The sequence below is a fragment of the Cupressus sempervirens genome, chromosome 5 (assembly GCF_028749045.1).
Source record: "Cupressus sempervirens isolate cs-2001-9-10 chromosome 5, ASM2874904v1, whole genome shotgun sequence".
In the NCBI taxonomy this organism is placed as follows: Eukaryota; Viridiplantae; Streptophyta; class Pinopsida; order Cupressales; family Cupressaceae; genus Cupressus; species Cupressus sempervirens.
The window spans coordinates 433513870-433658048 of NC_143122.1; the positions used below are offsets into that span (position 1 = coordinate 433513870).

Consider the following 144179-nt stretch of genomic DNA (forward strand, 5'->3'; position numbering starts at 1 on the left):
TCTAATATATAAGTTCCTTATGAAAGGATTTGATGACATTGTGAGCTAATTACAATACAATGAGTACAACAATCCCTATTAAAGGAAAAATCCCTTTTAGGAGACCTTTAAACCTTGTTCTAAGGTTCTAACCCTATTTAATTGTAATTAGGAAACATCTAGATCCACTATCTAAATTGATCCAAGTAATATGAATATCAATACTTCAAGATAACATATGCAAAACACTTAATTGACCAAACTACAACTCAATTGACAATACAGTTCCTTTGAAGCTCAATACCATGTACTAAACCAAACTCTACTCTTCTCAAATTATTCAAAAATCAAACTTGCATCCTTTGAAAACATAGTATATGTAATATCTTTCATGCAAGGAAAATGCCTTTCCTTTATACCATTTTCAAATAACTAAGTGGGTGATCCTATTTTAGCTTCCACAATGAATAATTAATTACATAGAACCTTGCTAAGTAATAGACTCCTTATTAAGAGCCATTAAGATTATTACAATAAGGTTCCTACATGCTACAATATAACTAACACATTCTACAATTACGATCAACACGTTACACCAATACAAACGATTGCTAGTAAAACACATACCTTAATTCACTTAGCTTCATAAACATGTCTTTGAAATGATATCTTAGAATTTATATCATGAATTTAGCTTCATGAACATGTCTTCAACCATGATCCAATCTTGCTAAACTTAACTCCATATCATTGATAATATATATCCAATTTCTCAACATCTAGATCTGTGATATTATTTTCAGCACACTAGTCTGCTATGAGTTTTCACCAAATGTACTCTAACTCATCCATTACTCAATAGATATATAAGAAAACATAGATGTAGGATCTATACTCGTCTATGAAAATAATTCTAAGCTCACATAGCTTAACCTATTATGTGCCAACTTTTTTTTACCAATAATCCTTTGTAATGTATAAAATCTTTATCTATCATGAACTCAAAAATATATGTTGTCATCAATGATAAAACCTAGCATCAATAAAACATATAAATAGAATATCCAAGTGCCAACCATACATGTATTTCTAATAAGTAGGTTTATATTTATGAAGATTCTCATTCAAAAAAAAAAGGAGATATAAAAAGAAATTATATACCACACTAGAGGAGAGAGTTCTCTTCAAGAATATATAATTACTTTTTAAAATGGCATAGATTTGATAGGGGAAACATGGTGGAAGATAAAAATAATCAATTATTGAAAAGTTTGACATTAAATATAAATTATAACAAACAAAATATACATTGAAGACCAATCTTTCTTTTTTATGTATCTATCTCTATACATGTCATCTCAAATATATTTTTAAAAGTAGATGAAAAACCTATATTTACATATACAATTGGAATATTTATAATAATTGAGAGGGGGGATGAATTAGTTATCCTTAGGTCTAGATGTATAAAATCAATGTTTAACAACTAAAACAAACTTAATCAAACTTATGAACATCATATCGAATAAAATTGTTCATCATTGTTCAACATATTCAATTTATTTCAGGTCTCTATTCAATATGTGTCAACTAGTTCATAATAATAGCACATTTAACAATACATTTCAAAAACAATATATAGTAAGTAGCATAAACACATAAAAAATCATTCACAAAAATGTTTAACATCATATTTAACATAGAAACCCAATTTGGGAAAACCACCAAGTAACATGCTACCACTTTTCACTCTTCTGAACTAAGCTCTATAAGGAGCCAACCCTATTAAAGGTTACAAAACACATTGTTAGGTGTGACCTTGTTTAAGGATTTAATCACCCTATTAGGAGTGACCTTATTATAGGACTTTAGAAAACTCCCTGAGAATGTGACCTTATTAAAGGATTTACAAATGGCTGTTAGGTCAACCTTAATCAAAAGGATTTTACTACTACCACAACGATTAGAAAGTAAAATGTGGGTTTGATCTAATAACATACAAGGGTAAGTGCACCAAGTTGTGGTACCAAAAGGGGGGTATAAGTGGCCACTCTTTTTTTGAAATCAATAATTTTTGAACTTTGATGAGAATTTGAAGATAATTACGCTTGAAATTTTAAGATATGACCATTAAAAAGTCTAGTAGTCTTTTCAATCTAGTTTCTAAACTACTAATTTTTTTTCAAAAAGGTTTAGTTTTAGGTCCTCAAATAAAGGGGCTATAGAAAGTGGTACTACTTTTTAAGAAAAATGTAACATAGTGCAAAGTGTGGCCCCCCTAAAATTTTAACTTTTTTTTTAAAATTCTTTAATTGCTCTAGTCAAAAGTTACCTAACACCGTGTAGTTTATCCCAAATTTTTTGGGTAATTTTATAATGTGTATTTTTTTAAAATGAATTTTGTACTTGAACACATCCCAAAAATGTTAAATATTTCTATGCTTCCCCTATAAATGATTGACAACTAATCTAAAATCAAAACTTCCTTTTTCCAAAGTCTATAGAATGGAGTCTAGTTTCTAAAAAACTAAGTTGTGAAATTCAATGAACACACTAAAATCTACACCCCAATTAGTACATGTTGGTTTTTAAATAAAATAGGCATACACTCAAAATAAATTATAATTGAAAGAGTTTAAATAGTCTAAATTTGAAATAAATAATATGGTCATATAGCTAACACAGAGATCTACAATATCACGTAAGTTGATTTTATCAATGCTCAACCATGAGGAAAGTTGAACAAGAGCACACAAGACAAATTGTTCATTTTTTGTATACTTTCTGAGAGAGAGAGAGAGAGAGAGAGAGAGAGAGAGAGAGAGAGAGAGAGTAGGGGAGAGGGAGAGGGAGAGAGAGATAGTAGGGGATGTGAGAGGGTGGGATAGGGAGAGAGGGAGAGAGGGAGGGGATGGGAGAGGGTGGAATATATATATATATATATAGAGAGAGAGAGAGAGTAGGGAATGGGAGAGGGTGGGGGAGAGAGAGAGTAGGGGATGGGAGAGAGAGAGAGAGAGAGAGAGAGAGATTTCACATAGTGCATTCACGCTTTATAATGTGTCCATGCTATAGTGCATACACACTATATGAAAACACAAAAAATTGTTTACAAGGGAAATTTGGGTCCCTACTAACCCATATTCTATTTTTTGTTTGTTGCTAGGTATGTTGCTCTGACAAAAAATATAAGTTTTATGCTATTGGAAGCTAGCAAACACCAAATTCAATCATTGGATACACCATTAGAATGGTTTTTGAAAATTATTTCTATAGAAAAGGTTAGTGTAGTCCTTTTTAAATATATTTTTTATGGAGACAAATTTCATTATAATTTGACAAGTTGTTTAATATATAGTGAAGTCATTGAAATTTGTACGCTTGAATGAATTGTTATTTGGAAATGGTTAGAAATTTTAAAAGAATGAACAATTCATTATAATATTACAAGTTGTTTAATATATATTTTGTATTCATTGAAATAATTGTAATTTGTATATGTATTTTAATTATTTGTTATTTACAAATTGTAAGTAATTCAGATGTTTGAATAATTTGACATATAGAAATCATCATCATGCCAAGGAAAAAATTGATAACTTAAACAATAAAAGAAAGGGAGAGAGATTTGGCAATTAAAAAAGATAAAATAAAACTACTACATGAACAAATAAAATTGCAATGTCATAACTAAAAAGTTGCACAAAATGTTATGGAGCAACTTTTAAAAGTTGATGACCACACCGCAATTTTTGTGTTTTTAACTTCTAGACCTTTAAAACCTTTTTGAATATGCATGTCCAAGATCCAACAAAGGAAAAGCAAGTATTGGGGAAAGCATAGATACAAATCCTCTTTCAAATCTATAGAGGATTGATGAGAATCATAGTGCCAAAGATCTTTGTATAGATAGTAGAAATTTCTAGGAAGATTTGATTAACTTAAAGCCATATGAATTGACAACCATTAGCAGGGAAGATATGGACAACTTAGAGGAAACCAAAAAGAATAAAATAAGTTGTGTTTCAAACATAGAGGCAAAATCATGTTAGGGAAAATGGAGACACGACCAACTAAAAAGCTATTGGATTTGGAAGTTAGAAGAATAGAAGAAAGAAGAAATTTCTTAATATTTAATGGGGAAGAACCAGAAAAAGGGACAACTATGAATTTAGATGAGAAGATGGAACCTCCCCAAGACAATATAACAAAAAATGGGGAAGAAGTAGCAACTTCTAACGAAGAGCCAATTAGCTGGTGTTCTAAATTTTGGCAAACACCACTACCAAAATTAGACTAAGTAGCTCATTTTGGCAGGAATTATATCGAGAACACAGATCAATCTAAAGCAATTAGACAGTTAACACAAGATTTTCAAGATTTCTTACATAGAGACTAGATCAGGGAGGAAGAGCTAGGAAATTTGCATCTAGACAAAGTGGAAGAAGATAATTTAGAAGCCTTAACTAAGAAGTTAATTGAAGTCTTTGTCTTTAAAAATATCTATAAGAGCAGTGAAGTAGAAAAGGAAAGTTTGATTCACAAAGTTCTAGAACTAGGAGGAGATAACTATACCTACATAGATCTAAAAAGAGATTTATTAAAAATTTAAGGTGAATAAAAAAATGAGGATTTTCTATAGCTAATTGAGGCACTTCTAGAGATTATGCAAGCCAAAGATTTTGAGGAAATTAAGCTAAGAAGGTATACATCTACAGAGGACAGAGTAACAAAGGACTACCTAAACTTAGTAGAGCAATTAATATAGGAGATGGAAAGTGAAGAAGAGGAAGGGAAAGAAGATAATCAATCTGAAATTTCCTTAAGTACAGAAAAGAATATAAAATAGTTGGGCATCTAGATGAATCAAGGACTTAAATCTCCTAAATATGGCAAGGTGAAATCTAAAAGAGGTAGAAAATTCCTCAAGGAACTAAGAGAAGGAAATGGTCAGGCTAGAGAACAACAAAAGATTAGTCAACTATTTAAATCAAGGAACGGGAGGAGCCTTCCTAAGGAGCTATGCAAATCACTACTTGGAATTCTAGGGGCTTAAATGCCCCTAGCAAGAAAATACTACTAAAACAAAATTTAAAACTTTTTGAATCGGAAATCATACTAATTCAAGAAACTAAGTTAAATATGGACGAAAGAAAAAATTTAGAAAAGAATATAGGGACCTGAAACACTATCTTACACACATCTTGAGGGGCTTATGAAGGTTTAGGTTTCATATAGAACCCTATGAAAGCTACTTCATAAAGTTGAAAATCCAATAACAATTAGTTAGGTAGTAGAGTCAAAAGCACTAAATCTAACCTTCAATTTATTATCATTAATGTATATGGTCCAACCTATAATATAGAAAAGATTTTCTTATGGGAAGAAATCATCTTATTCATTAACAATCATAAGAATGATCTGATCCTTCTAGGAGGAGACTTTAATACCATATTAAATGTCGATGAGAAAGTAGGAGGTATTTAGCGAGCCTCCCAAGCTTCTAAAGACTATAATACATAATGTGGCCCCTTGGTAACCAATATGCCTCTTTTGTCCCTTAGACCCATTTGAGCAACTTCTTGACAACTTAGCAACTTTTAGCATTTCAAACAAAAATTACATTTTATGAGTTCCAAACACTTGAACAAGATGAAAAATCATTGTTTAGGACCTAGTTGGGTCATATCCCACTTGCCAATGGTTTGTATGGACTTAGGCCCACTTTGACCACCTAGTGTCCCCCCTAGTGTCTATTAGCTTGCACACACCTAAGCAAGGCTTAGTTTAACCAACTTGATCTAAGCATAACAATACACCGCCCTAACTTGGCTAGAGTCACAACAAGTCTCAAACCAACAACAACACAAAGAAAGCCAAAATAAGGGCTTTTAGGTTCCCTACACTAGGATAATGACAAACAAAATATATCTAAGAAAAAATGCAACTATAGCTATAGTAATCATAAGAAGAGCATTTATAATGTGTTTCCATGAATGAAGCTCTCAAAGAGATGGATAAGAAAGTAATATTGATGTCAAATTTCATGAATAAATTAAAAACTTTATTTCAAGTCTTCTTGGGTTCTGAAGATAAAGCATATATAAACTCTTGGCATGTTTATGATGACACTAAGATTCAAGCTTAGACATTTACATAATGCAGCCAACTCAAGAGTCAAACTTCAATGTCAATTGTATAACATGTTAGCATGAATGCTGATGCTATGGGGGAGCATTGTAGAACATTTCTATGATCATGTTTTTCATTGATGACAACATAGCAATGAGCTTGTACTTTATATTAAGGACATTGCATTACATATATGCTTATGTGTAGTTACCAACACATACTACAGTATGTATTGGACACATGAGAAAGTGCATAGAACCTAAATCGACAAAGTATGGAAAATAAAAATGATTTACAGAGAACCACATCGAAACAGAGCATTGGGAAAATAGTTTCTATTGTATAGTCAATATAGTACTTTGTATTTGGAATGAAGGGTTGTGCAGTTAACTGAAGGTAGTACACTAACCACTTATGATGTCAATGAGTGCACAAGTATGGAAGTCACACATGTGAAATTTTGGGTATAACTGTGAGCTAACAACATTAATTAAACGTGCATTTCATTTAATTAACATATGATAAAATATGAAGCTGACTCAAGGGCTTAATATTGAGTATGGTATAAATTAAAGATGTTTTTTGATTTTTAGATATCAACATTGAGATTGAGAAGTAGAGAAGAATTTTGAATTGTGAATTGTGAAGCAATAGAGCAGAGTGATTTGCTAATGCATGTAAGTGACCTTAAGGGTTACTGTTGATGGATACTAAGTTCTAGATCTGATTGCATGATCTGAAGGTGAAGAAGTCTGATGTACTAGATAGAGGAAGAAGTGAAATATTGTCTCACATTTATTATTCAGAAAGGAATTGTACCAAGATCAATTAGATAGTGGGTTTGTTGATCTGATCCTAAATCTATTTGGATAGTGGGTTGAGCTACCTTCTACAACTCCTAACAAGGTTGGAATCTCATAACAAGGATTCAAGGTCTCCTAATAGGGACTCTTTGTACTAAGAATTGTAATAGACTCCTAACAAGGTCCATCCTCTAAAAAGGAATATTCATATTAGTGCATCATTTTGTGGGCATCATTCCCACCGAGGTTTTCCCTTTAATCAATGGTTTCCCTAGTCAATATATCTGATGTAATTATGTATGCGCATCTCTTTATGGTTATAGTTTACTTTGATTGAATGGTTAAGATCGTTTAAGAGGTTAAATGTTTTAGATTCTTATATAATTGATTCACTACTAAATTTCTAACAATTGGTATCAGAGCCTTAGGTCCTTGAAGGGAAGTTTAACAACTTTGGGAGATCCATGGTGAATTTGTTCAAGAAGGAAAGTCCTAGATTTGATGGCACAAACTATGCCAGTTGGAAGGATAAAATGAAGACTCGTCTCTTGTGCATGGGTCTAGGATATTGGTTTGTAACCAAGGCATCTAAGAACATTTCAAAAGAAAACAATCTTGAAATCCACACCAAGGAATAGAGAGAAGTATTTATGTGCAACATAAGGGCAAGAGAAGCAATATTGTTAGCTCTACCTGAAGATGAGTACAGTCAAGTAAAACAACACAAAACATCTAATGAAATTTGGAAAACTTTAGAGGCTAATTATGAGGGTGATACACATGCAAAAAGGGTTAGATTGAAAATTTTTTATTGCGCATTCCAAGATGCTAAAATGATGGAAGATGAATTTGTAAGAAGCTATGTTGGTAGAATATATGAGATTGTTGAAGGAATCACATCTCTTGATGGAATGAAATCTGATGATAAAGTGATATGGAAGATCTTGAAAAGTCTAACACCACCTTTCAAGATAGTAACACAAATGATTCAGCTAATGATATCCAATACTACTAATCTCACCAGAGACACATTTTTTGGTAGATTGGAAGCTTTAGAATTTGATTTGAAAGAATCTAGAGAATTAGCAAAGGTTGAGACAACATTTAGTGCACTGAATATCAAACTTGGTCTAGCAAAGAATACAAAAGAACAAGGAGATATTGCTAGTAGTAGCAAGTCTATTGAGGAAAATATCCAAGAAGGAGTGGCTCTTCTTGTGGAAAGAGAAAAACATGGTAAGAATATCTTTAAATGTTGGACATATAATGAATATGGTCATTATGCATCGAAGTGTCCTAAAAGAGAAAGAAAGCATAAGGGAAGATTCAAGTCTAGAAGACATAGAAATTATTTATATGCTAATGAAGAAGAAGAGGAAAAAGAATCTAATCAAAACTTGAGTGAAGATGACTGAGGATTCGTAGCTATAAAGGAGGATGATCTTGATAGAGAAATTAGAGAAGAAAGTGTGCTGATCTCACAAGTTGAAAAGAAAGATTGGATTATTGATAGTGGTTGTTCACATCACATTACTAGTGATATGAGAAAATTTGTCAAATTCAGATTCCATGATGGAGAGATTTTCAAAATAGGGAACAATGCAGCCTATCAAATTATAAGAATTGTATCTATCACACTAGATGGTAAAACATACACTGATGACATTTATTTTGTTGATGGACTGAATCATAATCTATTCAGTGTTGGATAGCTTATGGACAAAGGTTACCAATTGTAGTTTGGTAATGACACATGAATTATCAAAAAAAGGAAGGAAAACTACTTGGTACTGGCACAAGAACCAAAGATAATGTATTTAAGTCAAACTCCACTAAAATAGCATGTTTGGTAGCTAATATTGACAATAGTTGGTTATGGCATAGAAGATTTTGTCACATTAACTTTGATAACATAGTGAAAGCTAGTAATACATTTGCTATGAGAGATTTACCTAAGATCACTAAACCCACTAACATTATTTTTAATGAATGTATCTTGGCTAAGCAGAAAAGAGTCTCATTTCCTTGCAAGCAATTTTATACTACACAAAAGCTAGAATTGTTTCATATAGATCTGAGTAGTCTTGAAAAAACAAGAGGATTCTATGGAGAAAGGTACTTTATGATTTTATTAGAATGATGTGGGTAGCTTTTCTTAAAGAAATGAAGAGGCATTTGAGAAATTCAAGATATTTAAGAATAAAGTTGACAATCAATCTAGAGTTAAAATCAAGAGCCTAAGATCTGATAGAGGAGGAGAATTCACTTCTAGAGAATTCAATATTTATTGTGAAGATAATGGAATCAAGAGACAACTATCTTCACCCCATACACCTTAGCAGAATGGGATTGTTTAAAGAAGAAACAAATCAATTGTTGAAGTAGTAAGAACTATGTTATTCGAGAATGACGTACCCAAAACATTTTGGACAGAAGTAATCAATACAGTAGTATACATATTGAATAGAGTGCAGATTAGGAAAGGTATGGACAAAAACCCCTATGAGCTATGGTTTGGTCACTCACCATTAGTCAAATACTTTAGGATATTTGGAAGCAAATGTTACATCAAAAGAGATGATGATATCGGTAAGTTTGATCCAAGGAGTGATGAAGGTATGTTTCTTGGCTATTCATCAAAAATTAAAGCTTATAGATGTTTACACTATAGAACAAAAACTATACTAGAGTGCACAAATGTTAAAATTGATGAAAAGTTTGGCACTAAGGAAAAGATGATGGATTATAACTCTGATGGAGATGATTATTCTAGGATGACCAACATAGGCAATGAACTATTTCTCCAAACTAACAATGATTTGCAGAATAATGTGCAAACTAAAGTAGTAAGAGAAGAAAAAAGCTTACACAACACTTGAAATAAGAGTTCAAGCAACAACTCTACCCAAAATAGGAATTTGATAAGAAAGCATCCTACTGATCACATAATAGGAAGTAAAGAAATGGAAGTAATAACAAGAAGCAAAATGAATGAAGAACTATGTCTAATATCTCAACTAGAACCAAAGAGTGCAAACGAAGCAACCAAAGATGATCATTGGATAAAAGTAATTGAGGAGGAACTTCAATAGATAATAAAAAATGAGACATGGAAATTAGTTTCTAGACCAAAGGACAAAAATATGATTGGCACAAAATGGGTATTCAGAAAAAAAAATGAATGAACAAGGAGAAGTAATAAGGAATAAAGCAAGACTTGTATGCAAAGGCTACTCTCAACAAGAAGGAACTGATTATAAGGAAACACATTCACTTGTAGCAAGGATGGAAGCAGTCAGAATGTTCCTGGAATATGTAGCAAATAAGAATTTTCAGGTATATCAGATGGGTGTTAAGTCAACATTCTTGAATGGAGAACTTGAAGAAGAAGTTTATATTGAGCAACCAGAAGGTTTTCCTTTGACAAAAGAGAAGGATATGGTTTGCAAATTAAAGAAAGCCTTGTATGGATTAAAGCAAGCACCTAGAACCTGATATGCAAGATTGGATAAATACTAAGCAAAGCTTGGATTTGCTAAAGGAACAACAAATAGTAACTTGTACTTAAAAGAAATAGAAAATGGTTTGTTAATAATCATTATATTTGTTGATGACATCATTTTTGGAGGAAATGATGAAGCTAGCAAAAAAATTCTCAGAAGACATGAAGAATGAGTTTGAAATGAGCATGATAGGAGAAATGAAATTTTTCTTAGGATTACAAATTGTTCAAAACAAAGAAGGCTTTATTTCTCAAACAAATTATTTAAAAGACTTTCTGAAAAGATTTAGTCTAGAAGATTTTAAACCTATTGGAACTCCTATGGTAACTGGTCACAAATTATCAAGCAAGGATGAGACACATACTGTTGAATAGAAGAAGTACAATTCTATGGTTGGAGGATTGCAGTATCTGATTCATAGCAGACCAAATATAGCTAATGCAATTGGAATTGTGGAAAGATTTTGAGCTAACCCTAAAGAATATCACTATGTAGTAGTAAAGAGGATATTTAGATATCTAAAAGGGGACATCAGATTATGGAATTTGGTATCAAAAAAGAAATGATTTCACTCTTTGCACTTATACAAATGTTGATTGGGCCAAAGATTGGGCTGACAAAAAAAACACTATTGGAGAATTATTCTTCCTTGGAGGAAGATTAGTTTCCTAGCTTAGTAAGAAGCAAGATTGTACCTCACAAAGTACTGTAGAGGCAAAATATGTTGCGGCAGAAAACAACTATAATCAAGTCATATGGATGAAGTAGACGATGAAGGATATTGGAATTACATTCAGAGAACCTATTATTATTTTTTGTGATAATACAAGTACACTTAACATGTCTAAGAATCTTGTTTTGCATTCTAAGACTAAACACATTGCCCTAAAATATCATGTGTTGAGAGAGAAAGTTGCTAAAAATGAAATAAGACTGGAGTACATTAATACTAAGGAATAGATTGTAGACATTTTCACAAAGGGCTTACCAAAGGATAGATTTGAGTACTTGAGAGGTATGCTTATGCCCCTGCCTAGTTTAGAATAGAAGATGCAAAAGTGCATCAGTCCAAGGTATATAACACCATTGTTAGACTAGACTGAGTGCTAATACTTCCTCAATGGAGGAGTATATGTGATGGATAGATTCAGTCAAGGACTTTTGGTAATAGGTAAGTGGTATGCAACAATGTCTTTAAACACTTGCATTGTTTATAGAGATATATCCAAAGTTGTAATGCAACAAACCGGCTTGTGGTCATGCTAATAGATTATTGTATGTTCAAATAATTGAACCATTTATGTACTATCATTGACATTGACATCAATGGGGAGAGAGAGAAATGAAAAACATTGGAGAGAGTCTGTACTATGGGGGAAAAGTGTTGCAATAAATGATTTTCATGAAGCAAGATCTAATTGACAAAGAGACTTATTGGTATTCTTGGAACTAGATGTTTTTCATCTATGTTTTCATCAATGCCAAAGGGGGCGATTCTAAGCATGAATGTTGATGCTATAGGGGAGAATTTCAGAACATTTTTATGACTATGTTTGTCATTGATGACAACATAGTAACGAGTTTGTTAAGATTGATAGAGCAGTAGACTATGATTTTTTGTATTAAGGACATTACATTACGTATCTACTTATGCAAAGTTACTAGCACATACTAAAATATGTATTGGACACATGGGAAAGTGTGCAAAACCTAAATCAACATAGTACAAAAAATATTAATGATTTATAGAGAACCGCATGGAAATAGAGCAGTAGGAAAATAGTTTCTATTGTATAATCGATACAATGCATTGTATTTGGAATGAAGGGTTATGCACTTAATTGAAGGTAGTATACTAACCACTAATGATGCCAAGAAGTGTGCAGGTACAAAAGTTGCACATGTGAAATTTTGGCTATAACTATGAGCTGACAATATTAATTAAATGTGCATTTGATTTAGTTAACATATGATAAAATGTAAAGGCAACTCAAGGGTTTAATATTGAGTGTGGTATAAAGGAAAGATGTTTTCCAAGTTTTAGATATCAAGATTGAGACTGAGAAGTAGAAAAGAATTGTGAATTGTGAAGCAAGAAAGTAGAGTGATTTGTTAATGCGTGTAAGTGAACTTAAGGGTTAATGTTGATGGATACTAAGTTCTAGATCTGATTGCATGATCTGAAGGTGAAGAAGTCTAACATACTGGATAGAGGAAGAAGCAAAAGGTCATCTCACATCTATTATTTAGGAAGGAATTGTACCAAGATCAATTGGAAAGTGGGTTCGTTGATCTAATCCTGAAGCTATTTGGACAGTGGTTTTAGTTGCCTTCTACAAATCCTAATAGGGTTGGAATCTCCTAACAAGGATTCAAGGTCTCCTAACAGGGACTCTTTGTACTAAGTATTGTAATAGAATTCTAATAGGGTTCATCCTCTAACAAGGAATACTCATATTAGTACATCATTTTGTGGGCATCATTCCCACTGGGGTTTTCCCTTTGATCAAGGGTTTCCCTAATCAACATATCTGGTATAATTGTGTATGCGCATCTCTTTATGGTTACAATTTACTTTGATTGATTTGTTAAGATTGTTTAGAAGGTTAAATGTTTTAGATTCTTGTATAACTAATTCAGCCCCCTGCCCTATCTCAATTATATTGGTGGAATACTATTTATAACATAACAATAATAAGAATTCAAGTTTCATTGTTCTCATCCCAACAAAAACTCCAAATAAGTTACTCATAATCAAAAGTACTCGTAACTTGTAAAATCTAAATACAAATTAATATCATAGCCTTATTCACATAACAAAAGATACTATCAAAGCTTATTATAATGATTCCTACCCTTATTTTGGATGAAAATTACATTAAAATAAAATATATGAATTACTTAAAATGTATACAAGAAAAACAAGATATATATTGTGATAACTAATGATGTCATACATGAAAAAATAAATGCATCAAAGTTGTAAGTCTAATAATGTTATGCATCAAATATATGTCATATATCAAATATAAAATGTCATATATACATAAAATCTAATATATATTTTCTCTAATGTATATAAATGTGTCCATCCCTATATCTTCTCCTTCCTACAAAGGGAAGGAAACAAATCCCTAAAGGTCTTTGGTCATTGTGTGGAGGGAGATGATGGGTATGATGGGGTCTCCCTCACACACTTGCTCACCATCTTGTTTAGGCTCCTCTCTAAATGGAGTTGATACAAACAAAGTATATATGAATCAATAATTATTATACATTGAAATCAAATACATATACACATAAAATTAATTATTTTCTTATTGCCATCAAATAGTCACTCTGTACATCTACCTCAAAGGCTCGTGGATGATCAGGAATAACAAGGCCCTACAATAACTCAATCAATATAATCACTTGATCATACTTATAAATACCATTTGAAATTCAATATTAACTATTATAAGTAACAACTAAAACTATGATATCTCTTTCATACCTCGCTCAATGGCTCTGAACTAGCCATCGTGGCAGAAACTCCATGATCAATGGAATGGTGAAGATGAGGAGGAGTCTCTGACGTTAACTAAAAAACATATAATAAAATTTACATGTTTAATATAATCAAATGAATTAAATTAACATGAAATAAATGTACCTCTATGAAGCTTGTACATGCCTAGGCTTAGAGTCCCTTGTGAATGTTGATGGTAGAGTAGAGTATGAATGCACATGGATTAAAAAAAAATTTCAATCCTCCAAATGATTACTTAATAAAAATATGTATTAGTTTAAATTATTAAATTGATACATACTTGTTGACTTGTCAACAAGATAAAAAATGGGGCTAGGGAATCTGTACTAGGGCCATCAACACTCTTACCCTAAATTTTGAACAATGTCAAGACATGTTAATTTATTAGTCATTCATTATACATACGAAATGTAATCAAATTAGTTTATTATAATTGTAATTTACTTGTGTGTCAATGTCAAATGTCTCATTCAGGAAGTCATCACTGACTAGCCCATCATCCACAGTGTCTCCAACATGATAGCCAAATGTGCATAAGGATCCACATGACATTCACATGTGACTGTGATGCAAAGAAAGCTCCTCCTCAACTAATGGACTGGAACAATGAATGAGGGTTTGTGTCAAAGCATTAATAGTCCCTAGAGTATTGGTCTCTACATGTTCCTTCATAACTAAAGGAATAATGACATGCTCACTATGTGGCTTGATAATAGGTTCCCTATCTGCATTAGTGTCACAATGTGCCCTCAAACTCTCAAATGACAACCCCCCACCTCTATGCTAAGAATCTAATATGTCAAAATAATTAGGGATCTCTCTGAGGAAAAATTCACAATACAATTTCTTTAAGAAATATATTGGAACCTCATGATTATTGTAGGGAGGGGCATCAAAGAATATCTACCATCTATTCCAAAAGTTATTTCTAATATCATCATGGATGCGGCAATGGATGAGGAACCTTTTAGTTATAGTTTTAACAATGTCTTGTTCTCCTATCTTTTTAAAAAATGCGCATATATCACCTTTAATTATGTCCTTTTTTTAATATCTTTATAGGATAATTTTTTTTCATAATATTTTGTTTGTTATTCTCTCTTAACATTACAAATATATGACTGACCACTAACAAAAGCTACATGGCTCATAATGGACTCAAGGGAGGATGCCAATTATGCTCTCATAGGATTAGTTTTCCCATAAGCTTTTAACCTACCAATGATTGCTTCAAATTCATTTTTCCCTCTTTCTATTTCATTCATTATATTTTCTTGGGTGCTAGGAGGAGGTCTTTCAATCAATGGAGGTTCTTGCTCTTCCTCACGAGGGTTTTCATTTAGATCTTGTGGAGGGCTTTCATTTTGATTTTGTTGATCGGGCTAGGGATTTGGTGTTTGATTATTCACATTTCCTGATAAGAATCCTATTGCATTTTAAATAAATAAACAAACTTGAAGCAAAACTAAAAAAATATACAAAACAATGCAAAAACAAGAGTAGAAAACATACTTGATGATCCTGATCTTGATCTCTAGTGAGAAGGAGGCATTTTGAGGAGAGAGAGAAAATATTGGACCTTCTACAAAATTTGTGTGCATTTTTAGGGGAAAAGAAGGCAACTAGCAAGAGGAAACAAATAAAATGAGATGGGTTGCAGGTTGTAGCCCATAAATAATAGATTTAAAAATCGTGCATGCACTATTGAATTTTTTTTTATAAAAAGATGTGTGTCATCTTTTTGGCACCACAACTTGGTTCATTTTCCCACAACTCACTTTGCAAATTTAGATCTACTTTTAGCTAAGTTTTGGTTTATTGACTAGACCTCATCACTCTCAACAACTCAAATCTTCTTGGCAGCTCTTCAAGAAATCTCCCACATCACAAAATTCATGCTTCTCCTTTTCAAGTATTCCATCCTCTTGTCCACAAATTCTTGTCCAACAACCAACATAAACCTTATCATATGTCTCCTTAAATAGGTAGCTTAGATCTTTTTCTGCTTAAGCATAACTGTGAATCTTAGGGTTATGATTAGATTCAATAGATTCAATGGATCTAGCCATCTTTTGTTCCCCTTCTTCTCGTTGAAAACAATTGGTTAATTTTGTATTATCTTTGATGTTACACAAAATTTCATATCATTTCCAGTCAGTGTATGTCAAGCTCACTCGAGCGATGAAGAAAATTCCCTATGTCTATCAAGCATTCCTGTGTATGCTAAGTTTACAAGTTAGTGGCTATTGAGTTCACTTGGGAGATAAAGGAGAGTTGGAAGGTAATGATTGTTAACCAATCTCACTTGATTACCAAGGAGAATTCAAAAAAGGTAGTGTCCACTGAGTTCACTCGAGAGACAAAGCAAATTGGAATGAAAACTAGTGTTAACTAAGCTCACTTGGTTAAGGAAGGAAAATCTATTTTGGTTAGTGTCTATTGAGCAAGGTCAGCTAATGAAAGATTTTCTTGTTTTGGCATATTGAGTTAAATAAATTTGTTAGTTGATTCTAGCCAACTGAGAGGATGAATATTAAGTATTCTAAGATGTATTCAAGTTGACTTGATAATGTGTAAGATATAAATATAAGGTCAAGTTGAGGATTGAATGTGTGCAAGTAATTGAAGATGCAAAGATGCAAACAGGAAGATAATTTGAAGGATAAGAAGAATATCTTTGTCGAACTACAAAGATACATTTGATCGAGAAGGATCAAGTATAAAAGCTAGAATTGAGATTTGTAATTAGCAATTTAGTTGCATCAAAAATCAAGTCATCTCACTATTACTTTCTAACCATTGTAGTAGTGATCTAAATCTCTTAACAGTGTTGGCTTAAAAACTATTTGTAAATCCTCTAACAAGGTGGCATTTCAAGATTGAAGTGTCTAAAGACCTCTAACAAGGCCACTCCTAACAAGTTGATTAAATCCTCTAATAGGGTCACACCTAACGGTGTATTTTGTAACCTTTGACAAGGTTAGCTCCGAATAGATGTCACTTCAGAAGAGTGAAAATAACAACTAGTTGCAATTGGTGGTTTTTTCCAAATTGGGTTTCCACGTTAAATCTTGGTGTTACTTGTGTTCATGCTATTTATTTTATGTGTATACAACTAAGTTAAATTTAAGGTTAATCACATTAAGATTAGTATATTCATTTATTGCCAAGTTATAATTGATTCTCAGTACTTGTCAAGCTACAATATTTGCTGGTGTTAACCGAGTGCCTATGTGTTTGCCAAGTAATAGTTTATTTAAAATTTATGTTTTGATTTGTATCGACATCTAAGGGATCTAGGATTTATTTTTGTGGTAAATGATTCAACCCTCCCCTCTCAGTTACTCCTCTTATATTTCCAACAATTGGTATTAGAGCTTTTCATGCTTGCAAAGAAGTTTCAAGGACCTAAGCTGAAGATTAGGATGTCTTATAGAAGAGGGATTCCCAAGTTGAATAGAGACAACTTTGCAGCATGACAAGGACTTATGATGTTACACTTGGAAACTATCAATGATTTAGGCTATAAATATCTTGATAATGAATACAGGATCCCTATTGGAACATTGATAATTAAAGAGATTTCTGAAAAGAATTTAATCATAACATCATGATGATTGACATTGCTTTTGCTCTTAATTATGCTGAATTTGATGAGGTCAAAAGTTACACTACTACTCATGAAATGTGAACCAAATTGAAAGACATCTATGGATGTAATGAAAATGTAAGGAGAGCCAAAGAAAAAATTCTTAGAGGCTAGTTTGATCAAAGGAAGATGAGAGAAGATGAGAACATTACAAAGTATGTTGAGTGAATCAAAGCAAGTGTGAGTGCAAGCAAAGCATCTAAAGGAGACATTGATGACAAAATAGTTGTAAGAAAGGTACTCAAAACCCTTCTTCTTATCTATGCAATTAGATTTTCTTCTATTCAAGAGATGAGATGTGATCCAAATAATAAGATAAATCTGGATGCTCTATTGGGAAGATTGATAGCTTTTGAGTTGGATAACTATGATAACTATGTCCCCAGTTCCAAAGGTATTGAGTCTTCATTTGATGTAAAGATTTCACTCAAGAAAAAAGGTGGAAAATCAAAAGCCAAACAATCAGAAAGTGAAGAAGAGGAAGAAATTTCAGACAATTATCTTGAAGTTGTTGAAGCCCTACTTGTAAGGAAATATTCCAAAGGCAAAGGAAAGTAAAAGGTAAGATTCCTCTAATCTATTTTTTATGTGAAGAAGTTGGTCACATCATTGCAAGATGTCCCAACAAAGAAAGCAAAGATGAAAAGAAAAGAAGTAAGTTCAAAGGAAAGAAGGAAATCAAGAGCTACAAGGAGTACAAGAACAAAGGTAAGAAATTTTGTTTTATGGCTAAAGATTCTGATAGCAGTGATAATGACGAAATGGTATATATAGCTATAAAAGATGAATTAGATGATGATTCAGATAAAATGGAACTTATTTCTCATGATAGTAAAAATGATACATGGATTATTGATAGTGGTTTCTCTTACCATATGACTCGTAACAAATCAAATTTTGAACATATGGAATACTATGATGGTGGAAGTGTTAGATTTGGAAATAACGAACCTTGTTGCATAAAGGGAAAAGGTTGTATCTCACTAACAAATGAACTCATATGTGACAATGCCTATTGGGTGGAAGGACTAAAGCATAATCCACTGAGTGTGGCATAGTTGAATAACATTGGATTCAAGGTAGAATTCATGAATGGGAAGGCGAAGCTGCTAGATGGAAAAGGAAATCTAGTTGGGTCTAGTAATCAACCTAAAGGTAATCTATTCTACCTTGATCTCAGTGAAAGTTTATTATTTATTTATCAAGTAGAAGAAAGATGGTTATGGCATAAAAGGCTGTGTCATTTGAACTTTGACAATCTAGTCAAGATAAGAAAAAATAGAAGAGTAAGAGGTATTCCTAGTTTGAGAAAACCTGATATGGGCCTATGCAAAAATTGTCAAATTGGTAAGATGGGAAAGACTAGTTTCAAAAGCAAGAACTATCATTTAGAAAAAGTCTTGGAGTTGGTTAATACAAACCTTTGTGGACCTATGTGAATAGAGAGCTACATTGGAGATAAGTTTTTTCTTCTTTTTTTATGATTATTCTAGAATGGTGACTATAATGTATCTAAAAGAGAAGTCTAAAGCATTTCAAAAATTTAAATGGTATTTGGCAATAGTAGAAAAAGAAACTAGAAAGAAGTTGAATTTTTTGAGATCAGTTATCTAGGTCGTGAATTCATTTTTAACGAGTTCAATGAATTTTGCATTGAAACAGGAATTAAGAGACAAGTATTAGCCCCTGGTACACCACATCAGAATGGTATAGTTGATAGAAGGAGCATATCCATCATGGATTGTGCAAGAACCTTGATGATAGAAAAGAATGTTGCAATCAAATATTGGAAGGAAGCAATTAGTACTACAGTGCATACCTTGAACATAGTATAGCTGAAGAAAGACTCAAATCAAACTCCTTATGAACTATGGTATGTCTATAAACCTAATGTAAGTTACTTGAAGTATTTGGTAGAAAATGTAATATCTTGAAAGAATCTAGGAAAATTACATTTGATGTCAAAGGTGATGAAGGCATATTCCTAGGATACTCTTGCAGAAGTAAAGCATACAACTGTTTGGATCTAAATACTCATAAAATAATAGAAAGTACACATGTGAGAATTGATGAGTTTTCAAAAAAAAAGTGAAGAAGAAAGTAGCAAAGAACCTAAAGATAACAAAAGATTTGTGTATTGTGATCCTGATACATTGCCAAACCTAATTGGAAGACAGGAAGCTTCATCTCTTGAGTCCCCAAAATCTCCAGAAGCTATCGAGTTACAACCAATCCAACCCAAGTCATAGTCTGAAGGACACAAGTCATTGTCAGAAGCTACTGAGTTGCAATCAGTGCAACCTGAGTCATCAGAAGGACCCGAGTCATAGACTACGAGACTTGAACTTGAAGATCATATCAGGCTATGTAAAACAAGCTCCAAATCCAAAGTACCTATATTAGCAAGATATGTCAAAAGGCACCATGCACTTGATCAGATCATTGGAGACAACTATGATGGTATAATGACAAGAAACAAATTGAAAGGTACATGTTTTTTGCTGAATTTGAACCTAGAAATTTTAAATATGCTTTGGATAATAAAAGTTAGATTAAATCTATGAATGAATAAATAGAACATATAGAGAGGAATAAAACCTGGACTCTTGTTCCTAGACCCAAGTATAAGAATGTGATTGGCACAAAGTGGGTTTTTAGACATAAGCTGAATGAAGGTGGAAAAGTTTGAAGAAACAAAGGAAGGTTAATTTGTAAAGCTTAATCTCAAGAAGAAAGTACTGGATATGGTAAAACTTTTTCTCTCGTTGGAAGATTAGAAGGTGTTAGAACTTTACTATCATATGCAACACATGAAGGTTTCAAAGTTTATCAAATGGATGTGAAATCCGCATTCTTGAATGGAATTCTTGAAGAAGAAGTTTACATAGAACAACTAGAAGATTTTGTAGATACTAGCAAAAAGGATAGGGTTTGTAAATTGCACAAAGCATTATATGGTCTCAAGCAAACTCCCAGAGTGTGGTATGAAAGACTTCATAACTACTTGATAAAGGTTGGGTTTCAAAGAACAAATGATAATAGCAAACTATATATCAAAGAAGGACCAAACAAGAAGATTGTACTGGCAGAAATCTTTGTGGATGATACACTGTTTACTAGAAATAATGACTTGTGCAAAGCATTTTTAGGAAGAGATTAGTACATAATGTTAGAGTAATTAATTGTTTATACTTATTAATTAAATCAATTTGATTTAATTAAATAAGTTTTCTATTACTCTAGTTTTCTTAAGCTATCTCTTAGGTGCATATAATTAATATTTTATATTAATTATATTGTGCAACCTAGCTTTTTTAGGCTTTAGGGCTTTCGTTCACCTTTAAGGATGAACTCTTGTAATTCTTTTTTCAAGCATTAATTCAATCAATCTGGGAATACAATTTCTCTCTCATCTTGTTGAGATTTTCCAAGCTCTGCTTTTTCCTTCTTTTTTGGTTTCTCTTCAGCAAGGTATTTGCATGCAGGTGATCTTGGCAATCTGTGAAGTTGGTTTTCACAACTTCTACATGGTATTAGGGCTGCCCTGCTGCTTCTTGTTCAAAGGATTTTTGAAGCCGTGATTTGAAGCTAGAAACCCCAACTTTTTTGAGGTTTTTTTCTTCAATTGGGAGGAAGAGCAACTTTTTGGGGCACTTTGGGCCTAAACAGACACTGCCATTGGATCCGGAAGGCCATTTACAATCAAGATCCATATAAAATTAGTCTTTTTTCATTTTTGAGCATTTGTAAAAATATTTTAGCCCCCCCAGGAGGCTGTACGAATGCATTTATTGTGAAGAAATATTAAAAAAGAATTTTAAAAATGCTTTTGGGCCGCTTTGCCCAGCAGCCACCCGCGCGCGACTAGTGGACCACCCCTGCGACCACTACCATGCGGCTGACCCTCCACCCTCCATGCGGCACTGCCAGATCCAAGCACCACCACCACCAACCGCCACCCTCCTGCAACCCTACCTACTTAGTAGCCCGTGTGGCATTTTTGGCCTAGTGTACAACTAACACATGGCTAGGGGTGCCATGTGGCCCTTTCCACGTCAACTACCTAGTCAACCTCTGCCACGTGGCCTTTTTTTTCTGCGACAACCCCGTGGCCGTCAATTTTTTTTGCCTTGAAATGCAAATGTCAATGTGACATCAGGACTACATCAGCACACCTACAGGCTCTCTAGGGTTCCTTTTTTGACCTACTTGCACCTTTTTGGACATATCTTAAGCATACGAAGGTTTTTTTCTGATTCGAAAGAAATGTCAGAAAGCTAGTTCTGAGATAGAGAGAGTGGTGTAAGAGTTTTTTGATTTTGATGCAATTTAGTTTCCTATTTTTGTAGTTAAATTTTGAAGTTCTATTTTTTACTCTGGCAAGCATTTCTTGTGTATCCCATCTCTATTTTTTGAAAATCTGATATTTTTGGAAAGATGGTTTTGTCTACTTTTCAAAAATGATGTAATTTCTTCTAGTTTCTACCCCATGCTCTTTCTATCATATTTTTGGCATTTTATCTTTATGATGGATATCTTAGGTATTTCAGGTCTGAGGATCATTTTCTTGGCATGGGATCTCTTCTTTTGGGTTGTACTATCTTTTGTATCAATTTTTTTCTTGTTTTAATCATTGTTAATCTCATTTGTAAGCATCTTTATGCAAACACACTGAGATAAAGTGCCACTCTTGCATTTTGGGATCCTTTTCATCATTGTGGTTTGTTGTACTCACACTATTTTATAAAGTGCCATGGGGGGATAGTTGTTTGCTAGTTTTGTGCCCTCTTCCTCTTTTGCCTCATGCAGTGTCAGTGACACATGCCTTTATAGGTGTCTATACCTCACTCTCGATATGTTTAGTTCCTATGTTGTAGGAGATTTTTGGCCCATCTTTTCAGTTGGTTGTCACCTCACCCCGTCTGCATTAAGAGAGGGTTATATTTCTGGTTCTAATGCTTCTTTGGTTTGATGGTTCGTTGGACTGAGCTATGTATTCATTTTTTTGATCCTATATACTAGGCGATTGCAGTGGCTGGCTACCTATGCATTTTGGTGAGATGGATCACCTACCATATAGACACTCTTGGTTTGTGCCTTCTATTTCCATGGATGATCTTCAGATTAGTAGTTTCTTTCTAACAGAGTTTGTGACTTCTTCTGCTTCAGTGGTTTTCTTCATGATCTTCTCTTTGTTCCTATCTTCTGGAACACTATTTTCTATCTCTTTTTGGAGAGGTGTTTTTCCCACTAGGTTTTCTCCTTTGTCTCTAGTTTACAGAGATTTCCTTGTTTTGGGTACCTGATCAGGCCTTGTTGCCAGGACCCATTTTTTTATGCTTTCTTCATTGTGCTAGGTTAGCTTACCTCCCAAGCTTTGCTTAAGGGGGGGCTATTAGAGTAATTAATTTTTTATACTTATTAATTAAATCACTTTGATTTAATTAAATAAGTTGTCTATTAATCTAGTTTTCTTAGGCTATCTCTTAGGTGCATATAATTAATATTTTATATTAATTATATTATGCAACCTAGCTTTTTTAGGCTTTAGGGCTTTCATTCACCTTTAAGGTTGAACTCTTGTAATTCATTTTTCAAGCATTAATTCAATCAATCTAGGAATACAATTTTTCTCTCATCTTGTTAAGATTTTCCAAGCTCTACTTTTTCCTTCTTTTTTGGTTTCTCTTTAGTAGGTTATTTGCATGCAGGTGATCTTGGCAATCTGTGAAGTTGGTTTTCACAACTTCTACACATAATTTGAGATTTTCATGTTTGGAGAGATAAAATTCTTTATTGGATTGTGAATTCAACAGAAGAAAGATGGTATCTACATTACTCAGTCTAAATATATTAAGGAAATATTAACCCTTACTATTATAAGGTAAATTCCAAGGAGGTAAATCAAACCACATACAGATCAATGATTTTCAAATTATAGTATGTTGTATATACTAGGCCTGACATTGCTCTTGTAGTTGGTATGGTGGCAAGATTCTCAACAAATCCAAAAGAAAATCATATGATGGAAATCAAGAGAATAATGAGTTATCTAAAGGGTACTAAATATTATGGCTTATGGTACAAGAAAGGAGGCAACTTAGAGTTACAAGCCTTCACTGATGTTGATTGGGCAAGAATAATTGATGAAAAAAAGAGCACTAGTGGTGGGGCATTCCTTCTCGATAAAAGGCTAGTTTTTTGGACACGAAAAAAGAAGAATTGTATCTCTCAGTCAACAATAGAGGCAAAATATTTTGTTGCAGTAGTCAATTGTTCCAATATTGTTTGGTTTAAGAAACTATTGGTAGGTATGAGGATAGAAATCAAAGATCTAGTCATTATCTTTTGTGATAACACCAGTGCAATCAACATATCAAAGAATTCAGTGATTCATACCAAAACCAAGCATATTGCAATAAAATATCATTTCTTAAGAGAATTGGTACAAGAAAAGGAAGTGATGTTGGAATATGTGAATACCAAAGAATAGATTGCAAACATATTCACCAAGCCATTACCTAAGGATGAATTATTGTATCTACAAGGTAAGCTAGGGGTCATTCCCCTATTTGAAGCTCAATAAATGAAGTTTAATAATGCATCAATCAGACCATGTTGAAGATTAGTCAGTTGATGCAATAATGAAAGGGAAGATTGCATATGAATTAGTGCTTGGGGTACATTAGATATTACATCATTCATAATCTTTTGCATTGGATGTCAAAGAGGGAGAGTTTTGATGTCATAATTCATTCTATAAAAAGGGAGAAAGTAAAAGAGGAAGAATAATTGAAGAACTTGGTCTAATATCAAAGAGAGAGAGATTACTATGAGAAGAAGATGTTGAAGACAAAGTTTTTTTGATAGAGGGAGAAGACTAAAGATAGAGGGAGTTCATACTAATAGAAGAAGTTCTCATGGATGAGAATCAGAATGAAATTAAGGATATTTTCCTTACTTTATTTTCCTCTGTAGACTTCATTTTATTATGACATGTGTTTCCATCAAGACCAAAGAGGGAGATTGTTGAAAATAATTGGTTAATTGTGCATTGTCTTTGATGTTACAAAAAATGTCGTATCATTGCCAGTTAGTGTATGATAAGCTCACATCGGCGATGAAGCCAATTCCTTTTGTCTGTCGAGCATTCTTGTGTATACGAAGTTTAGAAGTCAATGTCTATAGAGTTCACTCGAGAGACAAAGAAAAGTTGGAAGGTAATGAGTGTTAATTGAGATCACTCGACTACCAAAGAGAATTTTTTGAAGGCAATGTCTACTGAGTTCACTCGGGAGACAAAGAAAGTTGGCATGAAAAATAGTGTTAACCAAGCTCACTTGATTAATGAAGGAAAATACATTTTGGTTAGTGTCTACCAAGTGAGTTTGGATAAAAAAATATTTTCTTGTTTTGGAATATTGAGTGAAATGAATTTGTTAGTTGGTTCTAGCCAACTGAGGAGATGAAATTAATTTTTCTAAGTTGTAGTCAAGCTGACTTGACAATGTGTAAGATATAAATATAAGGTCAAGTTGAGGATTGAATATGTGCAAGTAATTGAAGATTTGAAGATGCAAAGAGGAAGTAAATTTGAAGGGTAAGAATAATATCCTTGTGGAGCTACAAAGATACATTCGATGAGGAAGGATCAAGTATACAAGCCAAAATTGAGAGCTATAATCAAAAATTCAATTGCATCAAAAATTAGGTCATCTAATTGTTACTTTCTAACCATTGTAGTAGTGATCTAAATCTCTTAATAGAGTTGGCTTAATAGCTATTTGTAAATCCTCTAACAAGGTGGCATTTCAAGTTTGTAAGTGTCTAAATACCTCTAACAAGGCCACTCCTAACATGGCAATTAAATCCTCTAATAGGGTCACACCTAACAGTGTGTTTTTATAACCTTTAATAGGGTTGGATCCTAATAGGGCTCACTTCAGAAGAGTGAAAATAGTAACTAGTTGCAATTGGTGGTTTTTCCCAAATTGGGTTTCCACATTAAATCTTAGTGTCACTTGTGTTCATGCTATTTCTTTTATGTGTATGCAACTAAGTTAAATTTAAGAATCAGTATATTTAGTTATTGCCAAGTTATAGTTGATTCTTAGTGTTTGTCGAGTTATAGTATTTCCTAGTGTTAATTGAGTGCCTATATTTTTCTTGAGTAACAGTAGAATACAGTTTATTCAAAATTTATGTTTTGATTTGTATTGACATCTAAGGGATCTAGGATTTATTTTTGTGGTAATTGATTCACCCCTCCCCTCTCAATTACTCCTCTTAAATTTCCAACACTTCCTTCTTGAAATTTCTAGAAGTCTCCTCAAATCCTAGCCTTTGATCACTCAAAAAATCTTCCCTACACATTAAATAATCCATCTCATTCATCCTTATAGTCAACACATTTTGATTATTTTGAGAGTTCAATTGTGTCAACCACAAATGTTGATTCTTTCACAAACTATTAGTTTGCTGACACTTGGTCATTACCACATTTTGTTGCTTTGTTATCACTGGATCACTAGGTCATCACTGAATTTTTTTGTTTAGTTTAAATTGTGCAACTTGGTCATTATTGACACTCAATATTCTCTATCACTCAGCATTCTCTGTCACTCAACCAATGTTGTTTTACTTAGAAATGCCTAATTTTCTTAATCTTCTACTTCATATACATGGTTTCTTCACAACTTATCTTTCTTCCTTTCTTATTATAATGAATTAATAGCACATTATCTTGTCAAGTACCAACCTATCAAGTGTCCATTTTAATTCCCTCACACTTTCACATCTCAACTCAACCTTTCACTAAGTCATCTCATGATCTCTTCTTTTCAAATCCTCTTCATCAATCATATGATATGATACTCTATATTGTTAGTAAATGTCTTACCATTAAGGCTTGACATCAATGACAACATAAAAATTGTTTCAAAATTGTAGTTCCAACAATCTCCCTCTTTGACATTGATGGAAACATCTTCAAAATGCAACATATTCTAAGTTACAATACAATCTAAAAAGTAACCAACACCTCAAGTGTTTCACTGCTCAGCTCCCTCTATGTTTAATTAGGTAGATCTTCATTAATATCCTTAGTTTCATTCTAATTCTCATCCATCATCTCAAGTATGTTCCCTCTATATATCATCTTCATCTACTCATCATCTTGTGTATCAACATATCCTTCTCATATCTTTCTCTTCCTCTTTCTCATAGCTTTCTCTAATAAGCTAGCCATGGTAACTAGTACATCTATTTCTCCCTCTATTTGACTACTTTATTATCTTTCTCTCCCTCTTTGTCAACAATTGCAAAGACATTTCAGTCCCCATATCAGGTTCATTGACAGACATCTCTATTTCCATGCAAATATCAACTATGTCTAATCTATAGTAGTACATTAGATAGAAACTTTGGTTTCATCTCTTCTTACTACTTCACATCACACCACACCTTTAGGAATATTCTAAAGTGTCATCTCCTAAATCAATATGTAAGATATTTGTATAACAACATTTAATCTAATTCTATGACTCTTAGTTTTTTTTCAGATAGGTAAAATGATCCCTAACTTGCCTCTTAAGTAAACATGTGCTTCTTTAGGTAGTGCCTTAGTGAATATTTTAGCTATGTTCTCCTTTGTGTTCACATATTCAAGCCTTTCTTCTTTATCTTTCACTAACTCTCTCAAGTAATGGTACTTGATCTCAATATGCTTTGTCTTTGTATGCATCACAAGATTCTTTGAAATATTTATAGCACTTATACTATCATAGTAGATCACTAAAGGTTCACTTATCTCTTCCTTCATACCTCTTAACACTTGTTTAATCCATACAATGTTTAAACAATTCATTGCTCCAACAACATATACAACTTCTTCTATAGATTGTAAAATATAGTTATGCTTCTTGCTTGTCCATGAAAGTGGCCTCTTTCCTAGAAATAAAATGCCTCCACTAGTGTTTTCTTCTTTCATCAACATTACCAGCCCAATCAGCATCTCTGTATACTTTCAGCTCAAACTTTTCATTCTTCTTGTAGCATAAGCCATAGTCTTTTGTTCCTTTCAGATATCTTATTATTCTTTTCACATCCATCATGTGATTCTCCTTAGGATTAGAAGAAGACCTTGTAACTATTCCACTTGCTAATGCAATGTCAAGTCTTCTATGAAGAAAATATTGCAATTTTCCAATCATTGATCTATAAAATGTCTAATTTACCTATGCATAATTATCATTCCTTGATCAAGTTTATTTATAGTGACCATAAGTGTCCCAATAGGTCTTGAGTCTTCCATACCAAAAAAAATTAGTATGTCCTTGGTATACTTTGACTATGTAATGTATATTCCTCCTTTATTTTGATAGACTTGTAAACCAACAAAGAATTTAATCTCTATAATTATTGAGACATCAAACTCTTTCTTCATTTCATTTGCAAAGGTTTTACACAATGAATCTTGTCCTCCAAACATGATATCTTCAACATAAATTTCAGCTAACAATATCTTGTTCTCGTATTCACTTTCAAGTATGATGCAAGAGCATCCAGAGGTACAAGGGAAATCTTGTGTCACCCAAAAAATTTACTTAGAATTAGTTTTTGTTTCATGTGTTTTCATTTTTGGATACCCATTTGGGTCAAATAAAGGTTCCAACTCCCACAGTTCCACTATTAGTGTTCTAGGATAGAGTATTTCAGCACCTTGGCATACATGTAAATGCCAAAAAAATAGGAGTATGTAATTGAGCCATAATTTTGGTGAATTAGAGGGTGTAAATTAGCCAGATGAATGTAATAGTAATTTAGAGCATTCCAGAAAAAGAACCAGGACAAAAGGCCCCACAGTTTGAAAGTTATTGCAATTTTTCAATTTTTGGGGACCTCCTAAGAATGCTTCAAAGTTAGGTTAAGGGCATTAAATGACCTCGTACAGGGCAAGAAAAGGGGGGACGAATGAAGCTGGTCCATAGGGCTATAGAGCGCTTCGAGAGCTTTTTGGAAATCTAAAAGGTTCATCAATCGGAGCTACGGTTCAAAAGTTATGCCTCCCGGAAGTTCGGTTACCATTTTTGGATTCTTCTAATTTATACTATTGTAAGCCCATAGGGAAATGTTTTGAAGTCTATTTTCTCTATACTAAATGTATTAGCATATTTACATAGTTAATAAAAATTTCCCTTTCCTGTTGTGTCCATTCTGTGCTTGGGTTGTGTCCCCATCAAAGTACATATTATTGTTATCATTATTGTTTTTAGAAACCAATCTTTACTAAATAAGTATGTAACCTTTCATACCATACTCCAGGGTCTTTTTTCATACAATACAAAGCTTTGTGTAACTTACATACCATTTTTCTCTTGTTAGGATCAACAAATCCTTCAATTTGTTCAATGTAGACTTCTTCTTCAAGTATACCATTCAGAAATGCAGATTTCAAATCCATTTGATAAAATTTGAAACCTTTGTAAGAAATATATGCAATTAAGTTTATTACTCCTTCCAACCTCGTAACTAGAGAAAAAGTCTCTCCATAATCAATTCCTTCCTCTTGTACATATCCCTTACAAACTAGTCTTTCTTTGTTCTTTGTGATTTTACCTTTCTCATTTAGCTTGTTGCTGAATAGCCACTTTTTTCTAATCACAATCATGGTTTTTGTTCTATGTACTAGTGTCTATTTCATGTTCTTTGGCCTATGTACTAGTCTTCATGTATTGTTCTTTTCAATCTGACCAATTTCCTCACTCATAGCTCTTAGCTTATCTTCATTCTCAAGTGCATACTTAATTGTTCTTGGTTCAAACTCACACAAAAAAAATGTATCATTCTTCAATATATTTATTGTCATAGCTCTTGAATCTTTGTCTCCAATGATTTGATCTAGTGTATGATGTTTTCTTACATATTTTCCTAGCACAGGTTTAGATCTTCTTACTTTTTGTGGTAGTTTAGTTGCTTCTACATGTACAATATCTTCATGTCCCTGTTGTTGTATCTATAGCTATATCACAAGTTCATCCATCTGATGTTCAGAAATCACTATTTGTTGCTTGGCTTGAACAGTCTAACACTTGGCAGGTTGTTATTTCTTGGTAGCATTCCTCTACTAAGACTTGATAGTGTCCTTAATCTGCATCACTTCAACTAGTCTCTCAAGTTTAGAAATGGTACTAGGTTCTCCTTTATAGACATATACAAAATTTATAAAATCTTCGTGTTCCTTCTTGCATTCTACTTCACTCTTTTCTGTAAATTGATCAACTCTAACATTTGTACTTTCTACAATCTTGTTAGTGTTATAATTCAAACACTTATATGCCTTACTCTTTGTGGAATAACCTAGTAATATGCCTTCATCACTTTTTGCATCAAGTTTACCTTTCCTAGTATCTTTTAGAATGTACATTTTCTTCTAGTAGCTTTGAAGTAATTCACATTAGGTGCATGACCATACCAAATATTTTTAAAGGTGTTTTATTAGTACCTTTCTTGACTTGTACTTGATTCAATGTATAAACAACAATACTTATAGCTTCTCTCTATAATTTTTGTAAGACATTCTTTTTCATAATTAGTCTTCTTACACAGTCCATGATAGATCTATTCCTTCTATTAGATATACCAAGCTATGGTTGAGTTCTAGGAGCAAACATCTACCTTATGATACCTAGATGTGGACATAATTTATTCTTTCAAAAATATTCATGAAGTAATAATAATGTTATGGAATTGTATATTCCCTTTTATTTAGATGATGGTAATGATAATATGTACAATGAATAAAGTAATCACGTACTCTTTATAATATTGTCAAATTAATCATCAGAGTAATTAGTGAATAGAATATAATTTGGTAAATATGTATAGTTAATGGTTTCATCCTATTTAATGTATCTTTATTGCATGCTAAGTATATGTATTTTATTTATAGAGCTTAAGACATTAAATCCTAATTTGGAAATGAAAGTTGTACAAATATTGTTTGGAATTCATAAATAAATATTTAGGAAACACTATCTAAGTGTTTTTTTATCACACCTTGACTTCTTCAAGAATAGATGTAGATAACTTAATTGGGAGTGGCTAAGTCCTATATGAGATCTAAGACTCAAAAGAGATAGAAAGAAATAAATATAGGGATGAATATTGAATCGAGTAAGAAACCATAAGTAGACATAAACTAATAGGTGACTTAAATTAAGGAAATGTTAGAGAAATTTAAATGAGAAAAGAAAATTAAAATACTTCTAAGTTGGATTAGAAAACATAACTCCTAAATTTGGAAACTAAGAAATGTATATAAGGATAATGTTATGGAAACTATTAGGACTATTAAATTTATGATTGAGTAAACTTAGCAAGAAAAAGGTGTTCAAAAGAAAAATTACCCACCAAACATAGTAGCTTTTAGCCTTGTCCTATTGGATTCCCTAGTGAGGCATTATATGGATACTCTAGAGACCACATGGATTAATCAAGTCATGGAGGATATCATGAGCGATGATACCACAATGAATGTAGCTATTTGAGAGAAGAAAAAAGTATTGTTAATAGATATTATTGAAGGAGATAAGAACAAATAATATCATGCATATACTAAGGATGTTCATGTGGAAGGAGAGAAATAAAATAAAGAATGAAAGGAGGATATTGTGGATAAGGAGAAGAAAAGGTAACAATTATACATTCTTTGTCTACTATTAAGTCTATTTATGATGAAGATGATATTTTGGTCATTAAAGCGCCAATTGATGTGAGTACTTTGAGTCCTAATGAACTCACACACATTTTTATTATTGGAAACTACAATTTAGACAATTGTTATGTTGTCATTGATGTCAAACCTTATTGGTGAGACAATTTTCTATCTAATTTGAGTACTATACCTAGATTATTGATGAGAGAAGATGGACATAAAAAAAGGACCTAGAGAAAAGGTTAAGTTATGAGGAACTACAATGGGCACTTAATTAGTTGGACTTTGAGAAGATAAAGTGATTTCTTAATCATAACTTAATGAAGAAGATAGGTGTATTGAAGCCTAGAAGATGTGATCAAAGAATGAAAAAATGCATAAGATTGAAAGAAAAAGAGTAGAAGATTAAGGAACTTGAAGTTTATGTCAAGTAATGCTAGTGTCAACTGAGTTCTAGTATAAGATGAGAAAATATAATGTTGATCGAGCATTAGTATTGATCAAGCGTTAGTATATGTGCCAGACAAAAAAGTTAGTAGTGACCAAGTAACCCAGTGATGATCAAGTGTCAAAACTCAATGTTGGTCAAGGGACAACATTTGAGAGAAGAAGAGGAAGTCATGATTTCCAGCCAATACAATTGATTTCTTGGAATATGTAAAGCATATGAAAGATAAGGATGGATGACCTAAAACATTTAATTCAAGGGAAACCATGTTTGAGCATTTTTATGGAAGAACTCAGGGTGAAGTTTGGATAAGTTTCTAGAAGAGAATAAAGGAGAAAAAATGTTGGAAGGATTCAATGAATCTGACCAAACTCTGAGATCTACAATGGTGTTTAAGAAGCACAATATCAGAATTACCTTAAGGAGGTACAAGGGCTAAGCCTAAAGAGGTTAGCAAACTTGGTGAGGACCTAGAAGTTGTTGATGCTATTGATTGGCGAACTTGAGTAGGAGGCTAAGAAGAGTTGAGAAAAGGTGAAGAGTGGTTGCTTGAAGGAGTATCATGAAATCAGGGATAGAGATAACAATGGAGGCCAGTCAATGGATAAACATGTGAGCTGAATTGTGATTTGCTTTTGCAAAATGAGTTGTATTTGTTGGATTAACCTGTTGTTACTTTCTAGAACCATTGTATCAATAATGACATCCTTCAATCAAGGTTGACCTAGCAGTCATATATAAATCCTTTAATCAAGGTGGCATTCTAATTGAATGTTCTTAAGTCCTATAACAAGGTCACTCCTAATAGGGTGATTAAATCCTCTAACAAGGTCACACCTAATAGTGTGTTTTGTAACCTTTAATAGGGTTGGCTCCTAATAGAGCTAACTTCATAAGAGTGAAAAATTGGTGACATGTTATTGGTAGTTTTCAAAAAATTGAGTTTCCACATTAAATCCTAGTGTCATACTTGTGTGGATGTCATTTGAGGTGTTTTACTGTTAATGTTTTACATTCTACAAGTGTGTTACTATCAGGACAATGGACTACAAACTCATGTTATGAATTGTTTACTATAGAGATTGAGCTATTGAATATTTAGATCTAAAGTATTTGAAGTGATTAAAAGTTCAATTGGTACATCAAGACTTAAGGATAACTGATCTCCCCCTCTCAATTATTTGAAATCATTCTAATAGTTATGAAAATGGAATCAAAAGCCAAAAAGTAAATTATGAAAGGCCAAATGAAATAGGCATTTGTAATCCAATCAGAAAGAGACATATTATAAGACTTATTTCTTGAAGTGGATTGTGATTCATATGCTACATCTATTCAAAAATTAGATAATTTTGATATTGTTGGAAGTAAACAAATGCAAAGTATACAAGATGTAGCTATGCACAAATTGAAAATGGAATATGAGAATAAAAGATCTCAAGTATGTTCCCTCTATATATCATCTTCATCTACTCATCATCTTGTGTATCAACATATCCTTCTCATATCTTTCTCTTCCTCTTTCTCATAGCTTTCTCTAATCAGCTAGCCATGGTAACTAGTACATCTATTTCTCCCTCTATTTCACTACTTTATTATCTTTCTCTCCATCTTTCACAACAATTGCAAAGACATTTCAATCCCCATATCAGGTTCATTGACAGACATCTCTATTTCCATGCAAATATCAACTATGTCTAATCTATAGTAGTACATTAGATAGAAACTTTGGTTTCATCTCTTCTTACTACTTCACATCACACCACACCTTTAGGCATATTCTAAAGTGTCATCTCCTAAATCAATATGTAAGATATTTGCATAAAAACATTTAATCTAATTCTATGACTCTTAGTTTTTTTTCAGATAGGTAAAATGATCCCTAACTTGCCTCTTAATTAAACATGTGCTTCTTTAGGTAGTGCCTTAGTGAATATGTTAGCTATCTTCTCCTTTGTGTTCACGTATTCAAGCCTTTCTTCTTTATCTTGCACTAACTCTCTCAAGTAAAGGTACTTGATCTCAATATGCTTTTTCTTTGTATGCATCACAAGATTCTTTGAAATATTTATAGCACTTATACTATCATATTAGATCACTAAAGGTTCACTTATCTCTTCCTTCATACCTCTTAACACTTGTTTAATCCATACAATGTTTAAACAATTCATTGCTCCAGCAACATATACAACTTCTTCTATAGATTGTAAAATATAGTTATGCTTCTTGCTTGTCCATGAAAGTGGCCTCTTTCCTAGAAATAAAATGCCTCCACTAGTGTTTTCTTCTTTCATCAACATTACCAACCCAATCAGCATCTCTGTATACTTTCATCTCAAACTTTTCATTCTTCTTGTAGCATAAGCCATAGTCTTTTGTTCATTTTAGATATCTTATTATTTTTTTCAAATCCATCATGTGATTCTCCTTAGGATTAGAAGAAGACCTTGTAACTATTCCACTTGCTAATGCAATGTCAAGTCTTCTATGAAGAAAATATTGCAATTTTCCAATCATTCATCTATAAAATGTCTAATTTACCTATGCATAATCATCATTCCTTGATCAAGTTTATTTATAGTGACCATAAGTGTCCCAATAGGTCTTGAGTCTTCCATACCAAAAAAAATTAGTATGTCCTTGATATACTTTGACTATGTAATGTATATTCCTCCTTTCTTTTGATAGACTTGTAAACCAACAAAGAATTTAATCTCTATAATTATTGACACCTCAAACTCTTTCTTCATTTCATTTGCAAAGGTTTTACACAATGAATCTTGTCCTCCAAACATGATATCTTCAACATAAATTTCAGCTAACAATATCTTGTTCTCCTATTCACTTTCAAGTATGATGCAGGAGCATCCAGAGGTATAAGGGCAATCTTGTGTCACCCAAAAAATGTACTTAGACTTATTTTTTGTTTCATGTGTTTTCATTTTTGGATACCCATTTGGGTCAAATAAAGGTTCCAACTCCCACAGTTCCACTATCAGTGTTCTAGGATAGAGTATTTGAGCACATTGGGATACATGTAAATGCTAGAAAAATAGGAGTATGTAATTGAGCCATAATTTTGGTGAATTAGAGGGTGTAAATTAGCTGGATGAATGTAATTGTAATTTAGAGCATTCTAGAAAAAGAACCAAGACAAAAGGCCCCACAGTTTGAAAGTTATTACAATTTTTCAATTTTTGGAGACCTCCTAAGAATGCTTCAAAGTTAGGTTAAGGGCATTAAATGACCTTGTATAGGGCCAAAAAAGGGGGGATGAATGAAGCTGGTCCATAGGGCTATAGAGCGCTTTGAGAGCTTTCTGGAAATCTAAAAGGTTCGTCAATCGGAGCTACGGTTCAAAAGTTATGCCTCCCAGAAGTTTGGTTACCATTTTTGGATTCTTCTAATTTTGTGCTGACTTCTAACGCACCTTCTAGAGCCTTCTATTTGGTTGATGGATGCCAATTAGCACTTTCTAGAATGTATTACTAATCCTTAACCCTTTGGGGTCTATTTAAGGACATTTCTGGCATTATAAAAGATAGTTCAAAGTGGAGTTTGAGAGGAGGTACTGAAAGGAGAAATTATCTCCAGATTTATACTATTGTAAGCCGATAGGGAAATGTTTTGAATTCTATTTTCTCTATACTAAATGTATTATCATATTTACATAGTTAATAAAAATTTCCCTTTCCTGTTGTGTCCATTCTGTGCTTGGGTTGTGTCACCATCAAAGTACATATTATTGTTATCATTATTGTTTTTAGAAACCAATCTTTACTAAATAAGTATGTAACCTTTCATACCATACTCTAGGGTCTTTTTACTACAATACAAAGCTTACTGTAACTTACATACCATTTTTCTCTTGTTAGGATCAACAAATCCTTCAATTTGTTCAATGTAGACTTCTTCTTCAAGTATACCATTCAGAAATGTAGATTTCAAATCCATTTGATAAACTTTGAAACCTTTGTAAGAAATATATGCAATTAAGATTCTTACTCCTTCCAACCTCGTAACTAGAGAAAAAGTCTCTCCATAATCAATTCCTTCCTCTTGTACATATCCCTTACAAACTAGTCTTTCTTTGTTCTTTGTGATTTTACCTTTCTCATTTAGCTTGTTGCTCAATAGCCACTTATTTCTAATCACAATGATGGTTTTTGTTCTATGTACTAGTGTCCATTTCATGTTCTTTGGCATATGTACTAGTCTTCATGTATTGTTCTTTTCAATCTGATCAATTTCCTCACTCATAGTTCTTAGCTTATCTTCATTCTCAAGTGCATACTTAATTGTTCTAAGTTCAAACTCACACGAAAAAAATGTATCATTCTTCAATATATTTCTTGTCATAGATCTTGAATCTTTGTCTCCAATGATTTGATCTAGTGTATGATGTTTTCTTACATATTTTCCTAGAACAGGTTTAGATCTTCTTACTTTTTGTGGTAGTTTAGTTGGTTCTACATGTACAATATCTTCATGTCCCTCTTGTTGTATCTATAGCTATATCACAAGTTCATCCATCTAATGTTCAAAAATCACTACTTGTTGCTTGGCTTGAATAGTCTGACACATGGTAGGTTCTTATTTCTTGGTAGCATTCCTCTACTAAGACTTGATAGTGTCCTTAATTTGCATCACTTCAACTAGTCTCTCAAATTTAGAAATGGTACTAGGTTCTCCTTTATAGACATATACAAAAATTTTAAAATCTTTGTGTTCCTTCTTGCATTCTACTTCACTCTTTTCTGTAAATTGATCAACTCTAACATTTGTACTTTCCACAATCTTGTTAGTATTATAATTCAAACACTTATATGCCTTACTCTTTGTGGAATAACCTAGGAATATGCCTTCATCACTTTTTGCATCAAGTTTACCTTTCCTAGTATCTTTTAGAATGTACATTTTCTTCTAGGAGCTTTGAAGTAATTCACATCAGGTGCATGACCATACCAAAGATTTTTAAAGGTGTTTTATTAGTACCTTTCTTGACTTGTACTTGATTCAATGTATAAACAACAATACTTATAGCTTCTCTCTAGAATTGTTGTAAGACATTATTTTTCATCATTAGTCTTCTTACACAGTCCATGATAGATCTATTCCTTCTATTAGATATACCAATCTATGGTTGAGTTCTAGGAGCAAACATCTACCTTATGATACCTAGATGTGGACATAATGTATTCTTTCAAAAATATTAATGAAGTAATAATAATGTTATGGCATTGTATATTCCCTTTTATTTAGATGATGGTAATGATAATATGTACAATGAATAAATTAATCACATACTCTTTATTATATTGTCAAATTAATCATCAGAGTAATTAGTGAATAGAATATAATTTGGTAAATATGTATAGTTAATGGTTTCATCCTATTTAATGTATCTTTATTGCATGCTAAGTATATGTATTTTATTTATAGAGCTTAAGACATTAACTCCTAATTTGGAAATGAAAGTTGTACAAATATTGTTTGGAATTCATAAATAAATATTTAGGAAACACTATCTAAGTGTTTTTTTATCACACCTTGACTTCTTCAAGAATAGATGTAGATAACTTAATTGGGAGTGGCTAAGTCCTATATGAGATCTAAGACTCAAAAGAGATAGAAAGAAATAAATATAGGGATGAATATTGAATCAAGTAAGAAACCATAAGTAGACATAAACTAATAGGTGACTTAAATTAAGTAAGGAAATGTTAGAGAAATTTAAATGAGAAAAGAAAATTAAAATACTTCCTAAGTTGGATTAGAAAACATAACTCCTAAATTTGGAAACTAAGAAATGTATATAAGGATAATGTTATGGAACCTATTAGGACTGTTACATTTATGATTGAGTAAACTTAGCAAGAAAAAGGTGTTCAAAAGAAAAATTACCCACCAGACATAGTAGCTTTTAGCCTTGTCCTATTGGATTCCCTAGTGAGGCATTACATGGATACTCTAGAGACCACATGGATTAATCAAGTCATGGAGGATATCATGAGCGATGATACCACAATGAATGTAGCTATTTGAGAGAAGAAAAAAGTATTGTTAATAGATATTATTGAAGGAGATAAGAACAAAGAATATCATGCATATGCTAAGGATTTTCATGTGGAAGGAGAGAAATAAAATAAAGAATGAAAGGAGGATATTGTGGATAAGGAGAAGAAAAGGTAACAATTATACATTCTTTGTCTAATATTAAGTCTATTTATGATGAAGATGATATTTTGGTCATTAAAGCACCAATTGATGTGAGTACTTTGAGTCCTAATGAACTCACACACATTTTTATTATTGGAAACTACAATATAGACAATTGTTATGTTGTCATTGATGTCAAACCTTATTGGTGAGACAATTTTCTATCTAATTTGAGTACTATACCTAGATTATTGATGAGAGAAGATGGACATAAAAAAAGGACCTAGAGAAAAGGTTAAGTTATGAGGAACTACAATGGGCACTTAATTAGTTGGACTTTGAGAAGATAAAGTGATTTCTTAATCATAACTTAATGAAGAAGATAGGTTTATTGAAGCCTAGAAGATGTGATCAAAGAATGACCAAATGCATAAGATTGAAAGAAAAAGAGTAGAAGATTAAGGAACTTGAAGTTTATGTCGAGTAATGCTATTGTCAACTAAGTTCTAGTATAAGATGAGAAAATATAATGTTGATCGAGCATTAGTATTGATAAAGCGTCAGTATATGTGCCAAACAAAAAAGTTAGTAGTGACCAAGTAACCCAGTGATGATCAAGTGTCAAAAATCAATGTTGGTCAAGGGACAACATTTGAGAGAAGAAGAGGAAGTCATGATTTCCAGCCAATACAATTGATTTCTTGGAATATGTAAAGCATATGTAAGATAAGGATGGATGAACTAAAACATTTAATTCAAGGGAAACCATGTTTGAGCATTTTTATGGAAGAACTTAGGGTGAAGTTTGGATAAGTTTCTAGAAGAGAATAAAGAAGAAAAAATGTTGGAAGGATTCAATGAATCTGACCAAACTCTGAGATCTACAATGGTGTTTAAGAAGCACAATATCAGAATTACCTTAAGGAGGTACAAGGGCTAAGCCTAAAGAGGTTAGCAAACTTGGTGAGGACCTAGAAGTTGTTGATGCTATTGATTGGTGAACTTGAGTAGGAGGCTAAGAAGAGTTGAGAAAAGGTGAAGAGTGGTTGCTTGAAGGAGTATCATGAAATTAGGGATAGCGATAACAATGGAGGCCAGTCAATGGATAAACATGTGAGCTGAATTGTGATTTTCTTTTGCAAAATGAGTTGTATTTGTTGGATTAACTTGTTGTTACTTTCTAGAACCATCGTATCAATAATGAAATCCTTCAATCAAGGTTGACCTAGCAGTCATATATAAATCCTTTAATCAAGGTGGCATTCTAATTGAATGTTCTTAAGTCATATAACAAGGTCACTCCTAATAGGGTGATTAAATCCTCTAACAAGGTCACACCTAATAGTGTGTTTTGTAACCTTTAATAGGGTTGGATCCTAATAAAGCTAACTTCATAAGAGTGAAAAATTGGTGACATGTTATTGGTAGTTTTCCAAAAATTGAGTTTCCACATTAAATCCTAGTGTCATGCTTGTGTGGATGTCATTTGAGGTGTTTTACTATTAATGTTTTACATTCTACAAGTGTGTTACTATTAGGAAAATGGACTACAAACTCATGTTATGAATTGTTTACTATAGAGATTGAGCTATTGAATATTTAGATCTAAAGTATTTGAAGTGATTAAAAGTTCAATTGGTACATCAAGACCTACGGATAACTGATCTCCCCCTCTCAATTATTCCAAATCATTCTAATAGTTATGAAAATGCAATCAAAAGCCAAAAAGTAAATGGTGAAAGGCCAAATGAAATAGGCATTTGTAATCCAATCGGCAAGAGACATATTATAAGACTTATTTCTTGAAGTGGATTGTGATTCATATGCTACATCTATTCAAAAATTAGATAATTTTGACATTGTTGGAAGTAAAAAAATGCAAAGTATACAAGATGCAGCTATGCACAAATTGAAAATGGAATATGAGAATAAAAGATCTAAAAAAATTGTTCAATCCATTGTACTTGATGCAGCTTCATTAACAATTGTGGTAAACCATGGGAAGGAAGAAGTAAAGGAAGTTGTTATGATACTTGCCACAATTAGTGACTTTTTTGAGTTTATCCAAGATATTGACAAGAAAAGAGTTGAAAATCAAGAGGAGTTAAATAAATTGATTGTAATTTTTTTAATATAGTGGTAGAGATACAGACTAATCCAATTCCCAACATAAATCTATTGAAAAAGTCATAAAGGAGGAAGAAGTTGTTTTAGCCCCAACGAATATGAGTATTGTGGATACACTAGAAGAGTTATCATATTTGCTACATGGTTAGATTGTAATCATAAAAAATCTACATAAGATATGGTAGAATGATCTTTGAGTCTTTAAGACCATTTTTGCTTATGTATTTAGCATAATATATGTGCATGCTAGTAATACATTGTTTGGTTTTGTATCATTTTGTATACTTCTACATTGTTGTTAAAGGGGGAGTCAGTAGTAAATAAAAAATAAAAATATATCCAAAGGGGGAGTTATGAGTGAGATGTCAAAATGGGAATCAAGTATAGTTATTCAATTTAAAAACTATTGCAAACTGGTAATCATCTACATTAAAACTTCCTACCATTGTTAGAAATTGAAAACTACAACACTACACAACTATATACAAAATGTTTTTTTCCTAGAGCAATCACTGATCTATAAAGAAATACAAAGAACCAACTTAAAGTTAAAAATTATGTGCTAGGTTATTTACTACCACAGATACAATTTTTCTTTTTCCTTTGTCAGATTCTTTGTTTTGAGCTCTTCCTAATTGCACATATGCATTCACCAAACTGAAAAAAAATCTTCTTTTATAAAATAGGAAACTTCATTGCTATGTTAATTTGTCCTACTTCAAAAAGGAACTTCACCACTAAGTTATTAGAAGGAGAAAGAGATTAGATTTCTAGATAATAATAAAGAATGACCTTTTGACATGCATGAGTTGCTCAAGATTCTTAAGCTCCTAAAAGATGTTGAATAACTAATAAGCTACTTGGAAAGGAGTTTTATGGTTTGGAAAAATTTGATCAAATAAATCAGCAAGTTTCAATAGACATCATAGCCAAAAGAACCCAATGATAAATCTTCATTGCATAATGAAAATCCTACTCCAAAATTTGCTTCACTTGGAATGAAATCATTCATAAATAGAAGGGAAAAATTCCATGTCATCTCTATGAGGTCCAAGTATATTGGTCCAGTCCAATCAGAAAACCATGTCAAGCCCAAAAAACCATCTATCAATCTTCACATTTTGGAATACTACTTTGCACCAATCACCTTTCCTAACTAGCTTAGGGAAAAATAAACTATGAATTAATGCTTTGGAATAAAATAAATTATACTTATATGACATCGCCAATTTTTTCATGTGCATGATAATGATGAACAAAAAGATAAACTCAAGACTCAGAACAATCAAGCAAATTGGAAAATAAAATTGATACCATCTGTTAAGGAAAGAGAACCCTTTTATAAAATTGGTACAAAATTTCTTTACACAAAATGGCTTTAACAACCTCCCAACAATAGTGGAAATGTATAGTGAAGATTTACTCTAACTCTGAGTTTGACACTATTTCCTCAAATGGTATTTCACCATTAACCATGTGAACGCATACACACACATTCGATTCACTTAAGTCATCCATCTCTACAAGAAACCCATAGAAGAGAAAAGATGACAGTCTCAAGCATATAGACCTTCACTTACATAATTGATGAGGATGAAATAAATACTTGAAGCTTATAAATACCACCAATTGGCATGTGAAATAGACTTCACTTGCACAATTAATAATCCTTTCCATTACTATACAGTTGAACACAATATGTCTGATAAAATGATGAGATAAAAGTGCAATGATAATTGAGCTTGCAAACATGAAAAATAATAATGAGATGAAGTGGAGAAGCCTCTAGAATAAATTTTAGTAGAAGAAAATCAACCTTCTACAAAACTATTCATATGATACATGTCATTACCAAGCTTTGACATCTAGTGTACTGAAGTGATTATTACCTCATTTAGAAATACTATGGTAATTTAGCCATATAATCCCTTTAGATGGACTTATGAATATTTCAATATTCACCAGTCATGAAATGACTAGCATAATCTAATTATTAGTGCAGTGAATCAATTATATTATGGTTATTTCAGAGTACTTCATTACTTTAATACTTGTTTTGTCAATGTTAGTAGCAACATTCCACCGTGGAAATAATCCAAACGGAATCATAACCCCTTTTCATTATTTCACTATTTATTCATTCCAAGTTTGAAAAGAAAAAAAAATATTTGAAAAATATTATCTTATAATTAACCACTTCAGAAACTAATTTTTCAATGTCCTTCAACACCACTTCACTAACATGATTAGTCTCCTTGCAAAAAATGTACTTATTCCTTTCCCACTAGATGATGAATATAAAATAGGCCAAATAGGCTAAGAATGAAGTAAATCCCACAATATATTGGATAAAAGTATACTATAATTTGTTTTATTGAGAACAAAAGTCCAGCAATAGTTTGCAAATGAAAAATTTAGCAACAAATGAACATTACCATCTATGGCTTCATTGAAAAGGACATAGTTGAAAGATAAAGAAATGGAGAGCTTATTAAGTGTTTCACTAGTGAGGATCTCATTCTTCAAGGATAGCCAATAAAATAATTCATCATTGGGAATGGTGTATTTATTCTAGCACAAGGAAAAAGCCTAATGAATGGGATTTGATTTATGAATTTTCTACAATACTTTGAACCTTCTTTAATTGAATAGTTACCATCTTGTTCTAGTACCCACACTAATGTGTCATCCCTATCAGATAGATATATCTCCCTTTCCTTAAATTTTTTTTGAAGAGACACTTTTTGACCATTAGAAATTGGCAATTCATAAGGATCTTTTCAAATAGCTTTCCTTGAATACATATCTACAAAGTCTACATAATCAATAAGTTTGATTCCCCACCTAACAAAGAAAACATTAACTAGGTCATTCTCCTATTGAATACTAGCTAAAGGAGGTAATCCCTATCAAGACTTGTTTTATAATTTTATTTCATCTCCTTTGTACACTTCCTATGAAATATATTGTTGGACTAGGCCTCTAGCCTATATCATGAAGTTCGAGACAACAAAACCTTTAGGTGGATTAAGAATGGTGAAAAGTCATTTTTGATCCATATTGTCAAAATATTTTTGCTACATGATCTTGCACTAATTCCTATATGGTTTTTTATACATCTACCAAATTAGCCTTCCACCAAATATCTTATTTGGGAGCTACAAATCATATACACCAACACCTGCAATTGCTTTAGTTTGTGCCATATCTTGTAAAGGAACTAAATAAATATTTCACTCTTCTAATAACTTCCATTCCACAATATTTCCTTGATTAGTTTTTCGATTTCTTTAACAATTGTTAAGGAATACTTGATAGTACCACCTTCACTAAAAGAATCATGGCTACTATTAATGACCATATTTCTTTCCATGCTAATATCCTTCTCTTTATTCTTTTGATTATGTATACCTAATAACACAATTTGTTAGCTCATGTGAAGGGAGGAAGACCTAAATATGATGATGGAAATTACTCCACCATGAAGCCTAAAGTATTGGCAACCTTCTTGGTAACTCTTTCATCAACATTAAATAAGAATATCTTTGATTTCTATGGATTTACTTTTAGTCCTAACATAGACATATATGAATCTAGGGTGTCTTTAATCTTCCTTTCTTCCTAAATGGATGCTTCTACAAATAGCAAGGTGTCATCCTAAAAGAAAGAGCATATATTCAAGATGGATGTGCTTGTGGTTTGTGCCCCTTTCCAAAGACAAAGACTATATTTGGACTGAATACTTATACTCAAAGCCTTTCCATGATAATGAAAAGAAATGTTGAGAGAGGCTCAACTTGTCTTAACCCTTGTGAGGATTGAAAAAACCCATTGAAAAACTTACATTTTGTATACATCTTCAAAGATAAATTTACACATTTTCAATCTTTCATTTTCTAGTATAATATATATATTTGTTCATACTTAGCATCAAATAGGAACACTTATTTCTAGTTTATTAATATTAGATATAAATGAATCATATTTTTAAATATGTGTAAGAAATTGTATTTTCTTAAGCATTTTGAATAAAATGGGAATCATCTAAAAATATGAAAAAAAAAATATTTATTATGGTTTAACATATCAAATAAGAGAGTGATTTTTCACCATACAAATATACATGTATGATCATAGTATAGATATCTTATTATTTAATTTAAATAGTTAAAATAACATTTATTTTCAACTACATCTTAATGAGAGGCTCTACAAATTTCTCACTCTTCTTCAATTTTCAATTTTGAATATGTATGACACATGGGGGCTTGTTGGAATTTGACTATGGGACTCTTTTCTGTCCAATTTGCAGCTAGTGTTGACCTTTTCATCGAGGGCCCAATTTGAGGTGGAAGATGTGTTAATTTCCATTAAATCGGAGGGGGGTTGACTTTGTGCAAATCAACCCCACTGGAGATTCCCCAAAGGAGGATTTGGAATTCTTGGGGAAGGACTCAAAATGTATTGGTGGGAAGGAGAAGGGTACTTCTATAAAGACAAGTTATAAGAAGGGGGCCCTAATTAAAAGTTCCATCAATCCCCCCTAAAAATGATCCCAAGGTTTATCTCTAAGTGAATAGCCTAGAAATATTCCTCCCCTATAGTATAGTGGATAGTATTGAGTCATTCAGCCTACAACTCTACTTATAAGGGGGATGTTTTATTGCTTTTAGGATTTCAATTGAGATTGTCCTCAAATGGGCTCTCCAGAAGTATAAATTGAAGGGAAGTGTTTGTTGCAAATATATCCCAAATCCCAAATCCAAAATCCCTTAGATGTCAGTACAAAACATAAACTTTGTTGATACTCTTGTCACTCAATTAACACACATGCACCCAATTAACACTAACAATATGTTGTAACTCAACAAGCACTGAATTAACAAATATAACTCAACAAATACTTAACATGTAGATCTTAAGGTGTTAACTATGATTAAACTTGATTAACTTAGTTTCATACACAAAATAAATAGCATGAACACAAGTGACACCAAGATTTAACATGGAAACCCAATTTGGGAAAAACCACCAATTGATACTAGTTACTATTTTTCACTCTTCTGAAGTGAGCCCTATTAGGAGCCAACTATGTTAAAAGTTACAAAACACACTGTTAGGTGTGACCCTATTAGAGGATTTAATCACCTTGTTAGGACTAGCCTTGTTAGAGGTCTTTAGATACTTCAATCTCAAAATGCCACCTTGTTAGAGGATTTGGCAAATAGCTATTAGGCTAACTCTATTAAGAGATTTGATATACTACTACAATGTTTAGAGAGTAATAATGATATGACCTGATTGTTGATGCAAATGTATTTCTGATTTCATATCTCAATTTTGGCTTGAGTACTTGATCCTTCTTGATCAGATTATTCTTTGCTGTCGAACAAGAATATTATCATTATCCTTTCAATTTGCTTCCTCTAAGAATCTGCTTATCTTCCACACATTATCACACAATCAATCCTCAACTTGGCCTTATACTTACATCAAAAACATTGTCAAGTCAACTTGAATAAAACTTAGAATAATTAGTATTCATCTCCTCAGTCAGCTAGAACCAACAAACAAATCCATTAAAATCAATATGCCAAAACAAGAAAATTCTTTGTTAGCCGACTCAACTCAGTAGACTCTAACTCAAAAATGATTTTCATGTGTTAACCGAGTGAGCTCAATTAAAATTGCATCTTCAAAAACTTTCTTTGGTAACCGAGTGAGTTTAGTTAACACTGGTTAACACTCAACTTCTACAAACTTTTCTTCAACGCCTTAGTGACCTTAGTAGACACTATCTTTTGAACTTGGAAAACACTAGAATGCTCCATAGACATAGGAAACTATCTTTATCGCCTAAGTGAGCTTGACATATATTGACTGTTAAATATATGACATTTTGTGTAACATCAAAGACAATATACAATTGATCAATTATTTTCAACAATCTCCCTCTTTAGCATTGATGAAAACTCAACATGCCATAATACAATGAAATTAAAAAGTAAATTAAAGTAAGGAAAATATTCTTAGTTTCATTGTGATTCTCATCCATGAGAACTCCCTCTATTAGTGTGAAATCCCTCTGACTTCAATTTATCCCTTTGATTTCAATTTCTCCCTCTGTCAGCAAACTCTCCAATTTTACTTTGTCTTCAACATCTTATTCTAATAGAAAAATTTCCATCTTTATTATTAGACCAAGTTATCCTTCTTTGATGTCTTTCATAAGTCCTCCCTCTTTGACATCTTCAAACAAATTTTTTGTGATATGACAACCAAATTCTCCCTCTTTGACATTTGATGTCAAAGACAATATTTAGTAAATTCCAATATACCTGATGTATAGATTCATATGTAGTCTACCCTTTCATTATTGCATCAACTTGGCTGATCTTCAACATGCTATGGTTGATGCATCACTAAAATTCATTTAGTGAGCTTTAGATAGGGGAATAAACTCTAGCTTACCTCTTAGATACAAAAATGCATCCTTAGGTAATGGCTTGGTGAAAATCTCTGCAATTTGTTTTTTAGTATTCACATATTCCAATATCACCTCTTTTTCTTGTACCAATTCTCTGAAAAAATGATAATTTATTGCAACATGCTTGGTCTTACTATGCATCACAAGATTCTTTGATATATTAATTGCACTAGTGCTATCACATAAGATAACCACTAAATCCTTAATTTATACCTTCATACCTATTAGAACCAAAAAATATTGGAATAATTAGATGTTGTTGCAACATATTATGCCTTTGCTATAGACTGAGACATGCAATTTTGCTTCATACTTGTCCAAGACAATAGTCTCTTACCAAGAAAGAATGCCCCACCACAGGTGCTCTTCCTGTCATCAACACTTCCTGCCCAATCTACATCAGTGAAGGCTTTCAAATATAAGTTGCCTCCTTTCTTTTACCATAATCCATAATCTTTAGTACCCTTCAAATGCCTCACAATTCTCTTTATTCCAAACTATTGGTAAACAAATTGTTCCTTTTCAATTTAATCTTTAAATGCCCAATATATATGAACAATGTTTGGTTACAACTAAATGGCTAATTTCCTCTAAATTTATAGGTACAACTCCCTTGAGTTTGTGATTTACATTGAATTTGTTTGTTTGTAAATCTAAGATGGAGTTTTTTCTTGACCAAAGAATAGGAGAGGAAAACCAAGTTAGGCTTGAATAGGAACTAACTCAAGCTAAAATTTGGATCTTAATACTAACTAGACTTGTGAGTCCACACATCTTATGAAACCATAGAATTTGATGATGCAATAAGGAATTCTATTTGTATGAATAAGATGCTTAAAAAATGATTTTAACTCTAAAATTTATGAAACTAACTTAAGAAACCAAATAGAAAAATTTTCTTTCAACCTCTAACAATACTATGATTATCTTCAATTGGCTATATTAAAATAGGGGAACAACTCTTTGTTTGTTCATTAGTTTAATTCAACTCAAAAAGAAGTTTCTAACTAAAAAATGCAATGGAAGAGTAAATAATTGACACAAAACGTATTCAAGTTGTCTCTACAATCTAAAACATTTCACACCAAAATTTAGCCAACCTTTCATTAATCTTTCTATGGAGTACATATAGGATTCTAAGATGAACCATTACAAAAAGTAGTTGGATCGGTTCATCTTCTCAAAAATGACAAATGGAAAGAAGGAAATTATTAGTTACAATTTCATATTAGAATACAAAAAAGTAGGAGAAATATAATTTTTCTTTCTTCCCCTATTCTAATATCATCTTATAGGCCTTGGCAATGACAATGATTGGAATGATTTCTTCATGTATATTGACATGGACGTTAGTGTATCTGATAAGCCACTTGGAGTGTTCTTTGGCCAAATCTTTGATTGTGCATAACCAGTCTTGCATTTCATCTATTTCCATGTGTATGCATCCACTAAGCTCTTAAAGATGTGTCACTCTATCTTGAGGACTAGTAGATATCTCTATTAATTTATCCAAGTAGCTAGAGAAAGCCTTTTGCATAATGATGACTCCTACTACTCCCTTCCCTTGTCCACTTGTCTGATATTTAGTAGGTAGGCCTTTCAAAAACTTGTAATCTTTGTCTTTTTCTTCTCAAACCTTGCCTTCTATTTTCTCACAATCCTTCTTTTGTTAAAGAGATCATATCTACTTTTATTTGTAAACTTTGTTGCTATTCAATTTGTTAGAAATAGATAATACTGACAGGGGGAGTGAATTGGTATAATTATACATAAAGAGAGCTCATAAAGAGAGCTCATAACATGATTTTTTTAAACTAGGGAAACCCTGGCCAAGGGAAAACCCTAGTGGTGATGAAACCCACAAAATGATTCACTATATAAAGAATCTGGGAAAGAATATTGACCCTATTAGGAATCTATGAATAATGTATAGTGTCTCGAGTCCTTTTTAGGAGACTAAGCCTTGGTAGAAGCCTCATCCCTATTAGGAATCTATGAATAATGATAAAAATATTGGAATGAATGAGGATTTCCAAGAATACCAAAGAATATCTTAAAATAAAGAAAATAAACACTACAAAAATTACCATAGAAAAAAATTCACTCTTAGAAAGATAATGAAAAGATAACTATGCATGAAGTGAATTGATAGAAAGAACAAAGCATGAAAAAATCCAATAAACAATTGAAAAATTAGATGAAACTAGGTGACACTATCGACCTAGGATATACCAAAAATAACATGGTGGAGAAAGAAGAATCATCAAATTCTAAGAAACAAATATCTGAAAAATCAATTGATGCATGATGTAAGAAGCCCTATAAGCCCTCCTATTTGAAATATGGTAATTATGGTCACACAATTTTTTTTTTTTGAAGCAAGCAAGATTAGTTAGAAGCATGCTTTTCAATGGTTATTGTTACAATTACAAAAACTTTGGTCATAAAGCCTATGAATATAGATGTGAAACTACTAGTGGAACATCTTAGCAACATTTGTCTGAATGTTTCTATAAATGTAATCACTCTGGACACAAGATAAAGAATGCATAAAACTAACAACAAGGAAATTGATATACTATTGAAAGGAGGAAGATAATGCTCTTGTCAAATGATTTCAATGTGGGCAATTATAACACTTAACTACTAAGTGTAGAAAAGGAATTGTACAACCTTTGAGACCATTTGGATTTCCATGTTATAATTTTTTTCTAAGTTTTGATACATGTATCCTATACCTATAGATATCTTGGTTTGCTACTATTAATGATCATGATATCAAAGGAAAGAGAGTCATAAATAAAGAACAAGTCAAAGAAGAAATGAAGAAGATGTCGGTAAAGAAATATGATAATGAAACATCAATGGAAGACCCTATGTTAGATGACATAGAAAATTCATCCAAAAACTAAGAAACCGTTAGACATAGATTTTTTCTACATCTAACAACATTTATCATGAGAAAGACACATTCTAGAAAGAATTTGTAAAAAATAATTTGAGAAAGTGTTATACTATATTAGACTTATATACAAAGATGAAAGGATCGATGCATATTATGCACATACCCAAGAACTTTGAAAAAAAATGGATCAAGTATGTATTGAGATGGATACATGGAGACTATATCTAGCTAGGAGGAGATAGAAAAGTAGAAATAAGGAAAAAATTATTCATCAACTCACTAGTCTATCAAATGATGGAAAGAAATGCATATAAGAAATGAATCCTAAAACATAAATCAAAGGATTAATAAGTTACAAGTAAGAATAAAATAACTTTTTCTATAAGAATAATTGTGAAAAAAGAAATGAAATTTGTAGCAATGGTCATTGAATATAAATTTTACTAGGCATATCAAATAGAAAACATATCAGGTGGAGCACTATAGGTTGCAACAGAGTAAGTTACTAAAGGAAATAGATATCATGTGGATGAAATGATGAGAGATCAACTAATGTTCAATTTAATAGAAATCAAGAAACAAGGATTAAGTTATGGAAGATAATTAGTTTGTATATTTTTCTATGTATAGAACTAGTTTTCTAGCATTGGTAGAGTAAAAATGACAATAGGAGAGCAAGTAGTACATTGAATTAATAAGTTTATTGAGTAATTAGGAAGAAATCATAGTATAATAATGTGTAATTACTTTAAAAAATTTCAAAAAAAGATGGATGTCAAGTATCAAATACCACCTTATATTATTAAAAAAATGCAAGGATGTATGTTATTAAGTTAGCACCATTCATGCATAATTAAAGTTGTGGAATCCTGAGAATCATGGTTACAACCATTTGGATATGAAATAAAGGAAGATGAGAAAATGACAACTATTGAGCTAGTATTGGTATTAATGAATAGCATCAGTTAGAGACTTAACATTGTATTTGTCTATGAATATATGCTTCACATAAATTCACATACATATACATATTATAATAGAATTGATGTTATGTCTTGATTCTTACATGCACATTCATGTAGAACTAAGATGGAAATATGTACATATATATTTACTAAGTATCAAACTTGATGGTATTACAGATCAATCTAATATGCATCTTTATTGCTTACATATAAATAGTCACATTTAGTTAGTATTCACTAACTAATTAGATCATGCATGTGATTAGATTAGTTAGTTAATACAAACTAAATTCATATAAAAATTGTGACTCTTGGTGTGAAAGATCAATTGATATCTGCCTATTGAATACAATATATATGCTAATCAATTGTTGTAGTATTGACATCATAATCAATAAATTATCAATACATCTGGTAGATCAATATCGAGTCATATTTCTTTTCATCATCCACTTGCTATCTGATTTATATTGCACTTACAATTCACATACATGTGTCTTCTTATAGAGTGAGTCTCAAACTGGTAGCCTAATATTACTAGAAGATTGAGTTCTTACATATAGTGCAAGTTCTCTCTCTCTCTCTCTCTCTCTCTCTCTCTCTCTCTCTCTCTTTATATATATATATATATATATATATATATATATATGTATGTATGTATGTATGTATGTATGTATGTATGTATGTATGTATGTATGTATGTATGTATGTATGTATGTATGTATGTATGTATGTATGTATGTATGTATGTATGTATGTATGTATGTATGTATATTACATACATTAAGAGAAAAGAACATATAATCTGATATAAGTTTAAATCATTTACATGGTACTAGAACCACAATTATAACAAACATAAAGTTAAACTTGAGGATTTAAATAGCATACCTTTAAACTTATAAATATCCATCCTTCAAAGATGTCAAGTGCAATCAGATTTATAGATCACCTTAATGGAGCCAATAACTTCAAAGCATGAAAAATTTGAATAATGATGATATTAGGTGAAGCAAAAGTGGATTCATATGTTAAAGATAAAAGGAGATACCACAAGGATGAGTTAGAAAAATCATAATAGATTGAAAAAAAATAAAAAGGCTATGAAATTAATAGTGGATTCCATAAAGGATCACATTGTACCCATTCTAGCAAAGAAAACAACTATGCACCTCATGCCCAATCCTTAGAATATACATTCGAAGTAAATAAAACTAGAAGAACTCTTGCAATAAAACACAACTAAACAACATAAGCACGAGAAAGTTGAATCTATGAATTCCTTCTTTATGAGAATCATAGAATTACAGGATCAATTGTCTAACATTGGATATGAGATAGTCAACAATGAGTTATTCAAACAAGGTATTAGTGCAAGGTAAAAAGTTCCAAAGCTAGATCAACTAAGATTTGATTGTCGACAAGAAGAAGCTAGATAGTTACAAAAAGGAATCAAACAAAAACACCTAGATGAGGACTATTGGAAATATAAGAGGAGTAACTAAGAGGGAAGGGGTGAATCAGTTACCACTAAACAAATCCAAGATCCCTTAAGATGTTAATTGTTGACAATTAGCTAATGAAGATATGTAATTGTTGTCATTTATGGCAACACATGATGTACATGCTTATAGGAAACCTCAGAAATTAAGATACTTAGCTTTTGGTACACAAAAAATTGTCTAAGTATGAATTTGGTATATAATAGTGTATTGTTATGTATGTAACTTGTTGCTGAAGTTATATTATGACTAGAAAAGTTAGATGGAGATAGTAAACATGTTGATGATGACATGTATAACCTAAAAAGTTAGTATAGACTATATGGAAAAGTGATATTCATTTTTTACCAATGAAATAGGACAACAAAATTAAAGGAAAGGAAATATTTTGTTTACAAAATAATTACTTGTCCAATTAGGGCCGACATCCTAGATGTTTACTCTAAGCTAGAAAAGTATATTATGGTCTTAGCCAACCTAGCAAATTTTTTTGTAAAGGCATGGTATTTATGCAAAGGATATCTCGTGAATTCAATTATGCAATTTTGCTATCTTGGATAAGTTGAGTTGAGAAATTTTATCTGAACTTTTGTGAAAATGATATATGCAAAGTTTGTAAAGCTATTTTGTGATCTGATATCAAACTGAGAAAGACTCTATTTTCTAGAAGTCTAATTACTTGTTTGGGAAATGAGCTCTTCTTATAATTGGAAGTGCATGTTTGGGCAGTGGGCTCATCTTGCATTTACTATACTACAACTCCTAATAAGGTTGGCATAACTCCTAATAGAGTTGGAATCTCCTAATAGGGATTCAAAGTCTCCTAACATGGACTCTCTATACTAAATTTTTTTATTGACTCGTAATAGGGTCCATCCTCTAACAAGGAACTTATTTATCAATATATTATCTAGTAGGTATCATCCCCATTAGGATTTTCCCTTGGCCAAGGTTTCCCTAGTTAACAAAATATGGTGTTATGAGTTATCTTTGTGCATGGTTATTGTTACTATTTAACATTACTTTATTACTTTGTTATGTATGGTTTAAAGTAAAAAATAATATCCAATTGGTGACTAAAGTTTATAAATTAGTAATTCACCTCCCCAAGTGATTCCTATTTCTAACAATTGGTATTAGAGCATAGCTACTTAGAAGAGGCTTAATAGCTTGAGTAAGATCCCTATGGATATGGAATAGTTGATGAAGAACCTTGAAGAGGAACTTGAACAAATTGATCTCCTTACTGAAGAAAGAGATAAGCTGAAGGAAAACCATGAAGACTCCAAAGTTTATATTGGACAATTGAAGAATAAGATTGAACATCTGAAATCCAAGCCTAAATCCATTGAATCTAAAACTAGTGACGATGATTATTCTAAGATGAAGATAGAGTACAAGATCTTGAAGCATGAATTGAAGATTATGAATATGAAGTTGACTTTGAGGATTGATCCAAGAAAAGTTGAATTTGATTTGAAAATTGAAAATGCAGATCTTAGAGCAAGTATGGCAAAGAAGACATTTGAGTTTGAAATGTTGAAAGAAGATCATGAAGAACTTCATAAGTACAATATTATTGTTAAAGGTGAGTTAACTTGGTTCAAAAACTGGAGAAGATTTATTCTAGTAGAGAAAAGCTTGATGATTCAATGTCAATACAAGGACCTACTTATGATAAGACTAGTCTTGACTATCTATTTAACATGCCTACAAAGAAGTATGAGATTAGATCAAATCTGAAAGAAAAAGATAAATTTGATGATAAGATTGAATCTAGTCAATCTTTTGATAAACCTAAAGAAGTTGGACAAGACAAGGAAGTTGAGATTTTGGAAGAATAAAAGCAAGTGGAATCTCTTAAGGAAACTAGGTATGAATTTAGAGGTAAGTGTTTTTCGTGTAGCGAAATAGATCATATGAAAAGAGATTGTAAAAATAAGTCACTTAATCATGTTAAGGATTTTTATTGTCATAATTGTCATGGTATGGGTCATAAAGCAATTGATTGTAGGAAACCTAAATATTATAATGATAAAAGGAACAATAGAATGTCTAGAAATATTAACCCTATAGATAGAAGAAGATCTAATGAAAGGACATTGAGAGAAGGAAGACTTTATGAAGGAAGAAGAAAGATCATGTGTTATAAGTGTAACAACTTTAGACACATTGCTCAGAATAATCATGCACCTGATGATCAATAGAATCCTAGAAGAAGAACACCAATATGCTAGTTATGCAACAACTTTGGATATACAACAAAATATTGTAGAATGGAAAGAAACTTTGGAGATAGAAGGAATAATGGAGGACACTTCAAAAATAGAAGGAATGATGGAAGAAATGTTAGAAATGAAAAAATTAACCATGAGAAGAACTTTGGAACTAAGAAAGATAATGAGGAACAAAGAAATGTAGTTAATCAACTTTGAGAAGAACTCAATGAAGCATTTGCAAAAGGATTAGACTTCTCAAAAGAAAATCTAGAAGATGATGAGACATGAATATAGAAGTTAGTAATCAAGTTTGATTCAATTAAGTTGAATTAAGCTTGTTCACAACACCAAAACTTGTAACTTCACTCAGAGATTGAAGTATGAGTAGAAAAGTTGGGAAAAGTTGTATCGAGATAAGTTTAGACTATATGTATCCTTGCTTGTAATTTGGAGCCTATCTAGACTTGTTGCAAAGGAATTAATAGTTACTATTATTATAGAGAAAGTTAATTTTATAGTACAATATGAAAACTATGTTCTTACTAAGAATTTTGTGGAGCAAAGTTTTGTGGAGCTTTGACATGATGAAAGGAAGCTATGGAAAACCTTGGGTAGCATCTAAAGATCAGATAGAAGATCTTGAGCAAATATTTGATTACAAAATGTAATTGACATTTTTTTTGTGTTTGCAAAGTATACAATTAATGCAAGTTCAAGTTGAAGGAATAAAATTGAGTAGAAACTTGATTACCACTTCATTGCAATTACATCCGAAGTAGAGAGCACTCAGAAGTGACTTGTTAAGGAAATTTTATAGAAAAACCTATTTTCAAAAGAATTATTTTATCATTTATTCAAAAAAAATTCATATTTGGTAGAAGCATGGATATGTCTATAGTTCATAATTTCAAGAATGAGGAGAGACTAAAATTGAAGGTTGTTTCCATGAAACCTATAGAAGAAAACCCTAGTTCAACATTATCCATTATGCTGAACAATGTAGTTTATTTGGAAGATGTAGGAAGTTATCTTAATATTAAGTTTGAATCTATTGGAAGCGAGTATATGAACAAGGATATGGAATTATCCTTTAATTATAATATGACTGTGAAGCCCAGATTTGAACATTTAAAGGAACTAGACCTATTCAAATATCATTTCTACCAAGAATTGGACATAGATGATACTAAGTAGAACACATGATGGAAAAATATGGATGGAAGATAGTGTAGTTGATATTTCTATCAACCTTATTCATCAGGTAATTGGTCTTAGTAAATAAGGCAATGTACCTATAGGCAAGAAATTGGTTAAGAAGAAAGTTGAGAGTTATACCAAAGCAATTTATAATGAAAAGGTCATGATGATTAGCACCATTAAACAAGATGATGTAAGATTCTTGAGTAGAATCATTGCCTACTCCTTATGTGCAAGTTTCAAGATTTATGAATCATTAGCCAGATTCATCTATGCAGCCTACAAGATATGTGTTCAGAAGGAAAAAGTTAATCTTAGTAAAATTCTAAGAATACAACTTCTTGAAAATATAGAGAAATACAAAAGGACTAAGAAGGGTGTGTTTAGATTTTAGTCACTAATCAATCATTTATTCTTTCATGTGCTTAAGAGATTCCCATATTTGTTAGTCATAGAGATTATGATCAGTGATAGATGTACAATGGAGAAGATCACAAAAGTATGTAGAAGACATCTAGTAGATAAGATATTGGATAGTGGAAATCTAATAATGAAAAAATTTCAGAATGAAATGAAATGGAGATTCATAATTACACCTAAAATTGTAGACATATTTAAAGAAAACTTTTGTGTTATGGTTGATGTAGATTTTACTTACATTTAAGCAGTTGAACCTTGAGATACATTTCTTAATCCCTTAGGTTATGAATTCAGTGATGAAACAAAAGTTGGATACATTGATTTACTTTTGAAATTTGAGAAGGACCAAGCTAAATATAGATTTTGAACCTATTATGAGATTACACAATCATCTCATTAGGCATCCTTTGTCAGTGTCTATTGATAAAATGTCTTTATAATAGAGCATTTCCTATGCAATAGTATCAGATGTTCAACCAAGTGAGCCAAAGAGGAAAACAAAGAGCTTTGTGGAAGCTATGACCACAAAGACTAAAACGGTTAAGCAACAAGTTGTAGGAGTTGAGAATCCAACTCTGATAATGCACCAAGATCACCTACAATGCAAATAGCTTACTGAAGAGAAAACTAGGGAGCAAAGAGCTTGAAGAAAATACCACACAAGAGAATATTTCACAATAGGAAATTATAATTTCTATGTGAAAATGGAATGAATTTACAATGAGTGAGAGACAAAATAAAAAATCCTCATAGAAGCTTGTAGAACAAGCTGGAATGAGGTAGGAAATAAGGTTGACAACTAAGCACACATCCACAAGAGGTGGAAAAGATAAGTATGCTAAAGGGAACAAAATCTTGTCTTGTCAACAACTAACCTCAACTACATGCATTAACCTAAGTAAGCTTAAGTAATAGAATAAATAATTAATAATTAATTAATTATTTACTCTAACACCCCCCTTAATGAAGATGGGGTGAGATGATAGGCAACTGAGAAGGTGGGCCAAAGTCTCTTGCAAACCAATCAAGAATGAGGAGAGAGTAAGAGGTACAAACACCTATAAAGACATGGTCAAACTAACTCTACATGGGGCTAATGTCATGGAAGGGACACTCACTTGACAAAGGAAGATGGCACAAACATGGAAACTACTATCCCCCCATGGTGCTTTATAAAAATAGTGCATGTACAACTGACTCAAAAGCAACGTTCATAATTCTCAAAATGTAAGAGTGACACTTTATCTTAGTGTGATACATAAAAGTGCTTCAAAATGATGGCTACAATGATCAAAACTGAAAAAAAGCTACAAAAAAACAAAGTACAGCCTAAAACAAGAGAAACCATGCCAAGAAAATGATTTTGACATCTAAAAAATAAAAAAAATGTTGGAGTTGATGAAATTCAACTCTGAAGATGGCCAAGGTCACCTGCATGTGGAAATCTATTAAAGATAATCCAAGGAAGGAAGAGCATGGAGCAAGGGAAAAACCCTAAACGGACATGAGAGACAACAAGTATGCAAAAATAATAAAATTGTATTTACAATGAGAATGTGTTGTGATGAAAATACAATGAGGGAGCTCGAATATAAAGAGCTCCAAAAATCTCCTAGAACAAGCTATAAGATGCTTGGAGATAAGTGTGACAACTAAGCATATATCCACATAAGGTAGAAAGTCTTCGAACAATGTGACAGGATAAGTATGACTTAGGAGAGAAAAAACTCATGTATTGTCAACAACTTATAACAAACTTCTAGACTAAAAAAAATAAATAAAATGCATTTACCTAAGTAAGCTTAATTAAATAGAATAAATAATTAATAAATTAATTATTTACCCTAACACCCCCCCTTAAGTGCAACTTAGGGAAATGCCTTAAGCTCAGAAAACTAAGATGAAATGCAGAATGGGTCCCCGTAACGGGGCCATGTTAGGTACCCATGTACAAATGCAAAAGATGCAACCTTTGAAAATGGAGCAAAAGAGAAAATCACATGGGAAAAACCCTCCCCTATAAAGAGTTAAGAACCTAGTGAAGAACTGAAGAAGCCTCCAACTAGGGAAATGTCCCCTAAAATAGGAACAAGGAGTGATCATGAAGAGCATCACTGAAGCATGAAGAACTAAAAATCTGCCATAAAAAAGAAAACTACTAATATGGAGAACCTCCATGGAATAATGCATGAACCAAGAGTGCCTATATGGTAGATGATCTATCTCACCGAAATGCATAAGTAGGCAGCCACTACAATTTCTTTGTATATAGGATCAACCACTAAACACATAGCTCACACTAACAAACCATCAAACCACAGATGCATTAGAACAATAGCATAAACCCCCCTTAATGTAGACAAGGTGAGATGATAGGCAACTGTGAAGGTGGGCCAAAGTCTCCTACAAATGAACTAAGATTGACGAGAGAGGGAAAGAGGTACAAACACCTATAATTACATGGTCACAATGATGCTGCATGGGGCTAATGTCGTGGAAGGGACATTCACTTGACAAAGGGAGAATGCCTAAAATAGTAAACAACTATCCCCCCATGGTGCTTTATAAAAATAGTGCAAGTACAACTAACTCAAAAATAATGTTCATGACCCTTGAAATGCAAGAGTGGCACTTTATCTCAGTGCGATACATAAAAGTGCTTCAAAATGATAGCTACAATTATTAGAATAGGAAAAAAGCTGAGACAAAAGATAGGACAGCCTAAAACAAAGGAAACTATGCCAGAAAAATGATCCTTGGACCTAAAAGACCCAAGATATCCACTATATAGCAAAAATGCCAAAAATATGATACAAAGAGCATGGGCCAAAATCTAAGGAAAAGAACTACATTTCTAAAAAGGTGACAAAATCAACTTTCCAAAAATATAAAGTTTTCAAAAAATTGACATGGGATGTAAAAGATATGCATGCCGGAGTAAAAAACACAACTTTAGACTTCAACTGAAAAATGGGCAACAAAAATGCATCAAAACCTAAAAATATCTACATGAATATCTTCGCCTTAGAACCAGCTTTTTAACACTTCTTTTGGATTGGAAAAATACCTTCGTATGCTCAAGTTATGGCCAAAAAATTGAAGGTAGGTCAAAAATTGACCTAGGAGAGGTCCAAGAAGGACGCTAATGTAGTGTTGACATCATGCTGACATTAGCATTTCACGACATTAAAATTGATGTCCTATCACTCGTCAACGTAAAAAATAAAGTACCAAGTGGCATGCCACATGGCAAGTCCACATGATAGCCACATGGTAATGATGAAATGGCAAGTGATGTAGCAGTGGCCATGTGGCAATGTGCCACATGGCGCACGTGCCACATGTCACCACCACGTGGTGCCAAGTAGTACTAACTATGTAGCTAGGAAAAAAACACATGTCAAAAATCTATAGCTCCACATGGTAGGTATAAGAGGGCAATGGACCTAGAGTGGAGACTGAGTGGTGGAGAGGTGATTCTCACTAGTGGAGATGGTGGAAATTAGGAAGCACCACCGAGGAGAGTGGCAACAAAAATGTAGAGGAGGTTGAGCACTACTTGGGTGGCACTGCTCGGTGCAATAGGGTGCAGGTAGAGTGTGGGCGGCCCTACAATGGCTACTGGGCAGAGCTGTGGTGGCATGCTCTATGTTGTGTTTTAAAAAAAAAATTTGATGCCAAATCGTCCGTACAGTCATACGGAAAGCCCTGAAACTAAAATTGTTTTGCCTCTTGGAGCCTTGTTTCGAGAATTGATGAATTTTATATGGATCCTAGCTAAAAAGCACCTTTTGAATCCAATGGCAATGTCTGTTTGGGCTGAAAGTGCTCCAAAAATTTGTTGTTCCCTCAATTTGAAGAAAAAATGCATAAACAAACTAGAGTTTGTGACTTCAAATCACGGCTTCAAAAATCCTTCAACAAAGCAGCAATAGGGAAGCTCTAATACCATGTAGGTGTTGATGAAATCCAACTCTACACTCACCAAGATCACCTACATGCAAATAGCTTGCTGAAGAGAAATCGAAAGAGTAAGAGCTTGAAGGAAACAAAGCAAGAAAACTTATTTCATAATAGGAAAAATGAAATTGCTATGTGAATGGATGATTTTACAATAAGAGAGAGACCAAATATAAATGCCTCATGGAAGCTTGTAGAACAAGCTGGAAAGTGGTAGAAGATAAGGTTGACAACCAAGCATCCACAAAAGGTGAAAAATACAATGAGGGAGTCTGAATATAAATATCTCAAGGAATCTTTCAGAACAAGCTAGAAGTTGCTAGGAGATAAGTGTGACAATTAAGCATACATTCACATTAGGTGGGCAGTCCTCAAACAAAGTGAGAGGATAAGTATGACTTGGGAGAGAACAAACTCCCTTATTGTCAACAACTTATAAAAAACTCCTAGACTACAATGCATTTACCTAAGTAAGCTAAAGTAAATAGAATAAATAATTAATAAATTAATTATTTACTCTAACACCGCCCCTTAAGTGCAACTTAGGGAAATGCCTTAAGCTCACAAAACTAAGAAATGTAGAATGTAGAATGGGTCCTAGCAACAAGGCCATGTTAGGTACCCATGTACAATGCAAAGAAATGCAACCTCTGAAAATGAGGAAAGAGAGAAAACCACATGGAAAAAACCCTCCCCCAAAAAGAGGTAAACCTAGTGAAGAATTGAAGAAGCCTCCAACTAGGGAAATGCCCCCTAAAACAAGAACAATGAGTGATTATGAAGAGCATCACTAACGTATGAAGAGCCACAAATTTTCCATCAAAAAGAAAACTACTAATCTGAAGAACCTCAATGGAAGAAGAAGGCATGAATTGAGAATGTTTATATAGTAGATGATCCATCTCACTAAAATGCATAGGTAGTCAGTCACTACAATCACCTTGTATATAGGATCAACCATTGAATACATAGTTCACACTATTGAACCATCAAACCACAGATGCATTAGAACAACAACATAACCCCCCCTTAATGCAGACAAGGTGAGATGATAGGCAACTAAGATGGTGGCCAAAGTCTCTTGCAGACGAACGAAGAACAATGAGAGAGGAAGAGATACAAACACCTATAAAGACATGGTCACACTGACACCACATGGGGCTAATGTCATGGAAGTGACACTCACTTGACAAAGGGAGAGTGCCTAAAATAACAAACAACTATCCTCCCCATGGTTCTTTATGAAAATAGTGCATTTACAACTGACTCAAAACAACATTCATGACCCCCAGAATGCAAGAGTGACATTTTATCTTAGTGCAATACATAAAAGTGCTTCAAAATGATAGCTACAATGATCAAAATTGAAAACAAGCTACAAAAAAATATAGTATAGCACAAAACAAAAGAAACCATGCTAGGAAAATGATCCTCAGGTCTAAAACACCCAAGATATCCACCATAGAGAAAAAATGCCAAAAATATGATAGAAAGAGCATGGGTCAAACTCTAAGAAAAAGGACCACATTTCTGAAAAGATGATAGAACCAGCTTTCAAAAAATATAAAGCTTCCAAAAAATTGACATGGGATGCAAAAGATATGCATGTCGGAGTCAAAAATATAACTTCGGACTGCAACTGAAAAAATAAGCAACAAAAATACATCAAAACCTAAAAATAACTACACCAATGTCTCCATCTCGAAACCAACTTTTTAGCACTTCTTTCAGATTGGAAAAATACCTCATTGGAGTTGATGAAATCCAATTCTAAAGATGCCTAAGATCACTTACATGTTAAAACCTGTCAAAAGGAAGCCAAGGATGGAAGAGTGCAGAGAAAGGGAAAGAACCTAAATGAACAAGAGAGAGAAGAAGATATTGCAACACAAAAAAATATGTATTTACAATATGCTAAATATCTTATGAAAATACAATGAGGGAGCCCAAATATAAAGAGCTCAAGGAATCTTCCAGAACAAGCTAGAAGATGCTAAGAGATAAGTGTGACAACTAAGCATACATCCACATGAGGTGGAAAGTCCTCGAACAAGGTGAGAGGATAAGTATGACTTAGGAGAGAACAAACTCTTGTATTGTCAATAACTTATAACTAATTCTTAGACTACAACTAATTAATAAATGCATTTACCTAAGTAAGATTAAGTAAATAGAATAAATAATTAGTAAATTAATTATTTAATCGAACACCACCCCTTAAGTGCAACTTAGGGAAATGCCTTAAGCTCACAAAACTAAGATAAAATGCAGAATGGGTCCTGGCAATGAGGCCATGTTAGGTACCCATGTACAAATGCAAAAGATGCAACCTCTGAAAATGGGGAAAGAGAGAAAACTACATAGGAAAAACCCTCCCTCAAAAAGAGGTAAGAACCTAGTGAAGAACTGAAGAAGCCTCCAACTAGGAAAATGTCCCCTAAAATAGGAACAAGGAGTGATCATGAAGAGCATCACTAAAGCATAAAGAGCTACAAATATCTGCCATCAAGAAGAAAAATGCTGATCTGAAGAACCTCCAAGGAAGAAAAAGCACAAACCGAGCATGTCTATATGGTAGATGATCCATCTCACCGAAATGCATAGGTAGCCAGCCATTGCAATCACCTTGTATATATGATCAACAACTAAATACATAGCTCACACTAATGAACCATTGAGCCATGAAAGCATTATAACAACAACATAACCACCCCTTAATGCAAATGAGGTGAGATGATAGGCAACTGAGAAGATGGGCCAAAAATCTCCTGCAAACAAACCAAGAACGATGAGAGAGGGAAAGAGGTACAAAAAATCCATAAAGACACGGTCAAACTGACTCTGCATGGGCTAATGTTTTGGAAGGGACACTCACTTGACAAAAGGAGAATGCCTAAAACAAAAGACAACTATCCTCCCCATGGTGCTTTATTAAAATAGTGCATGTACAACTGACTCAAAATAACGTTCATGAACTCGAAATGCAAAAGTGGCACTTTATCTTAGTTCAAAAAATAAAAGTGCTTCAAAATGATAGCTACAATGATCAAAACTAAAAACAAGCTATAACAAAATACAGTATAGCGTAAAACAAAAGAAATCATGCTAGGAAAATGATTCTCAGGCCTAAAACACTCAAGATATCCACCATATAGCAAAAACGCTAAAAAAATGATAGAAAGAGCATGGACCAAAATCTAAGGAAAAGGACCACATTTCTAAAAAGGTGATAGAACTAAATTTCAAAAAATATAAAGTTTTCAAAAAATGGGCATGGGACGCAAAAGATATACAAGCTGGAGTAAAAAATAGAACTTTTGACTTCAACTAAAAAAATGGACAATAAAAATATATCAAAACATAAACATACATACATCAATGTCTCTCGTTCAGAATCGGCTTTCCAGTGCTTCTTTTGGATTGAAAAAATACTTTTGTATGCTCAAGTTATGGCCAAAAAATTGAAGGTAGGTCAAAAACTGACCTAGAAGGAGAGGTGCAAGAAGGTGGATGATGTAGTGATGTTAGAATTTCACAGGAAAAAAATTGATGTCATGTTAGCCATCAATGCAAAAAAATAATGCCACATGGATATTGAAGTTGATTAAATCCAACTCTGAAGATGCCCAAGATCACCTACATGCGAAAACCTGTCAAAGAGAAGCCAAGGAGAGAAGAGTGTGGAGCTAGGGGAAAATCCTAAATAGACATGATAGAGAGAGAATATGCAAACACAAAAAAATATGGATTTACAATAATAATGAGATATGTGTTATGAAAATACAATGAGGGAGTCCGAATATAAAGAGCTCCAAGAATCTCCTAGAACAATCTAGAAGACACTAGGAGATAAGTGTGACAACTAAGCATACATCCACATTAGGTGGAAAGTCCTTCAACAATGTGAGAGGATAATTATGACTTAAGAGAGAAAAACTTCCATATTGTCAACAACTTATAACAAACTCTTAGATTAAAATGCATTTACCTAAGTAAGCTTAAGTAAATAGAATAAATAATTAATAAATTAATAATTCACTCTAACAGCCCCCCCCCCCCCCCCCTTAAGTGCAACTTAGGGAAATGCCTTAAGCTCACAAAAATAAGAAATGTAGAATGCAGAATGGGTCCCAGCAACAAGGCCATGTTAGGTACCCATGAAAAATGCAATCTCTATAATCGGAGCAAAGGAGAAAGCCCAATGGGAAAAACCCCTCTCCAAAAAGAGATAAGAACCTAGTGAAGAACTAAAGAAGCCTCCAACTAGGGGAATGTCCCCTAAAAATAGGAACAAGAAAGTGATCATAAAGAGCATCATTGAAGTATGAAGAAGTTGCAAAATCTGCCAAATTGTTGATCTGAAGAACCTCCATGGAAGAAGAAGGCATGAACCGAGCATGTCTATATGGTAGATGATCCATCTCACCGAAATGCATAGGTAGCCAACCACTGCAATCGCCTTGTATATAGGATCAACCACTGAATACATAGCTCACACTAATGAACCATTGAAACATAGATGCATTAGAACAATAGCATAATCCCTCCCCCTAATTCTGACATCAACATGACATCAGCACTGCATCAACACGTTCTTCTTGCACTCTCCAAGGTCCTCTTTTACCTATCTTCAATTTTTTTGCCATAACTTGAGTATACGGAGGTATTTTTCTGATCTGAAAGAAGCACCAAAAATCTGGTATTAAGATGAAGACATTGGTGTAGGTATTTTTAAGTTTTTATGCATTTTTGCTACCTATTTTTTTAGTTTAATTTTAAAGTTCTATTTTTGACTCCAGCTTGCATATCTTTTGCGTCCTATGTCAGTTTTTTGAAAACTTTATATTTTTGGAAAGCTAGTTTTGTCACCTTTTTAAAAATGTGGTTCTTTTCTTTAGATTTTGGGCCATGCTCTTTCTATCATATTTTTTCTATTTTTGCTATATGATGGATATCTTGAGTGTTTCAAGCCTGAGGATCATTTTTATAGCATGTTTCCTTTGTTTTGGGTTGTACTATGTTTTGTATTAGCTTATTTTTGGTTTTGATCATTCTAACTATCACTTTGAAGCACTTTTATGTATCACACTGAGATAAAATACCACTTTTGCATTTCAGGTTCATGAACATTATTTTGAGTCAGTAGTACATGCACTATTTTCATAAAGCACCATGGGGGGGATAGTTGTGTGCTATTTTAGGCATTATTCCTTTGTCAAGTGAGTGTCCCTACCATGACATTAGCCCCATGCAGCATCATTGTGATCGTGTCTTTATAGGTGTTTGTACCTCTTCCTCTCTTGTTGTTCTTGGTTCGTCTATAGGAGACTTTGACCCATCTTTTTAGTTGTCTGTCATCTCACCTTGTTTGCATTAAGGGTGGGTTTTGTTGTTGTTCTAATGCATCCTTGGTTCAATAGTTTGATAGTGTGAACTATGTATTTAGTGGTTGATCCTATATACAAGGCGATTGCAGTGGCTTGTTACCTATGCATTTCAGTGAGATGGATCATCTACCATATAGACACACTTAGTTCGTGCCTTCTTCTTCCTTGGAGGTTCTTTAGATCAAAAGTTTTCTTTTTGATGGCAGATTTGTAGCTTCTTCTTGCTTTAGTGATGCTCTTTCTTGATCACTTTCTTGTTCTTATTTTAGGAGACATTTCCCTAGTTGGAGGCTTCTTATGTTCTTTACTAGGTTCTTACCTCTTTTTGGGGGAGGGTTTTTCCCATGTGGTTTTCTCTCTTTCCCCATTGTGAAAATACAATGAGGGAGCCCGAATATAAAGAGCTCAAGGAATCTTTCAGAACAAGCTAGAAGACACTAGGAGATAAGTGTGACAACTAAGCATAGATCCACATAAGGTGGAAAGTCCTCGAACAATGTGAGATGATAAGTATGACTTAAGAGAGATCAAAATCTCGTATTGTCAATAACTTATAACAAAATCCTAGGCTGCAACTAATTAATGAATGCATTTACCTAAGTAAGCTTAAGTAAATAGAATAAATAATTAATAAATTAATTATTTACTCTAACATGCCCCCTTAAGTGCAACTTAGGGAAATGCCTTAAGCTCACAAAACTAAAAAATGCAAAATGTAAAATGGGTCCTAGCAACAAGACCATTTTAGGTACACATGTACAAATGCAACAAAAATGTAACCTTTGAAAATGGGGAAAGAGAGAAAACCACGTGGGAAAAACCCTCCCCCAAAAAGAGGTAAACCTAGTAACGAACTGAAGAAGCCTCCAACTAGGGGAATGTACCCTAAAATAGGAACAAGGAGTGATCATGAAGAGCATCACTAAATCATGAAGAAGCTGCAAAACTCTGACATCAAGAAGAAAACTGCTGATCTGAGAAAATTCCATGTAAGAAGAAGGCACGAACCGAGCATGTCTATATGGTAGATGATCCATCTCACTGAAATGCATAGGTAGCTAGCCGTTGCAATCACCTTGTATATAGGATCAATCATTGAATACATAGTTCACACTATTGAACCATCAAACCATGGATTCATTAGAATAACAACATAACCCCCCCTTAATGTAGATAGGGTGAGATGACAGGCAACTGAGAAGATGGGCTAAAAATCTCCTGCAAATGAACCAAGAATGATGAGAGAGGGAAAGAGGTACAAACACCTATAATCTAATTGCAAATATGGAAAGTAGACAAAAAAAAAAGCACTTTCAAAAAAAATGGAACTTGATTATGTGTTCAGATGAGATCGTACAAAGCATTTAAAGTGGCATAAATTGGAATGTCCCCTAAAACTAGGAACAAGAAAGTGATCATGAAGAGCATCACTGAAATGCATAGGTAGCCAGCCACTGCAATCGCCTTGTGTATAGGATCAACCACTAAATACATAGTTCACACTAATGAACCATTGAACCAAGGATGCATTAGAACAACAACATAACCTTGCTTAATGTAGATGGGGTGTGATAATATAAAATTGAGAAGATGGGCCAAAGTCTCCTACAAACGAACCAAGAACGACGAGAGAGGAAGAGGTAGAAACACCCATAAAGACACGATCACACTAACGCGACATAGGGCTAATTTTGTGAAAGGGACACTCACTTGACAAAGGGAGAATGCCTAAAACAACAAACAACTATACCCCCCATTGTGCTTTATGAAAATAGTGCATATACAACTGACTCAAAACAACGTTCATGACCCCCAAAATGAAAAAGTGACACTTTATCTCAGTACAATACATAAAAGTTCTTCAAAATAATAGCTACAATCATCAAAACTAAAAACAAGCTATAACAAAATATAATATAGCCCAAAACAAAAGAAACTATGCCAAGAAAATGATCCTCAAGCCTAAAACACTCAAGATATCCACCATATAGAAAAAATGCTAAAAATATGATAGAAAGAGCATGGGCAAAAAACTAAAAAAAGAGACCACATTTATGAAAAGGTGATAGAACTAGCTTTCCAAAAATATAAAATTTTCAAAAAACTGACATGGGATGCAAAAGATAACCTTGCTAGATTCAAAAATAGAACTTTGGACTTTAACTGAAAAAAATGGGCAATGAAAATGAATGAAAACCTAAAAATACTAACACCAATGTCTCCATCTTGGAACCAGCTTTCTAGTACTTCTTTTGAATCGCAAAAATACCTCTATATGCTCAAGTTATGGCCAAAAAATTGAAGGTAGGTCAAAAAGGACCTAGGAGAGGTGCTGGTGGATGATGCAGTGCTGACATCATGTTGATTTCAGCATTTCATGATCTTAAATTTGACATCCTAGAAAATGTTGACGCAAAAAAGATGCCATGTGGATGCCATGTGGTGGAGTAGATGACGTGGCAAGGGCAATGTGGCAAAGTGCCACGTGGCAGACTTGGCACGTGTAACACTGTAGGAGTTGAGAATCTGACTCTGATAATGTGCCAAGATCACCTAGAATACAAATAGCTTGCTGAAGAGAAACCTAGGGAGCAAAGAGCTTGAAGAAAATACTGCACAAGAGAATATTTCACAATAGGAAATTAGAATTTCTATGTGAAAATGGAATGAATTTACAATGAGAGAGAGACCAAATAAAAAAGGCCTCATGGATGCTTGTAGAACAAGCTAGAATGAGGTAGGAGATAAGGTTGACAACTAAGCACACATCTACAAGAGGTGGAAAAGATAAGTATGCTAAAGGGAACAAACTCTCGTGTTGTCAACAACTAACCTCAACTACATGCATTAACCTAAGTGAGCTTAAGTAATAGAGTAAATAATTAACAATTAATTAATTATTTACTCTAACACCCCCCTTTAAGTGCAACTTAGGGGAATGCGTTAACCTCATAAAACAATGGAAAAAATGCAAAATTGGTCCCGACAACAAGGCCATTTTAGGTTCCCAAGTACAATGCAACTAAATGCAACGTCTGTAAAATGGGGCAAGAGAGAAAACCACATGGGAAAAACTCTCCCCCAAAAAGAGGTAAAAAAAAAATGCTAAAAAAAATATGAAGTTAGGGAAGGATGGCCTCAACCAATCCCCCAAGGACAACTTCCATAACCCCATGCATTGACCATAGCTAAAGAAAGCGAGGTGATGCAAAAGGCTTAGTGAAGATGTCGACAACATGACCAACAGTAGGAATGTACTCCAATGCAATAACACCATCCTAGATCAACTGAAAGATGAAATGCATATGAAACTCAATGTTCTTGGTACACTAATGTTCCACTGGGTTGCATGAAATGTGGATGGCACTTTGATTATTGCACCACAAAATAGTGGGATGATCAAGAGGAAATCCAAACTCAGACATCAATTGACAAAGCCATAAAGCCTCCTGATTAGCAAGAATTGTGGCCCTGTACTCAGCCTCTATATATGAAAGTGCTTGAGCATGCTACTTCTTACATGACCATGTCATGGGACTAGATCCAAGGAAAAACACAAAGCCAAAAGTAGACTTTCAATCATCAACATCACCGACCCAATCTGACTCAGTGTAGCCAACAATGTGTGGAGTTCCCATAGTTTAATGAATTCCATACATAAGTGTGCCCTGAATGTAGCTTAGAATATGCTTGGTAGCTTGCAAATGACTCTCATGAGGGTCTTGAGAAAACCAAGAGACTAGGCCAACCGCAAAAGAAAGATCAGGGCGAGTGTGTGTTAGGTACAATAGGCTGCCAACCAACTACTGATACAAAGTAGCATCCACTATAGATGCAAAGCAGGAGGTAGAAAAAGTAACACCTTACTGAAATGGTGTAGGTGAAGCCTTACAATCAAGCATGTGAAATTAATGAAGCATGTCAAGAGCATACTTCTGCTAATACACAAAAATGCCAATAGAAGATTGATGAATCTGAAGACCAAGAAAGTAGTGCAGCAAACCAAGATCAGTCATCTTGAACTGGTCCATCAATGCACACTTAACATCTTAGAGCATGGATGATGAACTACCTATAAGGATAAGATCATCAACATACAAAACAAGAATTAGAATCTCATCACCAAGACACTAAATGTACACTGTGTGATCGAAATGGCAGCGAGTGAAGCCTATAAATAGCAAAAATGAGTCCATCTTCTCATACCAAGCCCTAGGGGCTTGTTTGAGACCATAAAATGAACATCAAAGCCTACAAACCAAGGTGGGATCCTTCACAACACCTGGAGGCTACTCCATATAAATCTCCTTAGTGATATCACCATGCAAGAAGGCACTTTTCACATCCATTTGATAAACTGACCATCCCTGTGAAGCTACAAGGGATAAGACAAGGCATATAGAATTCATCTTTTTGATAGAGGCAAATGTCTTAGAATAATCAACACCCTCAACCTACAAAAAACCCTTCTCAACAAGATGAGCCTTATGCTTATCAATAGAACCATCAACAGCATACTTAGTGTGATAAATCCACTTACAACACACTAGTTTTCTCCCCTTAGGAAGAGAACAAAGATCCCATGTGCGGTTCTTCATCAAAGAAGAATATTCCTCCTCCATTGCCTTGTCCCATTCTAAATGTCCTTTCACCTTCACAAATGTTTGAGGATCAGTACTAATAGCATGACTAAGTAGACTAGAACCCGCAGTGTGAGAATAGGTGCGATGGGATGTGGATGGGTCACTAGCTAGAGATCTTGCAAACTCAACAATAGCTCATGCCAATTTAGGCATCTAGGGAGGATCCTATGGTGGAGCTATATCAAGATCAACATGATCATCATCCTCATCATCTGTAAAACAAAGTGGACATGAAGAGGGAGTAGTGGGAGTTGGAGGAGTCTCTAGAGGTGAGGAATGTACTACAGGAGGGCTCTCATCAAATTGGACATCCTGTCGAAATAGGACCTCTCTGGAATCAGGATCAAATAACCTGTAAGCCTTTACATCCTTGCAGTAGCCAAAAAAAATGAGTGGTCAACTCTTTGGTTCCATTTCTTTCCTCTGAGCATCAGGTACAAATGCATATGCCATACTCCCAAAAACTCTGAATGATGATACATCAGGCTTGACATGGGACCAAGCCTCCTCAAGAGTCATATGTTGAAGTGCCTTGTGAGGCATTCAATTCTAAATGTAGTTGGCACAATTGACTCCCTCTACCCAAAAACATGAATCCATGGACCTAGATTGAATCATGCAATTTTCCATCCCCCAAAGGGTTATGTTATTCCTCTTAGCCTACTCCTTCTTTTTCGGGTGCTAGATATGTGCTTACATTCATTGATGACTTCTCCAGACACACATGGGTGTACTTTCTTAAGTACAAGTCTGATGCCTTCAACTCATTTTGAGTTTTTAATGCATTCGTCTACCTCCTGCTCCTCATCTATAATGGATGCTACTTTGTATTGACAGTTGGTTAGCAGCCTATTATACTTGACACACACTCACCCTGATCTTTCTTTTACGGTTGGCCTAGTCTCTTAGTTTTCTTAGGACCCTCATGAGAGTCATTGGCAAGCTGCCAGGTGTATTCTATGCTACATTTAGAGCACACTTATGTATGGCATTCATTACACTATGGGGACTCCACACATTGTTGGCTACATTGACTCGGATTGGGCTAATGATGTTGATGATTAGAGGTCTACTTCTGGCTTTATGTTTTTCCTTGGCTCTGGTCCCATCACATGGTCATGCAAGAAGTAGCATACTCGAGCACTTTCATCTACAGAGGCTAAGTATAGGGCTGCAGTTCTTGCTAGTCAAGAGGCTTTAAGGCTTTGTCAATTGATGATTGAGTTTGGATTTCCTCCTGATCATCCCACTATTTTGTGGTGCGATAATCAGAGTGCCATCCACATTTCTTGCAACTCGATGGAACATCAACATACCGAGCACATTGAGTTGCATATGCATTTCATCCGACAGAGTATCTAGGATGGTGTTATTGCATTGGATTACATTTCTACTACCGGTCAGGTTGCAGACATCTTCACTAAACCTTTTGCATTGCCTCACTTTCTTCAACTATGGTCAATGCTTGGGGTTATGAAAATTGTCCTTGGGGGGATTGGTTGAGGCCATCCTTCCTTCACTTCATGTTTTTTTCAATATGTTGTTTTTTCACCTCTTTTTGGGGGAGAGTTTTTCCCACGTAGTTTTCTCTCTTTCCCAATTTTTAGAGGTTGCATCTTTTGCATTGTACATGGGTACCTAACATGGCCTTGTTGCTGGGACCCATTGTGCATTCTACATTTCTTAGTTTGTGAGCTTAAGGCATTTCCCTAAGTTGCACTTAAGGGGGGTTGTTAGAGTAAATAATTAATTTACTAATTATTTACTTAAGCTTGCTTAGGTAAATTCATTTTATTTATTAGTTGTAGTCTAGGAGTTTGTTTTAAGTTGTTGACAATACGGGAGTTTGTTCTCTCCTAAGTCATACTTATCCTCTCACCTTGTTTGAGGACTTTCCACCTAATGTGGATGTATGCTTAGTTGTCACACTTATCTCCTAGTGTCTTCTAGCTTGTTCTAGGAGATTCTATGAGGCTTTTATAAGCGGCCTCTCCCTCTTTGTATTTACATCATCACATTCTCATTGTAAATACATTTTTTTTGTGTTTGCATACTTGTTGTCTCTCATGTCCATTTAGGGTTTTTCCCTAGCTCCATGCTCCTCCTTCCTTGGCTTCTCTTTGACAAGTTTTCACATGCAAGTGATCTTGGGCATCTTCGGAGTTGGATTTCATCAACTCCAACACAAGCCACTGAACTAGGAAAAGACAAAAGACATTGTTGACAATTGTTGAGTCTAGTGAAGAAGAAGAATAACATGAAGTTAAACATATAGAGAAGGTGACTAATTCTAAGAAATCAGTAGGAAAAGCTTGGCAACCCTAGAAGCTAAAGATAGAGAAGATAAACTTAGCTATTGCTAATGAAGGCAACTTTGTTTAGATGAATTTTTTAATGATTTGTATAACAATTTTGAGAAATATCAGATTGATATCTCTACTGTGAGATACATTATAGCTAACAATTTGAAACTCAAGAATATTGAAGGCATGTTCAACTAGAAAATCTATAATAGACTTATTGAGAAGAAGGCACTAACTCAAGAGGACTTTGAACTTTAGAAGTCTATGCTAAGAAAAATATGCAAGATTGATGATGAAGAAGAAATCAAGAGATTGTTGAACAATCTAGCACCTTACTTGAGGAACATAGTAAGACCATTTCTATTTATCATGGGTGAGAAAGATAAGTTAAGAAGGGAAATCGAAATAGCTATAAATCAGATGCTGACAGAGTCCAAGGCAACATCTTCATGAACACCCAAAGCCTCGTGTTAGTGAGCAATGACATAATGTAGATAGATCAGACCAATGTTACCATCAACATTGATGATACAAACCTATTTGAGAGTTCCAAATAGAATGGACATCACATTGAAGATATTGATGATCAATTGAAGAAAATTGAAGAAGAGAAGAGGTTATTAGAGGAGGAGGAAAGGAAAATAGAAGAGACCATGAAAAAATTGTTTGAAGATGAGAATAAAAGAAAAGTAGAGGAAGAAAAGAAAAGATTAGTTGAAAAAGAAATGAGAGGGAAAATAGAGGAAGACAAGAAGAAGAGATTAGAGGAGAAAGAGGAGAGAAAAAGAAAGAAAGGAAAGAGAAGAGAAAGAGGAAGAAGAGAGAAGAGTCAAAGAGGTAGCTGAAAGGAAGCAAAGGGAAGATGACAATAAACCTTCTAGTTCATCTACTCCGCTTCCTCTTGCTAGCCTGATAACTAATGATGATGATGAAACTGATTTAATCTCATCTTTTTCAAAGCTTATTAAAAAGAATAGGATAATGGAGGTCCTATAGAGAACCTTGATGGAGGTTATTGATAGATTACATAGTACTCTGGTAGTGTAGCATATAGAGGTAGATCCTAAATAGAGGGCACATGTAGTGCTAAAGTATTTTGATGAGGAATTTATGAATCTATTGAATGTTGTAGAATCAAAGACACAAATCTCAGATTATGCTAACTTGTTTAGCACCATTTTTCAGAACATTAAGAATGATTTGATAAGCCTCAATACTTGTATCAAGGATACTCATAAGTGTCAACAGGATGACAAGGTATTGTACATTAAGTGTATCATATCTAGCAAGTTGACTAAGGATATTAATAGTCAGATTGAAGGAAAGATGAGTGAGCTAGAAGCTCTATCTAGCTAGTTAGAACATCCTTCTAGTAAAATTGATGATTTTGAAGGACAAGTGGCTAGTATTCATTGTGATATTAGGAAACTAGAACTTTAAAAGGACCAAATGTTGAAGAGATTATTAGATTTTAGAGATTCTATTGCTTTGAAAATATCTATTGTTGAGAAATAGTTGGAGGAATGTGTCAAGGCCAAGGACACTTATTCTAACTTTTTACACTCCAACTTAATGCAGTTGAGATTGCATCATATGCCTTATGTGCAATTCTCACCTCTGCTGAATCAGCCAAAGATACATGGACTAAAGGTATGAACAATCTTAAGGAAATTTTTTCTGATTGCATGAAGATACTATCAACTTAAGGCAGAAGAATAACATTTTTTTGACAGCAATTTTTGACATCTTAACCTTTGTCGTTGATGTGCTAGGGGGAGAAGCACATAAGAAAATTATAAATCAGGTAAAGAGAAGATACAATTGTAAAGTATGAAATCATATTTTAAGGGGGAGCATATGTAATATGGACAAGTTGTAATAGATGTAATATTAATGTATTATTTATTTTAAGTTTTTGGTACTTAGCCAATTTTTTGAATTTTGTTGCCATTAATGCCTAAGGGGGAGATTGATGACAATTGGCTAATGAAGATATTTAATTATTGTCATTTATGGCAACACGTTATGTACATGCTTATTGGAAACTTGAAAAATTAAGATACTTAGCTTTTGGTACACAAAAAATTGTCTAAGTATGAATTTAGTACACAACACTGTATTATTTTGTATGTAACTTATTGCTGATGTTATATTATGACTAGTGAAGTTAGATGGAGATAGTATACATGTTGATGATGATGTGTATAATCTTGGAAGTTAGTAGAGACTATACAAAAAATTGATATTCATGTTTTACCAATGAAATAGGACAATAGAATTAAAGGAAAGGAATTATTTTGTTTACACAATTATTACTTGTCTAATTAGGTTCAACATCCTAGATGTTTACTCTAAGTTGGAAAATTGTATTATGGTCTTAGCTGACCTAGTAGTAATTTTTTTTAAGGCATGGTATTTATGCAAGGGACATGTTGTGAATTCAATTGTGCAATTGTGCTATCTTGGATAAGTTGAGTTGAGCAATTGTATGCAAACTTTAGTGAAAGTGAAATATGTAAAGTTTGTAAAGCTATTTCGTGATCTAAGATTGAACTGAGAAAGAATCTATATTCTAAAATTTTGGTTAATTTTTTGGGTAGTGAGCTCTTCTTGTAATTGGAAGTGCATGTTTGGGTGGTGGGCTCATCTTGCATTTACTATACTACAACTCCTAATAGGTTGGAATCTCCTAATAGGGATTAAAAGTCTCCCAACAGGGACTATCTATACTAAAATTTCTCACTAAATCCTAAAAGGGTCCATCCTCTAATAAGGAACTTATATATCGGTATATTATCTAGTGAGTATCACCTCCATCGGGGTTTTCCCTTGGCTAGGGTTTCCCTAGTTAACAAAATATGGTGTTATGAGTTATCTTTGTGCATGGTTATTGTTATTGTTCAACATTACCTTATTAATTTTTTATGTATGGTTTAAAGTAAAAAATAATATCTAGTTGGAGACTAAAAGTTTGTAAATTACTAATTCACCTGCCCCTCTCAATAATTCTTATTTTGAACGCAAACATGAGTAAAGGTGAATCTATGAATTCCTTCTTTATGAGAATCATAGAATTATAGGATCAACTATCTAACATTGGATATGAAATGGACAACAATGAATTATTCAAACAAGTTATTAGTGCAAGGTCAAAACTTCCAAAGCTAGATTGACTAAGATTTGATTGTCTACAAGAAGAAGATAGATAGTTACAAAAAGGTATCAAACAAAAATACCTTGATGAGGACTTTTTGAAATATAAGAGGAGTAACTGAGAGGGGAGGGGTGAATTAGTTACCACTAAAAAAATCAAAGATCCCTTAAGATGTGAATACAATACAAAACCAAACTCTATTGAAACTAAAATACTGTTGTAACTCGGTCAACACTAAGAATTACTATCACTCGAAAAACACTAAATAATTGCTTCTTAAGATGTTCAATGTGATTAACCTTAATTAAGTTAGTTATAGAATCATGAAGAAAATAACATGAACATAAGAGACACCAAGATTTAATGTGGAAATCCAATTTTTGAAAAACCACCAATTAGAACTAGTTATTGTTATTCACTTTTCTAAAGTGATCCTTGTTCGGAGCTAATCCTATTAAAGGTTACAAAATACACTGTAAGGTGTGACCCTATTAAAAGATTTAGATCACCCTATAAGGAGTGGCCTTGTTAGAGGTATTTATACGCTTCAATCTATAAATTCCACCTTGTTATGGAATTTGGAAAATAACTATTAAGGTAACTCTATTAGGAGATTTGATTCACCACTACAATTATCAGAGAGTAGCAATGACTTGACCAAATTTTTTATGCAACTATCTTTGCTAATTTTAGATCTATGTTTTGGCTTGGATAGTTGATCCTCCTTGATCATAATTTTCTTTGTAGCTTGGTCAACTTGGATATGCTAATATCTCCTTGATTTATCTCTTCAATCTCATGCTTGTTCTCAATAAAATCCTCAACTTGACCTTATATTTATATGTTTTACCTAGGAAAATTTGCTTGAATAAAACTTCAAACAAATTAAATTCATCCCATGAGTCAACTAGAACTAACCAACAAAACTGTTATATCAAATATACTAATACAAGAAAATCCTTCGTTAGCTAACCCTACTCAGTCAAAACTAACTCAAAAATGACTTTCCTTTAGACTTCCTTTGGTAACCGAGTGAAATTGATTAACACTCATTCCATGCCAACTTTTCTTTGGTAACCAGGTGAACTTAGTTAACACTATTTCCATGCAAAATTTCCTTAGGTGGTTGAGTGAGCTTAGTAGACACTAACTCTAAACTTGGTTAACATTGAAATGCTCATTATACACTAGAACTTCCTTTGACTCCCAAGTGAGCTCGACATACATTGATTGCTTGATATATACTTTACATTTATGTAACATCAAAAACAACATAAAATTGAATGATTATATCCAACAATCTATCTCTTTGGCATTGGTGGTAACACAACATGTCATGATACATAGAAATTTTAGAGAAAAATAGAAGTAAGGATAATATCCTTAATTTCAATCTAATTCTCATTCATGAGAACTCCCTCTATGAGTGTGAACTCCTTCTGTCATCAATCTCTAATTGTAATGACTACAATATCGCCTTCTAATAGTAAAATCTCTCTTTGATATTAACTCAAAATTTTTGATATGTCAAATTCTCCCTCTTTGACATCTCAAAAATTCACCAAAATTTCTTTGACATATGACATAAAACTCTCCCTCTTTGAAATCTTATACCAAAGACAATAATAAATGTAGTCTCCATGTACCTAATATACAGATTCATATATAATTTTCTTTGACAATGTTGCATCAAGTTGTTTGATCTTCAACATGCTTGGTTGATGCATCACTAAAATCTGATCAGTGAACTTCAGATAGGGGAATGACCCCTAGCTTACCTCTTAGGTACAAAAATGCATCCTTAGGTAATGGCTTGGTGAATGTGTTTGCAAACTATTCTTTTGTATTCACATATTCCAATCTCACCTCCTTGTCTTGCACCAATTCAAATGTTCTAGGTCTTGCTATGCATCACTAGATTCTTGGGTATGTTGATTACACTGGTGTTGTCACAAAAGATAACAACTGGGTCCTTGATCACCTCCTTCATACCTGGAAATGGTTATTTGAACCACACAATTTTGGAACAATTGACTATTGCAACATCATATTCTTGTTTTGTTGTAGATTGAGAGATACAATTCTACTTCTTGCTTGTCCAAGATACTAGCCTCTTTCCTAGAAAAAATGCTCCACTAGTGCTCTTCCTGTCATCAACACTTCCTTCCCAATCAACATTAGTGAATGCTCTCAATTCAAAGTTGTCTCCTTTCTTATACCACAAACCATATTCTTCAGTACCTTTTAGATACCTCATGATTCTTTTTATTGCCATCATATGATTTTCTTTGGGATTAGCAAAGAATCTAGCCACCATACCAACTGCTAATGCTATATTAAGTCTTGTGTGCACTACATATTGAATTTTTCTAGTCATTAATTTGTATGAAGTCTAGTCTACCTCCTAGGAGTCATCTTTACTAGAAATCTTATGTCCAATAGACATAGGTGTTCTAACTGGTCCATAATCCTCCATTCCAAAATTCTTCAGTATCTCCTTGACATATATTGATTGAGTAATGCATATACCATCCTTCATCTATTGAATTTGTAAGCCAACCAAGAATTTAATCTCTCCAAATATTGACATTTCAAATTCCTTACTCATTTCTACAAAAAAATATTTTACATATCATCATTTCTAGTAAATAATGTATCATCCACAAACATTTCTACCAACAAAATCTTCTTATCTGGTCCTTCTTTGATGTATAGGCTATTGTTTTAATTAGTTCTTTGAAAACCAATCTTTATTATATAATTATATAACCTTTCATACCAAGCTCTAGGAGCTTGTTTAAGACCATACAAAGCTTTGTGTAGTCTACAAACCATCTCCCTTTTGCTAGGATCAATTAAACCTTTTAGTTGCTCAATGTAGACTTCATCTTCTAAGATTCCATTCAAGAATACAGATTTCACATCCATTTCATATACTCTGAATCCTTTGTGTACTACATATGCAAGGAGTGTTCTAACACCTTCTAGTCTAGCAACAAGAGAAAAAGTCTCTCCATTGCCAATACCTTCTTGAGCATAACCCTTTCACACTAACCTTTCCTTATTTCTTGAAACTTCTCCATTCTCATTTAGCTTATTTTTGAATACCCATTTTGAGCCAATTACATTGTTGTCCATGGGTCTCAGAACACGAGTCCATGTTTTGTTCCTTTTAATCTAATAAATCTCTTCATTCATTGCCTTAATCCAACTTTCATTTTCTAATGCATCTTTGATAGTTCTAGCTTCAAATGTAGTTAGCAAACATGCACCTTTTAATTTATTCCTTGTTATTATGTCTTCTAATTGATTTCTAATGATTTTCTTAAGTGCATGATACTTGCTGACATATCTAGCAAGTCTAGGCTCCTTCTTTATGAATTCACTAGGTTCACTATGTTCTTTTGAATCATGCTCAAGTTCCACTATCTATGAATTGGGTCCATCAGATGACTCAGTTCACACTGACTAAAACACAGGTCCTTCTGACTATGACTTAAGTCCTTTAGATTGTGACTTAGATTGCACTAGCTACAACTTGAGTTGAAGTGGGGATTTTGAGGACTCGGGTGTTGAAGACTACTAACTACCATTTGCTTGAACTTCAGGTAAAGTACTAGGCTCATAGTAAACAAATTTTTTGTAGTTTTCAAGTTCTTTTATGCTTTGTTTTTTAGATTCTTCTGCAAATTCATCAATATTTACATGTGCACTTTCTATAACTTTGTGAGTAGATAGATTTAAACATTTTTATGCTTTTCTCTTATTGGAGTATCCCAAGAATATGCCTTCATCATTTTTTACATCAAATTTTCCTTTTCTTGACTCCTTCAGAATATAACATTTGCTTCCAAATACTTTAAAATAACAAACATTAGGTTTATAGTGATACCATAATTCAAAAGGTTTTTGATTTGAGTCCTTCAGCTAAACTTGGTTCAAGGTATGAACTGTAGTGCTTATTTCATCCTTCTAGTACTTGATAGCAACATTCTTCTCTATCATTAGTGTCCTTGCACAATTTATGATTGATCTATTCCTTCTCTTAGCTATGCCATTCTTCTGAGGTGTACCGGGTGCAAATACATACCTTTTAATTTTTCAATCATTGTGGAATTCATTGAATTTATTTGAGATGAATTCACCTACTCTATTTGACCTTAGACACTTTAGTTTCTTTCCTATTTCTTTATCAACTCTTGCCAAATACCATTTAAACTTTTGGAATGCTTCTAATTTATCCTTTAAGTACATGATTGTCATCATCCTAGAATAATCATCAACAAAAAAAATAAAGTACTTATTTTTATAGTAGCTTTGTATGCCAATAGGTCCACAAAGGTCTGTATAAACTAGCTTGAAGACTTCTTTAGAATGATAGTTCTTTTTTGAAAATTTTTTATTTCTCATCTTTCCAATTTGACAATTCTTGGACATGCCCATATCAGGTTTCTTTAGGCTTGGAATGCCTCTAACCCTTCTATTCTTGCTTATGTTGACCAAGTTATCAAAATTCACATGGCACAATCTTTTATGCCATAACCATCTTTCTTCTACTTGATCTATGAAGCATGAATTTATAGTTAGATCTAAGTAGAAAAGATTACCTCTTATTTGATTGCCAACCCCAACTAGATTTCCATATCCATCTAGCAACTTGGCTTTCTTATCCATGAATTCTACCTTGAATCCAATGTTATTCAATTTTGCCACACTAAGTAGATTATGCTTCAATCCTCCAACCCAATAAGCATTGTCACATCTAAGATCATTATTTAGTGCAATACAAACTTTCCCCTTTACATAATAGGGTTCATGATTTCCAAATCTAACACTCCCACCATCATACTTTTCCAAGTGCTCAAATTTAGATTTATCACCAATCATGTGGTGAGAACAACCACTATCAATAATAAATGCATCATTGTTACTGACATGAGAGATGAGGATCATCTTATCATTCTCATCACTTGATTCATCCTTAACAACAATGTAAATCATTTCATCTTCTTCACTACTATCAAAATCTGTAGCCATGTAACAAGATTTCTTACCTTTATCATTATAGTCTTTCTAGCTTTTGAAATCCTTCTTGCCTTTGTACTTTACATGCTTCTTTTCTTCCTTTCCTTCTCTATTTGGACACCTTGCAGCAATGTGACCAACTTGTTGACAAGAAAAGCAGATCAATGGAATTTTTCCTTTGTACTTTCCTTTTCCTTTTGGAAATCTTCTTGCAAGCAATGCTTCAATGAATTCAATATCATCATCAGAACCATCTTCATCTTCACTATCAATTCTTTCTTTTAGACTTTGTAGCTTTCTTCTTGAGTGATAGCTTGGTTTGAAATGTAGACTCAAGGCTACTGAAATTAGGAACATAATTATCAAAATTATCTAACTCAACTACTATCAAGCTTCCCACTAGTGCATCTAAGGTTATATCATTCTTAGGATCACATCTCATTTCTTGAATAGCTAACACTCTAATTGTGGTAAATAGGAAGACATGTTTTTAGATTACCTTCCTAGCCACTATTAAATTATCAATTTTCCCACTTGAGGCTTTGATTGAACTCACACTAGATTTGAATCTTTCACTATATTATGCAATGTTCTCATCTTATTTCATCTTCATCTGATCAAACTAACCACTAAGAATGTCTTCCTTATATCTCCTCACATTATCATCACATCCATAGATATCCTTCACATTGTTCCATATTTCATGAGCAATACCATAGCCTTTGACTTCATCAAATTCAACATAATTGAGAGTCGAAGCAATGTCAAGCATCATTATGTTATGGTTCTTTTTTTCCACAATCTAATCCATAGTCAAAGTTTTAGTTAGTTCCATATATTTTTTCCCTATATATTTCAAGCCTATGTCACTAATGGTCACAAAATGGAGCTTCATAAGTTCTTCCATGCTTAGAAGTTATCTTTGTTTAGCTTAGGAATCTCCATTCTATAAGACATCTTGATCTTTACCTTAGGTCATTGAAACCTTCTTTGCAAGCACCAAAATCTCTAATATGAATTTTTGGAAATATAAGAGGAGTAACTGAGAGAGGAGGGGTGAATTAGTTTCCACTAAAACAAATCCAAGATCCCTTAAGATGTCAATACAATTCAAAACCAAACTCTACTAAAATTGAAATACTATCGTAACTCAGTTAACAAACGAACACTTAGTTAACATAGGAACACTTAGTTAACACTAAGGATTATTGTCACTCAAAAAATACTAAAATAATTGGTTCTTAAGATGTTTAGAGTGATTAACCTTAATTAACATAGTTATAGAGTCATAAAGCAAATAGCATGAACACAAGAGAAACCAAGATTTAACATGGAAACCCTATTTGAGAAAAAACACCAATTGTAGCTAGCTACTATTTTCCACTCTTCTAAAGTGAGCCCTGTTAGGAGCCAACCCCATTAAAAGTTACAAAATACACTATTAGGTGTGACCCTATTAAATGATTTAGATCACCTTATTAGGAGTGGCCTTGTTAGAGGTCTTTAGACACTTCAATCTAGAAATACCACCTTGTTAGAGGATTTGGAAAATAGCTATTAAGCTAACTCTCTTAAGAGATTTGATTCACTACTACAATTATTAGAGAGTAACAATGACCTGACCTAATTTTTTATGTAACTATCTTTTCTGATTTTAGATCTCTATTTTGGCTTGAATACTTGATCCTCCTTAGCCAAAATGCTGTTTGCAGCTCGATCAACTCAAATACTCTGATATCCTTCCAATTCACTTCATTGATTTATCTTTTCAATTTCATTCTTTTTCTCAATTAAATCCTTAAGTTGAACTCATATTTATATATTTTACCTTGTCAAGTCGGCTTGAATATAATTTCAAAAAAATGAAATTCATTCCATGAGTTAGCTAGAACTGACCAAAACTGTTAGATCAAATAAATTGATATAGGAAAATCCTTCATTAGCCAACCCATCTTGGTCAACACTTAGAAATAACTTTCCTTCAAAACTCATTTGGTAACCAAATGAGCTCAATTAAGACTTATTCCATGCAAAATTTTCTTTGGTAACTTAGTGAACTCAGTTAACACTAAATCTAAACTTTGTTAACATTGAAATACTTGTCATACATTGGAACTTACTATGACTCCCAAGCTTGACAGACACTAATTTCTTTATATATACTTGACATGTGTGTAGCATCAAAGAAAACATACAATTGAATGATTGTATCCAACATAGGACATCCAAGTTCTTATTACCAATACTAAGAAGAAAGGAAAGAAACCTAACTTCAAAAGGACAAGAATTTTTCATGGGAAAGGAAAATGTGGAAAAGATGCCTCACAAGTTCAATGCTTCGGATGTGACCAATATGGGTATTATGCTGCAAACTATCCTAAAAAAAAAAAGAAACATGCATCCTATTCCCATATTGGAAAAATATAATCACAAGAAGAATTTGAGAAGTTTTTATTTTATTCAACACTACCAAATCAAGTATCAAACAAATCAAGCATCTGGGTAATTAATAGTGGATCATCTAGACACATTGTTGGATTCTAAGAAAATATAGAAACTATGATAGAAGAAACTAATGAAATGACCATAGGAGATGCTTTTGCACATGTTGTAAAAGGAATATGGATCTACACCATTAAGCTAGAATCATGAATGACAATTCAACTAAAGGATGTACGAGATACATACCTAAGATCAAAAGAAACTTCATATCCATATCTTTCCTTGAAGATAATGGATGTAGGATCATAGTTGTAGATGGGAAAGTTTTGGCCTAGCACAAAACCAACACATTTAAGAAAACCAAAACTATAGGAATAAGGCATGGTTAATTATACAAACTATGTGTCAAACAAAAACACACTCTTATTCATGAAACTCCCAACATCAATGGAATTTAACACAAAATATTAGGGAACACTCTTTTTCATTCCTTAAATTCCATGGATAAATTGGTAACTAGACTACCTAAACTAAAATCCTCACACTATGGAACATGAAAAATATGGTACATGCAATGAAGAATCAAATGGAAACTATGATGAAGAAGAGATAGTATTTGTTGCAGTCAAGGAAGAACTATCTATTGGTGATGAAGAAATTTGTGAGGAGAAGGCATTTATTATATGCATGAATAAAAATGATAATGTATCATTGATAATGGATGTATGTCATATGATTAGTGATAAGAACAACTTTATTATAATGGAAGAATGTGATGGAGGAAAAGTTAGATTTGGTAATGGATCTAAATGTGTAATAAGAGGTAAAGGCTCAATAGCACTTACTAATAACATTAATTGTGAAGATGTTTATCAGGCTGATGGTTTGAACTATAACTTATTTTTTATTATGGGAAAAGAAGTTTTTAAGGGCCCCTTAAACCCTAATAAAAGAAAAAAGAAAAAATAGGAATAATTACATAACAAACCTTAGAGTATAATAACCAATATCAACATGGCCAGTAGGTGACAAAAAAATAGCCTAAGAAAAGGATACAAACAAAAGGGACAAGTCCCATAGAGAAAAAGATAACACCAGACACACATACAAAAAAGGTCTTAAAGAAATTTCTACCAAAGGCTCTTGAGAAGCTCAATCACTTCTTCCTCCAACTTATTCATAGTCTCTACCACCATCTTCATAACTTTGACCTTAGACTCCATAGTGGCTCTTAGTTTTTGTAGTTGGACCTAGTTCTCCTCCCCTAGCCATAGAGATTCTCTATAGAGGGGCATTATCAACAATGACCTAGATGACAAATCTATCCTACTTCCCTAGTTTGCCAATAATTATCTTGATGTGCTTCATAGAGGCCTTAAATTTTTTATATCTCTAGTCTACAATGCCCATGAGAACAAAATCCAAATTTGTCGCCTTATTTTCTAGCACCTTGGCTCTATCCCCAATTTGATGAAATCCTCTCTATTGATGGCTACATCCAAAAAAACTTTCTTTCCCCCTTCAACATTAACCCTTCTCTCAAGGGCTCTGATATTAAGATTCACCTCTTTAAGTTCATGAAAGGAGCCTTAGATAACCCTATAAAAATCTAGTATACCATTTGTAGTTGTGAGGAGAATGTCCTGATTGTCCTCTCTACTAGAATCACTCAAGATTCGTATAGAGGGATCAATCAACTACATCAAATTATTAGTTTCTTTATCTTAAGCCTCAACTTCCATGTATATCATAGGGCTTGTTAGCACTAAAAATTCTGTGGTCAAATTTGACCACGTTTGCAAAAAACAAGCCTTATAAATGCCCTTTTGATGAGATTGTACCTGACTGTCAATATGAGGCCCCTTAGGTGTTTAATGTTTCTAACACCCTCCTTTTAGTGTGTCTACCTGTTCTATGAAGATAAATCATCATTCTGAGCTATTTGGAAAAGTCCTATTTCGAGCTAGTTTCAAATCTGCATTTTACACCAAGTGTCAAACAGTGATAAGAAGCCATGTTTAAGTCTTAATATCTTACACCCAGATTTGCATCATCACTTTCCACTTTGGAAGTGTCTAGTATCCATAATAGAGAACCTATGTTTCAGTTTTAAAGTCATTTCGAATCCGTTTGTCTAGGTTTTGAATCCCTCAAAGTTGGTAGTTTAAATTTGTCATGCTTTCGTGCTTTGCACATAATTTTGGGAAGACCTGTTTCACACGCTATAAATTTTGACCACTTGACCCAACTGTTGAAATTAATTTTGTGCTGTATTGTAGAGGTCAAAGACTTGTTATGTTTCAAGTTTTAGCTTATGACAAATCTATTTGATTAGTTTTCAAACGCGATTCCAAACGCAATTTGTAACTTTTTGCTGGTGTCAGTATTTGCAGATTGATTGGAAGCCCTGTTTGTGACGTTATATCTCCTGACCCATGATTGGTCAAGTCAAATGGATTGTACCCCTATGTTTTCCTCTGGAAATACTTTAAGTGTGCCAATTTCCAAGTTTTGACGAATCCATTTGCACACTTTTCTAGGTCAATTCCATTCGCAAATAATGCTTTTTGTCAGCATGTCCAATTTGCAAAATTTTGAGTAGCCCACTTTGAGTGATCGCCATTTGCACCCTGTTATTTTTCATGAGCCTAAATTGTAGATCCGTAATGTCCTCATGACAAAGAATGAATGTCCCAGTTTTCGTTTTCCCATGTGCTAATTTGCCCAGTTTTCAAGGTCAAATCCAAACCCAGTTTGTTGTTTTCTGACGTGTTTTCTTGCAAGTAAATCTAAGAAGGCAACTTTGATGGTCAATATCTTTTGACTGGGAATTCATCATGAGACAAGATCTGACAAGTTGAGAGAGTGCGGAGCAAAGAATTAGTGTTCCAGTTTTCACATCATGATTCATTGATTTGGCTAGTTTTCAAAGCCAATCAACGGACCTCCTGGCGCATATTTGACAGTTGACTGAAAATTGAAAAATGAGTTTTAAAAGTGGTTTTCAGTGGTTGAACTTGGTTCCAATCAGCATCAGATGGTCAATGGATTAATTTTGAGTATTAGTTGTTTGAAAACAAAAATTTTTTTAGCGGGACCCGTTTTGGGGCTGGACTACACGATATCAGACTGGTGTGATGTTTAGAGATGAAGGCATTTTGATATGAGGGCATCATTGTAAAAGATTTATCAAATGTGGCTTGATTTAATTACAAAGTCTAAGGCTGATGGGAGAGTAGGTGTTATTTTTTTTTAAACTTTGAAGGGGATCATCCACATTCACAAGTGGCCAAATAAAGACTAAATAATCATGAATATGTTTCAAATTCTATTTGATTACGATTGTGGATTTTTCCAAATTGGTGCAATGCAAATCTTACTCCAAATAGCCCATGCACACTAATCTTGGTACCAACTGCCAATGATATTTATGCTATTGAGCTTGGGTATGAAATTCAAAATGTGAAGGAACAATATCTTTAAGGGAACAACACAAAGAAATAAAAAGGAGCAAGCTACACATCAAATGAAGATGGGGAGCTAATCACAGTGAGGTTGAATGTCCATGTTGGAAATGTCTACTCTTTGAAATGCAGTCAATTTCATCATTTTCTTATCATTGGAGGTGAAGATGGAGCTATCCATATATTTGAAGACCGATCTGCTTGTTGTCATGCAAGCTATTGCAGTGATGATATTGTATTTATAACAAATAGCCCCACACGCAAATGAAGATATGCTTTTTCACGAGGAGGGTAGCAGTGAGCTCTTTCAATAGAGACCAAGGCACCAGTTAGAATAGGGGAGTCAAATGCTCTGAAAGCCACAGCTAGTCAGTATTACAAAGGAGCCTCAACATTGTACCACCAAAAAGGTTAAGTAGGAGCTTAAGTCCTCAAAGTTTGAGTGGGAGCCTAAGTGCGAGCCCTCGAAGGAGCCAGAGCAAGAGCCCACCCAGAAGTTTGAGCAGACATTTGAGGCAAAACCCACCTCTGAATCCTTCGAGAAGTCAAAGCAAGACCCCTAGTAGAAGACTGTCAAAAGGCCTAAGCCATAGCCCTTTGGGAGAAAAGAGTACAACACCTCCTCCCAATTGAAGTTAGAGTACAACAAGGAGTCTTAGTGTAGAGGAAACACCTAAACGTGTGAGGAGGGGTCGTGGTTTTAGCCAGCGCTATTCTTATGCTCGACGGTATCGCACTCCATCTCCAGAGCGTACTCCTCCAAGGTCCCGATAGACATCTGCCTCAAGGCAAAACTCCTCCAAGGTATAGGAGGAGCTAAAGTTGAAGTACAAGTTACAGCCCAGTTAGTTATTGTAATCGAAGAAAGAACAGAACCTCCATGCATCAAAGGAAGCCGATGCCTCAATGCAGAGCATCTAGCATTAGGAAGGGTGTCCGCATTGACAAGAGGAGAAACCTGCAGCTACAGAAAAGGGAGCAGAGTTGTTGAAGAGAAGGATATCCTCACGCACTGAAATGAATCCATAGCCTCATACAAAGAAAACATACAAGGTATGAAACCCGCCTGCACAACCACGTCTAAAGAGATCACACACAATTAATAAAAGGTCCAACTCCATGTTGTAAGGAAGAGGGACATGGCAAGAAGCATGAAGGAAAATGCACATTAGGTAGCTCACACATGAGAAAAGGGCACAGGAACAGTGTAAAAGTAGACATATCCCACATTCTTTGTGCACCAAACTTTTAATAGTTTAAATACTCTTACACACGAAACCATAGTGTTTGACAAGTTGGCACTTTTTATAAGGAAAGACTAATGCGCATGGACCTGAGTGATGTCAGTGAGACATAAGAAAAATTTTACTTGAAAGAACAATTACGATGACATGGCGCCAAAAGATGGAGGTTGCACGAGATTGCGCCACTTGGTGAATCGAGCAGTCCTCGCTATCTCACCAAGCAAAAGATGCGTGGGAGTTAGTATGGCGAGATAGTGACGCTGACATAGCGGGGATGAGTTAGTGATGAGAAAATTTCAAACCAATCATAGGGTGCCATGTGGCACAAGTTCCAAGACACGACGTGATGTGGCAGACAAATTTCTAGAATGCACCAGATCATGCCACGTGGCAAATTTGACAATTCTCGCTACGTCGCTAAGGTGAACTTGCTCACTAATTAATATAGCAAAGTAGCAAGTGTGACATGGCATCCACACAGTGTGCTAACATGGCAGATGATGCAGACCATGTGGGCCAATCAAATGCAGACACATGGCAGCTGGTCAAAGTCAGTTTGACCCCAGATTCAAAGGGCAAGGAAAAATTTTTAGAAAATAAAAAATAATATTTTATTTTTTCTGGGCAGTGGGTATGCACGTTCAAAAACTTCAAAGAGAAACATTTTCTAAAGTTTATACTTTAGAATTTTTTTAATTTTATAAAAAATCAAAGTTGCAAGCTTGAACCTTCTAGCAGGGGACTAATTTTTGAAATAAGATTCTGGAGGTTTTCGAGAGGCCAGATAGGCGATGTTATATATCGTTGAAATCAGGAGAAGATGAAATTTCTAATTCTAGAGTTGGTTTTTGCATAGGTATCAGTCAATTTGAGTTACATGAGGTTTTCTATCAGGTACCTGAATTGCAACCATATTCAGACCAGGAAGTTCAGTTTTGATATTTTGTCAAGATAATGACTTCAATATCAGTAGAAGGCAGTGGAAATGCAGTTAGGGTCAAATTTGTTCAGATTTACTCAGTAAAAACTCATTTTCACTGGCTTTTTCATGGGGCAATCAGATATTTTGGTGATTCAAAAAGCTTTCATCATTAAGCAGAGATATTTTTCAAATCAGTTGCAGATAATGATGAAACAAAATCAGATCAGAGGGGATGAAAGAAAAAAGAGGTTACTCAGTTGCACAAGATTGAATTTCAAGTCAACACTTGTCATCTTTAGAATAGATCCGAGAATTCTTTCTCTTCTATATCTTTCTTTCTTGCTTCCATCTTAGGGGTTCCAGTTTTTGCACTGAGAGACCATTCTTTAGCATTTCTTCTTGTATTAAACAACATTTTGAATTTTATGCAAATAGTTCATGTTTGTTAGGTGATTTATGAAGTATTATGTACATCTCTCATGTATTTGATTTCAAAGAAAGCAAATAAAGAGCGAAAATGGTCTCAAATTTAGCCTTGATCTTGTCTCCTATTTGTGGATCTGTAATCTTTTCTAGTTTATGATCAAAGACCATACATTAGGTTGCATCTCATTTAGTGATGTATGTGATTGAAATACCTTGCTTATGGAACCAAGAGCCATGTAACTGCTTGGTGTTTATCACAGGGTTTACTGATTTCATGGTGGGATATTCTGAGTATGAGATTCATTTTGATGCAGATGTCAATTCACAAGGTGAAAGATAGATCAGGGATCTTAATGTAGAGATACATCTGAGGTTTCTAGGAGATGTATGGTTATGATTCATTTAATTGCCCAACAGATAAGGCACTGGTCAGAGATAGGATCATTAAGTTCTGTTGCTCATACTTGGGTCTTGCTGATATCAACATATTAAATCAATCTTCCCTTTTATGTTGAAAGGTATTCAAAGTATAACCCGCACTTAGTTTTCCAAGTTCATGAGTCATGTCCTCAGCTATTTCATGCTTGTGATCTCCTAGTTAAGCATAGAAGAATTAGGGGTTTCATCTGCTTTTATAGATCCTAAATATGGTTATTGCAGTGGTCACATAGTCAGATCTAAAGAGGTTCACCCACCTAGGTTTTCCAAAGCCTAAAGAAGAAGAAGGGGTCATGTTTTATAGTTGGCCTAGTGTCTGAATAGGCATGTTGAAAATGGGACTTAGCTGCCCCTAGATATGTTTTGTTCTCATCAGGGTAATTGGAAACGGGTAAAATTTTCAAACACCAACAAAATGGCGACTCCATGGGGACTCATGAAGAAATTCATTGATAAACGGACAAAGATCTCTGGTGTAATATATTTTAGTCCAAAAATTTGCATACTTAGTTTTGTATGCAAGGTTTCATGTTTCCCAGTCAACAATGTGTTCTTTCACTTTGTTAAGGGTGTGATGTTCCAAGGTTGTGTGTGAGTTTTCAAATACTTGTTATAAATTTTGGACTAGCTTGTCGTCTTATGCAAGCTAGGAAAATCTTTTCTCATTTAATGAGTGGCGACTCTAAAGTATATCTCTGTACCAGTGTAAATTTTTGAAGTGAAGGGTATTGTGAAAGTCGCAATAGTTTGAATGCAAATTTGAAGAAGGTATCTCAGGCCCTTGGCAGTGGTTGAAAGAAAAGGGTGATGTTGTGCAAGGGTTACTAAATCAAGCATGATTTGAATCTGCTAATATGTGTAGCATTGAAGTAGTTGTAGGCATCCATATTGAGAGGTATTTTCCACTTTCATGTGTTCTCATTTACATGAAAGTAAGATTTCAAAAGTCTCTCCATCAAATGGTTTATAGTATTAAATAGGAGATTGGTTTAGTATAGATTCAACATGCTTTGTGGAAGGTAGATTCAGCAAAAGTGTTTTATATGTCAAAGTATGTTTGACGTTTTGAATTGGTAGAAAGAACTCTAGATCTGCTACAATTAATAATTTTTGAAATTGTCTAATGATGAATGAGTCTTGAGTTTGAAGAATGTCGAGTTTCATCTCACCTAGTATGCAGCCTATTAGTGAAAGTTTTAGATCTCTTTCTACCAGGAGGTATGTTCCATTGAATTTTAATGGTATCCATGGTTTCCCGAATACTATGCCTTGTAACCTTAGACAATATTTGCCTAAGTTTGGTGAAAACCATGAAAATTCAGCCAGTCATCATGTTCAGTTGTTTAGTGACTTGGTTGGTGATTTTGAAATTGTTCATGAAGATATTCAGATGAAATTGTTTATTCAGACTTTAGAGGATGATGCTAGCGACTGGTTTTCATTCCTACCAGCATGTTCAATTTCATCCTGTGATGAATTAATGTTAGCCTTCATGATGCAATTCGGGGAAAGAGTAAGCATCTCTGATTATTTTTTATAAGTTTTTGAAAATTCAAATCAGGAATGGTGAGTTAGTTCCTGAATTTAATATCAGATTTGCAAAGATTTTAAATGAAATTCCTGAAAGTTACAAGCTAGATGATCAAATGTGCTTAGTGGTTTATCTCAGTGCATTTGATAAAAAGATGAACTATCTGTTGAGAGATAAGGAACCTAGAACTTTGCATTAGGCATTCATGATAGCAATATAGATTGAGAATAACATAAAACATGGCTTAATCCGGAGTCACTTCTCTAGAAATGTTTGTTGGAAAGATGAGGTGCAAAGAACAAATCAATGTCATATAGAATGTTTAATTTTAGATCAGCAAATAAGCACTCCTGCTGTTATAAATAGTTTTGTCGAAGATTTAGAAATAAGAACATGTGAATATGAAATCTCTCTGTTGCAAAGAAGAAATGATTCCATTATTGTTGAACTAAATGCACATGTTTATGGTATTACAACATTAGAACATAAATATAGTTCACTTGATGAATTGTACATGCAAGAAATAAATTTATTTGTTTCTCCTCCTATTGATAATATGCCTTTGGTTCTCAAGAATGTCGTAAACTTTGAAGTTGAAGGATATTCATCTCAGTATGAGGAGGAAGAAACTAGAAGTGATATATCAAGTGATAGAGGTGAAATTGCTGACCCGACATGCCATGGAGAGATGAAACAAAATAAAGAATGTAAATCATATGTATCTCAGTCACACTCAGAAGAACTAAGCTCATATGTTGATAATATTTCAGCGGTAGAGATGCATTCTCTTGACCAACAGGATGGGCAAGAAATTAATTATCTCATTGAGAGATTGCATCATGTTGAGAATGTTATTAAATCTGAAGTTGGAAGACAATCATATCAATGTGAGTATGATAAAGCTGAGAGTCATCTTTCAAGTGATAATGAAGTTGCTGATCCAATATATTATCAAGAGGTGTCATATGAAGCTGATGATGAGAGTTATTACTCAAGTCAAGAAGAGGATATTGCTAGTGTGTGTCCGTCTTCATGTGAACCAGGTGCTGATTGGGAAGAAGAGAGCAATGACAAAAATGAGTGTTCTTTGGCTAGTAAAGGTACGAATACTATTTCTAAATCTGAAAGTGAGTTTCCATTTCAGAATTGTGTAAATCAGTTCGAGATTGAAAGTTATGAAGAAAATGTGTCTACACAATATGAAGACAAAGAGGTTATCCATAGAGACGTATTACCTAATTGTGTAGAAGAGTGTCTTGAGGATGAGTGCAGTGATGATCAGTACATGATTGATCCTAAGATTAATGCATTAGCACCTATTGGTAAGATAAATGATGATTTTCTTGCAAGACATTGTAATCACCTATATGGAGACAATGAAAGTAACTTTGATTTGTATTCTACATGCTTCGTTGATGGAGTGGATGTTGAGTCGTCATATGATTCTAATTTTTCTTCTTCATATGCTGAAAGTGTCCATGATAGTGATGTTAGAAATGGTTTTAAAGTTTTCACTAATCCGTTATATGGTGGGGAGTTTGATGTTGACCATCACATCACTTGTCCTAATGTCTACAAAGGCACTTTGCATGGAATTATTAATCCTCTTTTTGAAGAACACATGGACAATTCACATTTAGTTAAGAACGAGTTTGATGATGATACCTTGTCTTACTACTGTAAGAGATTAGAATGTTCTTCTTCTGAGTTTGATAGTGAAACTAATAATTATGTAGCATTTGAGGAGGTAAATGACAAGGTGTTTGACGAAGTTTTTTTTGAAAATAAGCATGCACCTTGCAATGAGATTTATGATGAACTCTCTGATGTAAAGACTAATCTATTTGCTGATTGTGAAGAACCATTTGAAGATTATGGATTAGTTTCAGATTCTGATGTGGATGACATATGTGAATATCAGTCAGATTGTTCATTTGATTCCTATCCGGTTATGCAAAGGGATACACATTTTGAAGGTATGAGTGGTCTTTTTCCCCAAGTTTAATATGAAGCCTTTATATTAAAAAATGATAGCATGTATGAGTCATTAAATGAAGAGAGTTTTCAGTTTCAGTCTGATATGTTTAAGAATGCTGATCAGTATCTTCATAATGAGCTAACGGTTGAAGATGAAGTAAGTTTTTATATGCATTATGAAAGTAAGAGTGATAATTTTGTTTTGCCAAGTGATTTGTTATATGATGATAATATGACTGGTGAAACTGATAGGAAAAGAAAATTCAATTTACCACATGAAATTTTAGATGAGAATCATGTTTATGATAGAGGTAAACAATTTTGCTGAAGTTCGGTGGCTCGGGGCCATCGTGTGTACATAGTCTTGGTAGTTGTAGTTGTTTCCTTACTTTCAATAAGCTGTTCGAGAGAAGTTTTGAAGTTTTTGGGGAATGGTCTGCTTCCTCTAGAGATTTGAATCCTTGCCATGCCCACAAGGGGCATGCATCCCCAGACAGAGCCACTGTTAGCACTAAAAATTGTGTGGTCAAATTTGACCACGTTTGCAAAAAACAAGCCCTATAAATGCCCTTTTGATGAGATTGTACCCAGCTATCAGTATGAGGCCCCTTAGGTGTTTAATGTTTCTAACAACCTCATTTTAGTGCATCTACCTATTCTATGAAGATAAATCATCATTCTGAGCTATTTGGCAAAGTCCTGTTTCGAGCTAGTTTCAAATCTACATTTTACACCAAGTGTCAAACAGTGATAAGAAGCCCTGTTTAAGTCCTAATATCTTGCACCCATATTTGCATCATGACTTGCCACTTTGGAAGTGTTTAGTGTCCATAATAAAGAACCTATGTTTCCATTTTCAAGTCATTTAAAATCCGTTTGACTAGGTTTTGAATCCCTCAAATTTTTTAGTTTAAATTTGTCATGCTTTCGTGCTTTGCACATAATTCTGGGAACCCTATTTGATGCGCTATAACTTTTGACCAGTTGACCCAACTATTGAAATTCCTTTTGTGTTGTATTATAGAGGTTAGAGACTTGTTATGTTTGAAGTTTCAGCTTATGAAAAATCTATTTGATTAGTTTTCAAATGCGATTCCAAATGCAATTTATAACTTTTTGCTAGTGTCAGTATTTGCATCAAAGGAAGCCGATGCCTCAATGCAGAGCATCCAGCATTAGGAAGGGTGTCCGCATTGACAAGAGGAGAAACTTGCGGCTACAAAAAAGGGAGCAGAGTTGCTGAAGAGTAGGATATCCTCACGCACTAAAATGAATCTGTAGCCTCGTACAAAGCAAACATACAAGGTATGAAACCTGCCTGCACAACCACGTCTATAGAGATCACACACAATTAATAGAAGGTCCAACTCCATGCTGTAAGGAAGAGGGACATGGCAAGGAGCATGAAGGAAAAGGCACATTAGGTAGCTCGCACATGAGAAAAGGGCACAGGAATAGTGTAAAAGTAGACATATCCCACATTCTCTGTGCACCAAACTTTTAATAGTTTAAATACTCTTACACATGAAACCATAGTGTCTAACAAGTTGGCACTTTTTATAAGGAAAGACTAATGCACATGGGCCTGAGTGATGTCAGTGAGACATAAACAAAATTTTACTTGAAAGAACAATTACGATGACATGGTGCCAAAAGATGGAGGTTGCATGAGATTGCACCACTTGGCGAATCAAGCGGCCCTCGCTATCTCACTAAGCGAAAGATGCGTGGGAATTAGCATGGCGAGATAGCGACGCTGACATGGCGGGGATGAGTTAGTGATGAGAAAATTTCAAACCAATCGTAGGGCGCCATGTGGCATAAATTCCAAGACATGCTGTGATGTGGCATACAGATTTCTGGAATGCACCAGATCGTGCCACGTGGCAGATCTGACGATTCTCGCTACATCGCTAAGGTGAACTTGCTCACTAATTAATATAGCAAAGTAGCGACTGTGACATGGCATCCACATAGCGTGCTGACATGGAAGATGATGCGGACCATATGGGCCAATCAAATGCAGACACATGGTAGCTGGTCAAAGTCAGTTTGACCCTAGATTCAAAGGGCAAGGAAAAATTTGTAGAAAATTTTTTTTAAAAAATTATTTTTTTTGGGCAGTGGGTATGCACATTCAAAAATTTCAAAGAGAAACATTTTCTAAAGTTTACACTTTAGAATTTTTTTAATTTTATAAAAAATCAAAGTTGCAAGCCTGAACCTTCTAGTAGGGGACTAATTTTTGAAATAAAATTTTGGAGGTTTTCGAGAGGCCAGATAGGCGATGTTATATATCGCCAGAATTGGGAGAAGATGAACTTTTTGATTTTGGAGTTGGTTTTGGCATAGGTATCAGTCAGTTTGAGTTACACAAGGTTTTCTATCAGGTACCTGAATTGCAACCATATTTAGACTAGGAAGTTCAATTTTGATAATTTGTCAAGATAATGACCTGAATATCAGTAGAAGGTAGTGGAAATGTAGTTAGGGTCAAATTTGTTCAGATTTACTCAGTAAAAACTCATTTTCACTTGCTTTTTCATGGGGCAATCAGATATCTTGGTGATTCAAAAAGCTTTCATCATTAAGCAGAGATATTTTGCAAATTAGTTGCAGATAATGATGAAACAAAATCAGATCAGATGGGATGAAAGAAAAAAGAGGTTACTCAGTTGCACAGTATTGAATTTCAAGTTGACACTTGTCGTCTTCAGAACAGATCCGAGAATTCTTTCTCTTCTATATCTTTCTTTCTTGCTTCCATCTTAGGGGTTCTAGTTTTTGCACTGAGAGACCATTCTTCAGCATTTCTTCTTGTATTGAACAACATTTTGAGTTTTATGCAAATAGTTCATGTCTGTTAGGTGATTTATGAAGTATTCTTTACATCTCTCATGTATTTGATTTCAAAGAAAGCAAACAAAGAGCAGTAATGGTTTCAAATTCAGCTTGAATCTTGTCTCCTATTTGTGGATTTGTAATCTTTTCTAGTTTATGATCAAAGACCATACATTAGGTTGCATCTCATTTAGTGATGCATGTGATTGAAATACCTTGCTTATAGAACCAAGAGCCATGTAACTGCTTGGTGTTTATCATAGGGTTTACTGATTTCATGATGGGATATTCTTAGTATGAGATTCATTTTGATGCAGATGTCAATTCACAAGGTGAAAGATAGATCAGGGATCTTAATGTAGAGATATGTTTGAGGTTTCCAGGAGATGTATGGTTATGATTCATTTAATTGCCCAACAGATAAGGAACTAGTCAGAGATAGGATCATTAAGTTTTGTTGCTCATACTTGGGTCTTGGTGATATCAACATATTAAATCAATTTTCCCTTTTATGTTGAAAGGTATTCAAAGTATAACCCACACTTAGTTTTCCAGTTTCATGAGTCATGTCCTTAGCTATTTCATGCTTGTGATCTCCTGGTTAAGCATAGAAGAATTAGGGGTTTCATCTACTTTTATAGATCCTGAATATGGTTATTTCATTGGTCACATAGTCAGATCTAAAGAGGTTCACCCACCTAGGTTTTGCAGAGCCTGAATAAGAAGAAGGGTCATGCCTTATAGTTGGCCTGGTGTCTGAATGGGCATGTTGAAAATGGGAGTTAGCTGCCCCTAGATATGTTTTGTTCTCATCAGGGTAATTGTAAATAGGTAACATTTTCAAACACCAACAGGGCTTATATCTCCAAGCTTGACCTTATAAAGATTATCCATTTGCCACCCAGGCTTATCCTTACTAAGGGGTTGCACCATAGGAGAGGCATTGGTCTAAATAGAGATATCAGGTGTAACATTAGGAACATGGAAGGTTCCTATAACCTTTTCCTCATGAACATCAGCTTCAGTGCATTTAGAATCCTTTTTTTCTTTTAGAGTAAAAGAAGGGTGGAGGCATCCTATTTTCTTATCCTTTTTTCTACTCTCTTCTTTGTCTATATCCATGTCTTCCTCATTCTCATTGTATTCATCACCAAAAATCATGACCTGCTTAGAAATTCTCTTCTTGCTCTTAGATTTGTTGCTACTTTAGAAATAGGTTTAGCTTTCCCCTTGGTGCTTTTTACAATTACTTCCTCAGAGTCACTACCTTTAGTATCCTAGAGGTCATCCTTGTATGCAATAGAAATTTATTTGTAAAGAAGAAAAAGAATAATTCAAGTATTCACAAACTAAAATCAAAGAAAATAAATATGATAAACCAAAAGAAAAAGAAAAAATATGAATCCAAACCTATGAATCTTCATGTATCTCCTTTGACATGTAGATGTGGCTGTGATCATGGATGTGTGCACAATGGTATGCTTGATGCTTCAACATTAGATGATCATGGATAAATATGTAAGAATTCAAATATAGTATTAGCACATTGATAATAATTATCTCTTAAAATAATATAGTAATTCTACTCAAAATTTGGATGATTTGTGAGGAGAAAAGGGTTTAATTTATAGGGGATTGGGTGAGGAGGAGATAATAATTCGTGATGAATAGTTAACTATTTGAGGTGTGAGATAGACTTTAGTTCACTAGGACAGGTGTAGGAGGTAGATTTTTTTGTTTAGAGGTGGAAAAGGTAGATGTGGTAGGAGAGTGGACTTAGGCTTGAGTTCATATGAGTAAATTATGCCTTGATTTTAGACATGGATGAGGGGGTGATGTGCTTTAATTAAGGTGGGTGAGTTGGCTCAGTTGATTCTATAATTTGGCTGGTGGGTGGGTTTGTTAGAAAATATTTTGGTCGAAGAGTTAGATTAAAAAGAAGAATTATTTATTAAAATGGGAATTATTGATGCATGAATTGGGTTTGATTAACTATTGGTTTGAAGGGTTAGTTTGTTCTGGTAGATATAGACTTCAAGTTTTTGGATTCCAAATAGTTTAATCCTTCTTTGATAGAGTTTGACAAAGTTTCTATAGATTCAAAGTTGTATCCTCTACTATCCCTCAAGATGAGTACATCGTTGTTATTTTTCTTTCATACCACTTATTTTGATACACTAAATATGATATCATGTTGTTTATCAATACATGAGTCTTTACTTTTCTTTACTTTAGTTAAATATACAAGACACTTCTATCTTTACATTCTTGCATCTTCGTACATAAACAAGAAAGAATCTAAAGTTAGACACCTCCTTTTAGGACTAGATCATGCATTATCACCCCTACATCTTGTTGGTTAACAATTTGTCTCCTTATCTTTTTGGTCTATAGCTTGACTCCTAACTTCCCCAATGACCTATGGAGGACAAAGATGTTAACAATAGAATGGGTCAATGTAGTAATCTATCAAAGACCCCTAAATTGAAAGGTACAACTCCCTTTTCAATACAAGATATTTAGTGAATTTTGTTTTCCGAGTTTTGGGGGTATGCTCTTAACCAGAGAGCAGAAGAGGAATAAACCAAGCTGCTCAATACTTTAAACAACTTAGGCAATTGAAAGGGAAACTAACTCACAATATGCAATCTATTCTAATCTAAAATGCAATGGATGGAAACATACATAAACAACTATGATAACATGAAGAAAGGAAGAGATGGAAAAATAAGTAATTCCTTGATTAAATAGTTAGATGATGTTTTGGCAATACCCAAATTGTCTATCTCTTAGCTTCTCCACACATCAATTTTTGTTAGAAATGCTTTCAAATAATTGAGAGGGGGGGTGAATCAATTATTCAAGGTCCAACTTGTCCAATTCAAACTTTTCCACTTAGTATTGTGAGCCCATTCAACCATTCATTCATCCAAGCATTAACTTTCCTAATCAGAAAGTTATTGTAAATCATCATGCAAGCATAACACATAAAAGATCAACACATAACATAGTGATTTATATGGGAACCCAATTTGGGAAAAACCACTAGTAACATGCTACTCAATTCTCACTCTTCTGAAGTGATGCCCTATGAAAGGCTTGCCTTGTTAAAGGCTTACAACACACTATTAAATGTGACCTTGTTAGAGGATTTATCCACCCTATTAGAAGTGGGCCTTGTTAGAGGACTTTAGAACATTCACTTGGAATGCCACCCAATTAAAGGATTTACAAATGGCTATTAAACCAACATAAGTCCATAGGGTTGTCATGTCTAGTATAATTTCTAGAGAGTATTAGAAAGTATTTGACCTGATTAAAACATACAACTTAACTTGCAGATCTTAGATCACTCTTTAGCTCTTCACATTTTCTGGCCTTCAATCTCTACAACTCTTGACAACTTGCCCTCCTTTCAAGCTTAGTCTCCTCAAGTCTCCATTCTCATTATACTAGTGCAATCATTTCTTCTTTACCACTTATTGAAGTAGAGCCTCTGTGCTCTTCCTTCTCCTAGATGCCTTCACCTTGACACCCTTTCAACCACTTCTCAATTTGGCACTTTAGCAGTAGCAACATTTGCTTCTTGGTTTGTGAATCCTTAAATTGAAGTCTTGGAGTTCCTTTCCCACTTGATTCTTCCCTCCTTTGATTTCAATTTGTATAAAATTAGGTAGGATCCATTGTATCTAACCCATATTTTGTTTCCTCTAGAAACTTCTTGAATAATCCTTTTGAATTTTCCCAAAAATGGTTTACGTAGAATTCTGTGCAACCAGATCATCATCCTTATCCTCCAACTAGTTTACAAAATTCAAGGTAACAACTATGTTAGCTCAAAATTGGTGAATCTTTGTCATTTAAAATAATGCAGTAGCTCGACACTATTGACATACTGGTGCTCGACATATACTATGTTACTCAGCACCAACTATGATTTTCTAATGCTCAACACCTGTTACTTTTCTCGACACTTGAACTTCACTCGATACCTAAAGATCACTCGACACACACTAGATTTTTCTTTTCCTTAGCTCCAACTAATAATTTTCTCAGCTTCAACTAGCTTTCTTGGCACCCATTGATGAACTTAGTTTAAGCTTTGTAATCAACCTTGTTACAACTTATTCCTCTAATGTTTCTAAGTGTGACCAACCTCTATATCTTTGAGTATGTTATCAATACATCATCTCACCATTGTCTTAACTGATCCTTGTACCTCATTACAACATCATAACTCAATCTTTCCCTTAGGTACTTTTGTTACATCTTATTGATCAAATCCTCTTCATCAATCAACTAAGTAATAATACTTGGTGTAGACACCTAAAAACCTTTAGAAAATAAAGTATTTTTATTTTCTGAAAAATTCTTGATGACATCATCATTTATTAATTAATTAATTATTTAATTTATTTATTTATTTTTATGCCATTAAATCCCTTTATCTTAATTAAAAATATTTAATTAAGGAATCCCTCCCAAAAATGTTTAAATCTTATTTAAACATTATTTCCTTATTTATTAATTATTTAATTAATAAATTGACCAAAAAACCCAAAATAAATAAAAAAATTATTTTTTGCCCAAAACTTGGCCAATTTCCTTAAGACCACTAACCTCTTCCAAAATCTTCTAATCCTTCTTTAATTTTGATTAAAGGCTAATCCCATCATTTCCTACCCCTAATCCCAACTCAAAATATTTAATTAAGATTAAATTCCAAACCATACACTCACACCCAAATTCCAACTTCATTTGAAGCCCTTTTTGAAGCATAAAGCTTGAGCATACATCCTATCTATTTAGACAAAGCTACTCAACAAGAGAGCTTCTCATTGAGAGAGCCCATTAATGGCTCATATTCTCAATTGAGAACTCATCTTAGTCTATCTTGAAGTTTATGAATTTTGTTTAGTTTGTAGAAGCTTTATTTCAATTTGGTTTCTATTAGCATACTAACATTGCTCATATACACTTGGATCTTATAAGTAAATGTCATTCCTACAAATAGTAGGTTTGACATCAATGAAAAACCAATAATTGAAAACATTCTGTTAACAACAATCTCCCTCTTTGATCTTCAATCTTCTTCTCACAATGATCTTTTCAATCAAATTTTCAACAATCTCCCTCTTTGGCATTGATGGCAAACCAAACTGATCAACCATCGGACTAAACTATTTAACTGCATTAGAATAGTAAGTCAAATGCCAAAAATTAAGTTGTGTTACCATTAGTTTTTCATCTCCCTCTTAGCTGTTGCTTCCTTTTCTTTTCTTCTCTCCCTTCGTATGCATTGCTTATCTTCTGTTATTCTTTCTCTTTTCTGATTAGCTTCTTCATCTTTTCTTTCAACTATTGACCATTTCTGTCTACTTCTCCCTCTATCTTCATTTGATCAGTTTCTGTATTTTTCTCCCTCTTTCTTCATTTTTGATCTACTCAATAGTTGATCTATTTCTTGACATTTCTCCCTCTTTGACAACAATGGCAAAGTATACTGTTTCAACATCTTAATATGCAAGTGTAGCTTTTGTAGGTTCATTTAGTTTCTCCCTCTATCACCTTGCTTGTGACTGATTTAGAACTTCAACACTTCAATTAATTTAGGCATGATCCTAAAGTAAACATCCTCTGCATCAATGTGTAAAACCTTCAACAATAAGCTCATTTGATGCAGGCAGTCTTTCTTTTACCTCAAGTAGCCATGGTTAGGGGTATCACCCATAACTTACCTCTAAGATACTCAAAAGAATCTTTAGGTAGTGCTTTTGTGAAGATGTCAGCAATCTATTCCTTTGAGCTTACAAATTCCATCTTCACTTTCTTATCTTCCACCAATTCTCTTACATAGTGATACTTGATTGCAATATGCTTGGTTTTAGCATGCATTACATGATTCTTTGATATGTTGATAGGACTTGTATTATCACAATAAAGTATCAAAGGCTCATTTACTTCTTCCTTCATACCTTGTAACAAATGTTTGATCCATACAATATTGGTACAATTAATAGTGGCTACAACATATTTAGCTTTTGCTGTGGACTGTGAGGTACAACTTTTCTTTTTGCTGGTCCATGTAATCAATCTTCTTCCCAAGAAAAGTGCTCCTCCACTGGTGCTTTTCCTATCATCAATGTTACCTCCCCAATCTACATGAATGTAGGATCTCAATTCAAACTTTTCACTTTTCTTTTAGTACAAACCAAAGTCATCAATTTCTTTTAGATACCTCAGTATTCTCTTTATTGCCATCAGATGATTTTCTCTTGGAATTGTAGAAAATCCTGCCACTATTCCAACAGCTAATGTAATGTTTGGTCTACTATGTACAACATAGTGCAGCTTTCCAATCATTGATCTATCCAATGCCTGATTTACTTCAACTGACTCATTATTTTTGAATAACTTATGTCCTATTACCATTGGTGTGCTAACTGGTTTAGAATCTTCTAATCCAAATGTCTTGAGTATCTCCTTTATGTATTTGGATTGGGTCACAAATATGCCATTCTTCAATTGATGTACTTGCAATCCAACAAAGAATTTGATTTCTCCAAACATTGACATCTCAAACTCATGCTTCATTTGATTACCAAAATCTTTGCATAGAGCATCTTTTCCTCCAAATATTATATCATCAACAAAGATTTCAGATATCAAAATATTTTTACCTTTTTTTGTGTTGATATACAAGCTATGGTTGTCATCTATTCTCTCAAATCCTATCTTCAAAAGATATTTGTGCAATCTCTCATACCATGATCTAGGTGCTTGCTTCAGACCATAGAGTGCCTTATGCACTTTGTAGACCATATCCTTGTTCTTGTCATCAACAAATCCCTTAGGTTGTTCTATGTAGACTTCCTCTTCTAGTATACCATTTAGAAAAGAAAACTTGACAACCATTTGGTAGACTATGAAACCTTTGTATGTAGCATATGCAAGTAGTGTTCTTACTCCTTCCATTCTTGCAACAGGGGAAAATGTTTCTCCATAATCCAATCCTACTTCTTGTGCATAGCCTTTGCAAACTAATTTGACTTTTTTTTTTGTTATCTCGCCATTCTTATCAAGTTTTTTCCTAAACACCCATTTGGTACCAATTACATTCTTGTCAGTTGGTCTAGGAACTAGGGTCCAGGTTTTGTTCTTCTCAATTTGATCTATGTCTTCTTCCATAGCTCTATACCAGTCATCATCTTGTAGTGCATCTTTCACTATTTTGGGCTCAACTTTGCTCAATAGACATGATTCATTTTATAGTCTATTCCTTATCATTGGTCTAGCATCCTTGTCACCAATGATTTGATCTATAGGGTGATGTCTTCTTACATATTTGGCTAATCTTGGTTCTATCCTTCTTTCCATGTTTGATGCTTCAGCTTCAGAGTTATTTTGCTCCTCTTCATCTAGTACTTCATCATCTCTCTCATGTGCACTGATTTCAAAGTTATATTTTATTCATTTTGCAACTTGGCTTCTGAATGCAACTCGACATTCACTAGCTGTGACTTGATTGATACTAAATTTTGTTGCTGATTCTGAACTTAATTGGCAGCATTGTCTTCAACAATGATTCCTTCATAGAAGTATACAAAGGATCTATGATCCTCTAATTGCTTACTTCCATTAACCTAAATTTCTACATGTTCATCAAAATTTACATTTGCAATCTCCACAATCTTGTTAGTGTTAGTATTCAAACACTTATATGCTTTGCTTCTAGTGGAGTATCTAAGGAATATGCCTTCATCACTTTTTGCATCAAACTTGCCATTTCTAGTATCTTTAAGAATATAGCATTTACAACCAAAGACTTTGAAATATTTCACATTAGGTGAGTGATCATACCACAATTCAAAAGGTTTTGCATTTGTACCTTTCTTGACTTGGACTCTATTTAGGGTGTAAATAGTAGTACTTAAAGCTTCTCTCCAATACTTTAGAGAAACATTTTTCTCTATCATCAAGGTCCTTGCACAATCTATCATTGATTTATTCCTTCTTTTAGCAATGAAATTCTATGGTGGAGTCCTTGGTGCTGATGTTTTCCTTTTGATACCTTTATCATTGTAGAATATCTCAAATTCTTTTGATGTAAACTCACCTCCTCTATCTGACCTTAGGCACTTAAGACTCTTTCCTATTTCCTTCTCAACTTTGGCCAAATACCACTTGAACATTTGAAATGCATCAAATTTTTTCTTTAAGAACATAACAGTCATCATACTTGAATAGTCATCTACAAATAGCATTATGTATCTATCTCCTAGGTAGCTTTGCACTTCTATTGGACCACATAAGTTTGTATAGACTAACTCTAGTACTTCTTTGGAAGTGTATGTTTTGCTTTTGAAACTAGAATTAGTAATTTTCCCTATTTAACATTGTTTACACATTGTGTTTTTAGGTTTCTTCAGTTTAGGAAATCCTCTGACCTTCTTTTTGCTGATGCTAATCAGATTGTCAAAGTTAATGTGACATAGTGTTTTATGCCACAACCACACATCATCAAGTCTAACAACAAGATAAGTTGCATCTTCCATATATAGGTAAAATAGATTACTCCTAGTTAGTTCACCTTTTCCTATCAGATTTCCATCAGTGTCATAGATCTTGGTAGTTTTGTTTCCAAATTCTACTTTACAACCTATATTGCCTAACTGTGATACACTCAACAAGTTGTAGTTCAATCCTTCAACATAGTATGCATTATCACATGAAATTTTCTTTGTAAGTTTAATAGAGCCTTTTCCTTTGATTTGACAAGGAACATCATTACCAAATCTAACACTATTTCCATCATATTGAGTAAAGATAATGAACTTACTTTTATCTCTTGTCATGTGATGTGAACATCCACTATCTATGCTCCACTTGTCATTCTTATTCACACAGGTAACCAATGTTGTTGCTTCATCTTCATCTTTATCTGATTCATCCTTCATGGCCACATAAACTACTTCATCATCATTCTCATCAGAATCTTTTTCAACAATGTAGCATCTTTCTCCTTTTTGCTTGTAGTTTTTCTATCATCTTCTCTCTTGTTTCCTTCTTTGTAGTTCTTCTTTTGCGTACATCTTGTAGCAATATGACCTACTTTATTGCGATTAAAACATATGATAGGGAGCTTACATTTGAATTTTCCTTTTCCTCTATGGAATCTCCTAGCCAGTAGTGCTTCTAACTATTCCACAACTTCCTCATCTGTGCTGCTACTGATGGATGCATGTCTTCCTCTTCTTCTCTTCTTGTTTGATGTCTCCTCCTCAGTGTCTTTTATTATCAACTTGGCCTTGAAAAAAGATTCAAGGTTCTTAGGTTTGTAGTTGTCAAAGTTGGACAACTCAAATGCATTAAGTCTTTGCTTTATACCTTCAAAGGTTAATGTGTTTTCTTGTACACATCTTACCTCTTGGATGGCTAAAATTCTTATAGCATAAATAGGGAGTAGAGTTCTTAAGTATTTTCTATTGATAGTTTCTTCTTCCAATTGACCCTCTAGACTTCTTATTGCACTTACCACTTCTTTCATTCTAGTAGCATACTGAGTAGCATTCTCACGTTCCTCCATTTTCATTTTATCAAACTTTCCCCTAAGACTTTCTCTCTTTTCTCTCTGGACATTCTTATTTCCTCCATAAATATCTATTAGGGAATTCCACATCTTGAATGTAGTGTCACAATATTTGATGTCATCATATTTTGCATAGCTGAGTTTAGAGGCAATCTCCAACATTGCTTGATTGTGCTCCTGCCTTTTACTCAAATCATCTACACTAAGAGGTCTAGCTAGATTTACATGTTCTATTCCAATTGAGGTTTGTGCATAGTCACCTATTGATCCAAGGGGAAATTTTATCAAACTCTACCATGCAGAAAAGTTGTCTTTATTGAGCTTGGAAACTTCTCTCTTGGACATCTTGATCTTCCTACTTCTAGTATCTTGAAACTAAATCAGCAGATGGCTCTAATACCAATTGTTAGAAATGCTTTATAATAACTGAGAGGGGGGGAGGGGGGGTGGGGGGGTGGGTGAATCAGTTATTCAAGGTCCAACCTATCCAATTAAAAAATTTCCACTAAGTGTTGTGAGCCCATTTAGCCATTCATTCATCCAAGCATTAACTTTCCTAATCAGTAAGTTACTATAAATCAACATGCAAGCATAACACATAAAAGATCAACACATCACACAGTGATTTATGTGAAAATACAATTTGGGAAAAACCACCAATAACATGCTACTCAATTCTCACTCTCCTAAAGTGATGCCCTATGAAAGGCCTACCCTATTAAAGGCTTACAACACACTATTTAATGTGACCTTGTTAGAGTATTTATCCACCTTGTTAGAAGGGGGCCTTGTTAGAGGACTTTAGAACATTCACTTGGAATGCCACCCTGTTAAAGGATTTACAAATGGCTATTAAACCAACATAAGTCCATAGGATCTTCATATCTAGTATAATTTCTAGAGAGTATTAGAAAGTCTTTGACTTGATTGCAACATGCAACTTAACTTGTACATCTTAGATTACTCTTCAACTCTTCACATTGCTTGGCTTTCAATCTCTACAAATCTTGACAACTTGCCCTCCTTTCAAGCTTAGTCTCCTTGAGTCTCCATGCTCATTGTACCAGTGCACTCATCTCTTCTTGACCACTTATTTAAGTAGAGCCTCTATGCTCTTCCTTCTCCTAGATGCCTTTGCCTTGACACCCTTTCAATCACTTCTCAATTTGGCACTTTAGTAGTAGTAGCATTTTCTTGTTGGTTTATGACTCCTTAACTAGAAGTCTTGGAAGTCCTTTCCTACTTGATTCTTCCCTCCTTTGATTTCAATTCATATGGATTAGGTAGGATTCATTGTATCTAACCCATATTTTGTTTCCTCTAGAAACTTCTTGAATAATCCTTTTGAATTTTCCCAAAAATAGTTTACATAGAATTTTGTGCCACCAGCTCATCATCCTTATCCTCCAACTAGTTTACAAATCTCAAGGTAACAACTATGTCAACTCAAATCTAGTCGATCTTTGTCATTTAAAATAATACAATAGCTCAACACTATTGAAATACTTGTACTTGGCATATACTGTGTTACTCGACACCAACTACAATTTTTTGATGCTCGACACTTGAACTTCACTCGACACACATTAGATTTTTCTTTTGCTCAACTCCAACTGAGAATTTTCTTGGCTTCAACTAGCTTGCTTGGCACCCACTGATGAACTTAGTTGAAGCTTTGCAGTCAACCTTGTTATAACTTATTCCTCCAATGTTTCTAAGCGTGACCAACCTTTGTATCTTTGAGTATGTTATCAATACATCATCTCACCATTGTCTTAACTACCTTGTACTTGATTACAACATCATAACTCAACCTTTCCCTTAGGTACTTTTTTTACATCTTGTTGATCAAATCCTCTTCATCAATCAACTAGGTGATAGTACTTGGATCTTATAAATAAATGTCATTCCTACAAATAGAAAGTTCGACATAAATGACAAAACAATGATTGAAAACATTTTGTTAGCAATAATCTCCCTCTTTGATCTTCAATCTTCTTCTCACAATGATCTTTTCAATCAGATTTCCAATAGTTTCTAGCTTCCTCATGCAACTAACTACACTAAACACACAAACTACTAAATACAACAAAGAGAACAAAGAGATGCTTATTCTAAAGAAAACAAGATATAAAACCTATTGAATGAAGAAAACAAAACCAAGTTCACTTACATTTATTCAATTTTTAACATTAGCACATTCATTCCATACACTATACTAAAAGTAAATGAATAAAAAAAATTGAAATGGGCTCAAAGTCACACATAGTAGTTCAAGCAACAAGGGTTTTCCCAAAGTAAATTTTTGCCAATCTTATTAACATCATAAAAGGCTACATTTATAAGCCCTCTCAAAATGGTTGATTACATTGGATGATTGCTTCATAGAGCATCTCTAAACACAATCAACTAGAAGTTGGACAAGCTTGAATCATTGTCCATTATAGAGACTAAAAAAATACCATGAATGGCTAGAAAGAGAAAGAGAAGGGAAGAATGATAGATGTCTAAAAAAGCATAAGAACATCATGTATTCTTAGGAGTGACTTATTTAGCTCTATAGGATTTCATGGCTTTAGTTACTTTGTCCAGCTCTTTGACATCTATAAAGATGATGTTGTTAGCTCCAACCATCCAATAGTCATGGATCTCTATTAATTCATCTATTCTAGCCACCTTTTATTGGAAATTATACATTTCTCTCCTTATGATGGCAACCACTAATAATAATTCTTAAATCTTAGACACTTGGAAGTTGAGTGGGTCAATGACTTCATCAACAAATGTCAAGAAATTTTATTTCATTCTCTTAATATCCACAAGCTTTCCATTAGTTGACACAAAGGACTCTATGTGTAATATCTTCAAATATTGAAATAACTTTTCAATGACCTTTTGCACTAGGTCATGCACATCCTTGAGCTCATTTGCAGATCTCATGGAGCTTTCTATAACAAAATCCAAGGATTTTTTTTAGTGAAATATTGACTCCTTGCCTGTCTTAATGATCCCATGAGCAATATCTACATTTGTCTTCATGTCTATCACTTCTTGTAGAAGGGCCAATTCATCTGTCATCTTGTTTGTTACCTTCTATATGGTTTTTAAATGATTTGAAGTTGCTTCCTTGAGCTTGTGTGTTTCCAGCACTAGGCTTCCTATGTTTTCACCTACTAAGGGACCTTGATCCTTGATTTGATCCACCCATGCTCATCCAACCTGCATGAATTTCCTTTCTTGTTGCAACTTTAGGAGTAGCTTTTTGTTCTCCTCTACATTTAGGTCAAATTGACTTAATGAACTGATCCCAAGTGTAGACCTTATGTATTCCCACTAATTGTCTACTAGAAGATTTCAAAATTTTCTTTTATGCTCTAAGCTCTTCCAACTTATCTTCAATTTTCTCATTGGTAGACTTCCACATTTTCACCATAGAGTTGAGAAATGGGATGTCAAGATCTACCATTTTGATATGGAAATTATCCTTTGAGAGCTCATGAAATCTGCCTTCTTTCTATGGCTAAACAATCTCAACTAGCATATGGATAGTTATTGAATTTGTAGCCAGTGTAGCAATAGTTTTGTACTTCTTCATCTTCTTGGATGGCTAAGAGGAGGTGACTTGTGTGATCAAGTCCTTCAATGGAGTCACTTCCTCATATCTCCTCTTATTCCTATCAATGGTTTATTCGAGCCATGACTCTGTAAAGAGCACATTGATAGTAGAATACAATACAATAGGATTGAATATCTTCCTTGGGATTAATGGAGTTGGTTTTCTTTGAGAAGCAATTGGGAAGGCAACAACCTTAGTTATCGAAAGAGCTAAGGTATCCCCTTGTTGAGATGCATCCTATTCTTGGCTGTCCATGGGGTAAGAGTTACCATCCAAATTGATGACTTGGATAGGGGAAGATGGCTTGGCCATTGATTTTTCTTTTTCTTTCCCCTTATCCTTGTCATCTTTCTTCTCCCCAACCTTCTCGATGTTCGAAACAGAGCAAACCCTATAGGTAGCAGTGAGTGAGACATTCTTTTATGGAGGCTACTCTCCCCCTTGGGCAATGGATTCTAATGGACCTACAGATGTCAATGTAGTAGCTAAGGTGGTTGTTGCTATGGTTGACTAAGTAGCTCTAGCTAATACTCCACCCATAGAACTAGTGCTTCTAGTCCTCTTCTTAATTGGTCGAGTAAATTCCACCCATTCTTCTATTCTCTTGATTATCACTTGTATAAGAACTTCCATAGTGTCAATGACTAGATTAGTAGGTGGGGTAGACAAAATTGGGGTGCCCTTGATCTTCTCGTAATATGTTTGGTGCATGTAGGCTCCATCATCTACAAGGTCAGAAACATCAACAAAATCATTATACAATTTAATCTCATTAATGGTTAATAGTGACCATAAGCTCTCTCAATTTTGGTATTCATTAAGACACCCAAACAAGAATTCTTCAATATCTGAAACATGCATGTAGGCATATCCAAACTTCCAGTGATCCCTTACAAAGTTAACTATATCATATTGAGGTCTAAGTCCCTCATAGTCTAATAATTTAATTTTGATTTCAAATCTCTTCACTAAATTATGAGCATCTGATCTAGAAGCACATGCGTACAGACCAACCACAACAGGGAAGGGAATCTCGATAATCTTCTTCATATTACAACATAGGGTGTTCACTTCAAGGATCTGTCAATATAGTTTGACTAAAACTACCTTGTCTTCTAGATAACTTGACAATCTCTTAGGAATCCTACATAAGCTCTTATTCATAAATAGGAGAAGTTTGGAAAAAGGATGAATGGGCATCCGAATTGGCTTATGGCCAAAATTTCCTCTAGTGAAAATCTCCTTTGAGGGCATCCTTGAAATTCTCAGTATAGCCTCATTATGGAGGCATCATTAACAACCACATAATCCTCATAGGTTCTTTGTAGCTCCAAATGTGGGTAAAATCCATATATTGTGGTGTGCTCATCATAGTTTGGGATGCTAGGGAGGCTGGACCACAAGTGGTGAGTTGCCAATGCATAGATCAAATATGATAACATATAGAAATACTTGGATGCTTTGCCCAAATTCAACCATGAGGCTAGCTCATTACAAGTGATCTATTCCTAGTCGATCTACATATCCTCAACACATATTTCTTGTACTAGGAAGAAATGGTGTTCAATGAACTCCAAAATCTCCTCTTTTCCTTTGAGTTTGAGGAGGAGCACAAGGATATCCAAAATCTCTCTTTTCATATTCATGCCAAACAAGGTCCTTGAAATTTTTCTCTTCTCTAAGAAGGTAGTCTGGAATCATTTCCTCTATATATCTTCTTGATTGAGGGTCTTTTTCTCATTGAACATAGATGTAGAAGATCTAAAATAAACATCACACTACTAATCCTTCATGAGAATGCCAAATGTGGACTACATCTATGCCTTGTTAATTGAGATGAGAATAGATTGATTAGGAAATAGAATCTACTTTATTTCTAGGTTCTATCTCTCTATGCTTTCCTTCACTAGATTAAGTGCATGAACTACCATTGGAAAATTGGCTGCTTCAACTAGTCCACTTTCTTTAAGCTTTTTAGCAATTGGTTGAATAGGTTGAGATTTGAGTCTTCTATGAAGATCATCTAAATTGTAGAATTTGAAAGATGTATCTATAAGCTCTTTTAAGTCCCTCTCTAGGAAAACTAACTTATAATAACTAGCAACTCCCATTTCCATTCGCTATGATTGCACAAGATATAGTTCATGATAAATAGCTATTTAACTATACTTGAAGAAACTGATTATAGGCAATTTTGATGAAATAAGTATATGAATGAGAATATTGGTGCCACATGAATGAAATAAGCTCGACCAAAGATTATAATGGCAAGATTTGTATTTAATTCTATGAGGAATGACTATTTAAACTTTTCATTCATTTGCATGTAAACTATTAAATTCTTGAAAGCTTTATTACTTTACTTAAAGTAAAGTGATATGACTAAGAATCGCTTAACAACACAAATGCTTTAGCTTTCTAGAAAGTGCCTTACTTTACTTTAGAATTTGGAATGTAGATATACTTGATAATTTTAATGTATGTAGGAGAGAGAGAAAATTAGCTTTTTTGCAAACCCATTTTCCTTCTATCTAGGATCACAACATAGGGAGTGATCCTTTGGCTAGCTTGTGCACTTCATTCTTTCACTTTCTGCCTAAAGCTTTTAACACCACATCTCCTTTATATCAGGGTCGCATTTTCATTAGTAACTTTTCTAGAAGTATCTTTTGAGCATCTTTGAAGGATATTCACATTTTAGAGTAACTTGAAATTCTATTTTTAAAGCCCCTAGAGAAGTGGCCTTTTTCATTGCCTTAGGATGGAAAACCTCATTCTCAGCAACATTTCCTAGACTTGAGCACAAATAACAACACTTCACTCTTTCACTTTCATGTGATGGCCTCAAAGTTAGATCTTGAGCATGCCTTATTGATTATGAGCCCTTAAATGGTTCATTCAATATCATGTTCACACCATTTGATCCTTGGGGCTGAGGTTTGGCTCTAGTTTATACAACATTGAAAGTAGAAAAAAAAATTCACTTCCATGAGTACACAACAAACAACCCATATATTCATGTTTCCTTGTAGCACTTGATCTTATCTCCACAAATTTGGATGTAATTCATTCTGGCTTTTATCCATGGCTTTATAGACCTTTTCTAGCATGGCATAAGCATCTTCTTAGCTTGAAAATCTTTGTCATGTCTTCATTCTTCAGATATGCACTTGATATACTTTTCTCAAGGGGAAAAGCAACTCGAAAGCTTAGAATTTGTGGGACATGGAATATTAGGGAAAGGTAAGAGACAAATAAATGTGGAAAAAATTACTTCTAATTGGGAGGATGCTAGAACACATCCCAACCATGCCTAGATCACCTAGAATCCACACACACTAGAACAATAGAAATCCTACTTAGATGGTGGGTAAAGGTAATGCAAGGGGGAACTAGAAAAGAAAGAAAGTAGAACACTAAAAATATATGAGAAGTGACCTAAACAATACTTAGACATCAATTTTGGACACATACTTTCATACCAAAAACTTTGGGCTTGAAAGGAGAAGATTAAAACTTGGCAACAACTGGCTCTAACTAGGGACTTAGGCAATGCAAATGTCTAAGAAAGGACCCATAATTTCTAGTTTTGAATAGATAGAATTGAAAATTACAACAAGCAACTAAATTAAGCACACAACCGAAAGGAAAACTAACCTAGGAAAGTAGGAAAACAATGAAAGGAAAAACACAAAGCAAACCTACCTAGGCTAACACTAACTAGGGGTTACCTACTTTCAGTGGTAAACTTGATACAAATTTAGATCTTAGCCATTGTAAGAAAATGGGGGAATCTCTCCAAAAGGATACACTAGAATGAAAGAGTTGTTTGTATTTGTTTGCATAATCTTGAAAGGACCCTTCCAAAGTGAGTCAAACTTGTGATGCATACCTTTGGGTTTATGCCTCCTATCCCACACAAATACCAAATTTCCCTCCATGAACTTCCTTTTTTTGGCCTTCTTTTTGAATAATGTCTTCATGTGCTTCCAATGTTCTGTAATATGATCAACCGTCCTTTCATATTATTCTTCTAACTTAGTTAGGTACATAATGCACTTCTCCAAGACATCTTGGAATATTGGATCCTTGATCACTTGCTATAGTTTGCAAATAAATAACTCTAATGGTAGAGGAAGGCTAGCTTCAACTTTGTATACTAGCTCAAACATGGAAATATTGATTTCTTTCTTAGGGGTTTCTCTATCTACCTAGAGCACATCGTGTAATTTCTTGTGCCATTTCTTCTAGTTCTTAGACCTCCAACTTCTTCATGATATTGATCAAGTTTTTATTTCTTGATTCTACTTAACCATTTCCTTGAGGGAAATAGTTAGATGAATGACTAAGATGTATGCTATTATTATAGAATAATTCCATAATCTCCACAAAAGAAAAGTAGGAGTTGTTGTCTGTGACAAGCTTCATTGGTACCCCAAACCTTATCAAAATGTTCTCCTTGATGAACTCATAGATGACCTCAGAAGTAATTTTCTTAGTTGTCTTGGCCTCCATCCATTTGGTTAAGTAATCCATAGCAGCGATGACATACAAATGACCAACAAAAGAGGGTAGATTTATTGATCCAATGAAATCAATTGCCCACTACTGAAAGGGGCCTTCAATTACAACTAGCTTTAGAGGTAGAGCATCTAATTGAGGCTTGTTGGAAAAAATTGTACACTTGTCAACTTGGCCACCCACTTATAAGCATCCTTGAACATGCTAGGCTAGTAATAGCATTGCCTCAAAATCTTGTATGATGTAACTATTGCTGAAAAATGACCACCACAGGCCTCATTGTGGAAATTAGGAAGAAAACTCTCTTGTTGAGGTTTATCCACACATCTCAAGAAGGTCCCATCTATTTCTGTCTTGTATTTTTGGTAATCATATATGACATAATTAACTGATTTAATCCTGAGGTCTCTTTTCTATTTGTATGTTATTCCATCAGGGCAATCTCTATAAGTTAGCAAATAGGAAATGTTTGAGAACTAGGAGTCTTGGAGACTCACCATTAGTGCCCTTGAAAATTCATCTTCTTGGCTTAAGTCCCAACTTTCTACAATCATCTTGCACAAGCCATTCTGTCACACCAATTTTTTTGGCTTTAGGTCAATATCATACTCTTGAACTTTTTCTATCCACACACCTCTAGTATTGCAACCTATCTCTTTTTAGGTTAATATTCTTTTGATGATCAAATCAAGAAAAAATATAATAGAATGATAGTTCTCTTACCATTTCATAGGCATGATTTTCCATTTGAGAATATCTCAACTCATGCTCCTTAAGGGGAGCACTCATGAAACCAATTGGCTCTTGGATATCTTCCTTGTTCTATTGCATGAGTATTGCATATACTGTATGGGATGAGGCATAGCAATATAGTATGAACTCCTTGGTGTAATCTAGATGTACCAACATGAGTGCTTTGGCTATGACATCTTTAATTTGATCAAAATCCTTTCTTCCAAAATCATTCCATTTGAAACTTTGACTTCGTTTCATCATATCTATTATGCATTTGGTGAATTTAAAAAACATTAGGGAAAACGCATCTTAGAAGGTTCACCTATCCAAAGAATGATTTGACTCTAGATTTTCTTCTTGGAAAATTTAACTAGTGGATGGCTCTAACATGTCCTGGGTCAATCTTGATGCCTTCTTGAGAGATTATGTGACCCAAAATTTTCCTTTTGTAACAAAAGACTGATTTCTCAAGATTGAGTGAAATCCCATGTTCCTTGCATCTTTACAACACTTTATCCAAGTCTCTTAGATGATTTTCTCTTTTCTTGGAGAAGATTGATAGATCATTCAAGTAGATAATGATGATCTTATCCTTTAGATTAGTGAAGGAGGAATTTGTAGCCCTTTGAAAGGTGGCACCAACATTAATGAGCCCAAATGGAATTCTATTATATGAAAATGTTCCCCAAGGAGTGGTGAACGCAGTCTTGAATTGATCTTCCAGGTTTACCTCAATTTGGTTGAAACTCAAAAATCCATCTAGCATGGACATCATTTTAGAGCCAACTACTATTTGTAGTAAATGATCCATATTGGGAAAAGTGTAATTGTCCTTTAGGGATGCCTGATTCAAATTCTTGAAATCCACACAAATTCTAATCTCCCCACTCTTTTTTTGGACTGGGACAATGTTGGCTATCCATGTTGAATGATGTATGGTGTAGATAATTCTTTCTTCCAACATCTTGTGAACTTCCCTAAAGATAGAATCTAAGACCATAGGGTTTTAGTTACACTATTTTTCCTAAAGGGAGTGCCATCAGGCTTGAGGGGAATTTTGTGCTTTAGTTCACCATTCCTAAAGGTCTTTAGGTCCTCACATTCCCAAGAAAACACATCTTGGTATTGTGACAACAATCCTTTTTCTTTTTTCATTTCTTCCTTTGAGAAACTACTACTGATATTAACCATCTTGGGTTTATATTTAGTGCGAATTTTCATTCCTTCATACTCTCCAGAAGTTCCAACTTTTCTTCCCCCCTCCCTTCTAATAAATGCATCATGCCTATTGAATAGTTTCTCAAGGGAAATAAGATGTCGAGGGATCTTGTTACCTTTGAGTTATTCAACTCCAAGATCCAACTCTTTCTTAGTGTCAAGAGAGAAATCTTTGTAGGCATTTTCACTCCTTCCAAAGTACTGATCTCCAAAAGGTTTAGATCATTCCAAGAAATATTGGATCTTCTTATCATCATTGAACACTTTCTATGTCTCAACATTGTCAAGAACATTTGGCCTAAACAAGACTTCGACCTTGTATTGATTATCTGTGAAATCTGGATGTGGGAGTAGTAGCAAGGATGATGTAGCTAACAAGTCTGCCCTTACATTCTACTCCCTTAGAACAACTTGTATTGAGAAGGCATCTAGATGATCAATCTCATCCTAGACCCTATTTCAATAATTCTTGAGCCTAGCATTATTTAGAGTGTAGTGAGCTAGAACTTGCTTCACTATAACCTCTACATCTCCTTGAGCTCATAATATTTTCACTCCTCTCTACTTTGCAATGCTAATACCTAACAAAAAGGTTTCATACTATGCTATGTTGTTGGTGTTTTTGAATTGTAGCTTGTATGCAAGCTGAGTCACATCTCCATCTAGAGATACAAGCACGATGCAAATTTTAGACCTAGTAGTAGTGCAACTATCATCAAACTCTAGGGTCCAAATCTTTGGGTCACTAGAAGGCTCTAGCTATTCCTCAGAACAATTGAAGTCAAAGAACATCATATAATTTCCAAACTCCATTTCTTGATATAAGATTTGTGCCTTAGGATCATCAAACTTCAAGACCATGAACATGGTCTTCTCCTCAGGTTCAAACTTGATTTTCTTGTTACCCACAAGAATTATGGCACGAGCCCAATCCATCTTAATTTTCCCTTCCATTTCCCTACAAAAGCTTCTACTCAAAAGCATATCATAGATGGTTGGAATGTCTGCTACCAACATGGTTAGCTTCATTCTCTTTTCAAGGTGAGCAACCAATTCTATTTGTACATCTTTCACTTGAATTATTAGAGGGAACTACTTTGTGTCCATGGAATAGCAACATCCAAATATCTTAGTGAGGGTCAAGCCAAGGGAATTAGCAATAGAAGAGGGCATGACATTATCAAAGGCTCTAGAATCAATTATTTAGTTATCAAGCTTATGGCCATTTATGTACAAGGACACATAGAATTGGTCAAGCTTCTGACCAAGAGAGGTAGCAAAAACTGATGCTTCTTCCTCTTTGAAGAGGATAGGAAAAAAAGCTCTTCATTAACTAGTGGGCCACTATCAAACTGAGGCTAGTCATTTCTAATGGTAGAGTTAACATTAGTTTGACTTTTGGCATTAGCATCACCTTTACAATAATCTACTAGCTTTTGTAATTCAACAGGATGAGTTTTGAGATAATTAAGCAGAGACACCTAGATACGAGCATCCTTACAATATTGGATTATGCCAAATGAGAATTAAGGATTACCATTTGGTTCAAACCTTGATTTCTCTTTCCTAGGAAGTGGATGCTCTAGCTATAGGCAAAGGCCTAGTGGCTATTTTCTAAGAAGGAACAATGTTCACTAGGTTCTTCTCTCTTTGACTTCTCATAGCTATGATCATCTAAATTCCATCTAAGGTGGTGAAGTAGTTGCTTTAAACCTTCAAATCTAATTCATACTTCAAAAAGAATGTTACAAAGTTACAATGGGGAGCAAAATCATTTTCACTTTTAGGGTATTTGATGGCTAGCTCATTAGTAGTAGTGAGCTGCTTATATCTGTTCATTTTTAAGAACGAATCACCATTGTGATCCACTCATAGATGAAAAATGCACATATTTTTTGTCTTGGGTGGTGTCTCAACAACAACCTTTTGCTGAGAAAAGGACAATTGCAAAGGTCTACCTTCGTGAGGCCTTTGGGGAATATCCTTATATGGTTGCTAAAGTGAAGAAATGGAATTTCCCATTTGTCTCTTCATGGAAATAATTTGATTATAGATCTTCTAAAGCATTTCTTCAGTATTTTTAGTTACACCAAGGAAAAATCTTGTTGAGGCTCCACTCTGAATTTCTCTTTTCCAAAAAACATCCTCCATTTTGATTGCCAAGGTATGAGAAACTAGAAAATTAGCCACATGTTCATATCTAATTTGAAAGCTTATCTTAGGGGTGCAAATCTAATGAAGAACATCTTCTAGTTATTAGCAGTAGGTCTTCTTGTAGGGGGAATCCTATTGACCAATTTGTTAGATTTTGCAATGAAGTCTCTCATAGGAGCACTTGGTTCCTTCTTTATCTAGGTAAGTTGAGTTAATAGAGTATGTTCATCCTCTGTACTCCTATAGCATGCTTCAAGTCAATTTCATATATCATCCCAAGTTGTGATACATCCTACTAGAAGGTGCTAAAACTAGTCAGTTGCATAGTCAACCAAGGTTTCCACAAACATCCTCATTGCTACATCTTCATGTTGAGGACAAATGACACTACATGTGGTGAAGAAATTTATGATGTGTTCATCAGAAGAGACCTTCCCATCACCATTGAATTTGGGAAAATTCTTTTGAGAAGCTCTAGAGAGGTCATTATTGGCATCAAGTCACAAAGGGCCAATAACATTACCCTAGGGAATAACCATTGAGGTAGGGAGAATTACTGGTGTAGCCTAAAAAGTAATAGTAGTAGGGTAACTACTCTATAAAGAGTGAGGGTGTTGCACAATGATGGGATTTGAGTATAGAAAATAAGAGGAGAAGATGAATGGTTATGTATCTAGGAAATAGGGTGATGTGGTAGAAAAAGAACACCATGGACACCTTGATATACTAGATCCCAAGAGTAGGTTCTTCCTCTTCCCATAGGATCTTCCAATATAGAGAACTCAACTTTCTACAATTCTTTGAACACAAGGTTGATTTTCCCTTTACCAAGAGCACTATAGGTATATGTAGAATCTAGGGTGAAGTATCTTAGCTCACAATGGGTGTGCCTCTCTTAATCTTCTTTACCAAAAGACTCCCTCCCAATATTCAACATTGGCTTCCTCTCTTTACAGGGTGAAGCTTACTCATTTATATTACTAAGGAGATTTTGGCTTTTCCAGGCAAGGGTATTCAACTAATTTATTATGTCCTTTTGTTCATATTGGAAACTGATGTTAGGTTGCCGCACTAGGATTTGTCCCTCATGAAGCAACACCATTTCCCCTTATAAGTTGTTATACATGACTCAAATATTTGAGTGCCATAGAGATAATCTCCAAGTTTCTTAGTAAAGCCACATACATACTTAAGAGAACTTATGACACATAAGTATTTCCCCAGTACAGTCACCAAAAACTTTTGGTTAATATCTTTTCTCCTTATCTTTTTGGTTTATACCTTGACTCTTAATTTGCCTAATGGCTTATGGAGGACAATGATGTTAAAAATAGAATGGTTCAATGTAGTAATCTATCAAAGAACCCTTAATTGAAACACACAACTCCCTTTTGAATGCAACATATGCAATGAATTTTATTTTTTGGGTTTTGGGGCTATACTCTTAACCAGAGAGTAGAAGAGTAAAAAACCAAGGTACTCAACACTTTAAACAACTTAGGCAATTGAAAGGGGAACTAATTCACAATATCCAATCTATTCTAACCTAAAATGCAATGGATGGAAACATACATAAGCAACTATGACAACATGAAGAAAGGAAGAGATGAAAAAATGAGTAATTCCTGGATTACATAGTTAGCTGATGCTTTGACAATACCCAGATTGTCTATCTCCTAGCTTCTTCACACACTAGTTTTTGTCTTCCTCATGCAACTAACTACACTAAATAGACAAACTATGAAATAAAATAGAGAGAACAAAGAGATGCTTTTGCTGAAGAAAATAAGACATACAATCTGTTGAATGAAGAAAACAAAACCAAGTTCACTTATATTCATTCAATTTTCAATATTATCACATTCATTCTATACACTATACTAAAAGTAAATGAACAACAAAACTTGAAATGGACTTAGAGTCACACATAGTAGTCCTAGTTCAGGGGTTTGCCCAAAGTAAATTTTTTCCAACCTTATTAACATCAAAAAAGGTTACGTTTATAGGCCTTCTCAAAATGGTTGGTTACATTGGATGATTTCTTTATAGAACATCTTTGAATAGAATCAACTAAAAATAGAACAAGCTTGAATCATTATCTGTTATAGAGACTAAAAAATTGCCATGAATAGATACAAAGAGAAAGAGAAGGGGAAGAATGAGAGATTTCTAGAAAAGCATCAGAACATGATGCCTTCTTAGGAGCAAATTGATTTAGCTCTATAATCTTTCATGGCTTTGGTTACTTTGTCTAGGTCTTCAACATCTAGAATGATGATGATGTTGTCTTGGACCATCTAGTAGTCATGCATATCTATTAATTCATCTATTCTAGCCACTGTTGACTTGAATTTCTCCATTTCTCTCCTTATGATCATGTCCACTGCTAAGATTTCTCAACTCTTAGATACATGGAAGTTGAGTGGGTCAAAAAATTCATCAAAAAATGCCAAGAACTTTTATTTCATTCTCTTAATATCCATGAGCTTGTAATTAGTGGAAACAAAGGACTTTGTTGGCAATATCTTCATATATTGAAACAACATTTTAGTGAGCTTTTACACTAGGTCATACACATCCTTGAGCTCATTTACAGATCTCATGGAGCTTTCTATAAAAAACTCCAAGGATTATTTCTAGTGACACAGTGACTCCTTGCCTATCTTAAGGATCCCATGAGCAATGACTACATTTGTCTTCATGTCTATTACTTTTTGTAGAAGGGTTAATTTCTTTGTCAGCTTGTTTTCTACCTTCTATATGGTTTCTTGATGATTTGAAGCTACTTTCCTAAGCTTGTGAGCACCACTAGGCTTCTTAGGTTTTCTACTAGTAAGGGACCTTAAGCCTTGATCTGATCTACCCATGCTCAACCAAACTACCTAAATTTCCTTTCTTGTTGCAACTATAGGAGTATCTTTTTATTCTCCTTTGCATTCATGTCAAATTGACTTGACAAAGTGCTCCCTAGTGCAAACCTTATGCTTTCCACAAATTTTCTATTTGAGGATTTCATAATTTCCTTCTCTACTCTAAGCTCTTTCAACTTATCTTCGATTTTCTCATTGTTAGACTTCCACATGTTCAACATAGAGTTGTGAACTAGGATGTCAAGATCTACCATTCTAATATGGAAATAATATTTTGAGAGCTCATTAAATTTTCCTTCTTTCTATGGCTCAAAAATATCAACTAGCATATGGCCAGTTGTTGAAGCCATAGCCAATGTAGCAATTGTCTTCTACTTCTTAATCTTCTTGGATGACTGAGAGGAGGTGAATTATGTGATCAAATGCATCGATGAAGCTACTTCCTCATATCTCCTCTTGTTCCTATCAATGGTCTCTTTGAGCTATGACTCTATAGAAAGGACATTGATAGTAGACTACAATGCAGTAGGATCAAATAACTTCCTCAGGATTAATGGAGTTGGCTTTCTCTGAGAAGCAACAGGGAAGGCATCAACCTTAGTTACCAAAAAGGATAAGGTATCCCCTTACTAAGATGCATCCTATTCCTGGCCATCCATGGGGTTAGTGTTGCTATCCAAATTGATGACTTGGATAGGGGAAGATGGCTTGGCCACTAATTTTTCTTAGTCTTTCCCCTTATCCTTATCATCTTACTTCTCCTCAGCCTTCTTGATGTTTAGAAGAGAGCTAGCTTTATGGGTAGGAGTGAGTGGCACATTCTTTTCTAGAGGATGGTCTCCACCTTGGTCAATGGACTATAGTGGCCCTACAAATGTCAATGTAGTACTTATGCTTTTGTTGCTATGATTGACTATGCAGCTTCATTTGATACTCCACCTGTACAACCAGTGCTTCCAATCCTCTTCTTCCTCACTTGGGTCTATTCCATCCATTTGTCTTTTCTCTTGATTATCCCCTATATAAGAACCTCCATAGTGTCAATAAGTAGATTTATAGGTGGGGTAGACAAAATTGGGGTGCGTTTGATCTTCTTGTAGGATGTGGGGTGCATGTAGGCTCCATCATCTACAAGGTTAGAAATATCAACAAAATCATTATAAAATTTAATCTCATTAATGGTTTAAAATGACCAAAACCTCTCCCAATTTTGGTACTTGTTAAGACACCTAGACCAGAAGTCTTCAATATCTAAAACATGCCTGTAGGTATATCCCAACTTCAAGTTATCTCTTACAAAGTTAATTGGATCATATTGAGGCCTAAGTACCTCATAGTATCACAATTTAATATTTCTTTCAAAGCTCTTTACCAAATTATGTGCATCTGATCTAGAAGAACATGAATACTGACCAACCACAATAGGAAAGGGATTCCCAACAATCTTCTTCACATTAGAACACAACATGTTCACTTCAAGGATCTATTGACACAGTTCAACTAAAACCACCTTGTCTTCTGGATACCTCAACAACCTCTTAGGAAAGTCATTGTAAGCTCCTATTTGTAAATAGGAGAAGCTTGCAAACTAGATAAATGAGTATCCAAATTGGCTTATGCATGAAATTGCCTTTGGTGAAAATATCCTTTGAGGGCATCCTTGCAATTCTTGGCATAGCCTCATTGTGAAGGCATCATTAAACCCCACATACTCATCATAACTTCTCTATAGCTACAAATGTGGGTAAAATTCATATATTTTGGTGCACTCATCATAGTTTAGGATGCTAGGGAGGTGAGGCCATAAGTTGTGAGTTTCTAATGCATAGATAAGATATGAGGATTCATAGAACTACTTGAATCCTTTGGCTAAATTCAACCACGATGCTAACTCATCACAGATGATCTGTGCCCAGTCGATCTACATATCCTCAACATGTATTGCTTGTACTAGGAAGAAATGGTGCTCAATGAACTTCAAAATATTCTTAGGACTTTTCTTTGAATCTAAGGAGGAGTGCAAGGATATCCACAATCTCTCTTTTTAGATTCGTGCCAAATAGGGTGTTTGACATTTTTCTCTTCTTTGAGCACCTAGTCAGGAACCATGTCCTCTACATATCTTCCTATCTAAGGGTCATTTCCTCATTGAACATAAGAATGGAAGACCCAAAATCAACATTAGAATACTACTCCTTCATAGGAATACCAAATTCAACCTACATTAGTGCATTTTTGATTGAGATGAGAATAGATTGATTGGGAAACACAATCTACTTTGTTTCTGTGTTGTATCTCTTTATGCATTCCTTCACTAGCTTAGGTGCAAGAATTTCCATTGGAAAACTAGTTTCTTCAACTAGTCTTCTTTCTTTAAGATTTTGAGTAATTGGGTGAATAGGTTGAGAATTGAGTCTTCTATGAAGATCACCCAAATCGTAGAATTTGAAAGATGTGTTTGTAAGCTCTTTTAACTCACTCTCCAAGCTAATTAAATTATTGTAACTAGCAACTCTGATTGTCATTTTCCATGATTGCACATGATACAGTTCTTGATAAATATTCATTTAAATATACTTGAAGAAACCAATTATAGGAAATGTTGAAAACAGATTGATACAAGTATGATAAATTTGTTTCATTAATTGTTTTGTCACTAATGTCAAACCTACTGCTTCCTGGTAAGACAATTTCTTATATTATTTAAGTACTATAATTTGTTTGATTGATGAAGAGGATTTTAATAAATGAGGCAACAATAGCACCTAAAGGAAAGGTTGAGTTATGATATGAAAAGGAGTACAAGAACTAGTTAAGACAATGATATTATAGTGCATTGATAATCTACTTAAGGTAAAAAAGGTTGGTTACACTAAGTATGTTTAGAAGAATAAGGTAAATGAAATTTTTCTACCAAGTTTTACTGAGTGTATAGTAGGTGTCGAGAAAAGTTAGTGCAAGCTGAGAAAAAAATCAATTAGAGCCAAGAAAATCAGTGTAAGCCGAGTGGAACAGTGTAAGCCAAGTTAAGTTTAGTTGATGCCGAGCACCAATAAACTTTAGTTTGTGCTAAGTGTTTTGATAGTGGATGTTGAACAATGTAGTATGTGCCAAGCATCAGAAGCTAGTTAATGCCGAGTGTTAGCATTATGAGAAAGATCAAGAATTCGATGAATTTGAGCTGACAAGTTTGATTTCTTGGATTGTGTGAACTGTGTGGAAGATAAGATTGATGAGCTAATGGCACAAAATTCAAGATAAACTATTTTGAGGTGAATTCAAAGAGGATTGAAGGAGAAGTTTCTAGAAGGGAATGAAATGAAATGAGGGTTAGATTCACTGAATCCTATCTAATCTAACCTAACCCTATAATGGACAATGGAGGATGAACAAAAAAATATTAATTCTCTATTTATAGAGATGGTTAGTCAGAAGCAAGATTTGATGTGTGAGAACCTAAGGAAGTCAAGGATTCTAGGGTATTCACATCATTCAGTGACGTAAGAGAAGAGATTGCATTGGAAAACAAAACAAGAAGCCTTAAGGGTATGGATGCTTGAAGGGTGAACAAGCTATCAGAGCTAAAGAGTGTGAAAGCCAAGAAAAATAGAGGACTAAAATAAAGATTTTTATTTTGCAAATGAAATTGTAAGTTGTTATCAGATCAAGCCTTACTATTACTCTCTAATCATTGTATTAGTCTAGGGTAAATCCTTTGGATTAAGGTTGACCTAACAGTCATTTGTAAATCCTTTAACTAGGTGACATTCCAAGTGAATGATCTAAAATCCTCTAATGAGGTTCACTCCTAACAGGGTGATTAAAATCCTTTAATCAAGTCACATTTAACAATGTGTATTGTAACCTTTAACAAGGTTAACCTTTCATAGGGCATTACTTGAAGAAGAGTGAGAATTAGTAGCATGTTGCTGGTGATTTTTCCCAAAATTGAGTTTCCATGTTAAATCATTGTGTCAAATGTGTTATTGAATATGTTATGTTTCATGTTTATGCTTTTGCATATTGATTTGACAATAACCTATAAGTTTGAGTGATTGCATAATCTAGTGAATGCATCCATGATGAAAATGTTTTATGGATGTGGGTTCACTAAATTGTGAAAAGTTTTAATTGTACATTTGGACCTTGGATAATTGGTTCACCCACCTCTCAATTATCCTAAAGAATTCCAATAATTTTTTTTGATGAAATAGGTATAGGAATTAGAACGTTGGTGCCACACGAACAAAATTAATTTCATCCATGATTATCAACTATTTAAACTTTATGTTCATTTGTGTGTACAATATTAAATTCCTGAAATCTCTATTACTTTACTTAAGGTAAAGTGATATGATTAAGAATCACTTAACAACATAAATGCTTTAGCTTTTCGGGAAGCATCTTACTTTGCTTTAGAATTCAGAATGTAGACATACTTGATAATGTTTTTGATTAATAAAAATAGGTTTTGAAGGGTGCCTAAAACCCTGTACAAGTCTAAATATTTTCAATAAGTATAGAAACAAAAAAATACAACAAACAAAAGTGAAACTGGTAACCCCCCAAACAAAGGGTAACCGAGGTGACAGAAAAGCCTAGCACTAGCCAAAACCAAAGATCTAGCTAGAAGGGAGAAAACCAAACAGAGAGCCAAATACTACAATGGAGCTCATGATTTTCCCTTTGATTTAGAGCCTCCCTTTCACAATTAGAGGTTAATTTCTAAAGGAGGAGCAGATGGCTTAGATTTCTTTCTTTTTACCGCAGTCCAACCCTCCTCCACCTTAACTGCCTCAGTAATCCAATCCCTAGAAGAAATTGAACAATGGAGCCTAGGGGAATTAGAAGCAACAACAATCTCCCTAGAAGAGCTCGTAGCCAGTTGCCTCCCCATAGGACTAGGAGGAACGTCTGATATAGGGGCAGGGGCAAGAGAGGGTATAGGGTCTTGGCCCCCAATAGGACCAAGAGGAACATCGAATACAGGGGTAGGGGTAGGAGAAGGAACAGGGACCTGACCATGAGTCCAAACATCCTCTGGTATCTCTAGCACCAAATAATCATTAGTAGAGGAATCATCCACTGGATCCAGAGGTGCATCCATGGACTTAACCACTGTATAGTGTTCAGAAGAGGCCTCTGACCACTAGGAAGGTGGTCGCCTTGATTTAGTCTTCATAGCATCATAATGAGTAGCAATGTGACCTGTCATATGACATTTTCTACAATGAAAAGGGATACCTTCATAATCCAATATTTGGGCTCAAGAGCCTCTCGAGGATTCCAAACAAACCTTCTTAGGGAAGCCCTTTGAAATATCCATCTCTACAAGAATTTGAGCACACATCAAATGGAGAATATTCGAAGTGTTTGAGTCCACATATAAAAAATCACCAATGGCATCCCCAATAGCTTCATAAATAGAATCTAGACAAAAGATGCATTGGAAGATTCAGAATTCGGGCCCAAATAGGAACCTTGTTAAAAGATTCTATAAGCGGATCGAAATCCATATGCCATGGCTTGGCCATAAGTGGAAATCTTTCATGCCATGAAAAACTATTATCACACAAAATAGTCTTCCTATCTTTAACAATTTAAAACTTTACTATCAAAAATCCTTTAACCATCAAAAAGATGTGGACATCACAATCTAAAATTGGTTCGCAATGCTTGGAGATCCAAGCATGAAGATTAGCAAGAGAGGGAAAAAATCCCAGAAAGTGAAAAAATAGTAGCAAAGGTAGAGAGCTCTTTTGCCATACTATAAATATCATCAATTGTATCTAAGTCTAAAAGTACCCTTATAGGGTTTGATACAATTACAGGGGAAACTTCATGAGGATGAGAAGGCTCAAAATGAGCAGCTTGAACAACACGATTAAGACCTACCTCAAATGCAGCCATGTCGGCATAAGAGGCGACCCTACCCCTTGAAGGCATAGGAGAAGCTGACCTAGATCCAGTTGACATGCTTGATAATGTTAATGTATGCAGGAGAGAGAGAAAGAAACTTAGCTTTTCTACAAACCCATTTTTCTTATATCCAAGATTGGAGAACGGGGAGTAATCCTTCTACTAGCTTGCACACGTCCTTTTTTCACTTTTTGCATAAAGTTTTTAACACTACATCTCTTTTATATTGGGGTCACATTTCCATCACTAAATTTTCTAGAAGTATCTTTTGAGCATCTCTGAAGGATATTCACATTTTAGAGTAACTTGAATTTCTATTTTCAAAGCCTCTAGAGAAGTGGCCTTTTTCATTTCCTTAGGATGAAAAGCCCCTTTCTTAGCAACATTCCCCAGACTAGAACACATCTAACAACTCTTCATTCTTTCACCTTAATTTGATGGCCTCGAAGTTAGATCTTGAGCATGTCTTATTGAGTATGATCCCTTAAATGGTTCATTCATCATCATGTTCACACCATTTGATCCTTGGGACCAAGGTTTGGCTCTAGTTTAAACAACATCAGAAGCAAAACAAAACAACTTCACTTCCATGAGTATGCATCAAACAACCCATATATTAATGTTCCCTCGTAGCTCACTTGATCTTATCTCCACAAATTTGGATGGGATTCATTCTAGCTTTGATCCACAACTTTGTAGGCATTTTCTAGCATGATATAATCATCTTCTTACCTTGTTAATCATTGTCACAACTTCACTCTTCAGATATGCACTCAATATAGTTCACTTAAGGGGAAAAACATCTTGAAATCTTAGAATCCATGGGACATGGAATATTAGGGAAAGGTAGCAAAAATGAAATGCAAAGTAACTTACTTCTCATTGAGAGGATGCCAGAACACATCCCAACCATGCCTAGATCACCTAGACCCATGCACACTAGAAAAATAGGAATCCTTCTTAGATGGTGGGTAAAGGTAATGCAAGGGGGAACTAGAAAACAAAGAAAGTAGAGCACTCAGAAAAAATGAGAAGTAAGTGACCTAAAAGATACTTAGACATCAATCTTGGACACACATTAACTTTCATACTAAAGACTTCGGGCTTAAAACAGGAAGACCAAAACATGGCAACACATTTATTTTGGTTTGTGCTAATAATATTTAGTTGAAAGGGAGTCAAATTTTAGGATCCCCTTTTTAATGCGAATGTGGTAAGTGGTGACATATCATTGATCGCAATTTCCCAATATACAGTTAGATAGAAAGATAATTAGATAAGAAACACCCTTACAATGGACCATGCTACGTAGAGTAGAGTGTGAGACATTCTAAGGAGAGAAAAGACCATCATGTGCCCAACCATAGCTTAAATCCAATGAATAACACATGAAGACAAAGAAAAATTAAAAACGGGTGAACATGGAAGGGAAGCCTAAATGCCTCAAATATTGTGGATCATCCCCAAATGTTGAAAATTAAGATATGAAAAATGGAAGAAAAAATACAACATAAAGATGATGCACAATAAATAGGCAAGAGCATACATCACAATGGTAAATAGTGAACCTCTTATTTGGGAGGACTTGGGGGTTTGAATCTACTCAAGCATAAGTAATAATCAAATCATAATAATTAATCTTTGCTTCAGCCTAAACTAGTACACCTATCTTTAGATGAACATATGTATAATATTTTTTTTTTTTGTGATATTTTCCCTTGCAACAAAATTTTACTATTTATTATTATAAATTATTGTAAATCATTAGCCTAGCATACCTATCTTTAGCTAAATATATGTAAAGCATGCTAATCTTTAGATGAACATATGTATAATATTTGTTTTTGTGATAGTTTCCCTTGCAACATAATTTTACTATTTATTATTATTAATAATTGTAAATCATTATCCTAACATACCTATCTTTAGCTAAATATATGTAAAGTATGCTAAAAGATGTATCAAATTGAAATAATGTGTCAATGATGAAAATGAGATATTGGAAAATACAAAGCATAAACCTATGTTAAAACAAATTTAATTTCATGTAGTTAGTTAGCAATGATAATTATAATAAATCTTTACAATACAATAACTATATAATTTATTTGAGTAGTTTTGTTATTAACAAATTTTAAACAACAAATTAAAAGATTAATAATATTTTCATTAAATTCATAAGTATATGTTTTAGATTACAAAATATTAAAGTAGTTTCTAGTTTTTATTTTTTATTAATTGTATATATTTGAAATCATAATAATAAGAATAAGAATAACACGTTCTTATTGATTATTTTTTTTCATTGCTTATATATGATCATCTATAATATGAATTTAAATATTTTAATGATAATTAAGTTTTAATATATTATATTTAGCTCTATTATTTTTTAAAATTTTAAATAGGTTTCTTCAGCTTGAGACTAAGTATTTGTAAGTTCATTTGATGGTCCAATTCTAAATTCTAAGTGTAGACTTTTCATTGTAATTTATTAACATTTATAAACATATTTTTACCCTCCCCAATGAATAGAATTCATAATTTTAAGTTTGATCAATCCACTTTAATTGATAAATGGCTCTACACAATGGTAAACTTTAAACTTTAAATTGGTCAGGTTACTATGTTGATCGAGAGGGATAGGCTAAGAAGGTTCCTTCAGGACGGGCATGCTACCTTTTTCTACTATGAGTTGAAGCATAGATACTAGTGGTGAAGAACCCTGGATGATTTACAGGCTTTTGAGCAAGCTTGTATTAGGCTGAACAGAGAAATCAGAAACAACATGAATGTCAGAAAAGAGGATTTGTTCTTGTTGACGCAGTTTCAAAAAAGTAAAAGTATCATATGGATGGAGGGTCCCTTAGGATGGACTGCTTGGATGTATATTCACTATGATGTTCTTAGTTAGATGATCTATCTTCTCTTCTTTTTGTCTTGATGTACAGCTGATACGGCTCTTCCTAGGTGAGGCTTGGCCTCCTTGTTGTTATTTGTGGTGACTATTTGGTTTCTTTTTGTTTTCTGAAACTCTTATATCTAATAGGAAACTTTAAATTCTTCAATTTTATTTAAAAATAAAGAATTACAGAATTTAGACTATCTATTGACAGTCACAAAATGAACCACCCTTCCACCCACTGATTGTTATGAAATTGAATCCCTTGCCCACATTTTGTGTTGTCATGTACAATTACAAATAGGTAATATCAAAAGTATGAAATGAGAGAGTGATTTGCATACAAAAGAGACTCCCCCGACTTTAGAACCAAATCAGAGAAGGGGAGCTGAAGGAAGAGGGAACAAAGAGAAAGGGGAGCGAAGTTAACAATTAAATTCTTCTTTATTTTCTATCAAATAAAGAGGAGTCCTTCAAAGTGTCTCCGCATTGAGATCAATCTGTATAGTCTTTCAAATATATCCAATGCATGCCATTGAGGGGATGATAGAATTTTCATCAACATCTTGATCTTCTTTATTTTTTCTTGAAGGCCATGTCTGATAACATGTAAAAATTCAGCAAGCACACGATTAACTTCTATTTCAGAAAAACAAAGTAACTTCTTAAAAGTGAAGGTTTTTGAATGTATACCATGTAACTTGATAAAGCTGGTTAAAAAATATAGGCACGAGGGATGTTTTTTTGCTCATATATATGAGCCCAATCTTTTGATTAACCAAGGTCATCTCCTCCGTAAAATCTACACAAAAATTGAGAGATCTTGAAGCAAACTCCTAGAAGAATATTAATCATATCGAAGCTCCCTTTGTTAACCTGGTTTCTAAATGTAAACAATGGTATAGAATGATGGTTAAATTTTAATGTTTTATTTCTATTATCAAAATTCAAACCCTTACTAAAATGTAATTGGTAAATATATCTATTGACCCATCAATTCATAACTGGATCATGAATGCTAATAGTGTGAAAAATGTTAGAAAAATAGAGTGCACAATAACTGTTACCATCTTTAGAAAAATATAGTTTAAAATCAAGAATATCGTTGAACCTGCACAAAATCAAGAGCATTAGAAACGGTTGGAACAAATCATTCTATCAGTTTCCTTTTTGAAAAAAAATCACTTTTTAAAACATCCTAGATAATTTAATCAAAATAGCATGTTACTCATACCAAATGAAATTATTCATACGTACAAGAAATTCCTCACATTAATTGCATACCTTGGTAGCCTTGGTAGATCTATGTTATTTACACTAAACAAAACAAGTTATCAAAGTTTTTAGTTTTATCTATATAAGAGACAATATCAAGTTTTAAAAAAAATACCATTAATGCAAATGATTAATATAGATTATTCAAATTGAAGAATTTGAATAAATATTTTAATCTATGGCTCTAAATATCCTTTAATATATCAAATATCTTGAAAAACATGTGAAAGGTAAGATAACATATTTAATTTTTCAAAATTTTTATTTTAAAGAACTTAACACACATAAAACATATTTTTTCAATTCTTCTTAATATGAAATATTCATTTTGTATACTATTAGTGTAAGAAGAATGATGTTTTATGACATATTTCTAAAATACTTAAAAACTCATGTAAACTGAAATTATTTTTGAGTGGAAGAAATTGAATTAAACTTAAGAAGTGACAAAGCATAACATTATACTTTTCCTCACATTAATTGCATATCTTGGTAGCCTTGGTAGATCTTCTAAACACAACAAGTTCTCATGAAATATATTAAAACTATATAAAATGACTAAAAAATTGAAACAAAAAAGAATGCACTAAATATGGAAAATAATGATTGAGTAAACTACACAAAATAGATTATAAATATGAGATTTTTTCAAACCTTTATACATGACTTTATAGTGAATTTTGCTATATCTTTGGAGGTTGATTCTGTAAGACACATGTAATACCCATTAAATATAGAAAGTAATGAATGAAGACAAACCTATTAAATTTATAAAATAATGATTGAAAAAGTCAACTAAAAAAGGACTCTGAATCCCAAAAAAATGAAGTTAATTTAGGGGGAAAAATTACCTAAATACAACAAAATGAAAGTTCACAAAAAGATACTAACATTTCCACTCTAATTAAATGGAATCATTCACTCAAATATTTTAGAATAAGTTAAAAGTAAAAAATTAAATGAAATATTGTAGTGTAATCATCCTCTCCATGCATCCCCTTCATGTTATTTGTAGTGTCAGGTTCATGGTTGGGTCATGTCTTTGCTAATTCTCCTTGATCTTCACTTAGCTACTTCTGCTTTACACTAAATACAACAAGGAATATACCAAATAAATATGAAAACTAGTGACTGAAAATTTGAATAAAAGTAGTTTTAAAATTGAGGGAAAAAATTTAAATGTATTAAAAGAGAGAAATTTACCTCTTTTGGCCTAGCTTTATTTCCTTGTTTTTTGGGGGCTACTTCTATTTTACACTAAGGACAATAAAGAATATTCCATTAATATAAAAATCATGATTGAAAAACCCAATAAAATATAAATTTCAAATGAGAAAAAACTAATAAGAAAATAAATTTACCTCCCCCAACATAACTTTACTACGAATTCTTGTAGATCTTCTTAGAGGCACTTCTACTTTGCACTGAACATAAAATAAATATATAAATAAAAACTAATAATTAAAAATCCAATCGAAACTAGATTTTAAATTTGTTAAAATTTAAATTCATATATATAACAGTAAAATGTAAACTAATAACTAAAAAATCCAATAGAAACCAGATTTTAAGTTTATTAAAAAATCAAATTCATTGCACATTAATAATTTACCTCTATTGTACGAGATCTAGGAGAAGATGCTGGTTGATGGACACTATGTGGAATGGTGGGCATTTTCTTGTAGGTGTTCACCTCTCCTACCGAATGTTCTAGCTGGGGCGTAACCTTTGGTTGAGAAGTAGGTTCCCAAGCAGGTTGAGAACCCAACTCTTGAAGATGCAAAAATGGTGGATCTGACTCCTTTATTGATTTAAGAGCATCATGCCTACTGCTTGACGTTTTCTTGGAGTTCACCTCTTCTATAGAATGGTCTAGCGCAAAAGTAACCCTCCGGTGAGCAGTAGATTCCCAACTGTGTAGAGTATCCCCTTCTGGAAGATTCAAATTTTTTGAATCTAATTTCTTTGTTAGTTGTTTTACCACACCTTCTTCTACGCTCATTGCTTCTTTCCCCTCATTTTCATTTCTTCTCACTACTTTTTTAGTCACATTTATTATTTTTTCCCCCTCATTTCCATTTTTTCCCACTACCTTTTTAACTTCATTTATCGCTTCTTTTCCCTCATTTCCATTTTTTCTCACAATTTTTTTAACCTCATTTTTTTTCTTTCTTACTACTTTTTCTTCCTCATAATCGTCTTCCTCGTCGTCTGGTGCTCCTATCCAAAGCCAAGTCGTAATCATGACGACTGTAGCAAGACACCAAAGCAGTAAAGCACCGAGCTTGTGATCGACTCTATCTGGAAAGAGCTGTTGATCAAACATTTCTACAAAGCAAAAAACCATAAACATTACTCTAAAGGCTACACTAATTATCTCATCTTCGAGCTCATTAAGCCTCTTCCTTCCGTTGTTTCTCGCCATGAAAGTTAGAAAAAAAAAAAACAACAATTACTGAAAAGAATTGCTTGCGAAAAGTATGTTTGAATGCGGAGAACTGTTCTGTACAAAAACTAGGATTTTTATAATGGCATTGAGCTATGATGCAACGGTCACATTATTAATGGAAATTTCTAAATTGGCTGCCGAAAATTTCTAAATTGGCGAGAATTAAAATCAAATAATTAAAGAAACATAACGCAGGATCAAAACATTTCCTTATGCAACATCAGACCAACGAGGAGAGTGAATAGTGAATTCCATAACTAATAGGAGACTAAGGGAAATTATAAGAAATCATTTGGAAATGAAAGACAAGGATAAGATTTCAATCTGACAAATATCGGCAAAACGAGCTCTGCTCGGGGAAACTATCACTTTAATAAAGGAAACTTGCTGTTTAAGAAAGTTTAATTGCAGACGCGAAACTGATAGAAATTTATATTGAATATCGGCAAAACCAGCTCTGCTCAGGGAAACTATCACTTTAATCAAGGAAACTTGCTGTTTAAGAAAGTTTAATTCCAACGCGAAACTGATAGAAATTTATATTGCTGTTTAAGAAAGTTTAATTGCAGACGCGAAGTGCGATTTTGTAGCCTTTGGACTCACCCATCCGTGTTCTCACTTGCTTTTGCTGCATGCTCACCTTTCTTCATTTCCTTCTCCACTCGCAAGATGATTATTCTGTTAAGATATTATTCCATGGGCGTGGAGGATGATCCCGCCTGTGGCCCTCTCATCGATGCAGTTCTCCTGCCTCCCAACATCGACGACGACAATTCGCCTCTGCCGGGCTGGATAATCGACTCTCTCAAGTCTGTCAAATTCATCGATGCTCTGCATTACTCTGTACCAGGGGGCAAAAGAGCCGTGGAACTCCTGGCGGGCAAAGAGAGCTCCATTTCCCAGACTGTGCCGACAATTGTGGGGAAAAGTTATGTGCTGAGCTTTATGGTGGGAGACGCAAGCAATACTTGCAGTGGATCCATGATTGTCGAGGCTTTCGCAGCCAAAGAGACTGTGAAAGTGCCCTACGAATCGAAGGGCACCGGAGGCTTCAAAAGTGCCCAACTCGCCTTCAAAGCAGTTTCTGCAAAAACTAGCGTGGTGTTCTACAGTACATTTTATCATGTGAGGAATGATGATATGAGTTCACTCTGTGGTCCGGTCATTGACGATGTTAAGTTGTTTGCCCATTAAATTTATATCTGATATGCTGGTCAGAAGAAGATGACAGGCCTTTGTGAGGCATAGGAGATCACTTATCATTTAGATCTGTTGCAAAAATGAACCCCGTTGACTGTAATAGCATCATGAAAGCACCCTTTTATAGGTTGGGCTGATATCGATCCAGGCCAGACAGTCAAAAATGTATTTTAGAAATAATGGTAAATGTATTAATTATTCTTAGTGATTTTTTTCAGTCGATAATTGAGAAATATTCCTATTACTAATATAGAAGTTAAGATATTATTCTGTTATAAAATTCTCGAAGTAATTTAGTGATAATCATTCCCTCTCGCAAGATGGCATCATTCTGCTTAAAATAAAAAAGGCAGATTGGCAGAGCACGCGGAATGCTCTGAGCGACTGGAATGAGTTACATGAAAATCCATGTGCTTGGCAAGGAATCTCCTGTGATGCTTTCAATACCGTTACGGCTATTGATGTCACGGGGAGCTCCATTTCTGGCAACTTGACCTCCGCCATATGCGCCCTTCCTAATCTCACTTCCTTAACTCTCCAAGACAATGCTTTCACTGGCCCCTTTCCCCACGCCCTTCTTCATTGCAAGCGTTTGCAAAATCTAAGACACTAAATTATTTTGACAATGAGGGACAATAAAGGCCTCAAAATGAGGGAACACACAAATTGGTCTTTTTTTCATACAAAAATATAGCATAGTGTTTGGTGTGCTTCCTCTAAAATGTAAATTAAAAAAATGAACTAGTTTGGTGAGAAGTTAGCTAATGTCATGTAGTTTATCTTAGATTTTTTGGCTAATTTTTTGTTGAATGTATGATTTTTTACTAAATTTTTAAGTGGGTGCATTGTAAATCATGAAATTTGAGCATGCTCCCCCCTAAATTTATTTAAAACAATTCAAAATTTAAAACTTGTATTTTTTAAGGTTTGTAGAATAGAGTCTAGTTTTGAAAAATGTAATTTGTATAAAATTTTGACAAATGTCCCAAAATCTAGGCCCAATATACCATATGCTAGTTTATGACAAAAAAAAATGCACACAAAAGAAATTTGAGATGGAAAGCTTAACATTTTCAAGATCCAAAATAAATTATACAGTTAGATAGATATTAGAGTGATCGATAGAATTGTGGTATTTTTACCTATGTATCACCACATGCAAACTTGATGTAGAGCACAAATCAAAAAATGAGAATTATTTTAGTGTTCTGAATAACATGTCTTTGGCTTACAATATTTATCCAAACCTTTTGTTTAGATGTATGACTAAGGCTCAATGTTTCCCATGGTCTTTAATATGGATTAAAACATATATGGATTGTGCCAATTTATGTAAATCCTATTCTTAATGTGTTTTCCACAAAACATTTTGCTAGCCAAATATTTTACATTGCCAATTTGTATGTATCTCTTTATCTATTTGCAAACTTGATTAAAATGTAGACCTTATGGTTTCAAGACATTGTGTCCACATCTCCATACATGCTCAATTAACTTGATTCCCTATATCATCATTTATTCACATCAACCCTCTCTCTCTCTCTCTCTCTCTCTCTCTCTCGCTCTCTCTCTAATAACCATGAACTGCACACTGTGGAGAAGGGGTGACTCATTTGTGAGAAGATTAAAACATTTAAGCTATTAAGGACATATCATGCCTAAAACTCTCTCTCTCTCTCTCTCTCTCTCTCTCTCTCTCTCTCTCTCTCTCTCTCTCTCTATGTGGAATAATAATGAACTGCACACTACGAAGAAGGGGCGACTCATTTATGAGAAGATTAAAACATTTAAATTATTAATCACATGTCACGTCTAAAATATATAGTATGATGCTTGAATAAACATACACAAAACATAGTTCATACTAGGGTAAAAGAAAAAACTTATGTCACCTTTTAGGATAACTGAGTAGGTCCAACCAAAATGGTTTCAGTCAAACCTCTTTCAGTTGGACAAACGTCGTGTGCTACATATATGACAAGGTTGATTGTGTTGAAACAAGGGATTTTGGCTGAAGTGTTTGGTCAAACACCCGAATAAGTATATAAACCCCAAAGAATCTCCTAAAGGGATCATTTGCACTAAATAGGTTCCAAGATTTGTGAAATGCTTTAGAGCTATTCATCTTGTTTGGTCATATCAGGTAAGTGAAATTTTGGTTTTGGTTATTTTATGATTTCTTATATTTTATTTTACTTTACTTAGTTGTATAGTATTTTTAAAATATTTTTAATGTATAAATATGTTTCTATAATATTTTTAAATGTATTAAAATTTGTTTTATTTTTAAATGTATTGAAACATGTATTTATTCTTATTACAAATATTGTTACAAGAACCTAGAAAAATCAACTATTTAACCTTAGAAACAATGTTAGAAAACTCAATAATGGTTTTGATTATTTACTATCACTAGTACATTTGAGGTCATTTTTTGACCAAAAATTTTGACCATCAATTAATAAGGTTTTGATTGGTTGGATTGTAGAAGGAAAAATTTCTTGTTTTTAAAAATCTAAGCCTATGTTGGTCAAAATTTTGACCAACACGGGCTTAAATTTAACATGAAAAATTGTTCTCAATTTCATTGTTGAGCACGCGAAGTAGCTGGAGCTACAGAACCTTGGGTCAACCCATGCCAATGTTGCTTGCTTTCCCATCACTGGCTCCTCATCTAGAACACTCGACTCCATCTCTCGCATCTGGCTCTGAATCTAGCACTTTCTGCACTTAAACTGGTATTTACCTCATACATTTTTTATGTTTTCATATGTTTGGTTGATTATTTCATTTCTTCCAGTGGTTTGAGTTGTCCCACGCTTAGGCGCTTACACTAAATATGGCATTCTCTTCTTTCATGAGGTTTATTGAAAACCTAAAGCCTTCCACCGATAATGCCTTTGGTGTAATGTCATTAGACTGGATTACATTGGACATTTTACTGTCACAAAATGCCATTTGCATCCCCTACTCTTGTCAATCTCGCACCATACTGCCCATTTATAGAGGGCTAGTTGAAGGAGATGCTTCACATTTTTCTTTCAACACACGAACCCCCTAAAGATTGCTCCAAAGATGTATAATGCTTACAGAATTGCATTGAATAGAACACCTTTTTTACAAGGTGAAAATGTCCTCCCATTTCCTCACTCACAGGCAATTTGCCTTTGGTGTGTATCCTAGTAATAGGTTGTTGAGTGTTCTACCTTGCCTAAATTTTCTCTTGTTTTTGGGCTTCTTCCTCTTGGATCTAAGACACCTTTGGGGCATATATTTGAAAGGGTTTTTGAAAGGTTAGCGATTTTTGTATCAGAAATGTGTAGAAGGAAGTTCCCTTGGAGCTTATCTTTTGATGCCCTAATTTGGCCTTTCATGATCCTTCCCTTGGTATTTGAATTACTCCCCCCCCCCCCCCACTAAGTGCATTGTCCAAAATTGTAGTTGAAAAGAGGGTTTCCCTTGAAACCCTCTTTAACATTGGCCCAATAACAGGTCGCACATCAAAAGTACCCTTGTTAGTTTTGGTTTGACACCCTTTATTCAAAACTAGACATTAGATTGTAAGGTTCTAGGATCTCATTCTACCACTTACTCTTTTTCTCACAGTTGCTAATAAAGAAATTATTTTTTCATACCCAAGCCCTTGTTATAATGTTCATCAAGTTATTATCTTTTGGGGGAATATTTTCCTCTTTAATCCTACTCCAACATCAATTACCTGAGAACATATTATGGATTTCAATATCAAAGCTTCAAGTTTCCTTAATCCTCATTAAGTAACTTGTGAATGAGTAATTAGAAACCCCGAGGCTTGGACCCAAGTAATAATTCAAGTTTGGTTTTACTGAGATTGTGTTGGCTTTGTATACTAATAAAATATTATCTTATAGGAAAAGATAGAGTTGAGAGCATAGCTTCCTCATCATCTACACCAGTGGAAACCCAACACAAGTATCATCAAACCCATGGGAAAGAAGAGAAAAGTTGATCAAAGAGTTTGAAAAGGTAGTGCTAACAATGAAATATATGAAGGATGATGTGCTCCAAGTGTTGAAGATAGAGAACTTGGTTTGATTTCTAATGGACATAGACATCAAAGAATGCAACTTAAGAGGAAATCAAGGAAGATATACACAAAGGAAATGTTTCTCAATACGAATGCTATACCAACCTTCTTAGTCTAGGATAGTTTAGAAATGCTTCTTTCCTACATCCATTTACTGTCCAAAAATCAGCAACACCTTGGACAATAATTACTCACCAGCTACATGATTATGTTCCCTACCAGACAATACTATCATTGTTGCCTTTGATTCTATCAACACAACCATAGTCTTCCAGACTCCTAGAAGAAAGTACATGACTTTGAACAATAAGGTCTTTACCCTTAGGGAGTATCAATCAATGAAGCATGAATGCAAGTGATAAGTGAACACATAGTGGATAATCCTCCTCACCCACTATCTCTAGGAAAAAAGTCATATTTCCCATCCAAGGGATCATCATTATTTTATGTTGCATATTTATGGAATTAAATGTGAAAGAATATTCCCCAAGGATGTATTATCTAATCTTAGCATTATTGAATCTACTACCTTTTTTGACTAGGCACAAATGATCTTTGAAAATATTGGTTGACAACTAAAAGAGTTGTAGCAAACTCACAATTTTTATATGACATCTTAAGTAGTTTGGATGATAGATTTTTGTTGACAATATGAAGCGTTGGAGACTAAAGACCACATGGGGGTTGAATTTTGAAATATGTTTTACAATATTTTGCAAGGCTAATGGTACATTCCTATACAACACAATAATATGCCTACAAGGGGATCCCATATTTTAATTGTCCAAAAAGGAGAAAACCTTTATCAAGCCATGGGGGATGTGGTTCATAAAGAGTTGGTGACACACCTATATCCATGTGTATGGGTTCTAATGACATCCCTATCTACTATCTCAACATTATAGTGATCAAATCATCATGCTCGAGTTCTACAATTAAATCTTGGATGTACATAATGCATTTTCCATAGAAAAGGTAAAAGTTGTGGGGTTCTCATTATCATGTAGAGGATAGAAGTGCACTTTGGCAACTGCTAAAGATGCAAGTACCAAATTGGAAATCCTTAAACCAAGAAAGTTCTACTTTTTGAGGCAAAATTTTGACACCAAGAGGTAAGTTAAACAAGACATTTACCAATAGCTATGGTGGTCACCTCCCTTGCCTTGAGGATTTATAAGCAGATTGTCAAGATGACTTTGATGCATTCTTATGGAGGCATTGCCAAATTAGAACAAAAAACATGAAGTTGTTTAGGTTGAGGACTTTCTCAAAGAAATACATTGATGACACATTGATCTTGGATTCATAGTTCAATAAAAAGAAAATGGGAAGTATTCTTCTAGAGCCTTTTGATTGGAACACCCCAAATGTTTATGACATTAAAGTGATCAACAAGCCAATGATTGATAATAGCTCACTAGTACATTAGGCCCCCATTTTCGACCAAATTTTTTGACCAAAGGCCTATTTTCATTTTTTTTTGAAAAAATGGTCCCGATATGGTTGAAATTTTGACCATGGTTAAATTGGTTAAATTTTGACCTTTAGAACATATGTGATAATAAAAGGTCATAGCAGTGTTAACTTTTTTTTCGTGCGCGCGGTGACTACAATGGGCGGGAGTTTGGTGTAGGGTCAATAGGAGAGGAGAAGGAGGTAAGAATCGACCACCCTGTAGTTCCAATATTATCATGTTGTTGGTGACTGAAAATAAAGCATGTGGCCATGACTGCTTAATCTAATGGGAACTTTACACTCATAGGGCTCAAGAGATTTGATGTTTTCTATGGGGGTAATTTTTTGTTTGTCACAGTTGCCTCACTATCCATTAGTTTTGACTTGGAAGAATTGGTATAGCAAGTGGGTGCAACATCAATTGCACTGTACTTTTTGCTAGTTGAGATTGCTCTATCCCAATCTCAGCCTATCTAAAGATAAGTGTATAAGGTTCCATGACCACTTCCTCGACTGGTTGTGTTGTCCTTATACCCCACTTTGGAATAATTTCAATGCAAAATAGGCCAAAACTATATTACCAATTTTGCCTCTTCAAGCAAGAGCCTCCATTGTCCAATTTAGCAGCAGAATGAGGACTGTATTTACATATTTAAATCTAGTCATTAGATATCATTCCAAGTTTTTTATCTATCAGAAAGTTGCAGAGGCGGATTCCAAAGCTATTCAATGCCTTTACATTTTCTCTTTCTCTTCTACTCATCATAATTTAAAAAACAAAGCCACTGTTAATTCTTTCAAGTCACAAAGTTGTTTTATAGATGATGCTTAGGTTCAGGGTTAGCATATATTTAAGTGCAAGGATAAAGTTGTGGAAAATTTATATTTCTGATATCACTAGTTATATCTTAAAGTTTAGTTCACTAGACACTTGTATTCTCTCTGTAAGGCCTTGTCCCTTTTGCGGCTCAGATTTTCTCTCACCCATTTGGATCTATGTCCAAATATTGAATTCATACTAATGGATGATAATAGACTTTTTTTTAGCAAGCTTCACAAATCTAGAAGTTAGTAAGCACATACTTTACTTGGTAAAAGTCTTGAAATACTAAAATAGTTTTCTGTTCTAGTGAAGCCTCGAAAGTTTTTGGTTCGCTTCTCCTTTACTAATTCTCCAGCTATAATGAAAATTTGAAGTAGAGATGGCAATCCCATCCTTTGCTTGGTAGGAAAAGACTTGAAAGACAAAGTTGTTTTTTGTAATAGTGAAGTGTTAAAACATTTTTGGCTAGCTTCTCCATTGCTAATGTTTTGGCCATAGATGAATGCCTTGAGTTCTTGATGTTTGAAAAAACTTGGATTATTGTGTGCTCAAAATCAATTTTTTTGGAAATGCATTATCATCTATATAGTTACTACTCTTGTTTGTTAAATTTAATTTGCACTTTTCTTGGAGACATATGCCCACTGTGAGCTATTTCTTAAAAGACTAAGAATTGTAGAATAGATGAATAAGATTTAATACTAAATATTTTCTTCAAATCTTGTGTTCTGGTATCAACAGCGATGTGTGGAGAGTAGTTGTGTAGAAAGTTGTTCTGATTTTCTGATTTGTGATCAGTGACAATTTTTGGAAGTCCCTCTCTTTCGCATATATAAACTACTTCCTAACAACTATAGAAGTACAATCCTCAAATCTTGTATTGATTTATTGTTTAGTTTCTATGAAGTCGTGTACTCCATTGCTCATGGATAATGTGAATGTGATCAAAACTATTTAGATGGTTTTTGAGTTTCATGGGTTTCAAGGTTATTGAGATCTTCATATTTATCCTAAGAGAGTTCTTGAAGGAGGCATGAACCATTGGAATAAGAGTGATAGTGATAGAATGACAACATTGTAGGATAGTTATATTCAACTATTATGCTCTCTTTTTTGTTTAAGTTCTTTGGAAGCTTCCAACAAAATGAATTGTTCTGTTGCACCGATTAGGTAATCTAACTTACAAAAATATTACTTTATCATCGAGACAAAGATACATTGAGGATTGTTTCTTTCTCACTATTATAAATTGTATTTTACTCAGCTCTACAAGTACAGAATCATTCTAAATGATGTTTTAGATAATATATGATTGTTCCATCTTCATTTTTGCTTGCATAAAAATTGATTTGCAATAATTAATGACAATTTCCACCTATGGTAGAGGTGTATGATCTATTGAAGCTCAAGATAGTTATTGTAATGCTAAAAAGGCGATTTTATATAGTTTTTGTTTTTTAATGTCATTAGAAGACATTTATTATTTGAGTTTTCTAATAATTGAATGGTCATAAATTAAGGGAGGATTGTGTGTCACTGTGTAGTAACTTAGTTTTGGAAGATCCCCTTTTTGAACTGTATCTGAAAGTGTATAGAAAATTCTCAAGCAATCCAGGAAAACAATATCAGCTTTAAAGGAAGATTACAAATAGGAAAAATTCGCAATTAAAGAAAGAGAATACATAATATCAAACAATAAGAAAGAAGGTTTGTATGCATCTAGTGTTATTTAGTAGATGTAGTTTATAGGATATTCCTAGATGAGACTTACATTAGGGATGTTGTATGGTGAGCAGAAACACTCTGACTGAGCAGGCTTGCACACCTCTCTCTGATTTGGAGAGATCTGTTAAAGACATTGAAGGGTTATTTGCTAAAATAGGTATGTTGACCTAGGCCTTTTCAAAGGTTCAAAATATTTTATGACATTGCAATGCATAGATTGTTAGCTGGACATTTTTGTTCTGATTGTGTCAATTTATAGAAATGGAAATCATTATAGGGAATGGATTTGGAATTTCCTACCCTGTAAAGTAGTAGTTCAGTGCGTAAGTAATAGTTAATAGAATAGTTTTGTAAAAGATAAATAAAATTTGTAGTGTGTGCTTGATATTATCACATGTCTATAACTCAAATTGTTGTCAATATAAGAGGGAGAATTCCTTTCAAAATTTGTAAGAGTTCAAAATGCAGCCAACTTAGTATTAGTAACAATCTTGACTTATGTCCTATCACATACGTTTCTACTACACAGTCCCTTGTTCTAGCCCTAAAAGTTGAGATGTATAGTTGTATTGATGATGAACATTTATTGCCCCTAATTTTATTTTATAAGAAAAATTGGGTTGCAAATGGTAGTTAAGTCAATCACGAGGATCACAATGCATGAATATGGAGTTGATTATTTAAGTCACATGGGTGTAAGTTCTTAGTGTCTTCATGGGAACTCAGATCACTAGTTGTGAGGCTCCACTGTTATCTTTATTGCGTAATCATCACAACACCTTCTAACAGAGACACTAAATGCATCTTTAATTCACTTTTATAACTCTTTTTGATAACCCTACAAATGGAGCAATTTACTCACCTATAACTAGTTTGGATCAAAGAGTAACTTAGAATGAATACAAAAACAAGGACATTGATCAAAGATGCCTTGATTGGTAGTTAAGTTGTGCATATGTAACTCAGTTGTTATGGTATCTTTCTACCCATTATATTATGTAGGTGTAGATGGAGCTTTCGAAGATTCTCTTTTCAGTATTTCCCTGTTTCACCTTAAGGGTAGTATTACTTGATCTTTCATCAACATTATCTTTCTTTCCTCCATCTATATCATATTAAATTTTCCCTCATCTGGTAGATAGAGATTAGAGAGAAAATAAGACCTAAATCTATTTCTCTCCTGCATAAGTTTCCAAACATTAATGGTCTTAATCAAAGAACAATGAAAGAAAACAAACTCTTCATCAGTATATCTCTTACTTCCAAATACTTCCAAATGGTTAAGGAGGTAAGGAAGATTAGTTTTACTCCATGAAACCCACAATTGCAATGAGAATTATTGTAGGCTAAACGTAAACAATTAATATCAAGTTTTACTAGTACCTAACATTTCATATTTAGGCAATGCTTAATTTTAAGACAAACTATCGATAGCTAGAGGATTTAATATGATCTGAGATATACTGCATTGTAATTGTCACATGGATTTCCAATGAGACAAAATATTGTTTTGAGGCTTGATCTTGGGCCGTATGAGAGGCTAATGATGCAGCCCTTGAGATTGTTTTTTCATGCAACAAGAGATGGGGACAGTGAAACACAACTTGTAGAGATCCAAAACTTCCCAATATCTCTTGGAAAAACTTGTTGTGGACTGTTCATGGTTTAGACTCTTGCTACCTTAGTTTATGTTGATAAAAAATGAAGAGAGGCTATCAAAGTGAAGTATAAACGTTAACATCTTGAGCATGAATTCTTATATTGCAAACCCCTAAATATTTTGCAAACTTGGCAATTTAAGAGCCTTGTTTCAATAATGTACCACCTTTCAATAAGCCTACTTGAATTGGGTAATCCAAAATTTAACATCTTGAGCATGAATTCTTATGTTGCAGACTCCTAAATATTTTTTTAGACTTGGCAATTTGAGAGCCCTGTGTCAATAATATAATGCCTTTCAATAAGCATGCTTGAATTGGGTAACCCAAAATTTAATGGTAAATATTGGGTATTTTATGGTGATTTCAATCGATTCTTGAAGTTTTAGAAATGGGTCCTCTCCAAATTTGCCACTTTTCATATAGATTAGTTTCTATATCAATGCTTGGATTGGGAAAATGAAGGCATTACTTATCCATTCAATCTTTCTCAATGCCCCCCACTT

General features: G+C 33.9%; 1 pseudogene; it reads left to right on the plus strand.

Moving 5' to 3' along the window:
- Positions 1-133306: 133306 nt before the first annotated feature.
- On the plus strand, positions 133307-134163 carry LOC149556644 (protein BIIDXI pseudogene; annotated as a pseudogene).
- The last annotated feature ends 10016 nt before the right edge of the window (positions 134164-144179 follow it).